The 144,179-nt window shown below is 41.9% G+C and overlaps 2 protein-coding genes and 1 pseudogene across 22 annotated transcripts; 1 reads left to right on the forward strand and 2 right to left on the reverse strand.

The window, feature by feature from the left end:
- Positions 1-535: 535 nt before the first annotated feature.
- Positions 536-59,497, reverse strand: LY9 (lymphocyte antigen 9). Of its 4 annotated transcripts, XM_058442499.1 has the most exons (10): positions 59,394-59,497; positions 33,108-33,237; positions 29,331-29,660; positions 15,586-15,861; positions 14,736-15,077; positions 10,860-10,961; positions 9,795-9,848; positions 5,136-5,467; positions 4,680-4,751; positions 901-1,089 (listed from the first exon to the last, which is right to left on the reverse strand). In XM_058442499.1, exons 2-10 carry the CDS (start codon positions 33,229-33,231, stop codon positions 1,021-1,023), a joined length of 1,701 nt encoding a protein of 566 aa, XP_058298482.1. In that variant the 5' UTR covers positions 33,232-33,237; positions 59,394-59,497; the 3' UTR covers positions 901-1,020. The 4 variants fall into 4 exon arrangements, with proteins under 4 accessions (XP_058298481.1, XP_058298484.1, XP_058298483.1 ...); XM_058442498.1 differs by lacking the exons at positions 33,108-33,237; positions 59,394-59,497 and adding an exon at positions 52,697-54,706 and having other exon boundaries at positions 536-1,089; positions 5,136-5,487; XM_058442501.1 differs by lacking the exons at positions 29,331-29,660; positions 33,108-33,237 and having other exon boundaries at positions 536-1,089; positions 5,136-5,487; positions 59,394-59,434.
- LOC116472447 (uncharacterized) lies at positions 34,901-49,571 on the forward strand (annotated as a pseudogene).
- Positions 59,498-59,678: 181 nt separating the features above from the next.
- LOC116473361 (coiled-coil domain-containing protein 66-like) lies at positions 59,679-90,452 on the reverse strand. 18 transcript variants are annotated; one of them, XM_058442508.1, is made up of 10 exons: positions 90,302-90,449; positions 88,670-88,734; positions 87,988-88,013; positions 83,422-83,863; positions 80,816-80,981; positions 80,522-80,625; positions 75,125-75,216; positions 74,116-74,259; positions 64,888-64,942; positions 59,679-59,712 (listed from the first exon to the last, which is right to left on the reverse strand). In XM_058442508.1, the coding sequence occupies exons 1-9, from the start codon at positions 90,310-90,312 to the stop codon at positions 64,892-64,894; spliced, it is 1,101 nt and encodes a 366-aa protein (XP_058298491.1). In that variant the 5' UTR covers positions 90,313-90,449; the 3' UTR covers positions 59,679-59,712; positions 64,888-64,891. The 18 variants fall into 18 exon arrangements, 16 of the variants coding, with proteins under 16 accessions (XP_058298491.1, XP_058298498.1, XP_058298490.1 ...); XM_058442507.1 differs by lacking the exon at positions 59,679-59,712 and adding an exon at positions 60,325-60,459 and having other exon boundaries at positions 74,114-74,259; XM_058442503.1 differs by lacking the exon at positions 59,679-59,712 and adding an exon at positions 64,060-64,442 and having other exon boundaries at positions 74,114-74,259; positions 80,837-80,981; positions 90,302-90,452.
- Positions 90,453-144,179: the final 53,727 nt, after the last annotated feature.

Here is a 144,179-nt window from a genome sequence, read left to right on the forward strand (position 1 = left end):
CTTTCTTCTTTCCTTCCTTCCTTCTTTTTCTTTCTTTTTCTTTCTTTCTTTCTTCTTTCTTTTTCTTTCTTTCTTCTTTTTTTTTCTTGAGATAAACTCTCACTCTGTTGCTAAGGGTGGAAGGCAGTGGCGTGATCTCTGCTCACTGCAACTTCCGCCTCCTGGGTTCGAGTGATTCTCCTGCCTCAGCCTCCCAAGTAGCCGAGATTACAGGCACACACCACCATGCCCAGCTAATTGTTTTTTGTATTTTTATTAGAGACGGGGTTTCACTATGTTGACCAGGCTGGTCTTGAACTCCTGACCTCAAGTGATCTGCCCAAGTCGGCCTCCCAAAGTGCTGGGGTTACAGGCATGAGCCACCGTGCCTGGCCAACATACATTTTTTAAAAAATCCAACTGGTAGCATACAATACACATGGTCCTGAACTTTGTTTTTTCCACTCCATAATGTATCTTAGAGCCCATTCCATATTAGCACCTATTAGTCCTTGCTTGCTTTCCAAGTGGCAGGGTCTGCCATTGCATGGGTATATAATCATATATGTAACTGGATTCTCACTGAATGAATGGACATTTAGGTTATTTCCTGCCTTTTATTTTAAATAACACTGCAGTGAGCATGATATTACGTACATCTTGTGTCATGTGTGACAATTCTCTTGGGTTCATTTCAGCAGTGTTGAGAAGGTGGTGTAAAGGACAGCTGGTCCAGGCCCCTCAGCAACATTTGACCAGTCTTGGTAGAATTTCGAGGAGGAAACGCTATGAGTGTGCGAGGTGACAAATGGGGCAAAGACATCTGAAGCCCATAGGCTCCAAGAAGGAGCTGTGTCTGAACTATTAATGGGTTTGGGAGGCCTTGAGGGTGAGAAGGAGGGGGAGGGGCCACATCCAGGCATCTCTGAGGCACTGAAGGAAATTCTGAGGTGCTTCTGTCTGTGAGCCCCAGGCCCCACGAGGTCCAGCTGACTCTCCAACCCCACAGTCCCAGGAGAGAGGCAGCAGCTGCTTTTCCTTTCAGGTGAAATTTTCATAGGTAGGACTTTCAGGAATCTCAAGATCATTCTGTTGTAGTGGCGGCACCACCTGTGAGCCAAAAATCCACATAAGAATATGGTTAATAAAGCCTTGGAAGAGTGAGGCTGATGAAAGAGGAAGGCAAGCCCAGGCTATGACCGGTCCATCCTACAGAAGTAGAGTCATATGTGCTGACCCAGGGATGGCACAATCAACCAGCCTGATGCCAAGCATTTATGGAGGCTCCTAATAGGAAAGGCTGTGGGCTGGACTCTCTGCAAGGCCAGTACAAGACAGTTTAGTGCAGCAAATCCAGGGGATAACAAAATGACAATGAAGGGGCTTGCCCTCAAGAAGCTACTGTCAAATGATTCCAATCTCCACCCTGGCTGGAGAAACAAAACAAACATTTATATGAAGATAATTTAGATGACAGAGGTTAAGTTCCAAAGTAATGGTCCAGACCATTAGTCCCCAAGCTGTTTCGAGGGTTCTTAGGCTCCCCTGTCTGAGAGTGTTCAGGGAAGGCTCTAAAGAGCAGATAAGCTCTGCGCTGACCCAGACGAGCGGGAGGTTGGGTACCAGCAACAGCTTGGGGATAGCATAAACCTTTGAGATGTTGTGCAGAGAGGTATATCAGAAATAAGAACTAAAGTAGGTTTGAGAATTTCCGGATCAAGTAGGCAATAATGGCCTTCAGAGATCCAAAACCAGAATTCCTGGTCCTGACAGTTCTGAAGACAAAGGATATAGTTGTCAAGAGTTTGGCTCAGGAAATGCAATGATTTCCACTTACACTGTAGGTGAGGTGGTTTCAGGGGTTTCAGTCTCCAGGGTAGTGTGGGTGCCTTGCAGGACTGACCAGACATGTGGTGGTCATTCTGAAACTCAGAGCAGGGACTGACGTTCATGACTTTAAGTTTGACCGGTATTGACCCAAACACAAAGGGCCAGGCCGGAGTAGAAAGCAGCTCTGGGAATGCAGTGAACAGCACAGATTTGGCCTTAGGTTCCAAGGCAAAGTCTCTAGCTGGCTAAGCATTAGACTACTGTCTAGAAGTCAGGATGAGATGGATGATGGTTGAACCAAACCACACATCCCAACAAGTGTTTACTGAGCAAATTCTATCCATCTTTTAAGGTCCAACCCAAATTCCTTTTTCATGAAGTCTTTCCCCTTTACCACATGCAGTGATATCCCCCACCTTCAGCGTCTGAAAAACCCTTAGGAACTGTGCATACAATTTATTAAGCAGTCAAGTAACCTTAACCCATTTATGCAGGAGGTTGCAATTTTTTGAATTTGCGCATGAGTGAAAAATCAGACCTTGGTGATGATCTTGAACAGTAGAATATAAATAACTCCTACATGCTTAGTGTTCCAATAATGGAACACCAAGCATAAGTGCAACATATGTTTGAACTGTATGGCTACTTATATGCAGATTTTTTTTCAATAAACATCACACTGAGTGTGCCTGCCTCTCCTGCCTCCCCTTTTACCTCCTCTACCTCTTTTACCTCTACCACTCTCGAGAGAGCAAGACCAACCCTTCCTCTTCCTCCTTGGAGAGAACACTGTGTATGCACAAGTGTTCAACTTACAGGTGAGCCCTTCTGATCGGATGAAGGTCTTCATCCTCACTTACTCAATGTGAAGGTGAGGATGAAGACCTTTACAATGATCCAATTCCACTTAATGAATAGTAAACATTTTTATCTTCCTTATGATTTTCTTAACAATTTCTTTTCTCTAGCTTACTTTATTTTAAGAATACAGTATATAATACACACAACATGAAAAATATGTGTTAATCGAATGTTTATGTTTTTGGTAAGGCTTCTGGTCAACGGTAGGCTATTAGCAGTTAAGTTCTGGAGAGTCAAAGTTATAGAATGATTTTTGATTGCATGGAGTGGGGAGGGGTTGGCACTCCTAAACCCCTGAATTGTTCAAGGGTCAACTGTAGTCTTGTCTTGTCTTGTCTTTTCTTTTTTTTTTGAGATGGAGTTTTGATCTTGTTGTCCAGGCTGGAGTGCAATGGTGCGATCTCAGCTCACTGCAACCTCCACCTCCTGGGTTCAAGCAAGTCTCCTGCCTCAGCCTCCTGAGTAGCTGGGATTACAGGTGCCTGCCACTGCACTCAGATAATTTTCATATTTTTAGTACAGATGGGGTTTCACCATGTTGGCCAGGCTGGTCTTGAACTCCTAACCTCAGTTGATCCATCTGCCTTGGCCTCCCAAAGTGCTGGGATTACAGGCATGAGCCACCAAGCCCAGCCGAGAGTTTTTAAAAATATATTTTTTTGAATATGTTATAGGGAGGGAATTTGGGGGCGATTTGGAAGCAAAAGTATGAATGGACCCAATGTTTTCAGGAAAGTGAAAATGGAGTGGACAGTCAGATCAAGGTGAATTATTTAAGATTACTCAGGATGATCTTAAAAAGCCTCACGGTTCTTAATACCGGAACTTCCAACTACTATCTTTGTGACCTTAGGCAAAATTAACTTCCTTGAATCTCAGTTTCTTCGGCTATAAAATGTGGATGACAACACTTTTCTAGAAGAATTACAAAGATCAGAGAAGAATGTGTATCAAGGTATTGTATCTGCAAAACTTCATATAAAAGCAAGTTAGTTATTATTATCATTATGATTATTTAATGATAAATTCTACCTGTAAGGGATTTTTTTTTTTTTTTTAAGACATGGTCTCACTCTGTCAACCAGACTAGATTTCAGTGGCTTGATCTTGGCTCACTGCAGCCTCGAACTCCCTGGCTCAAGCGGTCCTCCCACTTCAGTGTCCTAAGTAGCCGGGACTACAGGTGTGTACCACCACAGGCCTGGGTAATTTTTTTTTAACTTTTTATAAAGACAGGGTTTCACCATGTTACCTAGGCTGGGATACTTTTTTTCTTTGTTTCTGAAATGGAGTCTCGCTCTGTTGCCCAGGCTGGAGTGCAGTGGTGCGATCTTGGCTCACTGCAAGCTCTGCCTTCCGGGTTCACGCCATTCTCCTGCCTCAGCCTCCGAGTAATTGGGACTACAGGTGCCTGCCACCAGACCCGGCTAATTTTTTCGTATTTTTAGTAGAGACGGAGTTTCACCGTGTTAGCCAGGATGGTTTCCATCTCCTGACTTTGTGATCCGCCCGCCTCGGCCTCCCAAAGTGCTGGGATTACAGGTGTGAGCCACCGTGCCTGGCCGGGATTTTTTTAAACACTAGAATAAAACTAACATACTGCAGGTGATGGCATATTTTCCAAAAATTCTTGTTGTTAAACTGTTAGCTAATTTTCAATGGTTTTGAGAAGTTGCCATTTAGGTAGATTAGGATTAGGGTTAGAGATAGATTTAGAAAACTATAAAGACCCTACCTTGTTTGAGTTTATAAGCTGTCATTCAGGTCAGTGTTAAAAATAACCAACATAAGATATTATTAAATCAATTAGAAAAGTTCAGCCTTTGGTCACACAGATGTCAGGAATATTTGTTTATGCATCTCTGTTGACCATGGAATGTATCTGAGGGCTGCATATTGGGTAGAATTTAAGATCCTTAGCCATGGGAATCTAGGATTTTCAGTTCAAAGGGTCTAAGGAATAGTTCTGCACTCTGTGGGCCTTGGGATACAGAGAATGTTGTTCTCACCATCTGAGGTTTCTGTATGGAGCAGTAGATTGTGGCTGAGCTCTCTTCCTTCTGAGAAACTGGGGTCTTTCCCTGTAACAGACCAACAGCAGATTAGCCCTAGCGACCACATGAGAGCTTTTCAGTTTTACTCTCAACCCTTGAGGAGAGGGGATACCCCCCAGCTTCCCATCTCACACACAGGGTGGGAGCTGCCTTAGTGCAGTGGGGACGGTGCCTCTGGTTCTCCAACACCTTCCTTATTAGTGGCCCAAGAATGAGAGCTGAGGGACAAGTCCCTCGTTCCGCAGGATCCCAAGGTTTGGTAAACATGGACACAGCCATGAGTCCCTGCCCGTATGCCACTAGTCCTGTTTTCAGGCTCCAGCCCCCAGTTTGGAGGAACTAGTCATCCAGGATCTCAGATGCCGCTAGACGTGGGAGGAGGAGGAAGGTGTATTGATCAGAAGGGCTCACCTGTAAGTTGAACACTTGTGCATACACGGTGTTCTCTCCAACCACAGACTCAACTTCTGTGACATATGGAGTGACAGGATCATCGTCTGCTTGGCCCTCAGGGGCTGGGTGATGTCCAGCACCCTCCTGAGTGACCTGGTCACACACCTCGTCTCTTCCACTGATGGGCTTGTGCACCTCGGGCCTGTCCTCATCCTCCTCAGTTGTGATGTTGCTGTCAGAGCTGCTGTCTGAGGTGGGTGTAGGCTGTTGCCTGGCAGGCCTGAGGGGAGTGTCCAGCTTCTCATACCCTTGGGAGAGCACAGAGTATAGCGTGTGGCCAGCTGTGGGTTCTGGAACACATTGTGCAGGGCTGATAAAAGTATGTCAACCCCACCTCTCTCTTGCTTTGCTGCAAGGCCCCAGCCTGCTCTGATGCCTGCATTAGATGAGGCCTAGAGAACTGAAGGAGATTGTTTTTTCCTGTCTTCCCTCAGGGGGTCCATTCCACTCTCCCTTCCTCCTTCCTTTCAAGCATTCATTTATTCATTCATTTGAAAAATATTAAGTATGACATGTGATGGACTTTAGCAACTCTCTGGCCCTGTGGGATAAACCATGCTAAGCATCATTACAGGTACTCTGGGGAAACACAAAGGTAAACTAGACCTGGTCCTGGAGGAGCACCCTGTCTAGCTGGGGAGTCAGGTGCATGTGTAAATCAGTAATGTAAGGCCAGCTTTGCCAAGTATCCTATGGAACGTATGAGGAAAGTGCAGAGTTGAGAGGAGATGACTCTGGTTAGAGAAACAGAGAGGAACCCATGAAAGTGGCAGAATTGAGGTGGGTCTTGAATAGGGATTCAATATTTCGATGAGTGGAAGGGTATTCTAGGTGGAGGAGGCAGCAGCATGATTAGAGGCAGGTGTAAAGCCTGGAGCAGTCTCCTTTTCCGAAAGGATGACATTAAAAATACTTAACAATTGCAATGGTCAGGGCTCAGGCAGTCAGCATGGGCACCTGTGAACACTGGCATGGTGGACGCGCTGTGAGGGCCGATGTCAACCCTGCCTGTGGGGCACATGAAGTAGCCCATTTTGATACAGGAGTTAAGAAGAAATTACTTAGGCAGATAGTAAGGGTATGGGAGTCCTTGGTCAGGCTTTTCTTTTTATTGAAAAGCAGCCCCAAATCATTTTCTAACAAAGAGCAGCCTGCAAGCTGGGAGCTTGCATGGGTGAACACCAGCAGGGACTAAGGACTAGACATTTTCAAAATGGCGGCTCCATCTTCCCTTCCCTGCCAGCCACGTGTATTGAAAGGAGCAGATAAGATGGTGCGGATAAACTGGAAAATCCATTTGCATAAGAAGATTAGGGTGGGGCAACCAGCCTTCCCCAGGCACTACCTAAACGTCATACCTTATCGAACCGGTCTGTGAGCCCTAGGTAAATCAGACACTGCCTCCTCAAACTGGACTATAGAATTCAGCGCATTCACCAGCAGCCGGTCCCTACCCCTCTGAGACCCCTTCCTCTATAGAGGAAGCTGTTTCTCTTTTTCTTTTCTTCTACTTATTAAACCTCCGCTCCTAAACTCCTTGTGTGTGTCTGTGTCCTAAACTTTCCTGGCAGGTGAGGACAAACCCTGAGTTTATATCTCAGACAACATAGCCCCTTCAATTTGACCTGATCCTCATATTTAGTAAGTGCCTACTGTGTGTGAGGCACAGTTCTAAATGCTTTTCATGAATACGTTTATTTAGTCGGCAGAAAACCCCATGAAGCATAGATAATAACTATCCGTATTTATTTTTTGTAGATGAGGAAACCCGGGCACGTAAAGATTAAGCATTTGCCCGAGAAAGTGGTAGAGCAAGGATTTGAACACAAGTAGTCTTGTCCCTGATGCTCTTAACCGCTGCTCAATCCTGCCCCCTCCCGGCTGGTCCCTCTTTCTCTTTCGCTCAACACTGAGTGAAAATAGGTAGATACCTTTATTTTGGAAGGTAAGGAAACTGAGGCTTAGGGATTCATAAGGAGGAGAGCTAGGGTTTGAGCACAGGATTATCCTACCTCAGAACCCATACACTTTACCACTTGGTTATATTGCCTTTTGAACAAAGGCCATTAGGGGCTATTGAGGGTTTTAGAGAAGTCAGAGTTGAGCTTGGCAAAGTGATGAGAGGGAATAGTCTGTAAAGAAACTATTAGCATAGTTTAGGAAAGAAGTAACAAGGAATGAGAATGTCTGTTAATAAGGACTGGTGAAGTAGATTAGTTAAACAAATTTGTAGAATGGAATAAATGGGAATCAGTTTTAATCTACAAATGTTAATATTGCTGGGATGTACTGTTTTTTTTTTTTTTTTTTTTGAGACGGAGTCTTGCTCTATCGCCCAGGCTGGAGTGCAGTGGCTCAATCTCGGCTCACTGCAAGCTCCGCCTCCCGGGTTCATGCCATTCTCCTGCCTCAGCCTCCCGAGTAGCTGGGACTACAGGCGCCCGCCACCATGCCTGGCTAATTTTTTGTATTTTTTAGTAGAGACGGGGTTTCACCATGTTAGCCAGGATGGTCTTGATCTCCTGACCTCGTGATCCACCCGCCTCGGCCTCCTAAAGTGCTGAGATTACAGGCGGGAGCCACTGCGCCCGGCCTTGGGATGTACTGTTAAGATCAGAAAGCAAGGTTTAGAAAAGTGTTATAGATTGCTCCCATATGTGAAGTTAAAGGAGCACCCTCCCCACACAAATATGTATGAAACCTGCAAATGCATTAAAAGTTTCTGAAAGGATTCAGGTCTATAGAAATCTCATCAGTGGTTGTCTCTTGGGGGAGAGACTTAGAACCTGGAGATTGGAATTTGGAAAGAGAGCTACTTTTAACTGTATGTCATATGAATATATGTCTTTTTTTTTTTTTTTTTTTTAGCAGAGTTTCACTCTTTTTTCCCAGGTTGGAGTGCAATGGTGCAGTCTCAGCTCACTGCAATCTCCGCCTTCCAGGTTCAAGTGATTCTCCTGCCTCAGCCTCCAGAGTAGCTGGGATTACAGGCTTGTGCCACCATGCCTGGCTAATTTTTATATTTTTAGTAGAGATGGGGTTTCACTATGTTGGCCAGGCTGGTCTTGAACTCCTGACCACAGGTGATCTACCTGCCTCAGCCTCCCAAAGTACTGGGATTACAGGCGTGAGCCACCGTGCCCAGTCTGACTTTTGAATTAAAAAAAAGAACTATTCAATTAAACAACAAATTGGTGACAACATGAACTAAGGCAGTGGCAGTGGATCTAGGGAAGAGGAGACCTTGGAGAGGTTAAAGAAGCAGGCCTTGGAGGTTCAAGAAGGGTTCTGGGGGAGAGAGAAGAGGTAGGGAGGAGGTGGTGGCCCCAACATCTCTTTACCCTCTGCCCAAGGAAGGAGGGTTCAGGCTGGGGGACACCAGGGCTCTGTCCTGCCAGTAGTGAGGAGGGAGCTGATGGGGAGCTTCATAGTCCAGCCTAATTCCCTTCCTTGCCTCCGTCTCTTGGTTATGCTTTTCCATCAGAAAAGCCCATATCGTCACATGCTCCCTGCCCAGTCCTGCCTCTGAGTCCATCTCAATGGGAAATCCCCGCCATGAGGGGTGACATACAGTTTTGTTTTTTTTTTTAAAGCAGGATTTGGTTAGAGTGAGCATAGGTTGGGGATTCCTTAGCACTCCAGAGCTCCAGAGTTTAAGGTGAAAATTTAGGACACTGTGGCATGGGAGTGGGGGAGTAAGGGCAGGCATCTCAGCTCCCCACACTAAAACCTGTGAGAGCAGTTCCATGTCCCGCAATGCTGTTAGGTAACAGGTGTTGTACAGTCTCCTGGGGTTTAATTTTAATTAAGTTTTAAATATTTTTCTACCACAGATTTACTGTTCCACCTGGCCTTTGTTTGTCTGTTCTCAGAATGGAGACAATAACTCCATCCTCATTGTAGGCCACGTTCAAATGGTGACGGTTAATGCCCAAGGAACCCTGGAGACCCTGGGGGACAGATTGCCTCTCCTAGCTCTGGTGACTATCTCTAAGGAGTCTGTCTTGGCTTTTGTTTCTATGCTACCTTCCTTTTCAAACTTCAGTGGGCATATGAATCACTTATGGATCTTGTTAAAATACAGGTTTGGAATCAGTATTCTGAGATGATGCCCAAGATTCTCTCCCTGCCTCCCTCCCTCCCTTCCTTCCTTGCTTCCGTCTTTTCTTTCTCTTTCTTTTTTTTTTTTTTTTTTTTTTTTGAGACAGAGTCTTGCCCTGTTGCCCAGACTGTAGTGCAGTGGCGTGATCTCGGCTGACTGCAACCTCCACCTCCCAGGTTAAATAGATTCTCATGCCTCAGCCTCCCGAGTAGCTGGGATTACAGGCGTGCACCACCATGCCCAGCTAATTTTTTCTATTTTTAGTAGAGACAGGGTTTCACTTTGTTGGCCAGGCTGGTCTTGAACTCCTGGCCTCAAGTGATCTACCTGCCTCAGCCTCCCGAAGTGCTGGGATTACAGGTGTGAGCCACAGTGCCTGGTCAGATTTTGCACTTCTAACAGGCTTCCTGGGTGATGCCCACATTGCTGGCCAGCAGACCACACTTTGAGCAGCAAGACTTTAGAACTTCCATTTGGACCAGAAACCCCATAGCCTGTGTCATGGGTGATGTTACCTGGTGTATCCCCTGGGGCCTCAGCTTGGCTGGAACAGAAGGCTGGGACTGAACCTGAGAAACCAAGTTAGACAAGGTTTATCAAGAAGGCTGTGAGGTGAGAGGTGTCTTTCATTCTGTGAGAGTCAAATGAGAAGGGGAGAGACTTCTGGGACATAGAGAGGGAAGAGGCTTCAGGAAGGAGGATGAACCCTGATGAGAAGCCAGGCTTGTGGGAATGGGTGGCCAGAGTCTAGGGCTACTTTCTGCAGAGGTGGAGGCTCTGGAGCTTCCTGCCATCCCTCCAGAAGGGAGAGCTCCTCTACCATAGCCACTGATCAGAGTAGTTTGCCTGCAATTCAGTAATTCTTCCAGGGACCTCATGTGTTCTACCCATTCTGCTCTTTTTGGCAGCCACTTCATTTCCACTCCAATACTGGGATTCTAGAGGAGCTGTCAATCATAATAGCGTATCTTCTTGGCTATAGAAATTGGTCCAAGCAGCAGCCACATGACCTTAACTTGGGCCAATCAGAGCTATTTCTGACATTCTTTAAATTGGAGTTAGAGGGAAGCACATTTTCTTCCCTGTCTGGTGTCAGAGCTGTTAGTACGTGCGGGTCTGGAGCTGCCAGCTGTTGTGTTGTGGTACACTCCTCCCCTCGCTCCCACCCCTCTCCTCAGCTGGCTGCAGTAGGAGAGTTAAGCTGACTCAAAATACATAGTAGAGATGAAAGGTGGAGAACTCTGGTGACTTTTGAGTCTCTGGTGACATTTCTCCATTATGCCAGCTCTATCCCTGCCTTCCCCACAGATTGATTATTTAAGTGAAAAAATAATAAATCACTCTCCCTGCCCCCACATGCCTTTATTTATTATTTTTTTTTTTGTCTAAGCTAGTTTGAACTGGGCTTCTATTATTTGTAAGTAAAGAGTCCCAACTGACAGCCCTCCCCCATTGCTCTGAGAAGAAATAAGATGCTGGCAGGGAGGGGTAGCACGGGATTGTGTGAGGGCAGAGAAGCCTCCACAAGTCCCAGGGAAATGGCCTAGCGCTGGCGGACAGCATTGATCTTGGAAACTCACACCGTCCTTTTCGCTTCCAAATGCACCAGCTGAAGATCCCAACGCACGGAAGGCAAACCATCAGGAACAACACAATCCAAAGCTTTGTGTTTCTCTCAGGTCCTTTGAGGAGGAAATGAGTGATGTTAATACAAATAATGACAAGACACACTAGAGCAAACAATGGACAGAACGTGATGGCCATCCTACCTGCCCCTTAAAATCCATGACGTTGCGGAAAGTCTTTCTTTTCATTCATTCTACAACCATTTTTCGAGCAAGCATTACTCTAGGCAAGAGGTTATAGCAGTACCTGAGGCAGACAGTCCCTGGGTAGAGAGGTTTACGGCTTGCCCAGTGTCACAGAGTTTCAAGTGTCTGACCTGAGGTTCGAGTGCAGATCCTACAGCGCCCTTAATCGTCACGTTACACTGCCTCTCTGTAAATGATATGAGGGGAGTTCCAGATTCCTGTTAAGCTGGACTCTAGATCTGTCTGCCAGACACAATCTGACCCAACATTGTCAGATCCTGGGTAGACCGTACCTTTTTTCTGCTTCCTTCTACAGAAGAGCAGAAGATAAGAGCTCAGGGTTCGAAACCAGCTTTTATGGTGTAAGCTTGGAGAAGTCCCTTATCTTTTCTGAGCCTCAGTTTCTTTATCCATATAATGGGGAAAAATGAGAAAATCTACTCTGTAGGATTGTTGCGAAGATTGTACAAAAATGCCTGAAGGCCTAGAATAGTGCTTGGCATTTAGTAAGGGCCACTGGGGCTTCTTTTCTAGCTCCCACTCACACAGCCTTTGTTCCTGTGTGGTCCACATCCCTTTCCATATCAGCTTCCTATCAGCTTTTCTCCACAAGCCTCTAACTCTGTGCTGTTCAATATGGTAGCCATAAGCTACGCATAAGCCCTTGAAGTGTGGCTAGTATTACTGAGACAACAAATTGCTTCTTTTATTTAGTTTTAGTTTAAATTTAAAAATGGCTACTCAATTCCTTCTTGAAAAACTGATAAGTATGCTTGGAATAACTTGGGTGCATAAATCTATTTTTTCAACTGTAAATTTTACAAAGTCTGAATATAGATTAAACACTTTCAGTGAAAATTTAGCATCGGAATCGAGACGTGCTGTAAGTGTAAAATACATACTGGCTCTCAAAGACAGTACAAAATAAAATGTAGTGTCTAATGAATTTTTTTTTGTATTGAATACACATGGAAATAATGATATTTTGGATATATTCAGTTGAATAAAACATATTATTAAAATAACTTTATCTATTTCTTCTTGCTTTTTCTTTTTCCTTTTTTTTTTTTTTTTTGAGATGGAGTCTCGCTCTGTCGCCCAGGCTGGAGTGCAGTGGCGCAATCTCGGCTCACTGCAAGCTCTGCCTCCCGGGTTCACGCCATTCTCCTGCCTCAGCCTCTCCGAGTAGCTGGGACTACAGGCGCCCGCCACCACGCCCGGCTAATTTTTTGTATTTTTAGTAGAGACGGGGTTTCACCGTGGTCTTGATCTCCTGACCTCGTGATCCACCCGCCTCGGCCTCCCAAAGTGCTGGGATTACAAGCGTGAGCCACCGTGCCCGGCCTTCTTCTTGCTTTTTCTAATGTGGCTATTAGAACATTAAAATCACATGCGTGACTCATGTATCTGTGGAAGCATGCCACTTTAAAGGGCTCTCACCCGTAGCCTCTCACTGCACTTCATAAAGAATCAGTCGGGGTGCAAACTCTTGGAGGCCCCAAGGCCCTGTGACCTGAGTAAATAGAGATGGAGGGAAACCTGAACAGATGTTCTCAGAAAGAAACTGGTGGGAACTGTTGCTGACAGGGTTGCTGGCTGTGCATGTGAGGTTGGGGTGATTTTCACCACTTCTCCATGAGACATTGAGGTGTGATTCCCCTTGGGACACAATAGCTTCCTTCTACAGCAGGGTCCATGTGTACATGACAGTGTTTCCCCCGTCCTCCACGGAGCAGGTCAGGCTGATCCTGCAGATGCCATCCTCACTGTGCCTGAGTCTCCACGTGATTTTGGGCTTCCTCAGCCTCCGTGTGAGGAGAGAGGCAGACTCCATGTGGAATCAGGCCTGCCCCCTGAGCAGTCACCTGTCTTCATTCATTGAAAATATATTCATGAAGCTGAGTGTTGATACTGCCGGCAAAGTGCCTCCAGGAGCCACAGGAATTTTGGAGTATACCTGGCATTTTCCTCACTACTTGTGACATCTCAGACACACCTCTTTACCTCTTGATGCTCAGGTGAGAAACAAGGGAAATGATGAAAAGTGAAGAAAGATACAACCTCATTCTATACAGTTAGTTACAGCTGTGAAAGCAAGCAAATCAATCAACACAGATGAGCACAACACTTCCATGTGCTGTGAAGACCCTTCAAGGCTTGCCTTTGAGGCTGATTTGTTTACTTATGTGAGATAAGGGATGCAGAGAGGTGAGCGCTGTACCTGACACAGAGTAAATGCTCAATAAATGTTAGCAACTTTAAAAGAAACAGTAAGACTGACTCTATTTGTTTCCTGTTTATTCTTTTTTTTACTTAACCTTGTGGGTTCTTTTATATTTGAGGCACTGTGGGCAATAGGCATGGACTTGGCCGACTTGCTGCATATTTTAACAAAACCATGATGGTGACTCTTCACAGATACCTAGACACTGACAAACTCAGGCAGGGGGTAGGCTGACCATGTCTGAATGGCACAAGTGAAGGAACAGGTAAACATAAACCATGCAAATTGCCAAGCCAAGCTCCTGTGAGGCCCAGGGCTGACGAGGTAGAATGCAAATTCTGTTCCTCACGACAAGGGGAACTGAGTGGCCCACCTTCTTGGAGGCCACAGTGTCTTTGGACACCAAGGGCTTCTCCTCGGTCTTCTCTGATTTCACCCCAGCCAACTCTGGCCTTATTCAAAATGATAATAGTTTATAAAAATGCAGGTTGGGGCCAGGCGCCATGGCTCATGCCTATAATCCCAGCACTTTGGGAGGCTGAGGCAGTGGATCACCTGAGGTCAGGAGTTCGAGACTTGCCTGGCCAACATGGCAAAACCCTATCTCTACTAAAAGTACGAAAATTAGCTGGGTGTGGTGGCGCGTGCCTGTAGTCCCAGCTACTTGGGAGGCTGAGGCAGGAGAATCCCTTGAACCTGGTAGTTAGAGGTTGCAGTGAGCTGAGATCGTGCCACTGTACTCCAGCCTGGGTGACAGAGCATGACACCATCTCAAAAATTTTAAAATGCAGGTTGCTGAGTTCCCAGTCCCTTTGTTTTTTTTTTTTTGTTTTTAGACGGAGTCTCGCTCTTTCTCTCAGTCTGGAGTGAAGTGGCATGATCTCAGCTCACTGAAACCTCTGCCTCTTGGGGTTCGAGCGATTTTCCTGCCTCAGCCTCCGGAGTAGCTGGGATTACAGGTGCCCACCACTGCACCCAGCTAATTTTTGTGTTTGTAGTAGAGATGGAGTTTCATCCATCTCTTGAGATGGCCAGGCTGGTCTCAAATTCCTGACCTCAGGTGATCCACCTGCCTCAGCCTCCCAAAGTACTGGGATTACAGGTGTGAGCCACCGCGCCTGGCCTCCTAGTCCCTTCTGACACTCAGTGCAGAAGGACCGGGGCAAGCACCTGAAGTTGGGTGGTGGAGGCCTAACTGGCAGCCTAGAGTCAGGGGCACTTTGGCAGGTAGACTTGTCCAGCAGCTAGTCATGAGTTTTCCTCCTGTGAATCAACTGGTGTGAACTGAGCAGCTGTCCTAGTGGTCTGAGGCATTTCAGTATGAGGGAAGACCCTTGGAGAAGGGGGAGGTGGAGAAGGCAGCAGAGGAGAAAGCTTTCAGAGAAGGAATCTGGTGATGGGTGCCCTGCCCAGAGACTCACGGTAGATGAGCAGGGTGACATGTGTCGTGCTAGTGACTCTGGAGGCCTCTGAGCACACGTAGGCATGGTAGGGGCCGGCGTCCTCTATCTTCAGCCGGCCGATCTTCAGGGAGCAGTCCTGGCTGGAGACCCACAGCCTGTTCTTGTAAGGATCCCTGGATTTAATGAGCGGATCTGCCGTTGCTGCTTCTTCCCTCTCTTTGCTGATGACAGATGTGTTAAACAACCAGACAACCTTCTCTGTGTCCCGGCAGGCTGGGAGTGCCAGTGGCAGGGTGACTGGCTCCCCCAGGACCCCTACCACAGTCTCCCCCGTTGTTCCTCCTCTGGAGGCTCCTGGATCTGGGGTCACAGATGAGACACTGCAGCTTCAGTCACTGTCCCTACTCCCTTGGCCCCCAGGCATCCTAAAGGGGACTGAGGGGACTGAAGTCCCTCCTCCTCTTCCTCTTCCTCCTGGCCTCCTCCTCTGAGGGGCATGCCTGCTACTTCCCCATGACCACCTGTTCCACTGGGCTCTGCCCACTGAATACTTGGACTCTCATGTCCCCTCTCTGGCCTTCTGAGGGTACCCGGAAACACCTCCACCCAAGCAAAGACCAATCTGGACTCCTGTATCCATATTGTCTTCTCCTCCCTTACTCTAACCTTAGAGTATTACAGTGTTCTGGGCTTTCCCAAGTCCTGCCAGCCTCTCTCAGGCCCCTGAGAATAGAGAATAAGGGGTTTTGGGGCCTGTCCTCTTGCTTCCCCACCCGCTGTGTGTCCGACCAGGACCCTAGAGTTTAGACTCCACAGCTGCTCCTATTGTTTCTGGAATTCCCTCAAGGGCCAAATTGGAGCCAGGTACCTGTACAGAACTGCCCAACGTGGACGGGGAGGGAGCTGCTCTGGCTGACGGGGTTCTGGGCTGTGCAGGTGTATGGCAGGTCTGGGTCACAGGGCGTTCGGGAGATGGTAAGAATGGAGCCTCCATTGGACTCAGAAGCATGGGGGTCCCTTGGTGTCCAGCTGTACAGAACACTTTTCTCTGCCCCCTTCACGGAGCACATTAGAATGATGTTACAGGAGAAGTTCTCAGACACCTTCACAGACTTCATGGTGACTTGGGGCTCCTGTAGCTGCTCTGCAGGGACAACAGCATGGGAAGATGCTCAGATCCTTTTGCCAGCAGGAAAGCGCTGAGAGAAGAAGGGAGTGATAATAGGGGAGTTGGGGACAGCAGAGAGAGGACAGCATTACCTGTCACAGGGACATCTTCTCTGCAGGCTGGGTTGACAGCCTCTCCTCTGTGCTCCCATAACATCGTCTACAGGTGTTATCACCATGACTCAGCATGACTAATAGTCTGATTACTTCTCTCTCTCCCTGACCAGTATAAGAACTCTTTGACGACAGGGCTGATTCCTGTGTCTGAACATCTAACACCCAGCCTGCCATATGAAAAACACTCATGAATGTTCAATGAATAAACAGGTGAATAGCCCAGCCCCAAACACTATGGAGTGGGGAACTCTGCCTCTAGAATTTGAGTTGCCCGTGTCTTTGGTCTGAATTTAGGATGCATTGTGCTTCTAGATCTTCTTCCTTGTCTTCTCCTTTCCTTTTGTTCCATCTCCACTGTTCACCATGTATGTGCACATGTGTGAATGTTTCATTAAGTTATATTTCTTTTTTGAGACAGAGTCTCACTCTGTTACCCAGGCTGGAGTGCAGTGGCGTGATCACTGCTCACTGCAAATTCTGCCTCCCAGATTCAAGCGATTCTCCTGCCTCAGCCTCCTGAGTAGCTGGGATTACACGCACACACCACCACACCTGGCTAATTTTTGTATTTTTAGTAGAGATGGAGTTTCACCATGTTGGCCAGGCTGGTCTCGAACTCCTGACCTCAGGTGATCTGTCCGCCTTGGCCTCCCAAAGTGCTGGGATTACAGGCATGAGCCACTGCACCTGGCCCAATATTTCTTCTTTTGAATAGGTAATACATTAAAAAATTGAGAAAATACAAAAGGTACATAATGAAAAAAGTAAGCTTTCTAGCCTCCAGCCATTTATTTCATCTCCCTAAGAATTACTATTCCTGGAGGCAACTACTGTTATGGGTTTCTTGTTGATCTTTCCAGAGGTATTCTAGATATAGACAGATATATGCATACTTTACACACTGTTTTGAACCTTAAAAAATTAACAATATACCTTGGAAATTATTGTATGTCATATGTCAACACATGTTGAGTTGATTCATTCTAATTCTATTAACTGCACAGAATTCCATTTCCTTAATAAATACAGAATACCCTACAAATCAATGAAAACGGTCAAGCTGTCTGATAGAAAGATGGTGTTATGAGGTAAACTGTGTCTCTGCAAAGTTTAGATGTTGAAGTCTTAACCTCCAGCACCTCAGAATGTGACCGTATTTGAAGATAGAACTATATTTGGAGATAGAAGTGATTAAGTTAAAATGGGGCCATTAGGGTAGGCCCTAGTCGGATATGAGTGGTATCCTTATAAGAAGGTGAGATTAGAGCATAGACAATACAGACAGAGGGACACCCATGTGAAGACATGGAGAGAAGGTGGCCATCTGGGAGCCAAGGAGAGAGGCCTCAGAAGAAACCAAGCCTGCTGATACCTTCATTGGCCTCCAGAATTGTGTTCTGGAGAAATGTGGAATACATTTCTGTTGTTTAAGCTAGTCAGTCTGCAGTATTTTGTTATGGCAGCCCTAGCAAACTAATACAGATTTTGATACCAGAAGTGGGATGAAGCTCTAACAATCTAAAAATGTGAAGTGGCTTTGGATTGGGCTGATGGATAGAGATTGGAAGAATTTTGAGGTGTGTGCTAGAAAAATCCTAGACTGTCTTCACGAGACTCTGGGTAGAAATATGCATGTTAACGAGAATTCGGGTGAGCACTCAGAAAGAAAATAGGAACACTGCAGGGACAGCTGCTTAGAGATATACATATGTCATCATGAGCAGAATGTTGGTAAAAATATAAATAATAAATGTATTGCTGGTGAGGTCTCAGACAGAAATTAGAAATACGTTATTGGAAACTGGAGGAAAGGATATACTTGTTATAAAGTGGCAAAGAACTTGGCCACGTTGTATTCTAGTGTTTTGTGGAAAGCAGAATATTTAAGTGATAAATCTGGGTACTTAGCTGTGGAGATTTCTAATCAAATAGTTGAGGACACTGCCTGGTTTCTCCTTGCTACTTATATAAAATGTGAGAGGAGACAGAGAGGTTAAATCAGGAATTGTCAAGCAAGATGGAGCCAGAACTTAAAGCTTTGAAAAAATGTCAGCCTATTCATATTGTGAAAAATGAGAAAGTGTGTTTGGAGAGAACACAAAGATTGTGGCTTGGCAATGTTTGCTAAAGAGGTTATGAGATTGGACCACCTCAGCAGAAATGCTGCCAGTTTGGACTGTAAGGGACAGAGACAGGACAAATGAAGGAGTGTGTCAGGCTTCTGGGATTTTATGAAACAAGTCAATACAGATGTACAGCTGCAAATATGTATTATCCTTCAAGAAAAGGGAAGAGTGACCCCACAGGCAGTTCAGAAGTAGGCAGAGCTGCCACTGCCACCATAGGCCTAGAGGGCACAAGCCTTGGGTAGGGTGAGGTGGTTTCCTCCTTGGTTCCAGGGGGCAGAACTGCCACCCAGGGCCAAGGAGGTGAGGTTGCTACTCCAGCGGGCCCAGAGGATAGAGCACTGAGCCAAAGAGGATTATGCCTGAGCCTTAAAATCTAATGGAATGTACCCTGTTAGGTTTTGGACTTGTTTGGGACCTGTGACTTTTTTCTTCTTCCCAATGTCTCCCTTTTGGAATGGCAATGTCTATTCCATACCTGTTCCATCATTGAATTTTGGAGGCAGATAACTTGTCTGGTTTTGCAGGTTCACAACTGAGGAAGAATTTTGCCTCAGGGTGAATCATATCTCAAGTCTCACCCATACCTGATTTAAATAATATTTAGATGGATTTTGGACTTACAGTTGATGCTGGAATGGGTTAAAACTTCTGGTATTGTTGGAATGGGGTGAATGTATTTTGCAGGTGAGAAGGACATGAATTTTGAGAGGCCAGAGGGTAGAATGTCAGGGCTGAATTCTGTCCCCCCACAACATTCATATGTAGAAGTTCTAATCCCAAGTACCTCAGAATGTGACTGTATTTGGAGACAGGGCATCTAAAGAGGTAATTAAGTTAAAATGAAATTGTTAGGGTGAATCCTAATACAATATGACTGATGTGCTTATAAGAGATTAGGACATAGACAACACAGACAACGGAATGACTGTGGGGGCACAGTGAAAAGGTGGCCAACTACAAGCCGAAGAGAGAGGTCCCAGGAAAAACCGAACCTGCCAACACCTTGAACTTGGATTTCTAGTCTCCAGAATTGTGAGGAATAAATTTCTGTTGTGTAAGCCATCTATTCTGGGGTATTCTGTTATGGCATCCCTATCACACTAATACAGATGAGTAAAGAATATTAATAGAGAGTTACAGAAAAGAGAATACAAATGGCTATTCAATACATGAAAAGATGGCTAGACACAGTGACTCACGCTTATAATCCCAGCACTTTGGGAGGCTGAGGAGAGTGAATTGCTTGAGGCCAGGAGTTCAAGACCAGCCTGGCCAACATGGCAAAACCCTGTCTCTACTAACAATACAAAAATTAGCCAGGCATGTGGTGCATGCCTGTAATCCCAGCTTCCTGGGGTGCTGAGACAGGTGAATTGCTTGGACTCAGAAGGTGGAGGTTGCAGTGAACTGAGATCGCACCACTGCACTCCAGCCCGGGCGACAGAGCAAGACTCTGTATCAAAACAAACATAAAACATAAAACATGAAGAGATGCTCATCTCATTCGTAAGAAAAATATAAATTTAAACCGTGAAATACTATTGTAACTACTCAATTTATCAACAAAGAAATGTTTGACAATACTTCGTTATTGAGAATATAAGGAAATGTTCTCTCAAACATTGCTGGTGGGAGGGTTACTTGATAACATGGAGGGAAATTCAGCAATATCTAGCAACATTAAAAATGTATATACTAAGCTAGGTGCAGTGGTGCGTGTAACACTAGCTTCTTTGGAGGCTGAGGTGGAAGGATTGTTTGAGGCCAGGAGTTTGGAATCAGCCTGGGCAACATAGTGAGAACCAGTCTCTACAAAATAAAATAATAATAAATAAAAATTTAGGATTTTAAAGCCAGGCATGGTGGCACATGCCTGTAGTCCCAGCTACTTGGGAGGTTGAGGGAAGGGGATAGCTTGAGTCCAGGAGTTTGAGACTAGCCTGGACAACAAAATGAGACTATGTCTCTATGAAATACTGGTAATAGTATTAGTAATAATAATAATAATAATAATAATAATAAATTCAGGATTTAAAAGCTGGGCATGGTGGCAAGTACCTGTAGTCCCAGCTACTTGGGAGATTGAGGCAGGAGGATCACTTGAGCCCAGGAATTGGAGACAAGCCTAGGTGATGTAGTGGGATGATGTCTCAAAAAAAAAATGCATATACCATTTGGTTCAGTAATTTGACCCCATGTATATATTCTAGATTTACCCATCAGAATATAACCTAGTCACATAAGCGTGAAAAGATAGGTGCACAAGAATATTCATTGCAGCATTGCTTATAACAGAAAATATTGGAAACAATATTTCTATAAGCAGAAACAATATTTCTACAAGTAGGAGACCAGTTACATGAATTATGGGGGTTATATAACATGTAAGGAATTTACGGGTGTGTCTTTTAATCTTGACATCTGTGTATACGGAATTAGGTGAAAAACGATCAATATAGTAGTCATATTTATCCTAGAGAGAGAAATTCCTGGAGAAAAAGAATGTCTGTTTTTAAAAATAAAAGATCAAGAGAAGGGGCTTTGAAATGGCTGACTAGAAGAATTTAATGCCTACCTCCTCTACTTAGAAGAACAAAAGTAGTATACAAACAGTCATATTTCAAATACATTTTCCAAGGGAGAATGCTGGAATTCAACAGAGATGTGACAGGGAAGGAGAAGGAACAGAGGCAGCCTCCCTGGCTGGGATCTGCTGGGAGCTGGGAATGATTTCCCAATAGAGGTGAGCAAGAGACCTCCAGTGGCCCACATCCCACTGCAGAATCATACAATCCTGGCCACATGAGACCCCTTTGACCCTCCCAATCCCTGAAACTACCATAGGGAGCTGGTGGGAGACTGTGGGGGCAGAACTGCTCCAGGGAGGGAGCTCCTACTGGGTTCCATACTCTTTCTGAGACCTCTGCAGTTATAGTAAGGGACCATTTCCAAACTTAGCCTTTGGCAGAATGCACGCTGTCCTGGGGCCCAACAGTGCTGGGTCTGAGGTGTTAGGAAAACTAAAACAGTTGCTGCTGAGACTAGAGTATGAACTGGGAGCACTCTGCAGGTAGAGCTAAGTAGCAAGAGAGGTGTGGGCTGCAGTTTCTGGTCCTAGGAAGTGAATGCTGCTGTGACTGAGACTGGGTAAAGTAGTGGGCTGTGAGTTGCTGCTGCAACTTGGTTGCAAGCTGGGCAAAAGCTCCTGCAGCTAGAGCTGGCTTGGGGGAAGCCCTCCGAGGACTGAGGCTGAGAGGGATGCGTATTCCCCATCTGCCATCCAAGGCTGTGGCCACTGAACCTGGCCTCACCTTCTCCAGTGGCAGGGCCTCACTGTGGTGGCTACTGTCCTCACCTGAGCACTCTGCCTGGGGCCTGAGGATGGCCCTGCTTCCACATACCATAGCTAGTGTCTGCTTTCACCACTGGGGGGCCTGAGCGCAAGCCCACTCAGCCTGGCTTCCCCCTTCCCCCTTGGAAGGAGAACACATAGGCCAGCATCTTGGGGATTGCCCAACCCAATCCACTGCTTTGGGCACCTGAGCATTTTTCCACAGGGGCCTAGGGTGGGCCTAACTCCCAGCCACTACCACCTACCTGCAAGTGCCACCTGTGGTCCTGGAGACTGGTCTGCCCAGGCCATTGCAGCCACCATCAACATCAATGCATACTGCTTGGGACCCAGAGAATCATCCCACTACTGTCATTGCCCATGCCACACTGACTGCCCGGGGGCCTGAGAGCCTGCTCACCACCCTTCAGCCCACTGCTGCCATTATCAGTATCTGAGCAAGCCACGTGGAGACCTAAAAATCAGCCTGCTGATAAGCATAAACACAAGTGACAGCATACACTGCCTTGAGGCACAAAGATAGGTATGCTGCCACCACTGTGGCCTGATGACTGGTCCACTTGACATTTCAATCCTCAGCACAACTTCACCACAGCCTCTGTTAATAACCACACCCTGACCTACTGAGGAAATCACACATACCACTAATGTTATTTACAGCCAAATAAATCATACAGAGACTATACTACTGCATGCACCCAGAGTCAAAGCCAGAGTGCCTTACCCCAACAACACAATAGACACATTTTTAGGAAAAAGACCTCCCCATGAAAGTAAATTAAAAAATAAGAAGAAGCTCAGTGAGATACAAGAGAAGTCTGAAAAACAATACAAAGAAATCAGAAAAACAATTCTGGATACGAATGACAAATTAACCAAAGAGATAGATATTTAAAAAACAGAATCAATAGAATTCTGGAATTGAAGAATTCACTGAAGGAAATACAAAATATATTTGAAAGCTTCAACAATAAACTAGATTAGGCTGAGGAAAGAATCTCACAACTTGAAGACAGTTCTTTTGAAATAATTCAGCCAAACAAAAAGTAAATAAATAAAAAGAATAAAAAAGAATGAGCCAAACCTTTGTTACATTTGGGACAACATAAAGTGATAAAATATTCAAATTATTTCATCCCTGAGGGCAAAGAGACAAAGAACTGATTAGAAAATGTATTTAATGAAACAATAGCAGAAAACTCCCCAAGTCTAGCAAGAGTCTTAGACATCCAGATACAGAAGGCTCAGCGATTCCCAGGAAAATACAATGCAAAAAGGTCTCCATGACACATCACAGTCAAACTGTCTGAAGTCAAAGAGTAAATCATAAAAACAGTAAGAGGAAAACATCTAGCCACCTATAAATGAAAGCCCAGCAGGCTAATGGTGGATTCTTCAGCAGAAACTTTGCAGGCCAGAAGAGAATGGAATAATATATTCAAAGTGTCAACCAAAAATACTATATCTGGGAAAATTATTCTTCATAAAAAAGGAGAAATAGCTTTTCTCAGAGAAGCAAATGCTGAGAGAATTTGTTACCACTAGATGGGGTCCTACAAGAAATGCTCAAGGGAGTCCTAAACCTGGAAACAAAAGATGACATTTACCATGATGGAAACACACGGAAGTATAAAACTCATTTGTAAAGCAATCACACAAAGGGTGAAGAGAAAGGACTTGAATGATGTCACTACAGATACCCACCAAACCACAATGACAAACAATAAGAGAGAAAGAAACAAAGAATATATGAGACAACCAGAAAACAATTAACAGTATACAGGAAAAACTTCACATATCAATAGTAACTCTGAATGTAAATGGATTAAATTATCCATTTAAAAGATGTAGAATGGTGGAATGGATTTAAAAACATGATCCATCTATATGTTAATTACACAAAATTCACCTTAACAGTAAAGATATATAGACTACAAGTAAAGAAACGGAAAAACAATTCCATGCAAATGGAAATCAAAAGCAAGCAGGAATAGCTAGCTATATTTATATCAGATAAACAGACTTTAAGTCAAAAACAGTAAAAAAAAGACAAAGAATGCCATTATATAATGATGAAGGGATCAATCCAGCAGGAGGATATAACAACTCTAAATGTATATGCACCCAACACTGGAGTACCCAGATTCATAAAGCAAATATTACCAAAGAGAGAGTGAGAGTAAGAGTGTGTGTGTGTGTGTGTGTGAGACTGCAACAGAACAATAGTGGAGGTCTTCAGCACTCCACTCTCAGCATTAGACAGAGCTTCTAGATGGAAAATCAACAAAGAAACATTGGATTTAAATTGGAGTTTAGACCAAATGGACCTAACATGTTTACAGGACATTCTATCCAACAATTGCAGAATATACATTCTTTTCATTAGTAGACGAAACATTCCCCAGGATAAACTATTTGTTAGGCCACTATACAAGTCTCAACAAATTTTAAAAAATTGAAATCATATCAAATATCTTTTCAATTCCAATGGAATAAAACTAGAAATCAATATTAATAGGAACTTTGGAAATGATACAAATACATGGAAATTAAACAACATGCTCCTGACCATTGGGTCAACAAAGAAATTAAGATGGAAATTTAAAAAAAGTTCTTGAAACAAATGAAAAAGAAAACGCAACGTACCAAAAGCTATGGAGTACAGCAAAAGCAGTGCTGAGGGAAGTTTATAGAAATAAATGCCTACATGAAAAAAGTATAAAGATCACAAATTAATAATGTAACAATGCACTTTAAGGAACTAGAAAAGCAAGAACAAACTAAACCCAAAATTAGCAGAAGAAAAGAAATAATAAATATCAGAGCAAAACTTAATGAAGTAGGGACTAAAAAAATGCAAAGAATCAATGAAACAAAAAGTTAGCTCTTTGAAAAAACAGACAAAATTAATAACCTAGCTAGGCTAATTAAGAAAAGAAGAGAGAAGACCCAAATAAACAAAATCAGAAAAAGTGGAGACATTACAACTGACATTACAGAAATACAAAACACCAAAATACAAAAGATCATCAGAGACTATTATGAACAACTATACTCTGACAAACTGAAAAGCCTAGAGAAAATGGATAAATTCCTAGAAACATACAACCTACCAAGACTGAATCAGTAAAAAATAGAAAATCTGAACAGATACCAATGACAAGTAGTGAAATTAATCTGTAATAAAAAAGTCTCCCAACAGAGAAAAGCCCAAGACTGATGGATTCACAGCCAAATTCTACCAAATATACAAATAATAACTAATATCAATCCTCCTGAAACTATTCTTAAAAATCAAAGCAGGAGGAATTTTCCTTAACTCATTCTATGAGGCCAGCATCATGCTAATACCAAAATCAGACAAGGACACAACAACAAAAAGAAAACTACAGGCCAATATTCCTGATGAACATAGATGCAACAATCCTCAACAAAATACTAGCAAACAGAATCCAACAGCATATCAAAAAGATAATACATGATCAAGTGGGATTTATCCCAGGGATGCAAGCATGGTTTAACGTATGTAAATCAATAAATGTGATACATCATATCAATAGACTGAAGGATAAAAACCATATGATCATCTCAATGGTTATAGAAAAAGCACTTGATACAGTCCAAATCCCTTCCTGAAAAAATTTCTCAACAAACTAAGCATAGAAGGTATATATCTCAAAATAATAAAGCCCATATATGACAATTCCACAATTAACATTGTACCAAATGGGGAAAAGTTGAAAGCCTTTCTTCTGAGAACTGGAACAAGATAAGGATACCCATTTTCACTACTTTTATTCAACATAGTACTGAAAGTTCTACTCAGAGAAATTAGGCAAAATAAAGAAATAAAAAACATTCAAAGTGTAAAAGAGAAAGACAAATTGTTCCTCTTTGCTGGCAATATAATTTTTTTTTTTTGAGACAGGGTCTCATTTTTTTCACCCAGGCTGTAATGCAGTGGTATAGTCATGACTCGCTGTAGCCTCAACCTCCTGGGATTCAAGCAATCCTCCCGCCTCAGCCTCCAGAATAGCTGATACTACAGGCACATGCCACCATGCCCAGCTAATTTTTGTATTCTTTGTAGAGATGGGGTTTTGCCATGTTGCTCAGGCTGGTCTTGAACTTCCGAGCTCAAGCAATCCACCTGCCTTGGCCTCCCAAAGTGCTAGGATTACAGGTGTGAGCCACCACGCTCAGCCTGATGATATGATCTTATAACTAGAGAAACCTAAAGACTCCACCAAAAAACTCTTAGATTTGATAAATGAATTCAGTAAAGTTGCAGGATAGAAATCAATGTACAAAAATCAGTAGCATTTCTATATACCAATAATTATTTAATCAAGAAGGCAATAAAGAAGTCAATTCTATTTACAATAGCTATTAAAAAACCCTAAGAATAAGTATAACCAAGGAGGTGAAAGATCTCTACAAGGCAAACTACAAAACACTCTGATGAAAAAAATCATAGATGACACAAACAAATGGAGAAATATCCCATGCTTACGGACCAGAAGAATCAATATTGTTAAAATGACCATATTGCCTAAAGAATCTACAGATTCAATGCAATCCCTATCAAAATACCAACCTTACTCTTCTCAGATTAGAAAAACAATCCTTTAAAAAAAAATTTTTTTTAGACACAGTTTTCACTCTGTCACCCAGGCTGGCATTCAGTGGTGTGATCTTGGCTCACTGCAACCCCTGCCTCCCAGATTAAAGTGATTCTCCCGCCTCAGACTCCCAAGTAGCTGGGATTACAGGCGTCCATCACCACCCCTGGCTAATTTTTGTATTTTTAGTAGAGATGGGGTTTCACCATGCTAGCCAGGCTGGTTTCGAACTCCCGACCTCAAGAGATCTGCCTGCCTCAGCCTCCCAAAGTGTTGGGATTACAGGCATGAACCACTGTGCCTGGCCAGAAAAAAAAATCCTAAAATATATACGGAACCACAAAAGACCCTGAATAGTCATAGCAATGCTAAACGAAAAGAACAAAGCTAGAGGCATCACATTACTCGACTTCAGTATACAGTATATGGCTATAGTAACCAAAACAGCATGGTATTATAAAAATAGACACATAGACCAATGGAACAGCATAGAGAACACAGAAATAAAGCCACAGATTTATAGCCAATTGACCTTTGACAAATCCAACAAAAACTTACACTGGGGAGAAAAGACACTTTTTATTTATTTGTTTATTTATTTTTTAATTTTAATTTTTTTTAGAGACCACGTGCAGTTTAATTGTGGGGAGGCTGAGGAGAGCAGCATTTTTACCAAATTGGTGTAAAAATGAAATGGGGTCCAGACGTGTGCACTGGCAGCTACAGTAAATTTAAAAATCTGAGCAGCAATTTGAACCATTTCTTGGAAAAACAAACACTGACAAACACTGAGTTGGTGCCCGGAGCGGCCCGCAGGGTTGGAGGCCAGCTCCGCATCATGGGTGCAGCTCCGCACTGTGGGCCTGCATCCCGGGGATCCCAGCACCTCGGGGAGTGGCCGGTGACCTCCCACGCAGTGGGCTGAGCCAGGCCTGGGTGAGAGGGGGCCGCAGCCAGCAGACCCGGGTGGCCGCCCGCACCCGCAGGGGACATCGGGGAAATGGGTGCAGTGTCCTGGACCCGCATGCTGCCCGAGGAGTCTTTGCAGGGTGGACAGGCCTGGGGGTCTCTACCAGCAATGCAATAAATAAGCAAATCCAAGCGGAGAAAGACCAAGCACAAACCTCACAGGCACACAAGGCCCAGCCCGGTTCCTGCGGGCGTCGCCGGCTCTTCACAGACCAGGAGTCTCCAAGTTGGCGGCTCCGATGTTCCCGACGTGCCATGGGAGGCGGCGGGTGGGTGGGACACGCCTAACGCCCACGTCTAGCAGCCTCTGGGGGCAGTGGCACTGGGCCGGGCAGGGTCCCATCGGCAGGACCCTTCCAGCCCCACTGCGCGGCGGTGACGTGGGGATGGCGGAGCGGTCTCCAGTGGCAGGTGGGGGCGCGGGCCTAGCCCTCCCGCACGCTCACACGTGGCTCAGGCAGGGTGCGGATGATGGACTCCAGGCCGCTGCCCTCCAGGAGGGTGCGGTGGTCACCCTCGATGACGTGGACGGACAGCTTTTCAATAAATGGTGCTGGGAAAATTGAATAGTCGCATGCAGAAGAATGAAGTTGAACCCCTATTTCTCATCATATAAAAACTCCTCAAAATCAGTTAAAGACTTGAATGTAAGACCTGAAACTATAAAAATACTAGAAGAAAACCTAGGGAAAACTCTCCTGGACGTTTGTCTGGACAAATAATTTATGACTAAGACCTCAAAAGCACAGGCAACAAAAACAAAAATAGACAAATGGGATTTAAACTAACAAGCTTTTGCACAGCAAAAGAAATAATCAACAGAGTGAAGAGACAACCAGTTGAATGGCAGATATATTTGTAAACTATTCACCTGACAGGGAACTAATATCCAGAATATAGAAGGAACTCAAATAACTCAACAAGAAAAAACAAATAATTCCATTAAAAAGTGGGCAAAGGATATAAATAGACATTTCTCAAAAGAAGACATACACATGACCAACAGATATATTAAAAAATGCTCAATATCACCAATTATCTGAGAAATACAAATCAAAATCACAATGAGATATTATCTCACTCCAGTCAGAATGGCTGTTATTTAAACACTAACCACATGTTGGCAGGATGTGGAGAAAAGGGGAACTCTTAGACACTCTTGGTGGGGATGGAAACTAGTACAGCCACTATGCAAAACAATATGAAGATTTCTCAGAAACTAAACATTTAATTAGCATTTGATCCAGTAATACCACTACTGGATATCTACCCAAAGGAAAAGAAAAGAAATTGATATATGCAAGGAATACCTGCATTTGTATGTTTATTGCAGCACTATTCTCAATAGCAAAGATATAGAATTAATCTGTGTCCCTTAGTGGAAGAATGGATAAAGAAAATGCAGTATACACATACATACATATATTTATACACATCATGGAATACTAATCAGCCATAAAAAAATGAAGTCATGTCTTTTGCAGCACCATGGATGAAACTGGAGGCCATTATCCTAGCTGAAATAACTCAGAAACAGAAAGTAAAATACCACACGTTCTCACCTATGAGTGGAAGCAATAGGTACACATGGACATACAGAGTAGGAATAATGGATAGTGGAGCCTACAAGAGGTAGGAGGGTGGGAGAGGAGTGAGGGTTGAAAAATTATCTATTGAGTACAATGGTCACTCTTTGGGTGATGGGTACACTAAAAGCCCAGACTTCCCCAGCATGCAATATGTGCATGCAATAAATCTACACTTGTACCCTTTAAATATATTTAAACAATTTAAAAATCCATAAAAAAGAATGAAATCATATCTTTTGCAGCAATGTGGCTGAAACTGGAGGTCATTATCTTAAGTGAAATAAGCTGGGCACGAAAATACACATATCACATGTTCTCACTTATATGTGGGTACTAAAAATTTTGATCATGTGGAGGTAGATGGTGGAAAGATAGCAGAGGCTTGAGAAGGGTGGGTGTGGGGAGTGGGTGGTGGGGGGATGATGAAGAGAAGCGGGTTAAAGGGTACAAACATATAGTAAGATAGAAAGAATCAATTCAATTTTTGATAGCAGAGTAGGGTGACTATACTTAACAAGAATATATTGTACTCAGGCAGCAGACACACTGAAAACCCTGACTTGATCAGTATGCACTATATACATATAACAAAATTTCACACATACCCCATAAATTTGCACAGATAAAAAAAAGAAAAGATCAAAACACAGAAGCTCTCTGGAACTCACCATAGACGAACAGGGTGAATTCCTCCTCAGTGGTGACTTCAAAATTCCTTTGGTTTATCTGGGCTTTGTAGAATCCTGCATCATTCAGAGTCAGATTTCTGATGTACAGGGAGTAACTCCACTTGGTGATGTCCAGTCGGCCCAGGTAGCTTTTGACCATAACAGTTACATTTTCTTTGGGACGTGCGAAAGCAAGAGCATTTTTGGGACCAATCCAGATGACGTGTTCAATCTCTGTGTCTACTGAGATGTTTAGGGGGAGAGTCACAGAACCCCCTAGGATCCCTGACACCACTGTTGGGGCTGAGTCCTTTCCAGAGGCTCTTAGTCCTGCAGAGATAGAAGAGGGATTTGGAGGAGCAGCTAGACTCCTTGAGCTAGCCTTCTTTCTTTCACTCTGTGAATATACATTGGGCATAAATGTCAGATGCTGAGAAATGAAATGAGATTCTTGTCCTCCTTCTTCTAGGTCCATTGTCTAGCAAAGTCATTAATTCCTCCATTCTCCAAACACTGTCTCCCTTAAAAGTAGCCACAGCAATCTGTGAAACAGATCTTCTGGGTTTCTGTTCCAGTAGGGGAATTAGCCTTGTGACTTTGGGTACATTTCTGAATTTTTCAGTGAATCAGTTTACTTATCTAAAAGATTGAAATGCTCATACCTGCACCATTTTATTCAAGGGATATGGTAAAAATGAAATGAAAGCAGGTTGCTGCAAATTGTGAAGAGCCAATGAACTAAAAAGGAGCATATTTTTAAAAATATGGGTGGGTAGAGGGATGGTTAGATGGGCAGGTGAGTGATAAAGCAAGCACAAGTAAAACGTTTGTGTTAGAATCTAGGTAGTAGGCATATGAATGTCCAGGGTAAATGCTCCAACTTTTCTGAATGTTTGAGAACTCTCATAGCAGTGTCGGGAACTAAAGGAGCTTCTCCTACCTCTACCTCACCCTACTTTTCCCCTCATTGTCCATGGGATCTCAGATTAACTTTGGTTTAGCCAGGTTTAGGGGTGGGAATAGCTGGTGGTACCAATACAGTTCCTGATTTCCTCATCTTAGGCAAGATCATATTCCTGATAAACATTGTTACCAAGGCATCTAGGAAGCTGGTATTTGGCCAAGGCAGTTAATTTTCTTGTAGGGACCCTATGGGTGTCTTCTGGGTGACCCTGGCTTGGATTCCCAGATTCCAGGGCTTCCGAGGCTCTGGAGAGCACTTTGGAAATTCTAGACCAAATCAGATGGGTTTGGGACCCAGACTCCACCAGGAATTCTGGGTGGGAAAATAAGTAGAAAAGGTTAGAGATAAAAAAGGAGCATAAGCATAGCCTGGAGGGGCAAAAGAAAGCTGAAGCAAGCTCTGAAAACCCAGAGGTTACAGAATATGCAGACATTGGAAGGAGAGAGGCTGCTTGGTGCAGGTCATGGCGGTTCTCTGCTTAGACCTCCATCAGCCAAGCACTTGCACCTTGTGGAGAGGCAGCTATGGAGCATGCAGGGCTAGGGATCCTGGATATGAGAAGGTCGGGTCAGGTGGATTCTTTAGGCAGATTCAGGCTGAGTTGATGTGAGGTTGGTTTGAGGTTTTCTAAAAGAGAGCTCTTCCCATCTGGAAGACACTGCTTATGATTGCTATGTGTGCATTAGGTACTTTATGTAAATTATCTCATTTAATTCTCATAACTATACTATAATCAGCTCCTTTTTACAGATGAGGAGCTGAAATTTAGAGAATTTAAGCCACTTCCCTGAGATTACAGAGTTGATCAGTCACAGAGTCTAGATCCTATGTCCATGATGCCCCGGAAGTAGGGAGGCCAGGAGTACTGTCCGTCTGTATCCTGGAAGCCCAGGAGCTGCTGGGTCTTGACTGGGTGCATATGACTTGTTTTGACTTCAAATTTTCTTACATCAGACAAAAACCATAAACAAAGCCTCACAGACTGTCAGTGGAGGGGGCAGGATGTGGGCCTCACAGGGCAAATCTTGTTGCAGAAGACAGTGCAATGCAGCTCCCAGTAAAATGACAGGTCCCCAGTACCAGTCATTTTATTTTGAATTGCACCATAGGACAAATAATAAAAGAGGATTCAAAGATTGCAATAAGTGAATTTGACTCACCTGTCTCTTAATAGTTTCCAAAGAATGCACATAACAGTAATTATAATAACAATCATAGCTTCTGCCAACTATGTGCCACTATACGTGTGTGTGTGTGTATAGATCATCTACAATCTGTAAGAGTGTTGCGTGATGCATCCTACTAACTATATTTTACACTTAAGAAATAGAGGCCCACACCACTAATAAATGATGGAGCAATGATTTAATTTCAGATGTTCCTGATACTAAAGTGAGAGGGGTCTTTTCACTCGACTGCTTTTTAAGTTCCTGAAATGACTCTTTGGAGATACAAAAGCATCATACTTTCAGGCCAAAAGAGTGAGATTTGAGGTCATCCTAATCAGTGGAGCCAGACCGAAGGAGATGCCTCTTTGCTCTGAACTGTTTGAAATTCACTGCATTGATCATTTGAGGCTTGGATGATGACCTTGAATGTAGCTTATTTCAGGTTTGCTCAACACAATCAAGGAGCACCCCAAAGGTTGGACGTAAACATACACAGCCTTGCTGCTTTCTGTGTGTTTTGATGAGCCAAGATAAAATTGAAAGTGAAGAGAGGTCAGACTGGACCTCAGCCCTGTGGCCTAGGCTCCTCGTTCACCCATATCTGCATCTAGGAGTGTTTCTAGAGCTCCCTTCAGGCACCAACAGCCAACCCCCACTGCTCTCAGATCTCTAGTGCTACCTGCACCATCGTCCCTGAAGCCCTGGAGAAAGCGGGACCACAGAACGACAGTAGCTGCCACAGTCCCAGGTGGCAGAGATCCTCTCTGGGGTACTGGATTGGCTCTATCTGTTGGACAGTGGGGTTTCGGGCCATGCAGCGGAGGGATGTTTCCCAGGAGTTGGGCCTTGATGGGGAGGAATAAGGTTGAGGAGAAAAGGATATCCAGATAGACGCCACCTTGCCCAGGGTCACCTAACTGCCTCCAGGTCCCCAGTTAAGCCTCAGTAATGAAGCCAGCATATATGATAACCAAGGCAGGATATGTAGAAAGAAGCTCCAGAAGTTCTCTCCATCCCTAGGAAATTGCTAGGTGGCTTCTCAGCAGGGGATTTTCCTGGATCCCTCTGTGGGTTTTATCCACACTATACAGGAAGCAAACTCATTATGTACTTGGCATTTCTTAGGAAAGTGTGAGGGTGAGAGAAATGTAGTTTGAGCCCAGAGCTACTTGAGACTGGGGCTAGAATGTTACCCCCTTCATAGTACAGGAATATGCACACATGCAGAGTAATTTCCGGCAAGGAGAGGAGCTTCCTGATTTCACCAACAAGAACTGGGCTCAAGCCTGTAATCCCAGCACTTTAGGTGGCTGAGGCGGGCAGATCACGAGGTCAAGAGATCGAGACCACCCTGGCCAACATAGTGAAACCCTGCCCCTACTAAAAATACAAAGATTAGCTGGGTGTGGTGGCATGCACCTGTAATCCCAGCTACTCAAGAGGCTGAGGTAGGAGAATCGCTTGAACCCGGGAGGCGGAGGTTGCAGTGAGCCGAGATTGCACCACTTCACTCCTGTGTGGCAACAGGGCGAGACTCCGTTAAAAAAAAAAAAAAAAAAAAAAAAAGAATCTCCCAGGCAGGGAATGCAACCGGCCTCAGAAGAACCCCAGTAGCAAGAAGTGGTGGCCATAAAGTGGACTTACCCATGAGCAGGAAGAGGAGACAGGTCTGTAGAACAGAAGAGAATATTTGCAGCTGACTCCTCTGTGGCTTACTGGAGAAAGGCCCAGGAGCCCAGTCATCTGTGTGACTCTTTGGTGCCACCATGATGATCTATTTTCAGAAATGAGACTGAAGGAGGATGCACTTACCACAGCTTCCGCATGTGTATGTGCGTGTGTGTGTGCATGTGTATGTGTATGTGTGTGTGTTTCAGAGGGAGGGTTGTTTATACAAAACACCGCAGACTCCTCCCATCTACGCAGGCAGGTAGAGGTCCCAAGTCTATTCAGGGCCTCATTTGTGACTGATGTGGAGCATCACTTGCTTTGACATCAAGGGACTTGGGTTCTAAATTTGGCTCCTAAAGGTGACTGCTAAAGATCTGTACCTCCTGGCATTCATGCCTCTGTGTAATCACCTCTTCTTGAGTGTGGCCTGGATTTAGTGACTTGCTTCAAGTGAATAGAATGTGGCAGAGATGTGGGATGGGTCACTTCTGAGATTAGGTTACAAAAAAGCTGTGACTTCCGTCTTGAGTTAGCATGTGTGTGCATATGCGCTCTCTCTTTCTCTTGCCCTCTCTCCTTCTCTCTCTTTCCCACTATCTCTGTCTCCCTACCTTACACTGAGGGGAGCCAGATATTATTTTGTGAGATACTTTATGGAGAGGGTTCCAAAACAAAGAACAGAGGGAGGCCCCCAGCCAACAACCGGCGAGGAGCTGATTCCTCTGACCAACAGTCCATGAGGACTGAGGCCAGCCAAGAATCACATGAGTGAGACTGGAAGTGGATCCTCCCCAGGAGGGCCTTGAAATGACTGCAGCCCTGGCTGACACCGTGATGTTAGCTGTGTGAGTACCTTAAGCCAGAGGCACCCAGCTAAGCCATGCCCAGATTCCTTATCAAGAGAAACTGTGAGATAATAAATGTTTGGTTTTAAAAATTTTTTTCAATTTTTTATTTTTCATCAAAAATGCTTATTGTTTTTAGCTGTGAAGTTTGGGGCAATTTGTTACACAGCAACAGATAACTAATACAGTGACCCAATACATTTTCTGTTTTGCTCAAGGCAGTTTGTGCTAGCTTTCTGTCACATGCAGTGAATGACTTTTAAAAAGCATCAGGGAGACTGCAATGGGGGTGGACATCGTATGTGACAGTGTAGAGGTGACTGAGTTGAAAAGGTAGGCAGGAGAATGGCATGATTCCCTATATCCTGACTTGGGAAGTTGTCTTTTTCTCCTCCTTCTTCTTGTCAGTAGTGTAATAGCTGACCATGCTGTAGTTTGTGTTTTGGGCTTCAGGTCATTTGTTTACTTAGGCTGTAACATTAAGGGGACTTGGCAGGAAAACTTGAGGCTGGCAGAGTGTGTAGTTTTAGCTAATATTCGATGAAAGCTTACAGAGTGCTAGTCCATCTTCTGACACTTTAACATATTCACTCATTTGATCTTACAATAGTTTTATGAGATATCTTTTATCACCCCTATTCTATAAATGAGAAAACTGAGGTGGAGAGGGGTTAAATAGCGTACTATAAGTTTTATAGTTAGTAAGGACTTGAACCCAGGAAGTCTGGGTTCAAAGGAAGAAGGGAGAGAGAGAGAGGAACCATTAAGATAATAGGCTTCTGTCCACGGAAAGCATCTTTAGAGGCTGGTCATGATCTGATGTTGCACAATATTGAAAGTGACAGAATCTTGAAAATCTTTAAATTTTGTGCACTAGGAGAGTGTCTTGTTTCACTCTAGCCTTGGTCCTGTGACTAGAACATGGGCTGTCTAGAGGGGATTGCAGGACTTACAGTCAGGAGAGGTTACCAGAGCCCAGATAAAGCATCCTGTTACCAAGCTAAAGGCAACAAGAATCCAGTAGGAGTAGGAAGCTTCCTGGAGCTGCAGAGTGGAGGGAGAATGGGTGGAAGGGATGAGCCTGGGGATGAGAAGACAGGTGCGGAAGCTATTGAAGGAGTCTGGGTACAGAGCATGAGATCAGGAACAGTCTGCATGGGAGGCGAGGGCAAAGGCAGAAGGGAATTCAGAGAGATTGGTAATAATAAAAATCATCACTAACATTTATTGGGTAATTACTATGAGTGAGACTGTGTGTTTAGAACTTTACATATGTTTTCTCCTTTAATCCTAAGATAGACTCTATTTGGATGATACTCCGATTATCCCCATTTTAGAGATGAGGAAACTGAGATTTAGGAAAGTAACATCACTGAAATGACCTCCTTTGAAGTTGTGACCATAGGAGGACACAGTCTTATGATACACAAAATCCAATTTAAGTATTATCATTTAAGTATAGTAAAACCTAAATTAATATAAATTTTGGTACAATGCATTTGTTAAGTGTGCCCTGTCCTCACGTGGGCAGGGCTAATATTCTCATCAGGACAGGGAGGCAAAGGCACTAGCATTGAGAATCAGGGAGCAACATCCAGTGATGTTGGCCCTGGGCGTCTCCAGTGTTGTCTTTCTCAGTATCCTTCAACCAGCCTAGCAAATGGGTGCGACTGGAAAATTTTTGAAATCCCTGCTACTGTCCTGGGAGTCCAGCCAGCTACAGGCCCAGAATCACCCCCGTCAACTGGGCATTGCCTCCAGGTAGCATCAGACTCCAGCCTGGGTTGAGATTTGGGTCTGGCAGCCACAACCACATACTCAGCTGTGTTGCTTCACCACCAGCCCCCAACCAACCCTTCATTCACTGTGCAATTAAGACGACCCTGCATTTTACACAGTTGCATTTTTTGGACTTTATTTTTAATGTTGTATTGACTTGCAGTATATATATGCTACTACAGATTGGAAGAATATGAAAGACTGTAGAATTTTGACAAGCTCAAAGCTTTTTACACTTAGATGAAAAGACAAATATATCGTAGGAGCTAAAGAAATTCAACATCAAATCAACTGCTGCAGCCACAGTAGAGGGAAGAATTAGGGAATGTCACAGTGTTCAAGTGGAATCTAGGAATATAGGCTATGAGACCAGCCTTTTAGAGGGTAGCAACAAAGCAAGCAAAAAGGGGTGCTGCCAGCTGGGCGCAGTGGCTCACACCTGTAATCCCAGCACTTTGGGAGGCCAAGGTGGGCAGATCACGTGAGGTCAGGAGCTCAGGACCAGCCTGACCAACGTGGAGAAACCCTGTCTCTATTAAAAATACAAAATTATTGGGAGGCGGAGGAGGGCAGATCACGAGGTCAGGAGATCGAGACCATCCTGGCTAACATGGTGAAACCCCGTCTCTACTAAAAAAAAAAAAAAAAAAACAAAAAATTAGCCGGGCGTGGTGGCATGCGCCTGTAATCCCAGCTACTGGGGAGGCTGAGGAAGGAGAATCGCTTGAACCTGGGAGGCGGAGGTTGCGGTGAGCCGAGATTGTGCCATTGCACTGCAGCCTGGGCAACAAGAGCAAAACTCTGTCTCAAAAAAAAGGGGTGCTGGTAATACCATTAGTTAACATGTCAGTGATATTTCTGGTCATTAAGCAACTTTAGCTAATTGAGAAGGTACCCCAAGAAATGGCTGTAAATGGGATGACATAATTGTTTCTTTTGTGGTTATGAATCTTTCAATCCTGGGAAAATAAGGAATACAAAATAGAAATGTTCAAGGTAATCAGTTAATATTTTTTAAGTATATGTAATGTTTGAGGAAATTTAGTTCATCAAAATTGTAGTAAACTTTGTTGCCATGGTTTGAATGTATTTGTCCCTCCAAAATTCATGTGTTGGAAACTTTTTTTTTTTAATGAGACGGAGTCTTACTCTGTCACCCAGGTTGGAGTGTAGTGGTGCAATCTCGGCTCACTGCAACCTTTGCCTCTTGGGTTCAAGTGATTCTCCTGCCTCAGCCTCCCGAGTAGCTGGGACTACAGGCACGTGCCACCACACCTGACTAATTTTGTATTTTTAGTAGAGACAGGGTTTCACTATGTTGGCCAGGCTGGTCTCCAACTCCCAACCACAAGTGATCCACCTGCCTCGGCCTCCCAAAGTGCTGGGATTACAGGCGTGAGCCACTGTGCCTGTCCTATATGTTGGAACTTAAACCCCAAAGCAATAGTATTGAGAGGTGGGGCCTTTTGGGAAATGATTAAGTCATGAGCACTCTGCCTTCATATATGGGATTAATGCCCTTATAAAAGAGACTTTAGAGAGTTATCTGGCCCTTTCTTGCCCTTCCTCTCTTCTGCCATGTGAAGACAGTGTTGATCTCCTCTGGAGGATGCAGCAACAAGGCCCCACCTTGGAAGCAGAGAGTGAGCCATAACCAGACCAAGAGTCTGCTGGCACCTTGATCTTGGACTTCCCAGCTTCCAGAACTATAAGAAATAAATTTCCACTACTTATAAATTGCCCAGTTTAAGATATTTTTGTTATAGCAGCCAGAATGAACTGAAATATTTGTGTTTCTTATTTGAACTATGTAATTGACTTACATTTGTGCATTTGTGATTTTATTTGGAAATCTTAATTTACATTAAGTATTGAATAATTTAAGACAGCTTAAGAATTACCACACTTATAAGTTTAATGTATTAGGTTTACAAGCCTTTGAGTATTTCGGAAGGTTTATTTGCTGATTAAAATACTTTAAAACAAAACTAAATATATTACATTTATTAGTTAGAATAATAAGGGAATCAAATTATAAATTTGTAAAGTGAGTCAAATTATTATTATTATTATTATTAATTATTATTATTATTTTATTTTATTTTGAGACAGGATGTTGCTCTGTGACCAAGGTTGAAGTGCAGCAGATCTCGGCTCACTGCAACTTTTGCTTCCCTGCTCAAGTGATCCTCCAGCCTCAGCCTCCTGAGTAGCTGGGACCACAGTCATGAGCCACCATGCCCGGCTCATTTTTGTATTTCTTGTAGAGATGGGGTTTCACCATGTTGCTCAGGCTGGTCTCAAACTCCTGATCTCGAAGTGATCAGCTTGCCTCGGCCTCCCAAAGTGCTAGGATTCCAGGTGTGAGCCACCTGGAATCTTATTAATCTTATTAATAGATTAATTAATAAGTTAATCTTAATTAATTAATAGATTAATTGATAAGTTAATCTTATTAATAGTCCTCAAGAAGGGTAGTTAAAACTTGCCTAATTTGTAAGCAGAACAGTAAGATTTGTAAGCTGAACTGAACTTAAGGCTGACTTAGGTTTTAAATTTATTTATTTAATAAATTGAATATGAGTTCTTAAAAGCAATATGGCCTATGAATAAATTTTTATGTGCAAAAACCATCTTCAAGGAAATAAATTATAATGGAGAACTCCTAACTCTTATTGATTGGCAGGTAGTTTGCCAAGGTCACACAACTAGCAAGCAGCAGAGGCAGGATTCAAACCAGAAAGCCTCATACCCAACCAGAAAGTAAAACCGCCTGCATTACTTTATTTTTTATTGACACAAATTTTCTTTCCCACTAGACTGTAAGCAACATGGTTGCAGACACTTCCTTTCATCTCTGTATCCCCAGTCCTTAGCACAGAGCCTTTGTGGCACCTAGCAGGACCTTAACAAATACACACTGAATGAAGGAGCGAGGAGAGCAGCGGGGGAACAGTATCCTGGCGTCCAGGAGGAGAGAGTATTTCAAGTGTCAAATGCCACAGGCAGTTGTGTTAGCCAGGGATCTTCAGAGAAACCATGCCTTGAATATATATATTGTTTCCTTTTTTCTCTTTTAATAGGAATTGGCTCACATGATTATGGAGGCTGAGAGGTCTCATGATCTGGTGACTGCAAGCTGGAGTACCAGGGAAGCTGGTGGTGTAGGTCCCGGCCTGAGTCAGAAGTCCTGAGAACTGGGAGGCCGGTAGTACAATTGTCCTGACCCATAACCACAGGCCTGATGTCCAACAGCAAGAGGGAATGGATGTCCTAGCACCATCCTAGCCTGGGGCTTCAGGGAGGCCTTTCCCAAGGTGGTGATGACTGGAGATGGGCAACAGGAGGGTGTTAGGTTGAGGTAGGTGAGGTAGATGACAGAGACTAGGGCAATCCAATCAGTAAGGTGGCCTGAGGGAGTAGAGCTGCATTTACAAAAATGGCAAATCCCAAGGGGACTTCTTTAGAAGCAGTCTGTGGTGACCGGAGTCCAAGCTGTGAGACTTGGTGACAGAGTGCGGCCAGGTAGGTTGGCAAGGCACAAGCCAATCATGAAGGGCCTTGTCCACGAGGACTTTGACCCCAGACTTTAGCCTTGTGGGGGTGGTACACTCCTGAGGGGTTTAAAGCAAGGCTGTGATGTCACCGGCATTGGCTTTTAAGTAGCTCGTTCAGGCGCTTCTTACCCTTCTTTCTTTTGCGTCCCCTCATCTTCATATCTTGTGACACATAAACCACATGTGATTAAAGTGGTGACACTAAAAACAGGAGCTGGTAGTAGGCTGACATTTACGCATGCATAGTCTGTCATCTGCTGCCATGTGACAAGTAGTTCTGCAGGTGCACTTTATGGCCCATTCTCTACCATGGTTCTTGCTCATCCTTGGTCTTTTCATAGGTAAGTCCACCCCTCCACTGCCTCCCAGGCTCGTCTATTTGCTGCATACACTGGTTTACTCTAGGAATGTGTAATTTTCATTGAGGTGCTGCCTCTATGGGAGCCAGGCTCTGTGTGTGTGTGTGTGTGTGTGTGTGTGTGTGTGTGTGCACGTGAGTCTGTGCCCATGTGCTATAATCTCAGGTCACGCAGCTCTAGACGGTGTCCTTGTGACCCTCACATCTCTGACTAATGTATCACAAGGAGTCTGAGCATTTCCAGAGAGGCTGAATTGTGGAGGCATGAGATGGAGGATCAGCCACAGTCAGTTCCAAGACGCATGTAGTCTGCATCATGCCATTTCAGTCATGTTTCCAGAGATGTCCAGGTTTTTAAAGACCTGTGGGGATGTAGTGCCTTGGGATTTGTGTTTTGTATCTGGTCCTCCTGCATCTCTTTCCCCTTCCTCCCTCTCCTGCCAGCCGCTGGGAGTCACCCTTCACCCTCAGTTGGGCCTTTCATGTCCCATAAGTGGTTTCAGTGGGGGAGTTCAAGCCTGGTAATTCCTGTCCCTGTGGATTCTCACTGCTCACCTCTAAGTACCTGAGAGATGGCAGGGAGATGGGCCTGGGACTTGGAGGCTAGGGGAACACAGATCTTGAGATATTCATGATGAGGCGACAGGTTCTACTCTTAGTCTCCAGAGTTTCAAGCTTTCACTTTTATTCTCCATCAGGGGAAAACCAGCACGTTCTATTTTTAGAGTCACCTGCGTTCAGGGTTGTTTTCACCCCAGCCTTTAGGGCTCTCCTTTAACAAACTGATGAATCCCCTAGATGTGTTTAAACCTTGATAGTTCATCAAGAACTTTAACTTAAATCTTTAAAAATGTGATCCCTGGCTGGGTGCAGCGGCTCACACATGTAATCCCAGCACTTTGGGAGGCCGAGGCAGGCGGATCACCTGAGTTTGGGAGTTTGAGACCAGCCTGATCAACATGGAGAAACCCAATCTCTACTAAAAAATACAAAATTAACCAGGCATGGTGGTGCATGCCTGTAATCCCAACTACTCGGGAGGCTGAGGCAGGAGAATTACTTGAACCCAGGAGGCGGAGGTTGTGGTGAGCTGAGATCGTGCCATTGCACTCCAGCCTGGGCAACAAGAGCAAAATTCCATCTCAAAAAAAAAAAAAAAAAAAAGTGATCCCTGTAACAGTCTTGTGATATGGATAAGGCAGGTAGCATTTCACCCATTTTATAGATGATAGACTGAGGCTCAGAGAGATCACGTGGCATCTTCCGGTGATCTGCGAAACTGAAAGTCAGCACAGCCCAACTGTAGAAACGTAGGAGCAACAAGGAGTGTCTCAGAGAACCACAGTGTCCCTGACCAAAGACAGAACTGAAACCAAGAAGCTGGATACTGCAATGTTTCTCACACCTGCGCTTTTCCTCTTCCTCTGTGGAGCATGCGTATCGGTGTTCTCCTCCCTCCACAGCATCTGGGCCAGGCCCTTGGTAGTCACTGAGCACAGGGGCATCTCTCGGGCCCATGGCAAGAGAATGAGCCAGACAAGTGTGGCCTTAAAAATGTTCACAGTCCCTCAGTTCAGTTCTAGAAACATCAGTTAAGTCCTCTTGTGTGCCAGGTCCTATGCTGTATGTGGCTAGGGAAAAGCGGGTGCCAGTGTGACACAGGAAAGAATTTGGCATGGGAAGGCCTGCTGCTGGCAGCTGGTGTAGTAAACAGAGCCTTGATTCTGGGGACAGACACACCTGGGTTTTAACCTGTACTCTGCTGTTCCTAGCTGGTGACTTTGGGCAAGTTCCTTAAGCTCTTTGAGTCTCATGGTCTTCCATCTATAAAGTGGAGATAAAAGAATACCTACCTTACAAGTTTGTTGGAAGGGTTAAGGAAAGTAATGTGCGTAATATGCTTGGCAAAGTGTCTGGCTTTTGGGATTTGTGCCCTGCATTTGATCCTTGTCTGTCTCTTTCCCCTCCTCCCTTGAATCCAGAAACAGGATTCACTGGATTCCCCCAACTACACCTAACTATGAGGCTAAACCGCTGGCCTTACTTTACCTTGTTACTCAGATATTAATTCCCTCCCAACTTCTCTCCGTGGGTTGCTCATGGGCTTTAGGGAAAGACACACAGCAGAGCTATTTGTATGAGGCAGAATGAAGTAAATGCTCGAAACAAAACAACTCAACAAAAGCACAGGCCAAAGGAAACTAAGGGGAAGGCATGGCTGAACCAGAAGTATGGAGCTCAGATAAGGCTGTAACAAGGAAGCAGAATGGAAACCGGGCTAGCGAGTTACCACACTAGAGGGTGCAAGCCGGGGGCAAAGCCGCTTGTTCCAGGTGGAATACCTCCAGCTTAGGTTTCAGGCCTGGGCTGTATTTGGGGAGAGGAATATCTATCTGGTGTCAGCAACACCCTGTGTGAGATGCTTCCTGCTGCCCACTCCAGGCAGAGCCAGAATAGTTAGTTCCATGGAAGAACATAACATTGGGCCAGCCAGTGGACTCTGGTGAGTGCATCAGGACACTGCATGTCCCCTGGCTTGGCGCACACACCCTCAAAAGACAGCAAACACCCTCCCACTCCTCGTGACCACAGCTATTGTCACAGGACCCCTCAGTTCAGCTTGGCAAAGAGCCTCATTGCCCAGCCTAAGAAGCAGTTATGTAGCCAGTGCTTCCAGATTCCAATTTCAAATCAGACCCTAGATCCCATGCTGCCTTTTCTCTCTATACACAGCTATATAGAGAGAAAAGTGTGTAGTAGACCTTGGTCAGCTTCAGCATTTCTGCCTCCTGGGACTGCATGTCTGTGCTGCAGAAATACTCTGACAGAGATAGGTCATGCTACTGAGGAGTGGTTTTCAAAATTGCTCTACAAAAGTTCTGACTGGTTTTGGTGAGGATGCAAACAAGGTGCACTCACTAATTTATTCCAGTGATGTAAAGTGTCTTTAATAATACTAATAGTGGATTGAAGTGAATTATAATAATTCACAATACTTACAGTGAATACTAATAATGAATAGTATTTACTTGCATTATTTCATTTAACCCTCACAAAATCCTAGAAGATGGCCTTTCCTGTTTTTCACAGGTAAGAAACCGAGATTCAGAGAGTTTTAGCACCCGCCCAAGATCACACAGCTAGTACCTGGTAGAGCAAGTTTGAACTCGGGCAGTCTGACTGGTTCCCCAGTGCTTACACTCTTCTCTTAAGTATAGGCTGGAATCCCAACAGCTGCCCCTTGAGCACCCTTAAACTGGCTTGGCCAGCACACCACAAGTTCTCCTGCTCTAGAAAGATGTGTTCCCAGGAATCCTGGCTAGGCCTCAGAGGATGTGACATCTGTTTCAGAAGTGGCTGGACAAAGCCTTCTGGGGATGTGGTCTCTAGCAAGTCACCTAAATTCTTTGTCACTGTTTTCCCATCTATAAAATGGGGATAACAATCCCCTCTCAGGCCTGTTGTGACCTTCTGGCATAGTCAGGCTACTCCCTGAAGCTTCTGTTCTGTGTCTGCAGGACCAGGGACTTCCAGAGGGACCACAGCACCCCTGGTGGTCACTGGGACCTAGGAGGATCTGTCATTCTGCCCCTGCAGCCGCTCTGGACAGCAGGTGGCGACCATCTCCTGGATATTGCGTTCAGTCCCCAAGGAGATCGCCACAGTAACCATGGGAGAAGCTGGGGGCCCAGACATCTTTTACCAAGCGGAAACCTGGTCCTCGGGTCGCTTGAGTGTCATGGGTCCAGGTTTATCCCTGCATGCAGATCAGCAACCTGAGCTGGGAGGATACAGGGCCCTACCGAGCCCATGTTAACCTGAGGATTTCCTGCAGCACCCTCACCTGGGAGTACCATCTGCAAGTCTATAGTGAGTGTCTTAGAGATGGCAGCAGTGGGTGAGGCAGTGTCAGCCTCTCAGTCATTTCTACAGCTTTAGTAACATTCGCAATTTGCAAGACTAATTTATGTGCACTGTTTTGTTTTTTGTTTTTAAAGATATGTAAGTTAGAGTTGCCTGAGAGAAACTCCTGAAAAATGTCAAGCCTCAGGACCTACCCTAGACCACCTGAAGCAGAGTTCTTGGGACAGTAGTGGTCAGAGAATGGGATTTCAGGCCCTGAGAACTGAGTTTTTCCACAACCTCCTCTTGTGGCCTGGAGCTTCCTCATTACTAAAATGGGAACAATTCCTTCTTGTGAGAGTGAAAACATATGAAAGTGCTTTGGAAAGGCCTATGCAGATGCAGAGGGATGCTCTTATCAAATTCCTTAAAGAAATTTAAAAAAATTTTTAGCAGGAGAAACTACAAAGGAAGCAATGAGGTGGGTATCAAGCACACACAGCACCGAGAATGGCCTATGAAAGATGCTACGCTGAGCCACTTTGAGATTCAGACAGTTGATTATTCATATAATGAATGGAAGAGTAGCCAAGGGTTCCAGATCCCTGGGCACTTGTCCCACACCAGAAAAGATGACATTGAAACAGAAGGGGCCAGATGGCTGCAGTGGGAGCCGTGGAATACCCGGACGCCGAGGGGCCAATTCTACCTTCAGCAAAGAGGACTTAGAGACCGCAGCTGTGTTCTGAGGACAGGAAGTCCCATACTGCATCAGAACCCCAGGGGCCAGGGGAAATAGTCTCATGACAGCCTCCCAGGGGAGATGGCTTCAAGGCTGTGCCTCACACACCACCTGAACTCTCGTGTTCTGGGTGGATCAAGGCATTTTGCCAAGACCCAGTTTAGCAGAGGTTGAAACCTTTGCCTGAGAGAGATGTGCAAGGTCTCGGGGTGCTATGGCAGAGCCGTTTCCCTGCAGTGAGCGAGGGGGACAGGTGATGAGTGAGGATGGACATGGGAAGGCCGGCAGAGAACCTTCGCAGACATTTTTCTTGGATTCTGTGATAGGAAATCTTCCTATTAGATGAAGGCACTCTTTTAGTGGAGTTGATGGGGCTGCTCTCTGGTCAGGTCCACATGGCTGGGGAGAAGGCGTGTCTGCCATAAATCAGGCCTGGGCTGGCTATGGCCTGCTTCTCACAACAGGACCAGGGCACAATGGAAGTGGGTTGCTGGGACCTGCGCTTGGGTTGCTCACTGGGGTAGGGTGGTCCCAAAGCTGGTGGGAGAGGCCCTTTGGCCTCTCTGATAGTCATTCTGATAGCACTAACTTAGTGTGGTATGGTGTCAGGTGGATTCTGGGTAGAGGATAGGGTTGTGCCAACCCGTCAAGGGTGGGGTCTTCCAGAGAGCACTTCTCTCTCTGGGCTGACATCCCAATGGCAAGGCGGTGCTAATGGTCAGGCTCCATCCTTCACAGGGTGTTTCCCGTCACTGCAGCCTCACAATAGCCCTGCCAGTATGCAGGTCAGGAGTTTTCATTTCTAGGAAGGAAATTGAATCTTAGAAAGGGAAAACAAGACACCTATGACATGGACTAGAAAGTGGCAGATTTGGGAATCGAACTCAGGTATCCCGATGCTGTACCCTGTGCCTTCGTTCTCTGGGTTTCTGGTATGTCACCATATTTATTGGATGAGAAAAGGGCCAATAGAATTCAAAGGGCTTGCATCCCAGGGCCTGATCTATAGGAGACACATTGGGGAGAGCCAGCAGCAAGGTACCCACCCATGGGAATGTCCAGGCTGCCTTCTCCTGGGGGACACGCTGGGCCTGTGTGGTCCTACTTCGCACAGTTGAGCTGCCCCTGGGGCTGCAGTCGTGTGGGCCACAGGGCTGAGGCTGAGTAGCAGAGTAGCCTTGTTCTATGCAATATGACTTTGTTGAGTCTGTTTCAGGCCTGGTGTCTGCAGCTGCTCTTCTCGCCTCCCCCAAATCCTCCTGGGTCTGGCCTGGGAGGCTGGAGGACAAATAATGGCGATGTGGACACCTCAAGCACTTAAGAATATCTGGGTCATGGCCCTGGGGCAAGAGGAGACGGGGAGCAGGTCCAAGGGAGTGCAAGGGAGTGGGAGAAACCTCAAAGGCACACAGCCACCTCCTCTGGGACTCTTGATCAACACCTGGAAGCTCAGTGTATGCTGCAGAGCCCCCTACGGGGAAAATATGTAATTACAACACAGCTCCGTGCTTGCTATTCAGGGCAGGGTTGGGAACCTCAGTTTTGGGGTCGAATTCACTGGATTTGGGTTTTGGCTTTACCACTTAACTAGATGAGACTTTGGGCAGGTTATCTAAGCATTCCGAGCCTGTGAAATGGAGTTGATATAACATCTTCCCTGTCTAGTTCATGGAGTTGTTCTGGAAATCAACTGAGATATTAAGTGACATGGCCTTACATAGCACAAAGTTCTGGAACAGATGTGGGCAGATCCTGCCTCTGCTGTTCCTTCTGTGTATTCAAGGTGATGCAAGGTTTGGGCACCAATGCCGTGCATTTTCTGTCCTGTGAAGTGGAGGCCCAGAGCAGTTTCCCAGTCCTCAGTTTATTCCCTCTTGCACACACAGAGCAGCTGGCCTGGCCTCATGTCACACTGAGCTCCAGGATTAGTGAGGATGGATGCTGCATCGTCACTCTCATATGTCATTGACATGTGTGGCAGAGAGCAGAGGAGGCAGTGTGACTTACAGCTGGACACCCCTGGGACCCCAGACTGTTGTTGAGTCCTGTGGAGGGTCTGTCCTCAGTGTCTCCTTGAGGCTTGGGGACAGTGCTCTAACTTTTACCTGCGTGGTCAAGAATCCATTCAGTAACAGCAGCTCCCACCCTATCTCAGTGCCTCACTTCTGCATAGGTACCTGGCTCCTCAGTCTGCCCAGGGGCCTGAGCAGCTCTGGGGTTTACAGAGAGGGTGGAAGAAGAAGTCCTGGTTCCCTTCAGACCCTGGGGCAAGGGGGCTAACACCGTTGGGAGCGTGGGAGTCTGGGGTGGGTGGGTGTTGGTCTGTGTGGTCATGGCAGTGGGAGGAGAAGACCCACTGGAGCTGGTGGAGAGGCTGGAGGGACTCACACGGGAGGAGCTGGATGGAGCCTGTGGCTTTCCTGACTGGGTGGGGAGACACTGACACTGAGGTTGTGGGTTCTCTTCTTTGTCTACAGGGTCAGGAACACTGGGAGAGGATACAGTGGGGAAGATATCCTTGGGGAGTTGGCCACTCGGCCCCTGGAGGTCCCAGCAGAGCAAGAGGTAGAAAGTGTTACATGGAGCTCTTGAGAGCGTGTTGCTGTTTTACAACAAGGACGAACAGGCAAACCAGTTCTGGTTCCTGAGACTCAGGGACCCTACAGTGGATGACTGAGCATTCCCCACCACAGCTACTCTCTTCAGATCAGCCCCCTGAGGGTGCAGGACTATAAGCTTATAAGCCTGGGTAACTCTGCATACTTCCTCAATCATTATCACCAGGGATTTCACCCTGCTTCTCTATGGTAAGGAGGGCTGGAGGGCCCCACATTTGAAATTGAGCTTTCCTCTACCCTATTTGGCCAGACCAGAGCCTTCTCATAGCTCAAGCTTTCCCTTCTTGGTTCAGAGAGGCTGCAGGAGCTGAACGTCTTTGCCAGCTCCCAGATCATGAAGGATGGGACCTGCTTCATCACCCGGCCTGCTCCCTGGAACAGGCTGGAGAGAATGTGCAGAACAACTGGGAGCCTCCCAGTCATGGGGCAGTTGTGTCCCATGGGGGGACCACTCTCAGTGTCCCCTGGATATCTGGGGAAAGTGAGAGCTACCACTGCACTGCCAGGAACCCCATCAGCCAGAGCTCCAGCTCCGTCCTTACCAGACCCCTTTGCTCAGGTAATGTTTTTCCTTCTCTGACTCTCTTCTTCCTGGCAAGCCTTGGTCTCGTTTCTTAGCATCCCTGCCTCTCTTCCTCTTGGATCCAGGAGCAATTGAAGAAAGGGAGGAGCCAGATTAGTTGGCAGCAGGAAGTGTCTCTGGGGTAGCAGGAGACGAGGGCTCTGGAGCCACCATCCCAGGGCCCGCTTCGGTCCACCTTTTCTCTGTTGGCCTCGGTCCTCTGTGCCTGACCTGCTGCAGACTCAGCAAGGCATTCAGCTCATTCTTGGGACTCCCTGAGGAAAAGTGCTGCCTCACCCACACTCAACCCTGCACTGCCCACTGAGGAGAGCTTTGAAACCCCTTGTCTGTGTTCTCAGAGAGGCGTTACCACCTCCCCTTGCCTAGAGGTGCTCTGAGAGACACTTGAGACTGTGCTCTTCTGGCAGGCAAGGGGAGGCCTCTCATGGCGTCCCTGGTCCCATTTGGCTTAGTCACAGGTCATGGCTGGAAACTGTCTTAGTCCAAACATATCCTGTCTCTCCTCTTCTCAGTTGCCTTCTGAAACAGTTGTCTTTCCTGACTCCAGATCTTCAATCATTCATTTTTTACCCGCTTGCTGCTGGTCTGCCCCTCCAGCTACATCTTGATTGATAAATTCATTGGCCACTTTTAAATTCTATTATCCTTGGCTTCTCCCAGCACTTGACACATTAACCTGCTCTCCTTTGTCACCTGGGCTGCTCTCTCCTGGGACATCTTCCCTTAGATCAGCATCCTTCTCAGAACTGGTGCCTCAGGCCTTTCTCCACTCCCCTTGTTTTCTTTCTGTTGCCCAAGGCAGAAATGCCAGTGTCATTTAGGGCCCCTCCTCTTCCCCACCACATCCTGCCATTGCTCACCCTTTCCCTTTATTCCTTGCCTGGACCACTCCACAGACTCCTAACCACTCCTTCCTTCCTTAATCTTTTCCTTCCCAATCATCTTCCAGATTGCACTGCCAGAGGTCTAATTCTAAGTTAAGAAATGCTTGTGTTACTTTTCAGCTGAAAACCTTATGACATGAGAGGGAATGTGGAAGTGTTGATTAAAGGGTAATAGTTTCAGATAGACAGGAGGAAAAGGTTTTGAGATCTATTGCACAGAAGGTGACCATGGTCCATAATAATGTATTATATAGTTCAAAATAGCTGAGGGAGTACATTTCAAATGTCTCACCGTAAAAAACGGTAGGTAAGTGGAGATATGTTAATTAACTTGATTTAATCATGCCACATTGTATACATTATCAAAAATCACATTGTTCACCATAAATGCATGCTGCTGTGATTTGTCAATCAAAAATAGTAAATATTTTAAAAACTAAAAAAAAAGCCCTATGATGTCTGCCCACTATCTAAGGTATAAGTATTTTAACAATTGTTCATTCGTTTAAGCCACAGGTATTTACTGAGCATCTTTTATGAACTCTGTGCTGTTCTAATCATTGTAGATACAATGAAGAAGAGGTCCAGATAAATTTCTACCCTTCATGTAAATCACTGTTACAATCATCACAACCTGCACTTGACTAGCTTTTTGGCCATTTTGTCTTCCAGTCAGCCCTGGGAAATGACTTGGGGAGAGTTCTGTATTTTGTTGTACAAAGACGACATTGAATGTGTTCTGTTATGGGCTTTTTGTGTCTGTGCTCTCCACTGAACTGTGAGAAAAACACATTCTTACTGTTCTCTGCATCCTAATACACAACAAGTAATAAGTATCAAAAAATGTGGGTCTGACAAGTATTTAAAAAGCATCTGCGCTGGGTGATATGGGACACATGGAGACACCATAATTGGCTGTAGACGTTCACAGTCTCCTTCTCTCTCTACGGGGCCTGCTGGACATTTCAGCTCCACCCCCACATTCGGCTTCCTGAAGGGGCCTCCAGCCCAACCATGCCTCTGACTTGTCCTTCAAAATCATTTTCCCTGTTTCTCTGTCTTCCTCTCTTCCTTTTCTCCCAGTTCCTAACCTGTGGTCATTGTTCATTCAGCCTCCTTTCTACCCCACTCCCTGAGGAAAGAATTTCTTCCTTTTTTGATTCTGGGAGTTTTGGGGATTGAACAGATTTCACCTGGACATGTGGAGAAGCCAAGAAGAGAAGTTTGAGATGGCGGCCATCCTGTGAGACACAGAGTTAAAGAAGTTGGCATGTGGAATGCTGCCTGAGGCCAGCATTTGCTGGTGTGAGAGAAGGACATTGACAGTGATTAAGGCATAAACCCCATTTCATTTGCAAACTGAGTTCAAAATTATCAGGAAACTGCTACATGTCTTCTGTTTAAAATAATCTGTTTATGTTTTGTCGAAGTGTGTATTTAAGTGTTCAGAAAGAAAAAGGAGCTTATTTATTTAAGAAAAATTGAATGGAACATAAAAACATTGTTATTGTCACACATATATAGCATTAAGTTTTTGTTAATGTTTAAATAACTAGATTCTGCCCAGCTTCAGCTTGAATGTCATCTCCTTGGAGCAGCCTTTGGCCACTGTAGTTAAGTAGATCTTTCCTCTCATTCATAATCAACGTGTGTTTAAAAAAATAATCTGGAGGCTATTAGGCTGAGACGGCCCTAGCAATCTGGGATTCTACACAAGCAAACAGAAAACCAACTCAGAATAACTTAACCAGTCGGAAACCACCAGTTAATCTCCAAATGGGGAATTCCATTTAAGCCATCAAATATTTTCTTTCCTTCTTTTTATTTTGCATAGAGACAGGATCTAACTCTGTTGCCCAGGCTGGTCTCAAACTCCTGGTCTCAAGTGATCTTCTCACCTTGGCCCCCCAAAGTGCAGAGATTACAGGCATAGACCACCATGCCTGGCACACTTATTTGTTGGTTTACTTATTTATTGTTTATTTCCCTCACAAGATATTCAGCTCTATGAGGATAAGAACTATTTCTATATATTTTTTTCACAACTAAAAACCCAAAGGGTAAGAGTGTTTGGCTTATGATAGATACTTCAACATTTATTGAATGAATGGAAGAATGAATTGGAGTTGAGAATATTATTTCTTAAGATTTGAAGAGTATTAGTTTCAGACAGACAGGAGGAAAAGGTTTTGAGATCTATTGCACAGAAGGTGACCATGGTCCTTTTACAAGGATCTGGGGCCTACACCATTGTCTGTTTTCTCTTTCTGCTTTTGATGGAAAGAAGAAGGAAATTAAATCTTTATCCTAAGTTTCCTAGAATGCTCAACAGTTAGCAAAAGAAGAAGTTAAAATAAAAAATGTCATTTATGTTTTGTTTTGACAGCAAGCTGCTCTGCAGTGCTAGATAGGTTAATCTAGAATTTGAACCATATACAAATAACTGAACCAAAAGCAAAATGCAGGTGGGAGAGAAACTTTGAGCTTCTCTTTCTTTTTTATTACTCTCAGTTGATTAGCTCATTTCCTAGTTCATTCACAGAGAGGATTGACAAATATCACCCATTACACACAAAGCTTCCAATCAAGTAGTTAACGACTTATTTGGAAATATAAGTGGGCAGACAGGATCACAAGATATTTGGGAAAAGCCTCTAACATGAAAGACAGTCTCCAAACCAAATGAATCAGGGGAAAAAAAGAAACTTGGAAGAAAAGAGATAATACAGGGAGCAGGAGAAAATTAAATAAAATCCCTCAAACTAAATATTCTTAGAGACATATAAAAAGATTTTCACTTAAAAACAGAAACAGGGTGCCAGAATAAGAAAAACTGAAAAGTCAGAGAGTAAGAAAGAGCCCTAGTAACAATAAATACATACATAAAAAGCAGAAAACTTCTAAAATTCAATGGAAGTGTTGGAAAATCAAATGGAGAAACTCTCAGAAAGTAGAACTAAAGACAAACAGATGAAAATAAAAGAGAAAAGATAAGGCCATTAAAGAATCAGCCCAGGAACTCCAACCCCTGAATAACACGGTTCCAGAAAGGTACATGTCTTAGTCTATTTTGTGCTGCTATGCCAGAATCCCACAGATTGGGTAATTTATAAACAGTAGAATTTTATTTGTCTCGTGGTTCTGGAGACTGAGAAGTCCAAGATCAAGGGGCTGCATCTGGTGAGGACCTTTTTGCTGCATCATAACATAGTGGAAGGCATAACATGATCAGAAAGTGAGTGTGTGTGTGTGTGTGTGTGTGTGTGTGTGTGTGAGAGAGACAGAGAGAGAGGGGAGGGGGCTGAACCCATCCTTTGATTAGGAACTCACTCCCACAATAACTAACCCACTCCCAAGATAATGGCATTAACCTATTCATGAGGGCTCTTAAAGTTCCCACCTCTCAACTCTGTTGTACTGGGGATTAATAGAGGCAGCAGGACCAGAGCACCCTGTGAAAGACATTATCAACTACAGGAAAAACAAAGAATTGTTAGGAAGGAAATTGAATCATTGTACTCTACATGGCTCAAATGCGAATACTCATTGTCATAAATGTTAAATACAGTTTAGCAAAAAGCTATGTTACAACATACTCTGGCAGGATGGGCAGAAAGGCCTGTGTGTTGCTGAGTGGCTAAAGAGTGTGGAGGACAGTGGATAAGAGAGCCAAATATCTATCTCCATAGCAGGAAGTCAATGACTAACGTCTAAAATCAAGAAAGGGCAGAACAAATATATCATTTCCAAATATCAAGGAAGTATCAAGAGAAAAAACAAATAATTGACAGTGGTTGCCAGCACAGCAGTTCTGGGTGTAGTGTGGCAGAAGTCTGCTGTTTTTTTTTTTTTTTAAATTTATTGTGTCTTACGCTATTAGTCGAATTTTATAACTATATATATGTAGTATTTTGAAAAAAATTAAAATATTAGAAAGCACATGCACCAAGAGATGAAGAACAATAACAAAAAAGAGAACTCAAAGGTCTAAGAACTTGACTGGGTGGAAATGGGAGGATTTCAATGGGCCATGGGGTTCTACAGGAAGAGTGAATGGTTTAAACAAAGAGGCAGAGACTCATCAGTCAAATTTTAGTTGAAACAAAATTAGAGTTGAATATCTTTTCTCCAAATCTAGCTCCAATTATACATTCAACAAAATTCAACATTACTGACTAGTTAATATTTATGCTTATTTACAGATATAACAAAATCTCATAGCTAGGGAAGCGGTTCTGGGGCTGTCAGTGATCTTGCTTGTTGTTCCAGACAACTGTCATTCAGGGACTCCGGGTATCATGATCCTGAGAGCAAATGCACCATTGTTAAAGGCATAGACGTATAAATACAAACCTCTGCCACAGAGCACTATTCACTCTTTGCGTCTGAAGAGAACCAGAACCCCTTAACTCTTGGGCGGCAGCCTGCCATCTGAATGTGAAGGAGAAGGAAGAATTAGTACAATACCTATTTTTGAGCTCTTCAAGTCACCAGCATTTTGTAGGAGTGGAATGCTTCATCTCCTGGCCCCTAACCTCGGGGTAGCAAAATGAGAAGCTAATACCTGCTGGGAAAGGTCCCAAGATACTGAAAGCTCTGAGATTGCACTAGAAGGGAAGCGCTCAAATCCTGCCACTTACCCACAAAAAGCCAGGGAAGTGGGTGTCTACTGGAAATTGTTTTAGGTGTGAAGTATGAACTGTATGTATCTGAAGGCTTCCTGCCTTGGTGCTGCCAGATGCCCTTGCTGTGTGACAGGAGGAGGTGAGAACAGGTAGAAAGAGGAGGAAATGACTAACGACCCTCAGGAGCAGATCGATTACCACCCTATGAAAGAGTAAGTTGACAGCTCAGACTATGCAAAAACAAATTGTTGGAAAAGCCCCCTTCATTTTTCTTAGCCAAAAAGTAAACAGATTGCTACAATCTGGCATCTCTGTAGTTTTACCCACTCTCTCCACACCCCAAAGTACAGCCATTAAAGCCCCATGGTCACTACACATGTCTCCGTGTTGTGACCTTGCTTTTCTTTCTCCCCGAGGGGACTCGTTGACCTTTCTCCATCTGGCTCAATCTGTGTCAAGCTGCTTCTTGACCCATTTGTTTTTCCATCAGTTGTGAGCTCTTTGAAGTTAGGGGTCATGCTTTATCCATCCCTGCTTCTTGGCCATAGCACATAGTTGGTGCTCACTAAATACTTGCGGAGACACTTGTCAACGGAAGAAAAGCCAAGTTTTTAAAGAATTAAAGTTAGTTTTATTTAGTCTTACTGAGGTTGGCAACCCAGGAGAGTCTTTCAGAGAGTTTCTGTTAGACTGCTCCAAAGCAGTGTTTCAGCCTACAGCTTATACATAAGGTGACAGACATTCTGCCTGTGCTCAAAAGTTATGTAAGAGCAAAATTTCACCAAAGTTTGGGTGCAAGGGTACATCTAGTTATAGATTACAGAGGCATAATGATTAATCCTGTCAGCCATTATCTTATGTACAGCAAAAAGACAAAGGCCAGGATCATTGAATTTATCTTTTCTAAAAATGCAGTGCTTTAGGTAAGAGATGTGGTAACCTGGGCTCTATCCTTCTTAGCATCTTCAGGGCATCCTTCTGAAGGGCTGTCTGCAGTCACTGAGTCAGGGGCTTTGTGAAATTCTGCTGGCAGCTGAATGAGCAAACATGGCCTCTTATGTTTGCTACTTTGTCTTACAGAGTAAGTGAATGTAAAACAAAAACAAAAACAGAATGAATGAATGAAAGTCTCTGTGAGAGAAGCAACCTATCCATTTCTGTTTGCCTTTCCCACAGTTCTGGGTTTGGCTAGGGAGAGTTCACATCCCTGCTGATGTTTATTTTAAATTTCGAAGCAATAAGGAAATTCAAAAATGGACACAAAATTCAGGGGTATCTATTTCCTTTCTATTCATACACCTTATATTTTGCCTTCTAAGCTATTCTTTTCCTTGTATTCTTTTTAGACTCTCATTCAGATTATATTACCTCAATATTCTTCCCTTAGAAGACTTTAAGAAGCAGATTCCATTCAACAGTTTTACTCTACAGAAATATTGTGTGTAAGGCCGGGTGCGGTGGCTCATGCCTGTAATCCCAGCACTTCGGGAGGCCGAGGCAGATGGATCACCTGAGGTCAGAAGCTTGAGACCAGCCTAGCCAACATGGTGAAATCCCATTTCTACTAAAAATACATAATTTAGCTGGTTGTAGTGATGCACACCTGTAATCCCAGCTCCTCAGCTACACAGGAGGCTAAGGGAGGAGAATTGCTTGAACCTAGGAGATGGAAGTTGCAGTGAGCCAAGATTGCACCACTGCACTCCTGCCTGGGCAACAGAGTGAGACTCCATCTCAAAAAAAAATAAATAAATAAAAAGAAGAAGAAATACTGTGTGTTTTCCTCAGTGTTCATGAAGCTTAATGTGCAGGTATTTTCATAAGGTTCTATATTTTATTGAAAAACAGACAACAAAACAAGAAACAGACTAATAAAACGGCTGAATATGTGCACAGTTTGCCAGCTGGGCCAAGAGGAGGCAGCAGTGAGCTAACCCAGGGCTTGCTGTGTGGCTTGGAGGATCCTATTACCACCAGCCTGCATTGTGACCTTGCTTTCATTTTCTCTCTCTGAGATGAGGGAGTTAGACTACATGATCCTTAGAGTCTCTTCCAGCTCCAAAATTCTCTGTGTAAGTTTTAAATAGACGTTTGGGACTGATTTAGATCTGGGAAGAGAAAAGTGAAGGAGACAGACAAAAATTCCCTACGTTTATGAAGCTTACATTCCCATGGGGCCTTCCAGACCCTACGGTTGTCATAGTGGCGAGGAGGCTGTCCGGATTGGAGGGTATGAGGCTGGGTAGGAAGTCAGACTAGGGCTTGACCGGTAGGCATCAGACAGATCCAGGGACCAGGCAAAGCAGGAAATGAATGAAATTCACTGGGGCCAAGTGAGATGGGAGCAGGGAACAGGCTCTCTACAGGGCCAGGCAATCAGAGGGATTGTGCTGGGTCCCTAATTGACCAGGAGGAGACAGGCAGAGTTGGGCCTGCAGCACCTCCAGAACCAGAAAGTCCGTTTAGCAGCCTGACTCAGCAGGGCTTGCTTCTGCTCCTGGGGAGATGCACAGGTCCCAGCATGCAAGTGACTGGGAGGGAACATGGAGAACACAGCAAAGAGGAGGAGCTAGAAAGAGCACCAGAGGAGTGAGGGGAGGAACAGCTCGGAGCCTTATAGCTGACAAGCCTTCTGTAAGGGTGGCATGAATGAGTGAATGACACAGAGGGGAGTGTTTGCTACTTTGCTTGATCTGTGAGCACTGGTCAGCTGCCTCTTATTATATGCCTCAACTTTATAATGATATGATTAACTGCTATTCTCAGGTCTTCAGTTACTCTTTATACTTAAAGTTCCAGAGGCTCAGTTCTGAATGGAATCTATATAATTAGCCAGTAGTCTCTTTATGATGAAGTAACTTCTGTCAAAGGACTGTGATGTTATACTCTGCTGAACACTTTATGTGTATGATTATCTTTACCTTTAATCTCACTACAATCCTATGAGGTAGAAAGTATCTTTCACATTATAGAAGAGAAAACTGAGGTTCCAAGAAGCTAAGCATTTTGCTCATGGTCATAGGACTAAGAGAAGATACATGACGTCCAGAGTTGCTTTTCTCTTTCTCTTTCTCTTTCTTTCTCTTTCTCTCTCTCTCTCTCCCTCCCCCCTCCCCTCTCTGTATCTCTTTCTCTCTCCTCTCCAAGTTTTCAGGGTGGTGAAAGTAATGCAGATTAGGGACTAACCACTGTGGGTAGCTTGGGTTTTTTCTTCTTTTTCCCCTTTTTAATTACACATCCTTTCCTTTGGTTTTCCTGGTGCTCTAAGCCAGCTCACCCCTGGTTTTTTATTCTGCCTTGTTTGGGTTGGAGGTGGTATGCATGGAAGAGCAAAAGCAAAAACTTTAGGTAGCCTCAGCCCTAAAGTGGAGCCAGGATCCACACCACTGTCTCCTGTTAACTTCCTCGACCACTCAACCACTTGCCTTGCTGTCTGCCTGTCTTTGAAGTTTAGATCTTAGTGGTTAGCCTCTGGGCCTCACCTTCATCTCTCCCTGTCCTCATCTTGTTTGCTTTCTTCCCAGACTAACTCAGCTCCAGGATTGTCCCTTCTGGAAGCTATCCCATGGGGCGGTCCCAGCCTTATACAAGATCTACCTTGGCAGAGGGAAAACACCTCTTGGTCCTTGTCATGGTAAATTTTATGTGTCAACTTGACTGGGCTAAGGGACGCTCAGATACCAGATAAAACATTGTTGCTGGGTGTTTTCAGAGGACATTAGCATTGGAATCAGTAGACGGAGTAAAGAAGATTGCCCTCACCAATGAGGGCAGGTATCACACATCTATTGAGGAACTGAATAGAACAAAAAGGCAGAGAGGAGGGATAAGGAAGGACTTGTTAAAGATTACAAAATTATAGCTAGATAGGAGAAATAAGACGAATAAGTTACAGTGTTCTATACCACTCTAGGATGACTATAGTTAACAATAATGTACAGTTTTAGATAACTAGAAGGAGGATATTGAATGTTCCCAACACAAAGAAATGATAAATGTTTGAGATGACAAGTATGTTAATTACCCTTATGTTATCACTACAAATTATATGGCTCTAAACATCACTATGTACTCCATGAATATGTACAATTATTATTTGTCAATTAAAAATATATGCATACCATGGAATACTATGCAGCTATAAAAAAGAATGGGATTATGTTTTCTGTGGGAACATGGATGGTGCTGGAGGCCATTATCCTTTGCAAACTAACACAGGAACAGAAAACCAAATACTGCATGTTCTCACTTGTAAGTGGAAGCTAAGTGATAACTCATGGACACAAAGAAGGGAACAACAGAGACTGGGGCCTACTTGAGGGTGGAGAGTGGGAGGAGGGAGAAGAGCAGAAAAAAAATAATGATTGAATAGTAGGCTTAGTATCTGGGAGATGAAATAATCTACCTGACAAACCCCCATGACACGAGTTTACCTATATAACACACCTGCATATATACCCATGAACCTAAAATAAAAATAAAAATAAAATAAAAACAGAAAGGTGAAGGATGGAAGGAAATTAGTTTCTTTGCTTGAGCTGAGACATCCATCTTCTCCTCCCCTCAGACACTGACACCTCTGGTTCTTGGACTTTTGGACTCAGACTGAGGCTTACACCACTGGCCTCCTAATTCTAAGGTCTTCAGGCTTAAATGGAATTATACGACTGGCTTTCCTCGTTCTCTGGCTTGTAGACAGCAGATCATGGGACCTCCTTGACTTCCATAACTGTATGAGGCAATGCCTATAATAAATCTTTATACATGTATATATCTCCATCCTATTGGTTCTGTTTCTCTGGAGAACCCTGACTAATATAGAGTTTGGTACTGAGAGTGGTTCTACAGGAAACAATTTTAAGAATGGTTTTTCTGAATTGGCTCTGCAGTCTCTGGAATTGGCTCTCTAATCTGATTAGATTTAAAGATACTAATGACTCTATTTCTAGTAGTAAGGAAAGCAGTGATAGTCTGTGACATACACTATTTATATAGAGATAGGAAAAATATCCGCACTGAAGACTTCTAATCAACTTATATCTAATCACTTATATGAAGCAAGGAGCTCATTTACTCTGTATATGATACTTTTAAACATTTTTAGAAAATGAGAGAATATAATGACATTGGTTGGTTTCTCCTAATATCAATGGACAAAGTGGTGAAAGAAAGGGATGAGCTTGGGGATTTAAATTCCCCACTGGAGGCTGGGCCCAGTGGCTCATCCCTGTAATCCCAGCACTTTGGGAGGCCGAGGTGGATGGATTACCTGAGGTTAGGAGTTCGATACCAGCCTGGTCAACATGGTGAAAGCCCATCTCTACTAAAAATACAAAAATTAGCCAGGTGTGGTGGCAGGCACCTGTAGTCCCAGCTACTTGGGATGCTGAGACAAGAGAATTGCTTGAACCTGGGAGGCGGAGGTTGCAGTGAGCCAAGATGGTGCCACTGCACTCCAGCCTGGGTGACAGAGCAAGACTCCATCTCAAAAAAAAAAAAAAAAAAAAAAAAAAAAATATATATATATATATATATATCCCAACTGGAGCATGGCATAAATGACCTAAAAGCTTGTAGTGTGCCCTGAAGAAGAGATTTATCTCCTATAGCTGAAAGGCTGAAAACCAAATGCAGAACCTCATCCTGTGATTGGCTGAATTACAATACAAGTTGAACTCCCAAACTTGCAGGGTGTCTACTGTTAAAGTGATGGCATTCATTGGGAAAGAATGATATCCTGTAAGTTGAGAAAGAGACATTGGGAATACCATGATAGAGCTGGGGATATTCAGCCCCTATATGCTTATGAATCTTCTTTGCCAGTGGAAAAGTCCTCCTTCATCCCCAGTGAAAGTAGCCTCCCCACCCACAGTGGTCTTGGCCTTTCCACCTCCTTCTGAGGTGCAGCATTGCCAAAGAAAAGAGTAATGCCTTCCCCTAAGGCAACTGCCATGCAAAACACTGCTGATTCAGGACCCACTCTCCCCACCCCTCTTTGCTTTGAGACCTATAACTAAACTCAAGTTCCAGCAGGCCCCTAAAGATGAGGTACAAAGTGGGACCCATGAGGAGGTACACTATACTCCAAAAGAACTACATGAGTTTTCTAACTTATATAAGCAAAAATCTGGGAAACCTGTGGGAATGGATAATAATGGGGCAATGGTAGAAGGAAGATAAAGTTGGGTCTCACTTTATTTATTAGTTAATATGCTGACTAAGCAGAGATTCTACTTTTAGTGTTGCAGCTCATGATATTTGAAAGGGCCCAAGAGGTTGTCTGGTAGATTGAAATCATGGACCAAAAAGTTACCCACCGTGAGAATTGGAAATGCCTGACCTCCCTTATTTAGTGTAGAGAAAAGGATCAGAGACTTTGAGAGATTCGAATGTTAGAGTGAATATATTATTTAAGACTTACTCACCCACACTGGGAGTATCCAGAAGACGTAACTTTTATAAATTATGAGAAATAAATTTATGAGGGAGGCCCAGCATCCTTGGAGAGCTCCATGATCACTCTTCACTTTGATTAGATCTTACAGTGGGAACCACAGTCACTCAATTGGAAAACCTAAACACAACAGGAATAATTGGACCTTAGGTGGCAGGAGCCAAGTATGGTATTGAACCGCCAAAGGCAAAGTGGGAGTAGTTACCATAATAGACAGCAGAGTCAAAGCAGCCATCAGAATAGTCTGACTTGTGCAGACCTGTGGCACTAATGAGGTAATTATGGTGTTCCTAGAAGAAAAACAGATAGGAAGCCTACTAAATTCTTACTTGATTTGTACAAGAAAAAAAAATTTAGATCAAGTGAACAAAAGTTTAACTCAGTTCATAAAAACAGTCACAGTCCCTGAATCAATTCCCAGACTTGAGCCAGTTTACAGATCCAAAACCTCTTGAATAAGGGGGAGGCCGAGTTCTCTGGAGGAAGGACCCTGGTATACAACAGAATATTCATATTGTTAACCTTTCTCCCAGCCTTCTCCAAAAGGACCTACAGCCTTTAACTATGGTAACAGTGCATGGGGGAAAAGGAAATAGTCAGATCTTTTGAGAACTATTGGACACTGGCCCTGAACTGACACTGATTTCAGAAGACCAAAACATCACTGTGGCCCTTCGATCAGAGTAGGGACTTATGGAGGCCAAGTGTGTTTTAGCTCAGATCCATTTCCCAGTGGGTCCAGTGGGTCCCTGAGCCTATTCTGTTGTTATTTTCCTAGTTCCTGAATGCATAAGTGGAATAGACACACTGAGCAGCTGGCAGAGTCCCCACATTGGTTCCCTGACCTACGGAGTGAGGGCTGTTATGGTGGGAAAGACAAAGTGGAAGCCATTAGAAATGCCTGTACCTAGGAAAATAGTAAATCAAAAGCAGTACCACATCCCTGGAGGGACTGCAGAGATAGGTGCCATCACTGAGGACTTGGAATATGCAGGGGTGATGATTCCCACTACATCCTTGTTGCTCTCCTATTTGGCCTGTGCAAAAAACAGGTGAATCTTGGAGAATGACAGTGGATTATCATAGGTTTAACTAGGTGGTCACTCCAGTTGCAGCTGCCATACCAGATGTGGTTTTATTGTTTGAGTAATTAACATACTCCTTGGTATCTAGTATGTAGCTTTTGTTTTTAAATTGACAAATACCTTTTTTAATTTTCTTAAGGCAAATGCCTTTTTCTTCATTCTTATCCATAAGACCCACCAGAAACAGTATGCTTTTAGCTAACAAGGCTAGCAGTACACCTTCACTATCCTACCTTGGGGGAATATCAACTCTGTGGCCCTGTGTTATAATCAAATTCAAGGAAATCTTGATCGCCTTTCCCTTCCACAGGATATCACACTGGTCAGTTACATTCATGACATTATGCTGATTTGACCTAGTGAGTGAGAAGTGGCATATAGTCTAGACTTACTGGTAAGACTTCTGCACGTCAGAGGGTGGGAGATAAATCTGACTAAAATTCAGAGGCCTTCTACCTCAGTGAAATTTCTAGGGGTTCAGCAATATGGGGCAGACAGAGCTATCCCTTCTAAGGTGAAAGATAACTTGTTACATCTGGACCCTCCTGGAACCAAGAAAGAGGCACAATGCTGAGTGATCCACTTTGGATTTTTGAGACAACATATTCCTCATTCTGGCCCATTTACCTAGTGATTTAAAAAGCTTCCAGTTTTGGGTGGGGCCCAGAAAAAGAGAAGGCTCTGCAATGGGTCTAGGCTGCTGTGTAAGCTGTTTTACCACTTGGGCCACATGCTCCAGCAGATCCAATGGTGCTTGAAGTGTCAGCAGCAGACAGGGGTATTGTTTGGAGCCTTTGTCAGGCCTCTATAGGTGAATCACAGCACAGGCCTTTAGGATTTTGGAGCAATGCCCTGGAGTCAGCTGCAGATAACTACTCTCCTTTTGAGAAAGGGCACTTGGCCTATTACTGGGCCTTAGTAGTGACTGAATGTTTGACCAAACTACCATATGATCCTGAGCTGCCCATCTCAAACTGGGTATTATCTGATCCCCTAAGCCATAAATTTTGGCATACAAAGCAATAGTCCATCAACAGGTGGAAGAGTTATATACATAATGAGGCCAAGCAGGCCCTGAATGTACAAGTAAATTACATAAAGAAGTGGCCTAAATACCCATGGTCCCCATTCCTGCTACACTACTTTCTCTCTCCCAGTCTGAATCTATGGTCTCATGGGTAGTTCCATATGCTCAATTTACAGAGGGAGAAGATTGGAGAAGATTCAGGCCTGGAATACAGATGGTCCTGCGTGACATGCAAGCACCATCTGAAAGTGGACAGCTGTAGCACTGCAGCCTTTTCCTGGGATATCCCTGAAGGACAGTGGTGAAGGAAGATCCTCCTAAGTGTGCCAGACTTGAACAGTGCACCTGGTTGTGTACTTTGCTTGGAAGAAGATATGGCCAGATATATAATTATATACTGATTCATGGGCAGTAGCCAACACTTTGGCTGAGTGGGCAGGAACTTGGAAGGGTCATGGCTGGAAAGTTGGTGACAAAGAAATCTGGGGAATAGGTATCTAGATAGATCTCTCTGAATGTGCAAAAGGAGTGAAGATATTTGTGTCTAATGTGAGTACTTACCAAAGGGTGACCTCAGCAGAGGATGATTACAATAATCAAGTGGATAGGATGACCCATTTTATGGATACCAGTCAGCCTCTTTCCCCAGCCACCCCAATGGGCTCATAAAAAAAGTGGCCATGGTGGCGGGGATGGGGTTTTTCATGAGCTCAGCAACATGGGCTCCCGCTTACCAAGGCTTACCTCGCAATGGCCACTGGCTGTGTTCTCTGTCAGTAGCAGAGACCAACACTAGGTCCCCAATATGGCACCATGCTCCAAGGTGATGTCAGCTACCTTGTGGCAGGTTGAATACATTGGACCACTTCCATCATGGGGCAGTGTTTTGTCCTTACTGTAATAGACACTTCATCTAGATATGGATTTGCCTTCCTTGCATGCTATGCTTCTGCCAAAACTACCATCTGTGAACTTAAAGAATGTCTTATCCACCATTATAATATTCCACACAGTATTGCTGCTGATCAAAGAACTCATTACACAGCAGAAGATTGCAGCAATAGGCCCATGTTCTTAGAATTATCTGGTCTTGCCATGTTCATCATCATTCTGAAGCAGCTGGCCTAATAGAACAGTGGAATGGGCTTTGGAAGACTCAGTTACAGCATGAGCTAGGTGGCAATACTGTTTTAGTTTGTTCTTAATGCTATAACATAATGTCTTAGACTGAGTAATTTATTGACAACAGAAATTTATTGCTTACAGTTTTGGAGGCTGGGAAGTCCAAGATCAATATACCAGTAGATTCAGTGTCTGATGAGGGCTCTCTGCTTCATAGATGGCCCCTTGTTGCTGTGTTCTCACATGGTGAAAGGGACCAACTGGCCTTCTCAAGCCTCTTTTTTACAGGCACTAATCCCATTCATGAGGCTAGATCCCTGGTGACCTAATCACTTCCTAAATATTCTACCACTTAATACTATCATATTGCAATAGGTCCCAAATATGAATTTTGTTGGGATACCAACATTTAGACCATCACATACCTTGCAGGACTAGGGCAAGGTTCCCCAGAAGGTTGTGTCTATGCTTGGAATCAGCGTTCAACATATAGGGCTCTTTCTTCCAATAGCCAGTATTCATGGGTTGTGGAATCAAGGAGATGACAATTGGAGTGGCACCACCCACTATTAACCCCTAGTGACCCGCTAGCAAAAATTTTGCTTCCTGTTCTTGCAACTTTGTGTTTTGCTGGCCTCAATGTCTTAGCTACAGAGGGAGGAATGCTTCCACTAGGAGACACAACAGTGATTCCATTGAACTGGAAGTCAAGGCTGCCACCTGAGCACTTTAGCCTCCTCATGCCTCTGAATCAACAAGCAAAGAAGGGAATTTTGGTGTTGGCTGGGATAGTGATCCTGACTGCCAAGGGAGAAATTAGACTAGTATTTCACAATAGCAGGTAAGGGTCTGGAATACAAAGAGCGCCCTTAGGGGCATCTCTTAGTATTATCATGCCCTGTGATTAAGTTCAAAGGAAAACTATGACAATCCAATGCAGCCAGAACCGCTAATGGCCCAGGCCCTTCCGGAATGAAGGTTTGGGTCACCCTACCAGGTAAAGAACAAAAACCAGTTGAGGTGCTTGCTGAAGTTAAAGGAAATACAGAATGCGTAGTAGAAAAAGGTAACTGTAAATTTCAGCTACAACCATATGACCAGTTACAGAAGTAAGGACTGTAATTGTCATGGATATTTCCTCCTTATTTTGTTATGAATACAATTGTGTATGTATGTTAGGCAAATGTGTTTGCTTTCTTTCCTGTTGTCTTTTCTTATCATGTAACACAAGATGTATTAAATTTATACCAGTATTTAAGTATTGTTAATTTTACATCATAATATTTACGTTACAGCTATCAGGAGAAGAGTAAATATTACTCAAAGACTTTACCTCCTCTTCTGGGGAAGAGGCTAGTGTGTTTTCAGTTGCATGCAAGATTGTTGTATCATGCTAGATTGAATTATGGCCTTGTTATTCTCTTTATTTGGAGATTAAGTATGAGTTTTAGGAGATTGGTATAGGTGCCAAATTGACAAGGGGTGGACTTGTGATGATGAATTTCATGTGTCAACTTGACTGGGTTAAGGGATGCTCAGATAATTGGTAAAATATTATTTCTGGGTGTGTCTGTGATGATGTTTCCAGAAGAGATTTATTTTTGAATCAGTAGACTGAGTAAAGATCACCCTTACCAATGTGGGTGAGCACCACCCAATCAGTTCAGGGCCTGAATAGAACAAAAAAGGCAGAGGAAGGCCAGATGCAGTGGTGCACACTTGTAATCCCAGCCACTTGGGAGGCTGAGGCAGGAGGATCACCTGAGCTCAGGAGTTTGAGGCCAGCCTGGGCAACAAACAACTCCATATCAAACAAAACAAAACAAAAATGTAAAACAAACAAACAAAAAACCCCCCCCAAAAAAACAAAAACAGAGAATGAGCAAATTTGGTCTCTCTGCTTGAGCTGAGACACGCATTGTCTTCTGCCCTTGGGCATTGGTAGTCTCAGTTCTCTGGCTTTCTGGGTCATACTGAGAGTCACCCCATTGGCTTCCCAATTCTCAGGCTTTCCAAGTCATAAACTGAATTACTCCTCAGGCTTTCTTGGTTCTCCAGCCGCAGACGGAAGATCATGAGACCTCTTGGCCTCCCTAATGCATGAGCCAATTCCTATAACAAGTCTCCTTTTATATATATTTACAAATATCCTATTGGTTCTATTTCTCTGGAGAACCATGAGTAATACAACCCCCTATATATCTTATATATGCCTTTATTTTCTTACCTACCATTTTAGCTTGTAATGTCTGTTGATATCCCTGTCTCCCACTTGATTGTGAGCTCCTAGAAGTATGGGAAGCACATTGTAGACGCATAATAAGTTTTAATTGAAAGAAAAAATAACTTTTATAATTAGTAAAGACAAGCAGTACCAGCATTTATTTTAAAATAATATATTTTAAATAAATTAATCAATTAATTAATACTGCCTAGGGCAGTAATACATATGAGCTGAACAAAACAAAACAAAACAACCCACAAAACCCAACTAGACAAAAGACAATCTTGGTCTCAACTACCTCATCTATCAAATGGTTGTGTTTGTTATGAAGATTAAATAAATGTACATATGTATATACATGCACACGTATACATATATATTGTTTAGAACGATGATTGACATATTGTGACTGTGCTAAATATTAAATATTATAAATGATCATTTTATGGTTTATCAACTCTTCTCTGTTACTGGCTATATTCTTGACAGATTGCAATAAAGAGTATGCTTAGGACTATAGTCAGATAGAACTCCAAACATCTTTAAAATCTGTCTACAAGTACATGAACTGAGGAGGTTTGAAGTTCCTCCTTCCATCTTCTTGGGATGAAATGAGAGTGAAGTGGGCTGGGCTGCATCTTGGGCTGCAGTCTGTGATAGGCTGTCCCAACCAGGAGGGTCTTGCTCGTGGGTCTCCTCATGGAGGAGGATGATCCTCATGGGCCTGGATCCTCCTCATAGGCCTGGATATCTCTGAACATATGATGAACATTGCTTATGAAAAATTATTTGTAGGAAAATTGTGAGGCCTAAGAATGTTATTTTCTTTTAGTGATGGTCTTTGTTTGTTTCTGTAAGGTACTTGTGGGCACTTGTAAGCTTGGATCTCTTTAATCTAATACCAGTTTTGAGATTTTCTTGGCCCCATAAATGAATTAAACTGGTGACTTCTTGTTTACAAGAAGGATAAGTCTCCTAGGGTAAGTCTTTTGGGGTCCCAGGACCCCAAAATCATAGGAATCAAAATCATAGGAAAGCCTATGATTCAAGATTGCATTTTTATAAGCTATTTATAATATCTTTGATGCCAGATTTTTCATCTCTTTTGAAACTTCTTCCTATATTCTGGGAGTGTTCCCATAGCAATTTCTTCTTTTTCCTCACTGTAATTTAAATTTAATGTTATATCAAGTCTTTTTTCTTTCCTATGATTGTATGTATTGTTGTTTTCTTCCACTCATCTTATGTTGGGCCTATTCCTGTATAAAGATTTCCTGGACCACTTCAATTCCTTAAGATATGAGTAGATAAAAACTGAGTGAATATTTTCTTAAAAAACTCTTAACTATGCCATACGAGAGGCTCTTCCTAAACATGTATGACATGATAGAGATGTCTTTTGTACTATCCTTTATTTTTTTTTGCGTTTCACAAATATATATAATACTTTTAAAAGTCAGAAAGTTGGCCAGGCACAGCGGCTCAAGCCTGTAATCTCAGCCCTTTGGGAGGGAAAGGCAGATGGACTGCTTGAACCCAGGAGTTTGAGACCAGCCTGAGCAACCCTGTCTCTACAGAATATGAAAAATTAGCCAGTCATGGTGGCATGTGCCTGTAGTCCCAGCTACTTGTAAGGCTGAGATGGGAGGAATGCTTGAGCCCAGGAAGGTCAAGGCTGCAGTTAGCTGTGATTGTGCCAGTGCACTCTAGCCTGGGTGACAGATTATGAGACCCTATCTCAAAAAAAAAAAAATAATAAATAATAATAATAAAGAAAGTTGAGAAGTCAAAAAAGGGAAAGATATGTAGAATCCAGTTATGATTATGCATATATGAGTATCTTGAGCATTAATGTAGATCAAAGTTTATGTATCTACTCATCAATATACATCAAACTCCTGCACTGGACAATGACCATCACTAAGATTCTACAAAATACTTTTAGAATAAATTCAGCAAAGTTGCAGGAGATAAAACCAACACACAAAAATAAGTTGTGTTTCTATATACTAATCTATATACTAATAAAGAACAATTCTTCAAGGGAATTTAAAAAAATTCCAGAGGAGGTTCCAAGATGGCCAAATAGGAACAGCTCCAGTCTGCAGCTCCCAGAGTGAGCAACACAGAAGACGGGTGATTTCTGCATTTCAAACTGAGGTACAGGATTCATCTCACTGGGGATTGTCAGACAGTGAGTGCAGCCCACAGAGCAGGCGGGGCATCGCCTCACCCGAGAAGTGCAAGGGGTTGGGGAATTCCCTTTCCTAGCAAAGGGAAGCCGCCATGACAGACGGTACCTGGAAAATCGGGACACTCCCACCCTAATACTGCGCTTTTCCAACGGCCTTAGCAAACGGCACACCAGGAGATTATATCCCACACCTGGCTTGGAGGGTCCCACACCCACGGAGCCTCACTCACTGCTAGCACAGCAGTCTGAGATCAAACTGCAAGGCAGCAGCAAGGCTGGGGAGGGGTGTCCGCTATTGCTGAGGCTTGAGTAGGTAAACAAAGCAGCCGGGAAGCTTGGACTGGGTGGAGCCCACCACAGCTCAAGGAGGCCTGCCTGCCTCTGTAGACTCCACCTCTGGGCGCAGGGCATAGCTGAACAAAAGGCAGCAGAAACTTCTGCAGACTTAAACGTCCCTGTCTGACAGCTTTGAAGAGAGTAGTGCTTCTCCCACCATGGAGTTTGAGATCTGAGAACGGACAGACTGCCTCCTCAAGTGGGTCCCTAACCCCCAAGTAGCCTAACTGGGAGACACCTCCCAGTAGGGGCCAAATGACACCTCATACAGCTGGGTGCCCCTTTGAGACGAAGCATCCAGAAGAAGGATCAGACAGCAACATTTGCCGTTCTGCAATGTCTGCTGTTCTGCAGCCTCCGCTGGTGATACCCAGGCAAACAGGATCTGGAGTGGACCTCCGGCAAACTCCAACAGACCTGCAGCTGAGGGTCCTGACTGTTAGAAGGAAAACTAGCAAACAGAAAGGACATCCACACCAAAACCCCATCTGTACGTCACCATCATCAAAGACCAAAGGTAGATAAAACCACAAAGATGGGGAGAAACCAGAGCAGAAAAGCTGAAAATTCTAAAAATCAGAGCGCCTCTTCTCCTCCAAAGGAACATAGCTCCTCACCAGCAATGGAACAAAGCTCCTCACAGCAATGGAACAAAGCTGGACAGAGAATGACTTTGACGAGTTGAGAGAAGAAGGCTTCAGACAATCGGTAATAACAAACTTCTCCAAGCTAAAGGAGGATGTTCCAACCCATCGCAAAGAAGCTAAAAACCTTGAAAAAAGATTAGACGAATGGCTAACTAGAATAAACAGTGTAGAGAAGTCCTTAAATGACCTGATGGAGCTGAAAACCATGGCACGAGAACTACATGACAAATGCACAAGCTTCAGTAGCTGATTTGATCAAGTGGAAGAAAGGGTATCAGTGATTGAAGATCAAATGAATGAAATGAAGCAAGAAGAGAAGTTTAGAGAAAAAAGAGTAAAAAGAAACGAACAAAGCCTCCAAGAAATATGGGACTATGTGAAAAGACCAAATCTACATCTCGTGTACCTGAAAGTGATGGGGAGAACGGAACCAAAAAAAGTCCAGGACCAAACGGATTCACAGCCGAATTCTACCAGAGGTACAAAGAAGAGCTAGTACCATTCCTTCTGAAACTATTCCAATCAATAGAAAAAGAGGGAATCCTCCCTAACTCATTTTATGAAACCAACATCATCCTGATCCCAAAGCCTGGCAGAGACACAACAAAAAAAGAGAATTTTGGACCAATATCCCTGATGAATATCGATGCAAAAATCCTCAACAAAATACTGTCAAACCAAATCCAGCAGCACATCAAAAAGCTTATCCACCATGATCAAGTTGGCTTCATATCTGGGATGCAAGGCTGGTTCATCATATGCAAATCAATAAACGTAATCTATTCACATAAACAGAACCAATGACAAAAACCACATGATTATCTCAATAGTTGCACAAAATGCCTTCAACAAAATTCAACACTCCTTCATGCTAAAAACTCTCAATAAACTAGGTGTTGATGGAACATATCTCAAAATAATAAGAGCTACTTATGACAAACCCACAGCCAATATCATACTGAATGGGCAAAAACTGGAAGCATTCCCTTTGAAAAACAGCACAAAACAAGGATGCCCTCTCTCTCCACTCCTATTCAACATAGTATTGGAAGTTCTGGCCAGGGCAATCAGGCATGAGAAAGAAATAAAGGGTATTCAAATAGGAAAAGAGGAAGTCAAATTGTCTCTGTTTGCAGATGACATGATTGTATATTTAAAAAACCCCATCATCTCAGCCCAAAATCTCCTTAAGCTGATAAGCAACTTTGGCAAAGTCTCAGGATACAAAATCAATGTGCAAAAATCACAAGCATTCCTATACACCAAGAACAGACAAACAGAGAGCCAAATCATGAGCGAACTCCCATTCACAACTGCTACTAAGAGAATAAAATACCTAGGAATACAACTTACAAGGGACATGAAGGACCTCTTCAAGAACTACAAACCACTGCTCAAGGAAATAAAAGAGGATACAAACAAATGGAAAAACACTGCATACTCTTGGATAGGAAGAATCAATATCATGAAAATGGCCATACTGCCCAAAGTAATTTATAGATTCAATGCTATTCCCATCAAGCTACCACTGACTTTCTTCACAGAATTGGAAAAAACTCCTTTAAATTTCTTATGGAATCAAAAAAGAGCCCAAATAGCCAACACAATCCTAACCAAAAAGAACAAAGCTGGAGGCACATGCTGTCTCACTTCAAACTATACTACAAGGTTACAATAACCAAAGCAGCATGGTACTGGTACCAAAACAGATATATAGATGAATGGAACAGAACAGAGGCCTCAGAAATAACACCACACATCTACAACCATCTGATCTTTGACAAACCTGACACAAACAAGCAATGGGGAAAGGATTCCTTATTTCATAAATGGTGTTGGGAAAACTGGCTAGCCATATGCAGAAAACTGAAACTGGACCCCTTCCTTACACCTTATACAAAAAATAAAGACTTAAACATAAGACCTAAAACCATAAAAATCCTAGAAGAAAACCTAGGCAATATCATTCAGGACATAGGCATGGAAAAAATGACTAAAACACCAAAAGCAATGGCAACAAAAGCCAAAATTGACAAATGGGATCTAATTAAACTAAAAAGCTGCTGCACAGCAAAAGAAACTACCATCAGAGTGAACAGGCAACCTACAGAATGGGATAAAAATTTTGCAATCTACTCATCTGACAAAGGGCTAATATCCAGAATCTATAAAGAACTTAAACAAATTTATAAGAAAAAATCAATTCCATCAAAAAGTGGGCAAAGGATATGAACAGACACTTCTCAAAAGAAGACATTCATGCAGCCAACAGACACATGAAAAAAATGCTCTTCATCACTGGCCGTCAGAGAAATGCAAATAAAAACCACAATGAGATTATCATCTCGCAGCAGTTAGAATGGCGATCATTAAAAAGTCAGGGAACAACAGGTGCTAGAGAGGATGTGGAGAAACAGGAACACTTTTACACTGTTGGTGGGACTATAAACTAGTTCAACCATTGTGGAAGACAGTGTGGCAATTCCTCAAGGATCTAGAACTAGAAATACCATTTGACCCAGCTATCCCATTACTGGGCATATACCGAAAGGATTATAAATCATGCTGCTATGAAGACACATGCACATATATGTTTACTGCGGCACTATTCACAATAGCAAAGACTTGGAACCAACCTAAATGTCCATCAATGATAGACTGGATTAATACATATACACCATGGAATATTACGCACATATATACCATGGAATACTATGCAGCCATAAAAAAGGATGAGTTCATGTCCTTTGTAGGGACATGGATGAAGCTGGAAACCATCATTCTGAGCAAACTATTGCAAGGAGAGAAAACCAAACACTGCATGTTCCCACTTATAGGTGGGAACTAAATAATGAGAACACTTGGACACAGGGTGGGGAACATCACACACCGGGGCCTGTCATGGGATGGGGGGAGGGAGGAGGGATAGCATTAAGAGATATACCTAATGTAAATGACGAGTTAATGGGTGCAGCCCACCAACATGACACATGTATACATATGTAACAAACCTGCATGTTGTGCACATGTACCCTAGAACTTAAAGTATAATTAAAAAAAAATTCCATGTACAATGGCATGAAATTTTTTAAAATCCCATGTACAATGGCATCAAAAAGAAAAAATACTTAGGAATAAACTTAACCAAAACAATAAAAAGAAAAATATATAAAAAAACAAAAAAAATTTTAAAAATTAAAAAGAAAAACTTAACCAAGAAGGAGTAAGACTTGTACACTGAAAACTACAAAACATTGCTGAAAAAAAATTAAAGACACAAATGAATGGAAAGATATCCTGTATTCATGAATTGGAAGCCTTAATATTATTGAGATATTAATATTACCCAAAGCAATCTACAGATTCAATGCAATCCCTATGAAAATATCAATAATCCTTTTTTTTGGAGAAATAGAAAAATCCATCCTAAAATTCATATGGAATCTCAAAGGACCACGAATAGACAAAACAATCTTAAAAAAGAAGAAAGTGGAAGGGTCATACTTCCTGATTTCAAAACTCACTCCAAAGCCACAGTAATCAAAATGGTGAGGCAGTAGCATACAGACAAATGGAATAGAGGAGTCCAGAAATAAATCCTCACATACACAGTCAAATAGTTCTGGACAAGGGAGCAAACACCATTCAATGGGGAAAGGACAGTCTTCAGCAATGGTGCTAGGAAAAACTAGATATCCACATGTGAAAGAATAAAGTAGGGCCCTGACCTTATACCATATAGAAAACTTAATTCAAAATAGATCAAAGACCTAAACATAAGAGCTAGAACTAGAAAACTCTTAGAAGAAAATACAGTCCGATGATCAGACTTGGCAATGATTTCTTTGATAGGACACCAAAAACACAGGCAACCAAAGAAAACAGATAAAATGGACTTCATCAAAATTAAGGACTTTTGTGCATCAAAGGACACTATTATCAAGAGAGTGAAAAAGTAGCTCACAGAATGGGAGAAAATAGTTGTGAATCATGTATCTGATAAGGGATTATCATACAAAATATGTAACTCCTACAACTCAACAACAAAAAAACCCAAAAAACCTGACTAAAATGGGCAAAGGATCTCAACAGACATTTCTTCAAATATATGCAAATAGTCAATAAGCATGTGGGAAAACGTTCCACATCACTAATCACTGGGAAATGCAAATCAAAACCACAATGATACCATTTCACAACCACTGGGATGGATACTGTCAATAAATCAGTAAGTAAGTGTTGGTGAGGATGTGAAGAAATTGGAACACAGTGCACTGCTGATAGAAATATACAATGGTACAGCTGCTGTGGAAAGCAGTGTAATAGTTTAACACAAAATTACAAAATTAAAATTGGTAAAAATTTTAACATAAAAAATTAAACAAAAAATTATCACACAATCCTGCAATTCCACTTCTGAGTACACACCCAAAAGAATTGAAGCAGGAACTGAAAAAGATTATTTATACACCAATGTTCACAGCAGCATTATTCCCAATAGCCAAAAGGTAGAAACAATCCAAATTTCTATCCATGGATTAATGGATAAAGAAAACATGGTATATACATACAACAGGATGTTATTTAGCATTAAAAAGAAATGAAATTCTGACACATGCTACAGTATGGGTAAACCTTGAGGACATTATGCTAAGTGAAATAAGCCAGTCAGAGGCTGAGACAGGCGAATAACTTGAACCCAGGGGTTCGAGGCTGGAGTGCAACATGACTGTGCCTGTTCAGTCTGGGTAACAAAGTGAGACCCCCAACTCTTTAAGTTATAAGTAGAACAAAACTTCGTTAGCATTTGTTCTATTGTCAGTCACTATTCTAGGCACTTTATATGCATTTCCTTATGCTTTACAGGCTTTGGTGACTGCCTACAACCAAACTTCTTTCCCTCCCAATTATATGGAGAGGCTAACTAGATATTCAAATAATATAAATAGTTGTGGCTACAGCTGGGATTTCTGAAAACAACTGCTCTAAGGTATTTGAGAAGAGGGCTTTTTTGTTACACAGCAAATTCCTTTTCCCTCAATAACATCTCTCCAGTTTTGTACCACATTCACATACAAATACATAAAAACTGATTTTTTTTTTTTTTTTTTGAGATGGAGTCTTGCTCTGTCGCCCAGGCTGGAGTGCAGTGGTGCGATCTCGGCTCACTGCAACGTCCGCCTCCCAGGTTCAAGCAATTCTCCTGCCTCAGCCTCCAGAATAGCTGGGACTACAGGCACGCGCCACCATGCCCAGCTAATTTTTGTATTTTTAGCAGAGACAGGGTTTCACCATGTTGGCCAGGATGGTCTCGATCTCATGACCTCGTGATCCGCCCACCTTAGCCTCCCAAAGTGCTGGAATTACAGGCATGAGCCACTGCGCCCGGCCAAAACTGCATTTAAATAGTAAAAAAAATGAGCCGATAATCATACTCTTTTAACTCTTGGTTGTCCAGTCCTGGATATAGCATATGTTTCATTTTCTAGTCCTTCTCCCATCATCAACCCCCACAACTTTTGATTCCAAAAATTTTTTAAATAACTTTATTGGGTTTTTTTAGTTATTTAAAAAAAGATACACATGAGGAATAAAAGTAAAATTCTAAATCCCCCAACCAACTGAATGGATCATCTCTTGGCCAAGGACCCCAAAGTGCCTTGAAAACTGAGTTCTTGGCCATGAGTGGATAGGGAAATCAGACACACCACATTATACCTCCTCCCTCCCTGGCTAACCACTATTTAGCCTAAGGGCTAAACAGAAACCAGCCCTTCAGAAGATGCCAGCACTGATACCAACCAACCACCTGATGCTTCTGGCCAAAAGGTTTTTGTGTCCTCTGCTTCACTCTTTGATGTCAGAGGGCTGAAAACTCTACCCTTGGATCATGCTAACACTGCCATTTTTTGTACATGGAACCCATGAAGGGGCATAAAACTCAATTGTGCATGCGTGTTTCTCCTTTTATAAATATTCATGACCCCTCCTATAGCTTATTAAATATGTATATTCAGCCACTTCACTCAGCATAAATTCCTGTTCCCTTCCCCGACACCTTGAAGTTTCTGGCTCCTGGTTGGCCGAAGGCTATGCTTCCCAGCCTGTCAGAATGGCCATGCTGCAGGTTGCAACCGCTGATGAGAAATAAAGTTCTCCTTTCCAAATTCATGAGCCTCGTCATTTCATCAGCTGACAAATACTATCATTAAAAAATATATACAAAATATTTTAAAACCTAAATGTCACCTCAAATGGTTCTTTACTTGCATTAACAATCATGGTATGGATTATCCCCAGATAATAAACGACCTAAAAAGCCATGCAAATTAAGAAATAAATTATATATTGACATTGAACTGAAAATTTGGCAACTGAAATTATTTAACATTTTTAGTTATTACAGATTTTTTATCCTGATGTTGAAAAGTAAATAAGCCAACAACAGATCCTCACCAACTTCATGAAAACTTAGTTTTAGCTACAGCTTTTAACGGTGTCTGCATACAACTTCTAAACTTTACACACTTAAAATTATCACCCAGAGCTACAGAATTTTCCAAAATGAGTTCTACCAAGACAACCTTATTGCCTTTTCAGTCAAAGTGCTTTTGGGATTGTGGGCAAATGCAATTCAGATTTCATCCTTTTGTTAATGTAAAATTATTAACAGACAACAAAAGTATTCAATGTAGGCAAGTCAGCTCTACATGAAGCAGAATAGACAGCCATGAAAAAATTTAACTTGAAGGCGTTCTATAAGAAATTTACCTAATTAGGCCATAGTGCCAAAAATTTCTACCACCAGAATCATCGCTTTAGGAGAATCATCCCTTTAGGTTACTACATTATTTTCAGAATACATTTGCTAAAATGTAAATGTTCACAAGGAGGAAGGGATAATAAATGTAAAAAAGAAATGAAGGCAAATGAAGCATAATACACTCAAGTAAAAATTAACTGATAACTAAAAATGAGGACTTAGATTCTCTCCTTCAAGGAAAATAGGTTAGAGGTCAAATACTAAAAGGTTTAAATATCCAAAGTACTGACACTTAGGACTTAACCTCTAAAGTCTGACTAGCTCTAAGTAGTGAATGCCCCATCAGCTTGGACCACCATAACCTGGCTACGAGATTGTGATAGAATGCTTGAAGAGCTAGCAGAAGTGTAAAAATAAATAGAAAAAGTGACACTGTTTCTTCACCCAAAATTAACCACAGATAAAATTTAAAAATCACAAAAGCACTACACAACGCAAACTTGGCATATGCGTATATTTGATAACTAAACACGCATAGTGGCAGAGTTTTGTATTCATTTCAAAAATTGCACAGCTCTTTTATAAGACTCTAAAGGGAGCCTCTACACTCACCTAACGACATAACGAGACAACTCGCAGAATGTAAATAGAGACCAGTTGAGGTCATAATTAAATGAAAAATAACACTGTTTTAAAATACCATATGAGCCAGGCCCAGTGGCTCATACCTACAATCCCAGCTACTCAGGAGGCCAAGGTGGGAGGATCGCTTGAGGTCAGAAGTTTGACACCAGCCTGGGCAACACAGTGAGACCCTGTCTCTAAAAAAAATTTTTTTAAATTAGCTGGGCATGGTGGAGTACACCTGTAGTACCAGCCATTTGGGAGGCAGAGGCAGGAGGATCCCTTTAGTCCAGAAGTTCAAGGCTGCAGGGAACTATGTTTTCACCACTGCACTCCTGCCTGAGCAACAGAGCAAGACCCTGTTTCTTTTTTTTTAAAAAAACACACATACAAAAAACCCAACAATATGACAAGTTTTTTTTAAATAGGCTGGGCGCGGTGGCTTATGCCTGTAATCCCAGCACTTTGGGAGGTCGAGGCTGGCAGATCACGTGAGGCCAGGAGTTCGAGACCATCTTGAGTAATGTGGTGAAATACCATCTCTACTAAGAATACAAAAAAATTAGCTGGCCATGGTGGTGAGTACCTGTAGTCCCAGCTACTCGGGAGGCTGAGGCAGGAGAATCGCTTGAGCCTGGGAGGGGTAGATTGCAGTGAGCTGAGATTGTGCCACTGCATTCCAGCCTGGGCAACATGGGAGAAACTCTGTTTCAAAAAAAAAAAAAAAAACAACTTTTTTTTTTTAATAAGCTTTAAAAATAAATTCTATAATCTGAACACTGCTTAGTATTTTAAAAATTGCAATTAAGATGTCTTACCCTAGATTGCAATTAAGATGTCTTACCCTAGATTGGTCAAGAATTTGATGTTTTTCCCATATTATTTTATCACTTTCAGATTTTTTCCAAGGATCATTCCATTTTTCAGAAACTTCTTTTTCTTCTTTAAAGCAACCTGTTCATCTGTAAATAATGTCCTTTTTAAAAAAATGTACAAAAACTGTAAAAACAGAACCATGTAAACAAATCCTGACCTTCTTAATGCAGATACCAACACAGATCTAATCAAAACTCTTTTTTAGGAAGGAGATTAACTCACAAAGTGGAGAATAATTTTTTAGGGACATAGAATAAGAAAAAATTTAATCAGAACCAAAGTTAAGTATGGTACAATTTTATTATCACAATTACCAATAAGGAGCAGTTTTACTGGAATAACTTATTTTATACTTTGTCAATTATCATGAGGTTCTAGTTTCCTGTAATGTTCATTCAATTATTATTAAGAGAATTAAAAGCTAGAATTCTGAAGTAGAGAACTATGGGTTAAAATTCAAGTTCAACAACTTCCCAGCTATGTGACTGTTAGCAAACTGCTGGTAAGCTTTTTTTTTTTTTTTTTTTAATATAGAGTCTCGTTCTGTCAGCGGGCTGGAGTGCAATGGCGCGATCTCAGCTCACTGCAATCTCCGCCTCCCAGGTTCGAACTATTCCCCTGCCTCAGCCTCCTGAGTAGCTGGGGCTACAGGCGGCACCACCACGCCCGGCTAATTTTTGTATTTTAGTGGAGATGGGGTTTCACCATGTTGGCTAGGATGGTCTCTATCTCCTGACCTTGTAATCCACCCGCCTTGGCCTCCCAACGTGCTAGGATTACAGTCGTGAGCCCACCGCACCTGGCCAACTGCTGGTAAGCTTTCTAAGCCTTGGTTTCTTCTATAAAATGGGGATAATAATAGTGCCTATCTCAATATAGGGCTTGGCACAAATATTCAATAAATGTTAGCTATTATTTCTTAATTGCTAACAAGTAAAAAACATAAAACCCTGTGTCTGAGAGATATAGTCAAAACTAACCCCTCAATCAACAGTAGTTCTTTAAATACAAAATTCAATGTTGTATAAATTTAAATTCCAAGAATGTTACTGGAAGCATGACTTAAATAGAGGCACTTTACTGAGACAAGTTAAAAAAAACAGTAAACTGATTTTTAAAATAATTAAAGCATAAGGCCAGGTGTGGTGGCTCACAACTGTAATCCCAGCACTTTGGGAGGCCAAGGCAGGTGGATCAAGGCCAAGGCAGCTGAGGTTAGGAGTTCGAGACCAGCCTGGCCAATATGGTGAAACCCTGTCTCTACTACAGATACAAAAAGTAAGTTGGGCATGGTGGCGGGTGCCTGTAATCCCAGCTACTCAGGAGGCTGAGGCAGGACACTTGAACCCAGCAAGCAGAGGTTGCAGTGAGCTGAGATGGCGCCATTGCACTCCAGCTTGGGCAACAAGAATGAAACTCTGTCTCAAAACAACAACAAAAATGATTAAAGCACAAAATATTCCGGTCATTTCCAAGTAGTTCCATCTTATTTCAGACATTTGGTATTGCATTTTGATGTGGAATGTGCTGAAAGAAAATATTTAAAGATGAAATTGTGATATAAACACACATCAAGACCGCCAAACCTTCTGATACTGCTAACGTAAGTTTAATCTCTTCATTCTTCTTTTACCTTGATGATACAGTTTGGATATTTGTCCCCTTCAGATCTCATGTTGAAATGTGATTCCCCAATGTTGGAGGTGGGGCCTAAGGGGAGATGTTTGGGTCACAGGAGATGAATCCCTCATGAATGGCTTGGTGGCATCCCCTTGGGATGATGCTTGAGTTCTCACTCTGTCAGTTCACACGAGAGCTGGTTGTGTAAAAGAGCCTGGCATCTCTCTTGCCATGTAAAATGCCTGCTCCCCCTTTGCCTTCCACCATTAGTAGAAGCTTCCTGAGGCCTCACCAGAAGCCGAGCAGATGCTGGTACCATGCTTGTACAGTCTGCAAAACTGTGGGCCAAATAAACCTCTTTTCTTTATCAATTATTGTCTCAGGTATTCCTTTATAGCAACACAAAACAGACTAACACACTTGACTTCCAGCATCAATTCACTCCTTATTTCTGCTGCTTCTCTCTTTTTTTCTGTAGAGATGGGGTCTCACTCTGTTGCTCCAGCAGGCTCATGTTGAACCCCTGGCCTCAAGCAATCCTCCCATCTCGGCCTTCCAAAGTGCTGGGATTATATGTGAGCCACTGACCTGGTTTTGCTTATCTCTTTTTCTAAATCATCTATCCCAGCCAAGTTAGTGACAGCCTCACAAGACTTTCTAGTTTTTCAACTAGGGTGAAGCCCATCTCATGCCTTTAGCATAGCTATTCTTAGGAAATACAACTGTTATGTCACACATTTTGCAAACTGTGATACGCAGACCCCAAATTTAGTTGAAGAAGTAATGGATATTTCCTAGTCACTAATGAAATTTCAAGAAATTATAGATTTTTCTGTTATAAGGTCCAAAGCTGAAAGAAAGCAATAAGCTTATTTCTGTCTAGAATACATACTGTCTGATACAACAACGATTATTCTTCATTAGAATATTTTGGTTATTTTAAAAAGTGAAATCAATTAGTTTTTAGTAAAACCATACTTAAAGGCATAGGATGTCTGCTATGAAAAATTATAAAAAAGGATTTCCAGGAAATGCGAAAAGTTTACAAATCTTTGACCTTACAAGGGCTGCAGAATGTACTGATGACATTAATGTTTTTGGTGCCCACTTCAGAGTAACAGACACGACCTAAGGCATTATGAAACCACAAAGTTTCTTAAGCATTTGTAGAGAACTACTCTAGATGTCAAATGTTATAAAATACGACTTTCGATAATATCATACTAAAAGATATACAGTAGGCCCTCCATATCCATGGGTTCCATATGAGCATCTGTGCATTTTGGTACCCTGAAGTGGGAAGACTATCCTTGAACCAATCTCTCATGGATACTGAGGGATAACTATACTTTAAAGGAAACTACAGTGTTTTACCCCAAAATATATTAATTTGACACATTTCAAGATGGCTGTTCAGAGGGCCTACAAACAGAAGTAGCCTTGCAAAGCTGTCTTTTGTGGGGAAGATTTGCATCTGTACATAAAATCTGCATTGACGCAGCCAGGCTTTCTCTGAGGATTCTCCCCTGTCCAGATCTAGGATAAATTAACTGAGTCTGACACCTTTAAAGGTCTGAAAGAAACATTTATCATCTGTTCTCTGAAGGCTACTACCTTTGAGGTCTCATGTACATAATAAAACCACTTTTGGCTGGGCGTGGTGGCTCATGCCTGTAATCCCAGCACTTTGGGAGGCCGAGACAGGTGGATCACAAGGTCAGGAGATCGAGACCACCCTGGCTAACGCAGTGAAACCCCGTCTCTACTAAAAATACAAAAAAATTAGCCGGGCGTGGTAGCCGGTGCCTGTAGTCCCAGCTACTCAGGAGGCTGAGGCAGGAGAATGGCGTGAACCCAGGAGGTGGAGCTTGCAGTGAGCCGAGATCACACCACTGTACTCCAGCCTGGGCGACAGAGCAAGACTCCGTCTCAAAAAACAAAACAAAACAAAACAAAAAAACACTTTTACTGGCCAGATTGCTCTCCTCCCCCTCCCATAATCTGTTTTGCCACGCTCCAACCCCTATTCTTTCTGTAACCTCAACATGGTGGACAAGGGTCAGCCATCTGGCCATTTATTTTAGTTTTTATATTTTGTAAAACTTCCATGCATGTTAATAAATTTGTATGCCTTTTATTAATTTGCCTTTTGTCAGCTGATTTTTCAGCAAACCTTCAGAGGGCAAAGGGGAAGTTTTCCCTTGGCCCCTAAACTTCATCCTCAATACATATTCTTTTTTATTTATTTGAGATAGAGTCTTGCTCTGTAGCCCAGCTGGAGCGCAGTGGCACGATCTCGGCTCGCTGCAACCTCTGCCTGCCAGGTTCAAGCGATTCTCCTGCCTCAGCCTCCCGAGTAGCTGGGATTACAGGCGTGCACCACCACGCCCAGCTAATTTTTCTATTTTTAGTAGAGATGGGATTTCACCATGTTGGCCAGGATGGTCTCGATCTCTTGCCCCCGATCCGCCCACCTCAGTTTCCCAAAGTGCTGGTATTACAGGTGTGAGCCACCGCGCCCGGCTTCAATACATATTCTTTAAGCCAATAATACTATAATAAAGGTATAAAAGTTACCTACCTAGCTCTTTCCTCCACTGGGCTTTTTTTGCTTCCAACGAATTTCTATCACGTTCCCTTTCCCCTAGAGTACTGAATATATCAGCTGGTTTCCATTCATTTTCTCTAAGGTAAAACATAAAAGATAACAGAAACCGTATCATACATTTCTACACAACTGACTCCATAAATATTAAGTAATAAGCTTTTAAATAGCTCTAAGTATTCAGAGTAACTATTTCACATCCAAGTAAAGGAAAAGCAAAACCATATTCCAAAGACGACCACACAGTAACAACAGATAGGAGTTACATACATGGCAATTTTTTGCTCACACTGTTTAGATGTCTCCTGATGTTCATTTAAGACAGATTTATTTTCAGCTGGGACAAATGAAACCATTTCGGTTTTTTTGAATAATCCCATAATGTTCTCATCCTTTGGCTGATTAGAAATACTGTTTAAATGTAGACTATATTGACCTAGGAGGTAAAATACATGTTTTAAAATTAACACTAAATTACATCTATTATAATACTTGGCATAGTGCTATACAGTTCTTACATGTCTTATATGTTACTTAAATTAACTCTCAAAACAATCCCTGAGGTGGCCATTAAGTTTCCCTTCCTGTCAAAAAGAAAAAAATGAAGCAAGGTGTAGTGGCTCACATCTGTAGTCCCAGAACTTTGGAAGGCTGACGTGGGCAGATTGCTTAAGCTCAGGAGTTCGAGATCAGCCTGGGCAACATGACAAAACCCCGTCTCTACAAAAATTACAAAAATTAGGTAGGTGTGGTGGCACATGCCTGTAGTCCTAGCTATTTGGGAGGCTGAGGTGGGAGGATGGGTTGAGCCCAAGAGGTGGAGGTTTCAGTGACCTGAGATTGTGCCACTACACTCCAGTTTGGGCAGCAGAGCCAGAGGCCGTCTCAAAAAAAAAAAAAACAAACAAAAAAAAACAAAAAAAACAAAGGAAACTGAAACCCAGAGGTTAAATGGCTTGCTCATGACCATAGCCATACAATTTCTTGTATCAGATAAGGAAGAAAACAATCGAGCAACAACAGAAAACAAATCTCCATTTCCTCTTGCCAGCATGCTTTTAAAAATAAAAATTGGCTGGGCACGGTGGTTCATGCCTGTAATCCCAGCACTTTGGGAGGCCAAGGTGGGCGGATCACGAGGTCAGGAGATCGAGACCATCCTGGCGAACACAGTGAAACCCCGTCTCTACTAAAAATACAAAACATTAGCCGGGCATGGTGGCGGGTGCCTGTAGTCCCAGGTACTTGGGAGGCTGAGGCAGAAGAATGGCGTGAACTGGGAGGCGGAGCTTGCAGTGAGCCGAGATCGCACCACTGCACTCCAGCCTGGGCAACAGAGTGAGACTCCAGGCTGGGCGACAAAGGGAGACTCCACCTAAAAAAATAATAATAAATAAAAAATACAAATAAAAATTATATGGCCAGATGCGGTGGCTCATGCCTGTAATCCTAGCACTTTGGGAGGCTGAGGCAGGCGGATCATGAGGTCAGGAGATCGAGATCATCCTGGCTAACATGGTGAAACCCTGTCTCTACTAAAAATATGAAAAAAAAAAGTTAGCTGGGCGTGGTGGTGTGTGCCTGTAGTCCCAGCTACTCAGGAGGCTGAGGCAGGAGAATGGTGTGAACCCGGGAGGCAGAGCTTGCAGTGAGCCGAGATCATGCCACTGCACTCCAGCCTGGGTGACAAAGCAAGACTCCATCTCAAAAAAATAAATAAATAAATAAAATAAAAATTATAACACAAATCACAACCTAAAGGGAAATACAAATATCTTGATAAATACTCATTACCTTGACATTATTTTTCTTATTTAGCTGTGAAATCAGTGGAAAACCTTTTCATGAATTGTCTCTATGCCCAGCTATAATATCAAAATCAGATGTTTTACAGAGGGCTCACAGGCTGGCTCAAAAAATGTTCTGATTTCTTTTGAATGTGCTAGTTCTCCCAATGAAGAGAAAGCATACTTAATATGAAAGTCTACATGATTAGGCAAATTCTGCTTTTAACTTTGTTCATATGATTTCTCGTTATGCCTAATAAGCAGGTTGTTGTTGTTGCTAGAATTTTAGCCTTAAAGACAAAATCCAGCTCCCTCATTTTACCAAGAATAATCTATAACAAGAGAGAGTAAATAATCCCATCTTGAGTATCATGGGAATATTCAGGAGTTCCTGGGTCCCCAAACCATTTGTGGGGCCTCTCTATGTGAACTGTTAATTTTTTATTTCACTATTGCCTAATACAATTTTAGACATTTCTATTGTCTTCATATTCGCAATTCCTTATCCCAAAGTGGAAATCAGAAGGCTTTTAAAAACACAATACAATGCCAGGACTTGTGAAAGACAAAGCATATAACACTCTACTGTTCCTTCCAAATCTGTGTTAACCTTGTTTTTTAAAAAAAGTACTGCCAATTCTTAGCATGGAATGAGGAATAGAAAGAGTAAATGCAGTGGCCAAGCAATGTTTTTCAGTAACTCAAGTCAAATAGTCATAGTAAGGTTTCCTAATTTTCACTGGAAATATCATAATTTGTTTTTAAACAATGTTTCATATAACTATTTTAAATATGAGTAAAGCCTCCTATATTCTAAAATAAGTATAATAATAGTTTTTTGTACCAACATTTTTTCTAAAATCCACAGAAACTAGGTTTAATATTCTAAGCACTAACTTTAAAATATGGCACAACTATAGAAATAATTTTGCATATTAGAGAAAGTCCTCTAAAAGAACAATTATTTTAATAGATTAACAGGTTAAATTAGCGTTTAAGAGTCACAGTTACATAAAACCCAATGAATCTGATATTCTAAAACACATATTGAAAAAATCAAGCTTCATGAAAACTTTAGAAAAATCTTACTTTTTGCCTCCTTTCCATTCTCAGTCAGGGAAAGAGATCCATTTCCTTGGTTTACAGTCATCAAAATCTGTTGTAGTTGGTCTTGTGTTAGACACACCAAACTGCTCTTCATGTTTTCAGCTGTGATGTGTTTTTTGTGAAGCTTCTGTTTACCTACTAGAGATGTATTTACGGTGTTTCTAGTCTTCTGCATATTAGGGGTTGCAGGTGAAATCTCTTTCTGGATATGAAGACAGTCTTTATCTATACATTGTTTACATAAATCCTTAGTGGATGAAAAAGTCATTCCATTTTTTTCACCTTTTGCTTGTGATGTTTCTGAACCAACTGTCTTCTTTTGCAAAAGTTTTTCACTCCCAATACAAGTATCTTGTGTTGATTTTAGAATGTGCCCAGTTTTTGTTCTTAAAGGACATTTTGCAATCTTGGCCTTATTTCCCATCTGTTATAACACCAGAAGCTTATTCTTTACAACTGTCCAAGAAAAACCACCAATTATCTTTATTTATATGATCTGTGATAAATCAGTCCTCTAAACTTTTTTCCATTTTGCTATTTAGGTAATATAACCATAAGAAACTAACTGTTAATACTTGCAAATCTTCATCAACAACTAGAAATTATCTTACTTCAGGAACTTTTATTATAGTTGTTATAGGACATCTCCACTATACTCCAGCTTTGAATCTAATGTCATTAGATTATACCACCTACATTACCTCTATTTTTTTCAATTAAAAAAAATTGTTTAACTACTTTTTTTTGACACAGCATTTCACTCTGTTGCCCAGGCTGGAGTGCAACAGCACGATCTCAGCTCACTGCAACCTCCACTTCCCGGGTTGAAGCAATTCTCCTGGCTCGGCCACCTGAGTAGCTGGGATTACAGATGCCCACCACCACGCCTGGCTAGTTTTTGTATTTTTAGTAGAGACAGGGTTTCACCATGTTAGCCAGGCTGGTCTCGAACTCCTGACCTCAGGTGATCCACCTGCCTCGGCCTCCCAAAGTGCTGGGATCACAGGCGTGAGCCACCAAGCCCAGCCATTTTTTATTATTATAAAGACAATGTTCAATGGATTTGTTTAATATCAGCTCACTTCACAATTTATATGGGGCCAGGATCCCAAGGCCAGAACAAATCAGAGAAAAGTAACATTTTTAAATATAAAATGTGGGCCAGGGTGCGGTGGCTCATGCCTGTAATCCCAGCACTTTGGGAGGCCAAGGTGGGCGGATTGCCTGAGGTCAGGAGTTCAAGGCCAGCCTGGCCAACATGGTAAAACACCATTTCTACTAAAAAAAAAAAAAAAAAATACAAAAAATTAGCTGGGCGTGGTGGTGGGCTCCTGTAATCCCAGCTACTCGAGGGGCTGAGGCAAGAGAATCGCTTGAACCCAGAAGGCAGAGGTTGCAGTGAACCGAGATCGTGCCACTGCACTCCAGCCTGGGCAACAACAACGAAACTTCGTCTCTACAACAAACAAACAAACAAACAAACAAACAAACAAACTATATATATATATAAAATGTGCTACCTAGCACTAATATTACAAATACCTTTTAGTATGTCACTGATTCTCACATGCAGACGTACTCATAAAAATTTTTTTATTGTTTTATAGTTCAACTAATCTTTGAGACTATTTTAAGAGTTTTAGAATCCATTATTTTAATAAATTACTTATGATACTGTATTATCTGTATTTTCCCATTTCTCTTCCTATAAACCTAAGAAATTAGGCAAGTAACCAAGTTTACTTCATTACCACAGATTGAAGAAAAATAAAAATGTAGGAGAGGCTGGGCACAGTGGCTCACACCTATAATCCCAGCACTCTGGGAGGCTGAGGCAGGAGGATCGCTTGAGCCCAGGAGTTTGAGACAAGCCTGGGCAACACAGGAAGACTCCTGTCTATACAAAAAAATTTAAAAAATTAACTGAGCCTGGTGGTGTGGGCATGCGCCTATAGTCCTAGCTACTTGGGAGGCTGAGGCAGGAAGATCCCTTGAGCCCAGGAGGTCGAGGCTGCAGTGAGCCATAACTGTCCCACTGCACTCCAGCCTGGACAAAGAGAGAGGGCCTGTCTCAAAAAAGAAAAAAAAAAAAAAAAGAAAGAAAAATGCACAGATTTTGATAGAATTAGGAAAGCACTTTGACCACATATATGTTACACTTGATGATAATGAGATAGAGTTCAGCTGTGTTTAAAGAACACACTATGGAGATTACAATAATTCAACCAGTGGGAAATATGGGGAAAAAAAAAAGAGACCTGTAGGTGTTGTAGTAACTCAGGAGCTTACCCCATTAGAAGGAACAAAGAAAAGCACTATGCAGAGATAATTCATGAATAACTTGCAGAAAAGAGAATTCAACATCTAGTGGCAGAACTGTGAAATTTGGGAAACTAAAAAACAAAACAAAAAAGGAAGAAAATACTACTAATTTTGGTGTTTATAGTCTGTGAAGAGCAAAAAAGACATGAGGAGGATCTCTGTAACCTCTATCAATATGGGAAAAGAAACTTCTTGAAAACAATCAATACAGAAGGGAAACTTACGTTGCATCAGTATTTTGAAGTCCCAAATGCAATGGGGATAAACCCAAACAATTTGCTTTAAGGCAGTACACAATTTAGGCTCAACATCAGTTGAGAACACAGTAGTTACTCTTAAAAAAAAAAAAATCCTAAAACACCTCTAGACAGCTGATAGAATTTTATAATTAAAAGTCTAGTAATCAAAAGTCCAAGACTAGTAACTTTATTATAGGCCTACCAAAAATCCAAGACTAGTGAATTCTGTTTATTATAGGCCTATAAAGGGGATCTTCAGATGTTCTGAGTTGGTTAAAATGACAATAAAATGTCTTCACAAATGTGGCTTCTATAACAAATCAGCCTGGAGAAGCTAAAAATCAACCATCACAAATAGCTTTTCATCTAGGAACTTGATAAAGGCCACTGTATTTGTGAATGTGTTTCAAATAACAGCAGTTAGTTGCAATTTTTAATAGGGAAAGGGGTAGGAATAACATACAATCTGTAGTCTGTGATTAGGGGAGCATACATGGTATATAACTATATGATAGAGAAACAATTTTTATATATAGCTTGTGGAATTGTTCTGATCATCTTCACCTATTTATTGAGTGATATTTTGGGTACTCCAGCAACTTCTTCACCTTAATTAAACCTGCAAGTAAAGCCAACAAGGGCTTAGAGTTGAAGGGCAAAGTGGTACATCATCCAAACTGGGTTCTATCCTATCCACAGACAAGCAAAGACTTTAAGACAATGCAAAGATAAAAGAAAAGGGGGCTGTAGTAAGTTATGAAAGAGGAGAAGAGAAATTCCTACTGATATTAATCTAAAAATTAAAAAAGAAATAGGTAGCAAGAAAAGTAGAAGTATCAAAAAAGTTGGCTTTTTTTGCTTTTGTTTTTTGAGAAGGAACTTCGCTGTCGCCCAGGCTGGAGTGCAGTGGTGCGATCTCGGCTCACTACAACCTCCATCTCCAGGGTTCAAGTGATGCTTCTGCCTCAGCCTCCTAAGTAGCTGGGACTAGCGCCACCACACCTAATTTTTGTATTTTTAGTAGAGATGGGGTTTCACCATGTTGGCCAGGCTGGCCTTGAACTCCTGATCTCAGGTGATCCACCCACCTTGGCCTCTCAAAGTGCTGAGATTACAGGCATGAGCCACCATGCTCAACCTCCAAAAAAATTTTTAAATGGTAATTCCAGCCTACGCAACATAGTGAGATCCCCTCTCTACTAAAAATAAAAAAAATTAGCTGGGCATGGTGGCTCATGCACATGGTCCCAGCTACTGAGGAGGCTGGAGGAGGAAGATCTGCAGCCATGATTATGCCACTACACTCCAACCTGGGTGACAGAGTGAGACTCTGTCTCAAAAATTAAAATAAAGTGATAACGTATTTTGTAGAAAAAAGCACAATAGATTCCTGATAAGGGAAAATAATTTAAAAGGAAAATTACCCTTAAGCTCAAGTGCAACCTTTTAAAGGAAAAAGCTAAATGCATGCTACAATTTGTGAATTAAATTTCCCCTTTGGTGTGGGCAAATGGAATTTGAGTATGAAAAGAAAAAACATTTGTTTAAAGTCTGAATATCTATTTTTAAAGATCTCTGGAGCTGCATTGTCCAGTACAGTCCATTATCCATTAAATTCCATTAAAAATTAAAGGAAATTAGAAATTCAGTTGCTCAGTCATACTAGTTACATTTTAAGTGCTCAATAACTATACATGACTAGTGGCTTTCATATTCGATAATACTGATTTTATTAATGAATACTTCCATTAACATAGATGCTTTACTGAATAGCACTTATCTAGAGAAAGAGGTTCTTTTGGGCTAAACCTAAAATGATTCAATTTCTGTGAAAGGACCAATCTGAAAGCAAGAAAATAATAACTTCTCACTATAATTCCAAACCCCTTAGAACACTTGACATTTCCCAGGAATTATTTTCTAACCATTGTAAATAAAACTGCATTTTACATTTGAAAACAGGTCAGGTCAAAGTCATATGGCTTACCTTCACAGAAATTTTTGATTTATGTTCTACAAAAGAAAAAAGAAATTACTAAACTATCCACTAAAAACATACTAAGGTGGTAATGCAAGAAAACTGTAATTAATATTGTTGTAAGATTTTAAGCTAGCAACATTATCCTCGAAAGCATTAACTTTAGATCTTGACTGAGTATTTTTTTCTAATCCAGTTCAAGGATTTACTTCTGTTTTATTTTTGTTTTTCATCTTTCCAAGGTAAAACTATAAACAGAAAAAAAATGCGGAGAAGGTATCAAAGTACACTGAGTTTAAAAACGAATACTAAAAGTGACTTTAGCATTTTACTGTGGTCTTACTATAAACTTTTCTCAAATGATACATTCTTTATATGCAAAGAACATAATTACATAAATTTTACTTGTATTATTCATCAGGCAATAAGGATATCTGCTATATGCAAATATAATGAACATGCAATATACTGGAACATTAAATGTTATGAGTCTGAATACTGACAGTAGCAAGCAGTGTTGTAACCTGATTTTATCTGGCTAGAAGCAAATCTGCAGAAGTTTGAGGAAACAGCTTTTTCCAAAATATCATTTAAATATCACTCTATTACAAGCAAAAAGTCTGTTGAACTAATATAAATTTTATGTATGAATTTAAAAGTTAACATTTCAGATTTCTGTAACACAACATACCATATGGAGACAGTATTAGCTTGGTTTTTCCATCCAGTAATTCAGTTTCAAGCTTTAAACCATCTCTGCAATAAAAAAAGAAAGTTGTCTCCCATTTTTAACAAACCGCAACCAGAAATGTTCATCTGAACCTTGACAATAAATCCATTATTTTGAATTTATGCAGGAATCTTGTACACATCGAACCAGTGTTTTAATTAAAAACGTTTTGCAATCCAAGATAAAACCCACAACTACAGAGGGAAAATTCTTGAAACTCTTCAATAATACAAGCATTGTTATCATTAACTTGAAATCTCATTTTGTTATTGGTAAGCTATAAATTAAGTTATCATACCACCATTTTTTTATAATGCTGTTACCAAAACTCCTCACATAAGTTAAAGGAGCAAGATATATTTAACCGCCATTCATTAGTTTCATAATGAACTCATGACTAACACATTCTACGGAGTGCTGGGGCATCGAAAATGACTACTAACAATGCCATCAAGGTTAGTAACTGCTTGAGCAAAGAGTACCACTTTCAATATTTCAAATAATACATAGTGATATTTAGTATGATGCTTTATACGTGCATGTCAGAAGCAAAGGCATCAAGTAACAGTAGGCACTGCCAACAAACTTGAACGTCTGTTAAGGTCCTAAAACTCCACTGAGAACAAAAATGGCAGCCCATACATACAGTTCATAATTCAGAGAGAGAAAATTAAATCCAGCAAGCCAGTCAAGGGAGAGAAAGGCTGGGAAAGGTCTGATTAGGAACGCGAAATTTGCGGTGTTGCTCAGGTAGGGGAAATCAAATTACCTCATCTTAACTGTTAAAGGTAAAACACTGCAAAGAATAGGTTTTACGGCTTTCCTTATTGCGGGGTTATGACCAGTTCACGTTTGTTGGTGAAACGTCACCAAGAAAGAAAAGACCTTCAATGGTAAACTATCTTCAATAACGCACTGCACTGTAATCTCCTTAAGGGACACACTATCTTATTTATTTCCCTATCCCCAGATTCTAAAACATAATAACATTTGCTGAACGATATGCAGTTAGGTCTGAGTTTGGTGGCTTCTCATCTTCTTAAAATATCAAACTTGGGAGTGATGAAGACCACGCACCAGTCCTTATTTATTTATTCACCCCTACTTAAGGAGCGCCTACTAGATGTTAGGCACTGGTACTACATCGATTTCTTGAGAAGCCTGGTTCCCCGCCTCGTGGGCCTAAAACTAATCTGGGCGTTCCAACATTCTGCAAGACTCCAAAAACAAGGCGGCGAAGAACCCGGGGCGTGGGCCAGGAGTCCTCCCCAGGAGCTGCCACGCTTCCTCTGTCTCGTCATTTCTCTCCTTTCCTCCTCACCTCTCTTCCCTCCCCATCCTAAGGTAAATAAGGGACCGAAAGGGGATCACGGGCAGTTTCAATGCGAGTCATTAAGTGAAAACGTAAGGTCTGTGGAGTCGCTAAGGGCCGACCCATCTGCCTCGATCTTCTACCCGAGAACTGGGCTCTGCCCCTCTCGGCGGCGCCAAGTTGGGAACGTTCTCCAGTAAAGACTCCAAGGGACAACCCAGACACACATGCCTCCCTTTCCGCTGACGACCACCTTCCTCACCCCAGCTTACCCCACTTACCCCAAGTTCATGGCCTGACCTCGCACTCTCCCCACAGAACGCTCAAGCTCCTTGTGTACGTCGGTTGCCGCCGCCGCTCAGCAAGCGCTACGCCAATTGGATATAGGGGTGCCGGCGAGCTGAGCAAGTGGACCAATCAGGGTGGGGCATGCTGGCGGGTGCGCTGAGCTAGGCCGAGGCTCCCGCGGCGACGGTTGCGTTTGCCGTTTGTGCCTCGTTTGTGCCGTTTGTTCCCCTACGCGCAGCGGAATTTGGCCTGACCCGGCTTATGAGTCTAAGGCTTCGGTGGCGGAGACCTGCGCTTCTCGCAATTGTAGCCTTCCAAAGCGCGTGCGCGCACACACACATAAACACACACACACACACACACACACACACACACACACACACACACACCCTTTTTGGGGTCACCATTTGCAAGTAAGTTACAGACATTGTAACACTTAACCCTTTAACATTGCAGCATGTATCTCCTAAGAATAGATGTTCTCCTATATAACCACAGTACAATTATTATACCTAAGATCATTAATTTCATAATAATTCCCTTCCCAATTTAATTTCCCCCACTTGTCCTAAGAATATCTTATAGGCATTTTATTTAGAAAGCAAGAGCCAATCGCGCCACTGCATTCCAGCAGCCTGGGCGACAGAGTGAGACTCCGTCTCAAAAAAAAAAAAGCAAGAGCCAATCAAGGATCACACATTACATTTGGTTGTTAAGTATCTTTGCACACACTCTTTCCAGAAAAAAACAATGAAAGGTATTAATTATTAAATGCTTGACAAACCTTTACTTTTTTATTTTTTATTGTTGTAATATGTGTGTTAAAATTTGCTATTTTTAGCCATTTTCAAGTGACAATTCCATGATACAATGTTGTGGAATACACCAGTATATTTTTCCAAAACCTTTTTAATACCCCCAAGTAAAATTCTGTACCCATTAAGCAATAACTTCCCATTCTCCTCTCCCCTCAATCCTAAGAAACCTCTAATCTTATTTCTGTCTCTAGGAATTTGCCTATTATAGATATTTCATGTCATAAAAGTGGAATCATGCAATATTTGTCCTTTTGTTTTTTCTCTCATGTAGCATAATGTATTCAAGGTGCATCCATGTTGTAGTATGTATCAGAGCTTCATATCTGTTTATGATTGAATAGTATTCCATTCTATGTATATATATACCACAGTTCGTTTACTCATTCATCCATTAATAGACATTTGGGTTATTTCCACCTTTTAGTTATTGTGAATAATGCTGTAGTGAACACTGATGTACAAGTATCTGTTTGAATCCCTATTTTCAATTTTCTTGGTATACACCTAAGAGTGGAATTACTGGGTCACATGGTAATTCTATGGTTAACTTTTCGAGAAACTGCCAAACTGTTTTCATAACAGTTGCAGCATCTTCCATTTCTGCCAGCAATGTATATGAGGTTCTAATTTCTTCACCCCAACACTTTTTCACTTTTTCTTTTTCTTTTCTTTCTTTCTTTTTTTTTTTTTTTTTTTGAGACAGGGTTTTGCTCTGTCACCCAGGCTGCCTACATTGGTACGATCATAACACTGTAACCTCGAACTCCTGGTCTTAAATGATCCTCCTGTCTCAGCCTTCCAAGTAGCTAGGGCTACAGGCATGCACCACTACACCTGGTTAATTTTTTAAAAATTTTTTGTAGAGACAGAGTCTGTTTACGTTGCCCAGGCTGGTCTCAAACTCCTGGCCTCAAGCAGTCCTCCCACCTCAGACTCCCAAAGTGCTGGGATTATAGGCGTGAGCCTGTAGCCAGAATGATTTCTAAAATGTGAATCTGCTTAATTCACTCTGCTGCTTAAAATCCCTCAATGTAGGAGACCGTCCTTAACTTGATAAGCAATATCTACAAAAAATCTCCTAGAGACCGGATGTGGTGGCTCACGCCTGTAATTGCAGCACTTTGGAAGGCCAAGGCAGGAGGATTGCTTGAGTCTAGGAGTTCGAGACCAGCCTGGGCAACATAGTGAGACCCTATCTGTATTTTTTTTAAAAAATCCCCTAGAGCCCAATATCACACTTAACAGCGAAAAAGTGGAAGCTTTTCTACTGAGATTGGGAACAAGAGCAAGGCAAGAATGTCCCTTCTTATCGCTGCTTTTCAACATCACACTGGAAGTCTGAGCTAATCCTAAGACTTAGCCTTAGTCCTAGCTAAGACAAGAAAAAGAAATAAGTATACAGACTGGGAAGAAAGAAATAAAACTCTGTTTGCAGATGACATGATTGTCTATGTAGAAAATCTGAAAGAAGCCACAAAAAATCCTCCTGGAATTAATAAGTGAGTATAGCGGCGTTGCAGAATGCAAGGTTAATACACAAAAGCCAATTGCTTTCCTGTATGTCAGCAATGAACAAATAGAAGCTGAAATTAAAAACACAATACTGGCCGGGCGCGGTGGCTCATGCCTGTAATCCTAGCACTTTGGGAGGCCAAGGCGGGTGGATCACGAGGTCAGGAGATCAAGACCGTCCTGGCTAACACGGTGAAACCCTGTCTCTACTAAAAATACAAAAAATTAGCTGCGTGTGGTTGCAGACGCCTGTAGTCCCAGCTACTCCGGAGGCTGAGGCAGGAGAATGGCCTGAACCCGGGAGGTGGAGCTTGCAGTGAGCCGAGATCGCACCACTGCACTCCAGCCTGGGCGACAGAGAGAGACTCCGTCTCAAAAAAAAAAAAAAACAAAAAACAAAACAACAACAACAACAACAAAATACTATTCACATTAGCATCCCATCAAATGAAATACTTAGGTATAGATCTAACAATATATGTGTAAAATCTATGTGAGGAAAATTACAAAACTCTGATGAAAGAAATCAAAGAACTAAATAAATGGAGAGATATTCTGTTTATAGATTGGAAGACTCAATATTGTCAAGATGTCAGTTCTTCCCAACTTGATCTATAGATTCAACACTATGCCAATCAAAATCCCAGCAAGTTATTTTGTGGATATCAACAAACCGAATCTAAAGTTTATATGGAGAGACAAAAGACCCAGAACAGCCAAAACAATATTGAAGATGAACAAAGTCAGAGGACTGACACTACCCGACCTCAAGACTTACTATAAAGGTACAGTAATTAAGACAGTGTGGTATTAGTGAAAGAATAGACAAATAGATAAATAATAAAACAGAGTGCCTAGAAATAGACCCACATAAATAGTCAACTGGTCTTTGACAAAGGAGTAAAGGCAAAACAATGGAGAAAAGATTATCTTTCAACAAATGGTGCTGGAACAATTGGATATCCACATGCAAAAATATTAGTCTGATCCAAACCTTGCATTCTTCACAAAGATTAACTCAACATAGAACAGAGTCCTAAATGTAAAATGCAGAACTGTATAACTCCTAGAAGAAAACGTAGGAGAAGATCTAGATGACTTTGGATTTGATGATAACTTTTTTTTGAACAAGCCCACAGCTAACATCATATGATGATAACTGCTTAGATGCAACACCAAAGGCATGATCCATCGAAGAAAGAATTGATAAGCTGGACTTCATTAAAATCAAAATTTTCCATTTTGTAAAAGACACCAATAAGAGAATGAAAAGATAAGCCACATTCTAAGAGAAAATATTTGCCAAAGACATATCAGATAGAGGACTGTTATTCAAAATATACAAAAAGATCTTTAAACTCAACAATAAGAACATAAACAACCCAATTTTAAAAATGAGCCAAAGACCTTGATGAATGCCTCACCTAAAAAGATGCTGAATACAGATGGCAAATAACCATATGCAAGATGCTATATGTCATATGTCATCAGGAAATGCAAAATAAGACAACAATGAAATACTATTACACACCTATTAGAATGGTCAAACTCTAGATCACTGATAACACCAAGTGCTGGTGAGGATGCAATCTCATTCATTGCTGGTGAGAATGCAAAATGGTATAGCCACTTGGAAGATATCTTGGTGATTTTCTTTTCATTTTTCGTTTTTGTTGTTGAGACAGGGTCTCATTCTGTTGTCCAGGCTGGAGTGCAGTAGCATGATTTTGGCTCACTGCAGTCTTGACCTGCTGGGCTCAAGAAATACTCCCACCTCAGCCTCCTGAGTAGCTAGGACTACAGGCGTGTGCCACCATGCCTAGCTAATTTTTGTATTTTTTTGTGGAGAGAGGCTTTTGCCATGTTGCCAAAGCTGGTCCTGAACTCCTGAGCTCAAGGGATCCACCTGCCTCGGCCTCCCGAAGTGCTGGAATTATAGGCGTGTGCCACTGCACCTGGCATTTGTGGTTTCTTACAGAACTGAACATATTCCTACCATGTGCGTGACCCGGCAATTGCATTATTTGGTATTTATCCAAAGGCATTGAAAACGTATGTCCACAGGAAAACCTACACATGGGTGTTTATAGCAGCTTTATTCATAATTGTCAAATCTTGAAAGCAACCAGGATGTCCTTCAGTAGGTGAATGCATAAACTGTGGCACATCCTGACAATGAAATATTATTCAGAACTAAGAAAAAATGAGCTTGATATGAAGTCATGAAAAGGCATGGAGAAAATGTAAATTATTACTACTAAGTGAAAGAACCAATTTGGAAAGGCTACAAACTGTATGAGTTTGATTATATGGCATTCTGGAAAAGGCAAAACTGTGGAGACAGTAAAAAGGTCAGTGGTTGCCAGGGATTGGAAGAAGGAGGGATAAATAGCCAGAGCACAAAGGATTTTCAGGGCAGTAAAACTACTCTGTATGATACTGTAATAGTGGATACATGTTGATATGGTTAGGCTTTGTGTCCCCACCCAAATCTCATCTTGTATTGTGACCCCCATAATCCCCCTGTGTCAAGAGAGAGACCAGGTAGAGGTAGTTGAAAAATGGGGGCAGTTTCCCCCATGCTGTTCTTGTAATAGTGAATTAGCTCTCACAAGATCTGATGATATTATGAGGAGCTCTTCCCCCTTTGCTCAGCCCTCCTCCTTCCTGTTGTCTTGTGAAGAGGGCACCTTGCTTCCCTGTCACCTCCCACTGTGATTATAAGTTTCCTGAGGCCTCCCCAGCCATGCTGAACTATGAGTCAATTAAACCTCTTTCCTTGATAAATTACCCAGTGTTGGGCAGTTCTTTATAGCCATATGAAAACGGACTAATAAACATGTCATTTTCATCCAAACCCATAAAATGCACAAGAGCAAGAGCAAACTCTAATGGAAGCTATGAACTTCGAGCAAGAATGGTTTGTCAGGATAAGTTCATCCATCGTAACGAATGTACTACTCTAGTCGGGGATGTTGACAAAGAGGTAGGTTGGGGAAGGGGCAGAAAGTATATGGGAAATCTCTGTACTTCCTGTTCAATTTTGCAGTGAACTTAAAATCACTCTTACAAAACAGTCTATTAAAAGAAAAAACTCTCAATAATTAAAAAACCCTATTGCTCCTGATACAAAGCACAAAGGGCTTAACAATCTCATGAGTCCCATCTTGACCTTTTAAATTCTTTTTTTAAATTTTTTTTTGAGACGGAGTCTTGCTCTGTCGCCCAGGCTGGAGTGCAGTGGCGCGATCTCGGCTCACTGCAAGCTCCGCCTCCCGGATTCACGCCATTCTCCTGCCTCAGCCTTCCCAGCAGCTGGGACTACAGGCTCCCGCTGCCACGCCCGGCTAATTTTTTTTTGTATTTTTAGTAGAGACGGGGTTTCACCGTGTTAGCCAGGATGGTCTCGATCTCCCGACCTTGTGATCCTCCTGCCTTGGCCTCCCAAAGTGCTGGGTTTACAGGCGTGAGCCACTGCGCCCGGCCTCGACCTTTTACATTTCACCTCTCACTACTGCCCTCTTAACACACTGATCTTTCATTTCCTCAAATATAGCCACGCTTGTTCCTATTTTCCACCTTTGCATAGTCATTTGTTCCACATATTTTATTGAGTGCCTAATGTGTCCCCAGAATTGTTTTAGCACAAGGGATAAAGCTATAACCAAAATAGACAAAATCCCTGCCCTCCTGGATCTATTTCTGTTTGCTGAAATGCTGTTCCTCAGGATGCCCCTCACCTGAGCAACTTGTTCCACAGGGTTGTTTTTGAGATGTCACATCTTCCTGGGAGCCTCCCTTACTGTCTCCATCTCTGGGTTAGACCCCTCTTCCACTCCAGGATATACTCTGCACTTCCATCCACAGAGCATTTGTGACGGTCCCTGAATGCCCACTAGAGTATAATCTCTGAGAGCAGGGACATGCTGCCCTTGCTCTGTATTCCCCCCAAAACCTAACACATGGGAAGCTCTAAATAAATATCTGTTGGAAAGAAGATACATAAAAATTGCCGTAAACCAATAACTGCCTGCTAGAAAAGGAATCACGTAAAATGGAAACATGCTACTTCTAAACCTGTAATGCGGCAACAGAAGTTCATAATTTATATATTAACTTAGACATATCAAAGAAAAGAGAACACTATGGTTGGTATAAGACTTAGCAGCAATGAAGGAGAGGTTAGCTGGGCAGTCCTGACTCTTAAATTTGGGGAAAATCTTGAGAGCAAAGGTATTGTAATAGAACTCTGCATGAACTCTCCAGGATAATTGTTGCTTTCAAGGAGACTTCTCTGGTCAGTCTTAATAAAACACACAGAAGTAAAAGGTGAACACATTTATCTATGAGGAAAATGAATTGTGCCACCAATTAATTGTGTTTATGACAGGTCAATGTACATGGAAGCACCTTGCAGCAAACAGAATAATGGTGCCCCCAAAAATGTCTACCTCCTAATCCCTGAAAACTGTGAATATGTAACCTTACATGGCAAAGGGGAATTAAGGTTGCAGATGGATTTAGGATTGCTAGTCAACCCATCTTAAAATAGGGAGATTATCCTAGATAATTTGGGTGGGCCCAATGTAATTACGAGGATCCTTAAAAGTGAAAGAGGGAAACAGAAATTCAGAGAAAGAGGTATGACCATGCAAACAGGGTCAAAGAGATGCTACATTGTTGGCTTTGAAGATGGAGAAGGGGAGCCATAAGCTAAGGAATGCGGGTGGCCTCTAGGAACTGGAAAAAGCAGGGAAATGGATTCTCCTCTAGAATCTCCAGAAGACATTCATCCCTGGCAACACCTTAATTTTAGCCCGGTGAGTCCCACATCAGACCTCTGACTTACAGAAACATAAGATAATAAAGTTGTGTTGTTTTAAGTCACTAAATTTGTGGTAATTTGTTAAAGTAGTAATACAACTAATGCATATACAATCATGTGCCACATAACCACATTTCAGTCAATGACGGCCCACATATACAGTGGTGGTCAGAGCAATAGCGATACAAGATAGCCTAGGTGTGCAATAGGCTGTGTCATCTAAGTTTGTGTAAGTACACTGCATGATGTTCACACAATGACAAAATCACCTGGGAGGCATTTCTCAGAATGTATTCCCATCATTAAGGGACATATGACTGTACTTGTTCCATGAAGCACCCCTCCTTTCCAGTACAGTACCCAACAAGAGTTGAGACCCTAGCTCTAATTGAAATCTACAGAGATGAACAAATTGTGGGATTTGCTTTTGAGTTTTGAATGGCTTGGAGTTCTCCAGCTTTCCTTGTCTCTCATTTCTTGCACCACCCACACACACATACCACCTCATGCACAGAAACCTGACTCAGAAAGATGCAGTCTGTCACCAATATGTCTAAGATTTCTGTTTAGCAATATCATCTGAGATGGCTTTCTCTAGGGTCCTTTAACCTAGACCTTGCAGGATCCTCTGTGGTGCTATCTTCTGTTTTCTTTCTAGCCTGCCTGATACACATTTAAACTAGTTTATTTATTTATTTTTTTTGAGACGGAGTTTCACTCTTGTTAACCAGGCTGGAGGGCAACGGCATGATCTCTGTTTACTGCAACCTCTTGGATTCAAGTGATTCTCCTGCCTCAGCCTCCTGAGTAGCTGAGATTACAGGCACCCACCACCACGCCCGGCTAATTTTTGTATTTTTAGTAGAGACGGAGTTTCACCATGTTGGCTAGGCTGGTCTCAAACTCCTGACCTCAGGTGATCCTCCCACCTTGGCCTCCCAAAGTGCTGGGATTACAGGCGTGAGCCACTGTGCCTGGCCTTAAACTAGTTTATTCTTACATAAAAGCGTTGAAGGAGATGGGGAACTGGATTGCAGATGGTGTTGTGTCTCTGGCTCAATATTTTTCCTCCCGGAATTGTCTCTATTCAGGTTCATTATTAGAAGGGCAGTTACAAGATAAGACCAAAAGAAAGAGGTTTAAGTTATAGTTAGCAAGAGTGGTCAGATACTGAGGAGAATTGTAGTAAGAACATTTTCATCATTTGTAGAGGGATATACTGCTGTATCTCATGACTGACTCCCCAGTTTTGTTTTCTAGCATCCATGGCCCCTGCTCTTCTCCCAGGCCCTACTTCTGACTGCTCAACCTCTCTCTTACCTCCCTTGAACTCTTATTTCTGTAAGGATCGTAAGAGTGGGTCTGAAACTTCCAGTTTCTACTTCTCTCCTCACCTATGCAATCTCCTGTTGCAGCTGCCAGTTCTCGCATGGCTGTGTGGAATCACCTCGAATGCAGCAGAGGCAATGCTACATTGTACTGTCCTTTCCCAACATGACTCTTGTGGTTCCATTTCCCTTCATTCTGTCAATGGCACAGTGGCTTTCCCAGCCCCTAGAAATCCATCTTTATGTCCCCTATCCCCTGATGCTCCAGCTGTGACAGTCTACTTACTCTTCCCCAAATATACTTACTATCGTCTCTCATTTCTGTGTCTCTTCTTCAGCTTTCCCTCTATGTAGAATACTTTTCTCCCCACATGAACCTGCAATGAGACAATGGGGGCTCATAATTTACATATTACCATAGACATACCAAAGAAAGGGAACACCAATCACTTAGTGGCAACCCAGGAGAGATTATCTGGGCATCTCTGAATCTTAAATTTGGGAAAAAATCCTCCTGGGAATAACAGGACTGTTTTGGAATAGAGCTCTCTCCACTAATTCTCCAGGGTGAAGTTGCTAGCATAGAAACTTCTTCAAACAGGGTCAAAGAGATGCTACATTGTTGGCTTTGAAGATGGAGAAGATTCACTGGTCAATCTTAATAAAGCACACAGAAGTAAAAGGTGAACACATTTACCTATTAGATGTGCATATTTTCCTATGAAAGGCTTTCCCAGTGATAAACATGACAACCATGAGGGTAATTTCCTTGGGTGGGAGTGGTGACGATGAGACCAGGGAGACAAACCCAGCAAGTATCAATGGCATTGGTAATATTCATTTTTTAGTAAAGACGGTGGAAACATAAGTTTTGTTATATTATTCTGTATTCATTTTTGTGTCCCTGAAATATGTCATGTTAAAACACACAAACACGTACAATTCCTCCCCACACTGCTAATAAGAGTTGAAATAACTGCTAGTACATATTTTCCCCTGCATTCATTTTCCAAGAAGCAAAGTAATACAGATTTTCCATATATATTTTTTGCATTTCTTAAACCCAGTTTATGTGGGTGATTTTAAAACTAATCTTGACACAGCAGATGGCAGTGTGGGTCCAACTTCATATACAACAATACCATATGGACGTTTTCACAGATGAAATTTATTTTAGTTGGATAATCGTGGTTTTAAATGGTTAAACAGAAAATATAAAATTCTAGAAAATCATGACTCTCTTCCTGAAGACTTAGAGACACATTTTCTGATTATATTAAGCTTATTAAAAAACACTTCCTTAATAAATCTAAAGCTAATTCTAAAGCAGAAATAGGAATAATCATCTCCAAAGAGATTTTCACAAGATTTGAGTAATTGTATAAACTAGTACTTGAAGTTTGACTTTTGCAAATAAGCCCCCTTATATAAAATTACTTAAGAATCTTCACATTTTATTTATTTCTTTTCTTTTTTTTTTTTTTTTTTTTGAGACGGAGTCTCTCTCTGTTGCCCAGGCTGGAGTGCAGTGGCACGATCTTGGCTCACTGCAACCTCCGCCTCCTGGGTTCAAGCTATTCTCATGCCTCAGCCTCTGAGCAGCTGGGATTACAGGTGTGTGTTACCATGCCTGGCTAATTTTTGTATTTTTAGTAGAGACGGGGTTTCACCATGTTGGCCAGGCTGGTCTCGAACTCCTGACCTCAGGCGATCTGCCCGCCTCAGCCTCCCAGAGTGCTGGGATTACAGGTGTGAGCCACCACACCTGGCCAAGAATCTCATGCTTTATTACTGTGGTGTAAGATAACATTTTTGCCAAGACTTAAAAAAAACCACACACACAAAGAAAAATTTAAATAAATTTTTATGTAAGAACTAGAGGTATGAAGTTTTGCCAGTACATTTTCTTCACATTCCCCCACTGCTTTCCTAAATTCCTTTGAATCTCCTGCTTTCCTTGCATTACCAAGAGCTAGTAGTACAGCAAGGTGGAGAAGAATGCGGGCTCTGATTAAATAGACCCAGATTCAAATTCCTGACTTGCTGCTAACTTTGCTGTGTGATCCGGGGGAAGTTCATTGGCCTCTCTAAGTCTCAGTTTCTTTCCCCATAAAATGGGGATAATATTAGAATTTGGCATTTAGGGTTTTTGGAGAGTTAAATGTGAAAATGTGTTCACACTATTACTACAGATGCCTGTTCTTGAGGATTTCTAGGTGCCAATCTCATTATTCTCCTCTTGTATGTACTCTCTCTCTCTTTCTCTGCCCTTCTACAGAATGTGGAAAAACACCTGTCACCAGACATCCTTCTTTCCCAGCCTTTGGAACAATGTGTCTCTGATATGCTGCCCCTTGTTAGGCCCTGATTGTTTTTTCTTTCTTTCTTTCCTCTTTCCCATTCTGAAACTCCACTTCTGTCTCATTTCGCTCACCAGTGTTCAGCCTTATTGACTCTGAATTTCCACAGAAATTAGTGACAGGCCTTGTTTACTCCTTCCCCACTGGGGACACAGCCATCTTCTCTTTGGGTCCACCCACCTTTCCTATCGTTCCCTGGGAAAGGCTCAAGAGAACTGAAAACTCCTTGCTTCAACTAGAAGATTCAGCAGATGGGCTTTTCTCCCAATGTTAGAAATATTTGAAAATGGTGCAGGAAATCAACATGGCACATGGATACATATGTAACAAACCTGCACATTGTGCACATGTACCCTAAAACCTAAAGTATAATAAAAAAAAAGAAAAGAAAATGGGCTGCTTTAGAAAGATACTTAAAAGTATTAAATCGTATAATTTTCAATCTTTTGGGAAGACTTTTGTGACAGTTTAATTTTGTATTTTATGTTGTACTGTTGGAAGGGAATGCATCTATTTTTGAAAGTGTCATTAATTTTCCTAGACTACAAAATAACAAAATAGATACAGCAAGAATTATCTAACTTTCTTTCTTTTTTTTTTTTTTGAGATAGGGTCTAGCCCTGTCACCCAGGCTGGAATGAAGTGGCATGATCATGGCTCACTGCAGCTTTGACCTCCCAGGATCAAGTGATTCTTCCTACTCAGCCTCCTGTGTAGCTGGGACTACAGGCATATGTCACCATGCCAGGTTAATTTTTTAATTTTTTGTAGAGACAGCGTCTCACTATGTTTCCTGGGTTGGCATCAAACTCTTGGGCTCAAGCGTTCTTCCTGCCTTGGCCTCCCAAAGTGTTGGGATTACAGACACGAGCCACCACTCCCAGCCCCCAACTTTATTTCTACAGAGGTTCACTGGATAGAAACAAAAATTGTAATCATGATATTCTTAAACAGACAACAAAATGACCAATTGATTGATTGTTTTAGTAATTATATACTGACATAAGTTCCTGTTTATTGAGTACTTACTATATTTGACATAGAACTAAGCATTTTAAAAATGTCTCAATCTATTCTTAAAGAAACAAAAACTCCGTTGTAGATATTAGTATTTTCTCCATCTTACAGAAGACAAAAACTGAGGCTTAGAGAAGGAAAATAGCTTGATTAAGTCAGACGGTGAGTAAGGGTAGAGTCAAATTAGTCTACTGGGCCGGGCACGGTGGCTCACACCTGTAATCTCAGCACTTTGGGAGGCTGAGACAGGTGGATCACGAGGTCAAGAGTTCAAGACCAGCCTGGCCAAGATGCTGAAACCCCGTCTCTACTAAAAAATACAAAAATTAGCTGGGCATGGTGGCACACACCTGTAATCCCAGCTACTCGGGAGGCTGAGGCAGGAGAATTGCTTGAACCCGGGTGGCAAAGGTTGCAGTGAGCTGAGATCGTGCCACTGCATTCCAGCCTGGGTGACAGAGCAAGACTTTGTCTCAAAAAAAAAGTCTATCTCTGAAGTCTAACTTCAATATCACTATTAGATGGTATCTGGTCAGTACAAGGCAAATATTTCTGATGAAATTGGCGTCTGTTAGATGCTAAGTTAAATCCAGTTTTTTCTTTTTAAAATTACAGTTCAAATTTTATTATAAAAATATGGGGGTGCCATAAAAAAGTTTGAAGCAAGGGAATAGCAAGAGATTATTATTTTAAGAAAAAATAAAATTTTGGTAAATCGAGAAAACTGGATTGCAAAAGTTTGAGATAAGGTGATTGATTGGTTAGGATTCCATTGGAAGACTTCCTCTTCTGGTCAAGATGGAGGTACAGGACTGGATTTAACTTCCCAACAGAAACAACAAAAACAAACAATATACCTAAAGCAATGGTTTTCAAAACACTGGACATCAGACAATAAAAGACAGAGATCCTTGTAAAACGGGAAACATGAAGGATAGACGAATCCTGCAGCCCTACGCACTGCTTTGAGAGAGTTTCCACACTCTGATGCTGGGAGAGGAAACCCAGGTGGAGCCCAGTGGTCTCCCTGAGTGAGGAGACCAAGCTGAGAGGTTGGGGAGACCAAGACAAGTTCCTAGAACAGAGCACCACAGAGGAGAGAGCTGCACAAAGGCAGAGAAGCCTGGAGATGTGCAGAGGCTCCTTCAGTATTCAGCAAAGTGCTGAGCAGCACGCGTGTGAGGCCAGGGATGTAACCATTCACAAGAGTTAGAGAGAAGAGTAGCTAGTACTCAGGCAGGTCCAAGAACAATACCTCCTCCCATCAGCCAGACTGGAGAAACCCCAAATTAATGGTAGATTAATCAGGAAGGTTTTGCCTCAGTATTGGAATAGACTGAACACTGCTCCAGATCTGCCTAACAAGTCACAAAAGCTAGACCTGAAAGGATCAAACTATTTCCAAGTAATTTAACTTCATCCCAAACTCAGGAAAATTTATCGGGAATCAAAAAGTGTACCTTGCACCCAAACAAGGTAAAATTTGCGATGTCTGTCATCCAATCAAATACTACCCTACAAAGAAGCAGGAAAATATGGCCCAGTATAAGAATAATCAATCAATTTAAACTGACTGAGAACTTACACAGATGGAATTAGCAGAAAAAGATATTAAATTAGTTATTATAACTGGATTGCAAATGTTTTAAAAGTGAAGTAGAGGTGGGCGCAGTGCTTCATACCTGTAATCCCAGCACTTCAGGAAGCTGAAGTGGGCGGATCACTTGAGGTCAGGAATTTGCGACCAGCCTGGCCAACGTGGTGAAACACTGTCTCTACTAAAAATACAGAATTAGCTGGGTGTGGTGGCATGCACTTGTAGTCCTGGCTACTCAGGAGTCTGAGACAGGAGAATCGCTTGAACTCGGAGTCAGAGGTTGCAGTGAGCTGAGATTGTGCCATGGCATTCCAGCCTGGGCAACAGGGCAAAACTCCATCTCAAAAAAAAAGTGAAATAGAGACATAGAAAATATTTTAAAGACCCAAATTGAACTTCTAAAGATGAAAAATACAGTGTCTGAGATGAAAAATATGCTCAATGGTATTAACAGTATTTTATAACAATTATATCTCAATGAAGCTGTTAAGAAAAAAAACGATTCCATTGCATTTGTCCAAGGAGAGGTAAGGAGAGACTTAACAGGCAAGGGATATATTGAGGTAGAACTCTGAGGATTTTCTGACAATTGGGTAAGGGCATGGGGCAGAAAAAGAGTGGGAGATTGGGTGTCAAATGCTGCCATTCACAAGAACAAGGAATAAAGATGGAAATATGTGGGTGGGAGGTAGAAAAAACATTGTTTCAGGCATATTGACTTTAATGTGCTCCATGATAGAACTCTCAGGAACTCCAACATTTAAGGGGTTGATGGAAAAAGAGAAACTTATCAAAGGAAGTGAGAAGGCATGGTCCCAGAAATAGAGAATCAGGTGTAAGAGGCTTCATGGAAGTGAAAGCAGCTCCAAATTTCAAGGAAGAAATGATTGGCATGACCAATGCTGCAGAGATTAAGCAGGAGAAAATATGAGGAGTGGCCAAAGTGGCTCCTGTACCTGGAAGGTAAGAAGTCACTGATGATCTCAGATATGTGATGGCAGGGACTCCATCTGTTTTGTTCACTACTGTATACCCAGTGCATATTCCACAGTTTCTGGAACAGAGTAGGTGCTCAAAACTATTTGGTGAATGAGTAGATGAATTCAACACAGTTGGATGTGTAAGGTACCTGGTGCCTGGCGGAGCCTCTTTGTGATCTCAGCAAGGGCAGATTTAGTGAGAACAGAAGGCTGGAAGGCTGGAAGCTAGACTACAGTGGAGGCAGTGAAGACCAGAAAGTGAAGGGAAGAAGACCACAGGAAGATGCAAGATGAAGACAGACTTTTATTTTAATGGGGAAGGAAGTGGAGAGGAGTGAGATCTGAAAAATATTGAGAAATTTGAAAAACATTGAGGTAGACAAACATGGTGTTTAAGGGTACCTGCTCAGGAGTCAAGTTGTCCAGGTCAAATATTTTTTCCTGTCCTTACTCAAGTTAGTTACCTTCTGTGAGCCTCACTGCCCTGATCTGCAATAGTAGTCTCTATCGCTTAGGGCTGTTGTCAGGGTTTAATGAAGTAACACATGTAAAGTGTTTGGAGCCATCCCTGGCTCAGTGAATGCTGGCTGTAAGCACCGAGAAGGTAGGACCGTAAGAGACACACAAGTGCCAGGTTGCCTGGTCTGAAGGTGGGAAGATGGATGGAGGTAGGTAAGCTCAAGATAAATAAGAAGTTCATGGGACTGGAGTTTTACATATGGGACTTAACAAAGCTGTTTGAATTTTGAGAAAGATTCTTTGGCTGTAGAAAGAACTACACATCACAGCTTGGAGACAGAGAATGAAGGAGGATTTGGAAAAGATGTGCTAGAAATGAACTAGAAGGTCAGTTGGAGAAGGGCTTGGCCTGAGCCAATGCAAAACAGCATTTTGAAGCAACCATTTACTGTGAGCATTTGTGTTGGTTAAATGTAGCACAGTCCTTTAGTTACAATTCTGAAATTCATAGCATTCATCTCTAGTCTTGAGAAGTACTGCATATAGAAATCTTTACATCTGATTAAGGTAAAAGAGAGAGGAAAATATAACAGTTGGGGTTCTTTGGCTGTGGGCAAAAGAAACTAACTCTGGCTAATTTAAGCAAAAATAAAAAATTTTGGAGTAGCTTATGGAATTTAAGGAAAGTTGAAGAACCAAGTCTCAGTGGCTGTCCAGGACCCAATAGAACAAAAGCTGACAGTCATCTTCTCAGGGGCCCATGCCATTGAGATGATGGCCTCATCTGCACCTCTCAGCCTAAGTAACCCCTTAAGATTCAAATTCTTGAGAGAAGACAGGTCTAATTGGCCTAATTCAAGGCATGTGGTCATAATCAGTTTGCTTTCTGAGTGTGTGACATTAGTACCCAGCATTCAGTCTTCAGTAAAGTTGGCAGGACTAGGAAAGGGATGATTCCAGGAAAACCATGTAGTGTGTTGTCTTTCTTTTCCTTCTTTCCCTTTTCAGTGAATATTTTATGTATCTGCTATGTTCCAGGCACTCTGTTAGAAGAAAGAGATATAAGTAATAATGTGCCAAACCAGACACAGAGTCTGCTCCTCTGGAGGGTTGGACTGTGGGAGATTGACTTTTTTTTTTTTTTTTAAGAGACAGAGTCTTACTCTGTCACCCAGGCTGGAGTGCAGTGGCACAATCATAGCTCTCTGCAACCTCAAACTCCTGGGCTCAAGTGGTCCTCCCCAACCTCAGCCTCCTGAGGAACTAGGACTACTGGCATATACCACCGCACTTGGATAATTAAAAAAAAAAATTATAGAAGCTGGGCACAGTGGCTCATGCCTGTAATCCCAGCATTTTGGGAAGCTGAGTTGTGCAGGTGGCTTGAGATCAGGAGTTCAAAACTAGCCTGGGCAACATGGCAAAACCCCATCTCTACAAAGAATACAAAAATTAGCCGGGCATGGTGGCATATGCCTATAGTCCCAACTACTTGGGACGCTGAGGCAGGAGGATATCTTGAGCCCAGGGGGTCGAGGCTGCAGTGAGCCTTGATCCTCTGCCACTGCACTCTAGCCTAGGCAACAAAGTGAGATCTTGTCTCAAAAAAATTTTTTTTTTTGCAGAGACAGAATCTCACTATGCTGTCCAGACTGGTCTTGAACTCCTGGCATCAAGTGATCCTCCTGCCTTGTGCTGAAATTACAGCATGAGCCACTGCACCTGGTCTGAGATTGCCCTTAGTTCAACATCTAACTTAATGATTATACAATTGCAAACCAAAGAACTGCTCTAAAGGAACTAAATGCCTCCAAGAGAGTGTATAATAAAGGAGTCTGATCTAACCTAGGGGCCTGGGGAAATACTTCCTATAGGTAGAGATGTCTGAATTGAGATCTGAAGGATGAATGAAGAGCATGGCAAACAAGACATACAGCATGCGCAAAGGCCCTGTGGCTGGAGGGAACCTGTTATACTCTTGGTTGAATATAAATTTTGTGGTAAAAATTAAATCAAATTTTATCAAGCTGTAGCTTTCTAAAATATAATAATGATCATGTTATATGACAAATAATAAGAAAAAAACATAATTTAAAGCAAATTTAAGAATTTTATTTTAGATGAACTGTTTTCTGTAGGAAATCATTATATGGAATTTGTATAAACTTCAAGGGCCAAGGTAGATGTTTTCATATCTCTGTAATCATCAATTAAATATGACTCCTTAAAATTTGCCTACTAAATAAAATTAAATGTTTACCATAGATGTAACAATTTCACTTGAGCTTTAAAAATTCTAGCAATATATTACTAACCATTACATGAAATAGTCATGAAAATACAGGTCAGGCTAGTTACAGTGGCTCATACCTGTAATCCTAGCACTTTGGGAAGCCGAGGCTGGCAGATCACTTGAAGTCAGTAGTCTGAGACCAGCCTGGCTGACATGGCAAAACCCTGTCTCTGCTAAAAATAAAAAAAATTAGTCCGGTGTGGTGGCACGTGCCTGTGATCCCAGGTACTCGGGAGGCAAGGCAGGAGAATCATTTGAACCAGGAAGGTGGAGGTTGCAGTGAGCCAAGATCACGCAACTGCACTCCAGCCTGGAAGACAGAGCAAGACTCTGTATCAAAAAAAAAAAAAAAAAAAAAAAAAAAAGGTCAAATTTTGTAATTGTTTTTTAGAAAAATTTCTCATGCACAAATACCTATTTTATGTAAAGTTGATACACACAAGCATTATTAATATTAGTACAAAGTTTAAATATCATATTGGGCCGTATTTTTTAATTTATAGGATTTGGAGAAAATCCGTTTGAAAACTCATTTGTCATTACCATTCACCACCATCTAGTTTTAGAACATTCTTACTACCACAGAAATTTTCCTCTAAAATTTAAGTGTTTTTCTTTTGGAACAACTATCACCTGAAAAAAAGAGTAATTATGTGTAAATGACTAGAGTATAAAATGCTCGTTGAACAGGCAAGCTAATAAATCTCAAAACTTCAATCTCAAAAGTAAATGACATCCAATCCACACTTTTACCCTAAGCCCCAGGCAACCAGTGATCTGCTTTCGGTCTCTATATAGAAGTTTTTGACCTAATTAAATTCAATTGAACAGGAGAAAAATGTAGAAGTTTTATATGCTGTGGCTTCACATGTAGTCCCTGGCACATTGTAGGTGCTCAATTAATTGAGTCCCCTGATATGTGCTATGTATAAATGTCTGCTGAATGTATTATAATTACTTTCTAAGATTTATTTCCTTCTTGTGCCAGAGTGCAAAATACTGTATCCACAAGAGTTCCAAAGGGGAGAAAAACAATCCAATTTATCCTTCTAGATGCTTTATTCAAATCTTCTTGGACAATGTTTCCATTGTCAATGAGAGCACTGTGTAACTGTCACCTCGTCTATTGTTCCTTTCTATAAGTATAAACACCATTAGCTTGTAAAGTAGGAAAGTGGAGAGGATATCACTTTTCAAGTTTGCATGAGCCCCTCTGGGTTTACTATTGTAGAAATAAGCTAAAGTCGTTTCATTTTATCATATGAATGTCCTTATTTCTCTTTTCTTGATACATTAATTTTTTTCTAAGTAGAAGAATTTGATGCTATTCATTTTTGAGATTGAATCGCGAATTCAAGGGTAAACATTTTATCATCTAGTCATCTATAATTACTTTTTTTCAGGTTATAGATGTTTCACAAAAGAAACAAATTTTAAAATGCGTTTTCAAATTATGGTAAAGCACTCATTTCCTAATTAGATGAGCTAATATGGAACTTTCACAATTAACGCATGTTCAGGATTTTACTCTCTGTATCTTTTATGGATTAGCTACATAGGGAAATTTCTTTTTCTTTTCTTTTTTTTTTTTTTTGCCTTTCATTATAGTTTTACTCATATGCATGCATCTGTTATGGGCTGAATTGTGTTTCTGTGCCAAATTCATATGTTGGAGTCCTAACCTCCAGTATCTCAGAATGTGACTGTATTTGGAAATATGGTTGTTGAAGAGATAATTCTCTTAAAATGAGGTCACATGGGTGGTCCCTGATCTAATATGACTGGTGTCCTTTTAAGAAGAGGAAATTTGGACACAGAATATATACAGAGGGAAGACCATGTGAAGACACTGAGAGAAGAGAACCATCTATAAGCCAAGGAAAGAAGCCTCAGAAAAAATCAAGCCTGCTGATTCAAATTTTGAGCCTCCAGAATTATGAGAAAATAAAATTGCGTTGCTTAATCCATTTTGTTATGGCAGCCCTAGAAAACTAATTCAGTATCTTTAGCCGTATTTGATTTGCTCTTGAATTTTGTATAAATGGATTCGTATTCTAAGAAATCGTCTGTACCTTGCTTTTCTCACTCAATGTCATGGTTTCTGAGATTCAACCAAGTTGATGTTTGACCAGTAGTTCCTTCTTTTACTGCTGTATAGTACTTATAACAACATGCTGTACTTACATCCATTTACCTATTACTTTTTGTTTGTTTGCCTTTTTTTTTTTTGAGATGGAATCTAGCTCTGTCTCCCAGGCTGTAGTGCAGTGGCGCGATCTCGGCTCACTGCACCCTCCGCCTCCCGGGTTCAAGCGATTCTCCTGCCTCAGTCTCCTGAGTAGCTGGGATTACAGGCGCCCGCCACCAGGCCTGGCTAATTTTTTTGTATTTTTAATAGAGATGGGGTTTCACCGTGTTAGCCAGGATGGTCTCCATCTCCTGACCTCGTGATCTGCCCGCCTTGGCCTCTCAAAGTGCTGGGATTACAGGCGTGAGCCACGCGCCTGGCAGTTTTCATTTATTTCTTATAAATGATGCTGCTGTAAGTAATTTCATATCTATTTCCTGCTCCTAGGGTATATGTATCCTTACCTTTACCGGATAGGGCCAAATCACTTTTTAAATAGTTTGTAATTACACTCCCACGAGCACTGTAAAAGCATTTGTTTCAAATCCTCACCAAAATGTTCTGCTTCAGATCTGTAATTTTTGCCAATCTGGAAGATATGTAATGGTATCTCATTGGTTTTAACTGGCATTTTCCTGATTATTATGTGTGTGTGTGTGTTTTGTTTGTTGGTTTGTTTTGAGACTGAGTCTCGCTCTGTCACCCAGGCTGGAGTGCAATGGCGCAGTCTTGGCTCACTGCAACTTCTGTCTCCGGGGTACAAGTGATTCTTCTGCCTCAGCCTCCTGAGTAGCTGGGATTAGAGGTGCCTGCCACCACGCTCAGTTAATTTTTGTATTTTTAGTAGAGACAGGGTTTCACCATGTGTTGGTCAGGCTGGTCTTGAACTCCTGACCTCAGGTGATTCACCCTCCTTGGCCTCCCAAAGTGCTGGGATTACAGGCGTGAACCACCGCACCTGGCCTTTCCTGATTATTAGTAAGGTTTTTCATTTTTTTAATGGGTTAATTGGCCAGGCATGGTGGCTGACACCTGTAATCCCAGAATTTTGGGAGGCTGAGGCAGGAGAATCACTGGAGGCCAGGAGTTCAAGACCAGGTCAGGCAACATAGAGAGACCTTGTCTCTACAAAAAAATTCAAGGCCAGGCGCGGTGGCTCACGCCTGTAATCCCAGCACTTTGGGAGGCCGAGGCGGGCGGATAACGAAGTCAGGAGATCGAGATCATCCTGGCTAACACGGTGAAACCCCGTCTCTACTAAAAATACAAAAAATTAGCCGGGCGAGGTAGCAGGCGCCTGTAGTCCCAGCTACTCGGGAGGCTGAGGCAGGAGAATGGCGTGAACCCTGGGGGGCAGAGCCTGCAGTGAGCCGAGATCGCGCCACTGCACTCCAGCCTGGGTGAAAGAGCGAGACTCCTTCTCAAAAAAAAAAAATAAAATAAAATAAAATAAAAAAAAATTAACCAGGCATGGTGGCACGTGCCTGTGCTCCCTCCCCAGCTACTCAAGAGGCTGAGGCAGGAGGATTGCTTGAGCCAAGGAGGTCAAGGCTGCAGTGAGCTGATTGTGCCAGTGCACTCCAGCCTGAGTGAGAGAGTGAGACTCTGTATCTAAAAAATAAAATTTTTACAATTTTTGTCATAAAGTCTTCTTTTTTTCATCATAAAGTCTTGAAAATCTCTTGCTAGATTTATTTTAATGTACCCCACAGTTTTCAGCCTTGCAGATGGTGTCTGTGTAGTTGCTTTTGCTTCTGTAAACAGTATGGCTTTTAAAAACAATATTGGCTATTTATTACTATTGTATCTGCTATTAAACTTATAAGTTATATTTTATAACTATTAATTTCAGTAATTTGTTAGTAGATTCTTTTGGGTTTTCTGTGTAAGCAGGTATATCATTTTCAAATTAAAAATGTGGTTTTTTTCCTGTCCAATCTTAGTATCTTTAATTTCTTTTTCATATATTACTCTGCTGACCAGGATCTCTAACATAATGTAAACAAGGAGTGGTGATCGTAGGCTGACTTGTATCCTCTTGGTTTTTTTTTTTTTTTGAGACGGAGTCTCACTCTGTCGCCCAGGCTGGAGTGCAGTGGCACAATCTTCGCTCACTGCAACCTCAGCCCCCTGGGTCCAAGTGATTCTTCTGCCTCAGCCTGCCGAGTAGCTGGGATTACAGGTGCCTGCCACTGCGCCCGGCTAATTTTTGTATTTTTAGTAGAGATGGGGTTTCACCGTCTTGGCCAGGCTGGTCACACCTCCCAAAGTGCTGGGATTACAGGTGTGAGCCACCTCGCCCGGCCCCAATATCTTCTTGTTTTTAACAGGAATGCTCAATATTTCACCATTATGAAGGGTTTTTGCTGTAGATATTTTATAGTTACCCTTTTGAAGGTTAAGGAAACTCACTTTCATTCTGAAGTGGATGAGAACTTTTATTGTACATGTTAATTTTATCAAGCACTTTTTCCAGTCCTATTGGGTTGGTCATTTGGTTTTTCGCTTCTTTAATCTAGAAATGTCACTAAATACACTAACATGTTTTTCTTTTTTTTTTAAATAAAAATAATAGATTTAATAACTGAATTTAGCAAGTCACTGGATACAAGATTCATGTACAATAGCTAATATTATTTCCAACAATAAGCAATAAGAAAATGAAATATTAAAAGATACTATTCACAATAGCATCAAATGACTACAAATAAATATAATAGATGTGCAAGCCTTCTACATAGACAACTACAACATTTTTCCCAGAGAAATTAAAGGAGAGATAAATAAGTGGAGAATAAATTATATTCAAGGATTGAAAGATTCAGTATTATAAAAATGTCAATCTCCCAACAAATTGAACTATAGCTCAATGCAATTCCAATCCAAAATTCCAATAGGACTTATTGTAGAAATTGACAAGCAAATTATAAAAATATATAGAAATACAAAGGGCTAAGAATAGACAAGATAATGTTAAAGAAGAACAAAATGGAAAAATATATGCTAATGAATGTCAAGATGTATCATAAAGTTACAGCAATTATGACAGTTTGCTATATACAAGTATGGACAAAAAAAGCTAATGGGCATAATAGACTCACACATCTTCATTTATGACAAAGTTACATGGAAAGAAATGGGGATGGAATAGTATTCTTTTTTTTTATTTTTATTTTTATTTTTATTTTTTTATTATACTTCAGGGTTTTAGGGTACATGTGCACAATGTGCAGGTTTGTTACATATGTATCCATGTGCCATGTTGATTTCCTGCACCCATTAACTCGTCATTTAGCATTAGATGTATCTCCTAATGCTGTCCCTCCCCCCTCCTGCCACCCCACAACAGTCCCCGGAGTGTGATGTTCCCCTTCCTGTGTCCATGAGTTCTCATTGTTCAATTCCCACCTATGAGTGAGAACATGCGGTGTTTGGTTTTTTGTCCTTGCGATAGTTTACTGAGAATGATGTTTTCCAGTTTCATCCATGTCCCTACAAAGGACACGAACTCATCATTTTTTATGGCTGCATAGTATTCCATGGTGTATATGTGCCACATTTTCTTAATCCAGTCTATCATTGTTGGACATTTGGGTTGGTTCCAAGTCTTTGCTATTGTGAATAGTGCCGCAATAAACATACATGTGCATGTGTCTTTATAGCAGCATGATTTATAGTCCTTTGGGTATATACCCAGTAATGGGATGGCTGGGTCAAATGGTATTTCTAGTTCGAGATCCCTGAGGAATCGCCACACTGACTTCCACAATGGTTGAACTAGTTTACAGTCCCACCAACAGTGTAAAAGTGTTCCTATTTCTCCACATCCTCTCCAGCACCTGTTGTTTCCTGATTTTTTAATGATGGCCATTCTAACTGGTGTGAGATGGTATCTCACTGTGGTTTTGATTTGCATTTCTCTGATGGCCAGTGATGATGTTGGCTGCATAAATGTCTTCTTTTGCGAAGTGTCTGTTCATGTCCTCTGCCCACTTTTTGATGGGGTTGTTTGTTTTCTTCATTGTAGATTCTGGATATTAGCCCTTTGTCAGATGAGTAGGTTGCAAAAATTTTCTCCCATTCCGTAGGTTGCCTGTTTACTCTGATGATAGTTTCTTTTGCTGTGCAGAAGCTCTTTAGTTTAATGAGATCCCATTTGTCGATTTTGGCTTTTGTTGCCATTGCTTTTGGTGTTTTAGACATGAAGTCCTTGCCCACGCCTATGTCCTGAATGGTATTGCCTAGGTTTTCTTGTAGGATTTTAATGGTTTTAGGTCTAACATATAAGTCTTTAATCCATCTTGAATTCATTTTTGTATAAGGTGTAAGGAAGGGATCCAGATGCAGCTTTCTACATATGGCTAGCCAGTTTTCCCAGCACCATTTATTAAATAGGGAATCCTTTCCCCATTTCTTGTTTTTGTCAGGTTTGTCAAAGATCAGATAGTTGTAGCTATGCGGCATCATTTCTGAGGGCTCTGTTCTGTTCCATTGATCTATGTCTCTGTTGTGGTACCAGTACCATGCTGTTTTGGTTACTGTAGCCTTGTAGTATAGTTTGAAGTCAGGTAGCGTGATGCCTCCAGCTTTGTTCTTTTGGCTTAGGATTGACTTGGCGATGCGGGCTCTTTTTTGGTTCCATATGAACTTTAAAGTAGTTTTTTCCAATTCTGTGAAGAAAGTCATTGGTAGCTTGATGGGGATGGCATTGAATCTATAAATTACCTTGGGCAGTATGGCCATTTTCACGATATTGATTCTTCCAACCCATGAGCATGGAATGTTCTTCCATTTGTTTGTATCCTCTTTGATTTCATTGAGCAGTGGTTTGTAGTTCTCCTTGAAGAGGTCCTTCACATCCCTTGTAAGTTGGATTCCTAGGTATTTTATTCTCTTTGAAGCAATTGTGAATGGGAGTTCACTCATGATTTGGCTCTCTGTTTGTCTGTGACTGGTGTACAAGAATGCTTGTGATTTTTGTACATCAATTTTGTACCCTGAGACTTTGCTGAAGTTGCTAATCAGCTTAAGGAGATTTTGGGCTGAGACAATGGGGTTTTCTAGATATACAATCATGTCATCTGCAAACAGGGACAATTTGACTTCCTCTTTTCCTAATTGAATACCCTTTATTTCCTTCTCCTGCCTGATTGCTCTGGCCAGAACTTCCAGCACTATTTTGAATAGCAGCGGTGAGAGAGGGCATCCCTGTCTTGTGCCAGTTTTCAGAGGGAATGCTTCCAGTTTTTGCCCATTCAGTATGATATTGGCTGTGGGTTTGTCGTAGATAGCTCTTATTATTTTGAGATATGTCCCATCAATACCTAATTTATTGAGAGTTTTTAGCATGAAGGGTTGTTGAATTTTGTCAAAGGCCTTTTCTGCATCTATTGAGATAATCATGTGGTTTTTGTCTTTGGTTCTGTTTATATGCTGGATTACATTTATTGATTTGCATATGTTGAACCAGCCTTGCATCCCAGGGATGAAGCCCACTTGATCATGGTGGATAAGCTTTTTGATGTGCTGCTGGATTCGGTTTGCCAGTATTTTATTGAGGATTTTTGCATCAATGTTCATCAAGGATATTGGTCTGAAATTCTCTTTTTTGGTTATGTCTCTGCCAGGTTTTGGTATCAGGACGATGCTGGCTTCATAAAATGTGTTAGGGAGGATTCCCTCTTTTTCTATCGATTGGAATAGTTTCAGAAGGAATGGTACCAGTTCCTCCTTGTACCTCTGGTAGAATTCAGCTGTGAATCCGTCAGGTCCTGGACTCTTTTTGGTTGGTAAGCTATTGATTATTGCCACAATTTCAGAACCTGTTATTGGTCTATTCCGAGATTCAATTTCTTCCTGGTTTAGTCTTGGGAGGGTGTATTTGTCGAGGAATTTATCCATTTCTTCTAGATTTTCTAGTTTATTTGCATAGAGGTGTTTGTAGTATTCTCTGATGGTAGATTGTATTTCTGTGGGATCGGTGGTGATATCCCCTTTTTCGTTTTTTATTGCATCTATTTGATTCTTCTGTCTTTTCTTCTTTATTAGTCTTGCTAGCGGTCCATCAATTTTGTTGATCTTTTCAAAAAACCAGCTCCTGGATTCATTAATTTTTTGAAGGGTTTTCTGTGTCTCTATTTCCTTCAGTTCTGCTCTGATTTTAGTTATTTCTAGCCTTCTGCTAGCTTTTGAATGTGTTTGCTCTTGCTTTTCTAGTTCTTTTAATTGTGATGTTAGGGTGTCAATTTTGGATCTTTCCTGCTTTCTCTTGTGGGCATTTAGTGCTATAAATTTCCCTCTACACACTGCTTTGAATGTGTCCCAGAGATTCTGGTATGTTGTGTCTTTGTTCTCGTTGGTTTCAAAGAACATCTTTATTTCTGCCTTCATTTCATTATGTACCCAATAGTCATTCAGGAGCAGGTTGTTCAGTTTCCATGTAGTTGAGCGGTTTTGAGTAAGTTTCTTAATCCTGAATTCTAGTTTGATTGCACTGTGGTCTGAGAGACAGTTTGTTATAATTTCTGTTCTTTTACATTTGCTGAGGAGAGCTTTACTTCCAACTATGTGGTCAATTTTGGAATAGGTGTGGTGTAGTGCTGAAAAAAATGTATATTCTGTTGACTTGGGGTGGAGAGTTCTGTAGATGTCTATTAGGTCCACTTTATGTAGAGCTGAGTTCAATTCCTGGATATCCTTGTTAACTTTCTGTCTCGTTGATCTGTCTAATGCTGACAGTGGGGTGTTAAAATCTCCCATTATTATTGTGTGGGAGTTTAAGTCCCTTTGTAGGTCACTGAGGATTTGCTTTATGAATCTGGGTGCTCCTGTGTTGGGTGCATATATATTTAGGATAGTTAGCTCTTCTTGTTGAATTGATCCCTTTACCATTATGTAATGGCCTTCTTTGTCTCTTATGATCTTTGTTGGTTTAAAGTCTATTTTATCAGAGACTAGGATTGCAACCCCTGCCTTTTTTTGTTTTCCAGTTGCTTGATAGATCTTCCTCCATCCCTTTATTTTGAGTCTATGTGTGTCTCTGCATGTGAGATGGGTTTCCTGAATACAGCACACTGATGGGTCCTGACTCCTTATCCAGTTTGCCAGTCTGTGTCTTTTGATTGGAGCATTTAGCCCATTTACATTTAACGTTAATATTGTTATGTGTGGATCTGATCCTGTCATTATGATGTTAGTTGGTTATTTTGCTCGTTAGTTGCTATAGTTTCTTCCTAGCCTCGATGGTCTTTACAATTTGGCATGTTTTTGCAGTGGCTGGTACCGGTTGTTCCTTTCCATGTTTAGTGCTTCCTTCAGGAGCTCTTTTAGGGCAGGCCTGGTGGTGACAAAATCACTCAGCGTTTGCTTGTCTGTAAAGTATTTTATTTCTCCTTCACTTATGAAGCTTAGTTTGGTGGGATAGGAAATTCTGGGTTGAAAATTCTTTTCTTTAAGAATGTTGAATATCGGCCCCCACTCTCTTCTGGCTTGTAGAGTTTCTGCTGAGAGATCAGCTGTTAGTCTGATGGGCTTCCCTTTGTGGGTAACCCGACCTTTCTCTCTGGCTGCCCTTAACATTTTTTCCTTCATTTCAACTTTGGTGAATCTGACAATTATGTGTCTTGGAGTTGCCCTTCTCGAGGAGTATCTTTGTGGCGTTCTCTGTATTTCCTGAATCTGAATGCTGGCCTGCCTTGCAAGATTGGGGAAGTTCTCCTGGATAATATCTTGCAGAGTGTTTTCCAACTTGGTTCCATTCTCCCCATCATTTTCAGGTACACCAATCAGACGTAGGTTTGGTCTTTTCACATAGTCCCAAATTTCTTGGAGGCTTTGTTCATTTCTTTTTATTCTTTTTTCTCTAAACTTCCCTTCTCTCTTCATTTCATTCATTTCATCTTCCATCAGTGATACCCTTTCTTCCAGTTGATCGCATCTGCTACTGAGGCTTCTGCAATCTTCGCGTAGTTCTCGAAACTTGGCTTTCAGCTCCATCAGCTCCTTTAAGCCCTTCTCTCCATTGGTTATTCTAGTTATCCATTCTTCTAATATTTTTTCAAAGTTTTTAACTTCTTTGCTATTGTTTTGAATTTCCTCTCGTAGCTCAGAGTAGTTTGATCGTCTGAAGCCTTCTTCTCTCAACTCATCAAAGTCATCCTCCATCCAGCTTTGTTCCGTTGCTGGTGAGGAACTGCGTTCCTTTGGAGGAGGAGAGGTGCTCTGTTTTTTAGTTTCCAGTTTTTCTGCTCTGTTTTTTCCCCATCTTTGTGGTTTTATCTACTTTTTGTCTTTGATGATGGTGATGTACAGATGGGTTTTTGGTGTGGATGTCCTTTCTGTTTGTTAGTTTTCCTTCTACCAGACAGGACCCTCAGCTGCAGGTCTGTTGGAGTTTACTAGAGGTCCACTCCAGACCCTGTTTGGCTGGGTGTCAGCAGTGGTGGCTGCAGAACAGCGGATTTTCGTGAGACCACAAATTCAGCTGTCTGATAGTTCCTCTGAAAGTTTTGTCTCAGAGGAGTACCCGGTTGAATGAGGTGTCAGTCTGTCCCTACTGGGGGGGTGCCTCCCAGTTAGGCTGCTCAGGGGTGAGGGACCCACTTTAGGAGGCAGTCTGTCTGTTCTCAGATCTCCAGCTGCGTGCTGGGAGAACCACTACTCTCTTCAAAGCTGTCAGTCAGACAGGGGCATTTAAGTCTGTGGAGGTTCTTGCTGAGTTTTTGTTTGTCTGTGCCCTGCCCCCAGAGGTGGAGCCTACAGAGGCAGGCAGGCCTCCTTGAGCTGTGGTGGGCTCCACCCAGTTCGAGCTTCCTGGTTGCTTTGTTTACCTAAGCAAGCCTGGGCAATGGCGGGCGCCCCTCCCCCAGCCTCGCTGCCGCCTTGCAGCTTGATCTCAGACTGCTGTGCTAGCAATCAGCGAGACTCCGTGGGCATAGGACCCTCCGAGCCAGGTGCGGGACACAATCTCCTAGTGTGCCGTTTTCCAGGCCCGTTGGAAAAGCGCAGTATTAGGATGAGACTGACCCGATATTCCAGGTGCCGTCTGTTTCCCCTTTCTTTGACTAGGAAAGGGAACTCCCTGACCCCTTGTGCTTCCCGAGTGAGGCAATGCCTCACCCTGCTTCGGCTCGCGCACAGTGCGCTTCACCGTCTGTCCTGCACCCACTGTTAGGCACTCCCTAGTGAGATGAAACCAGTACCTCAAGTAGAAATGCAGAAATCACCCGTCTTCTGTGTCGCTGGGGCTGGGAGCTGGAGACCGGAGCTGTTCCTATTCGGCCATCTTGGCTCCCCATTACTTTGTCGGAATCGGTGAGGTGTGTTTTTAAAAGACCTTTAGTCCGTTCTACTTTTCTTTCCACTGTGAGAGTTACGCGAAGCTCGGTGTCCGTGATGGTCTCGGGGGCTTCTGAGGCGATCGGGCAGCGTCAGTCTTCAGCCGCTAAGCCGAGAAGATCTGGGAAGGAGTCACAGAGCCTTGGGCCAGAGTTCCAGGGGCTCTGGGAGTGGCTGCCAGGTGAGTCGGACAGTCCGATTTCCAGTGGGGTCCTAATTTAAAATTGGTGAGATGTTCCTTGGGCTGGTCGTTCTGAGGACCTTAGGTCGTAGGTGGATCTTTCTCGTGGAGCAAAAAAAAGACTAACATGTTTTTCGAATGTTAAACCAGTTTTACATTTCTTAGATAACCATACCTTGGTCATGATATGTAGTGTAAAATTTAGCTTATCAATATTGTATTTATGGTTCTTGTTTTGGTGTGCATGAGGGTAATTGGCCTGGAATTTTCTTTTCTTACATATTCCTAATCTTGTTTTGACGTAGAGGTTATATTAAGTTTATAAAATAACTTGGGACTTATTTCTCCTTTTTTATTCTCTGGAAGAGTTTGTGTAAGATTGGAATTATTTGCTCATTGAAAATTGTAATATATGTATCTTTATCTTATGTATAACCTTCAAAGTTAGGTGTAGAAGCACAGACATATGGGGACTGACATTTGCAAAGCCGAATAATAAATCAGGATTAAAATAATTGGTGTTAACAACTCAGCTTTCCTCCAGGATTCACAACATGTACCTAACAAGAGAAAAAGAGAAAGCGATTACGAATTGTGAGGATCTTCTTTAAGTCTAATGTTTCTTTGGTAAGCATTTATGCAGATAGGAACGATAAAAATGAAAAGCTTTGAACTTCCATTGAAAGAAAGTGAATCCTTATTTACGGCAGACAAATTGAAGCTGATTGCCACCTTTCTCCAGTCATGCATCCAGCTTCTCTCATTTGCCATCAGATAGCACAAATTGATGTGCACTGTCAGTTCTTAGAATGTTGTGTTGCCATAGACACTTGCCCAATTCTCAAATCCCCTTTATTCCACTCATTTCTTTCACAAAAGGAGTGCTGATTGAGTTCAAACAAATTCATGCAAAAAAAAAAAAAAATGTGTACATAGAAGGAAAAACGAGATTAGAATCTGGTTGAGCTTCTTTCCTTCCTAAACCCCCACCTCCAGATTCTTTTCTTAGCTAACGAAAGGAGCAACTTGCTTAATGGCATATACATACATCTCACTACTCTTTCTAAACTCATTCAATAATTCTTGAAATAAAACTAAGCCAAAAAAGCAAAGCTTACATAAAAATTAATTGAGAAGTTTTCTGTCACAAATTAATTTCTTATATAATTGCATCATTCTTCATTTGTTTGTATTGAATGGCATTATTAATAATTTCACCTTATATTAATATTGCATTTCATAGATTACAATCAATGTTGTTGTATATTATTTTTATGTGTTTCCAGTGACATAGATGAGTATCATTCCCATTTTACAAATATGCATCACCTCAGAGTAGTCATTCATTTCCCAATGGGAATCAGATTTAGTTAAATTTATATTTAATACCTCATGTACTTAATTAAAAGGGTATTGAAATTATTGAGAACTTGATTAGGATTATTTTATTGATAATTAGGACTTGCCTAGGAAAAGAAAAAAATAGACCCTTGGAAAACAAAAGCAGATTTATGCTATTTAAAATATTTCTTTTTTTCTCCTCTTGGCTGGAGAAGCAAAACGAGAAAAACATCATGAAGCTGCTTGTCTTTGCCAATGTTGAGGTTGAATCTACTTTAATATTGCATTATGATTAGAAACTTTTGTAATATGTGGTGGGTCCATTTAGATACTACTTGTTATGTGTGGAACTGTGTTTCTTCAAAATTTATACGTTGAAGCTGTAACCCCTAACCTTGGCCATTAGGTGGGCCCTAATCTAACCTGACCGGCGTCCTTATAAGAAGAGGAAATTTGGACACAAGAAGAATTAAGATGAGCACAGAGGAGAAAGGCCATGTGAAGACACAGCAAAAAGGTGCTCATCTGCAAGCCAAGAAGAGAGACCTCAGGAGAAACCAAATCTGCCGACACCTTGATATTGGACTTCTAGCCTCCAGACTATGAGAAAATTAATTTCTGTTGTTTAAACCACCCAGTCTTTAGCATTTTGTTATGGCAGCCTTAGAAAACTACTACACCACTCAAACACATTGAATATTGGGAGAAGGAATGATCAGTTATCAATGAGAAGCATCCTGAGGCCCCTTCAATTTCTTAAGTCCCAAATTAAGCCTTTCAAAAAGAAGTCTCCCCATAAACTAAAAAACAAAGATTGGCATATAACTATAAATACTTGAGGAATCATTTCATGAATAGCATCCTTTATTCTGGAAAAATGGCTCCAAATGAACTGCTCATTACCAAACCCTTGACTGAACCACATTATGCAGAAGCATGGCAAGGGTTCAGCATCATTTGCCAATTAACAATGAGTTATAAGCAGCTCTATATTCTTTTTCTGGGCCTTTCTCCAGAAGGAATTACTTAATTTGGAATTCATTTTTGTATTCAAGTAAATGTTTAATAAAGTGGGTTTTTTGAAACAGCAAATTCACATAAAAATATATTTTAGGTGCTATGTTTCTTATTTTTAATAATTTATTGAGGTGAAAATCACATAACATAAAATTCAACAGTTTTAAAGGAACAATCCAGTGGCATTAATTACAGCCACAATATTGTACAACCATCACCTCTATCTGGTTATAAAACATTCCTGTCATTCCAAAGTATGATTCCTTACCCATTAAACCTTGTGCGTCATTTTCTGGTGTCCCAAGGCAAGTTAACCTCATTGGGGCAGGTGAGTAACATACCAGAATTAATAGTGTTGGATTTTTTGTCTTTTAAAATAGATGACTTGGGATGCAGCTTCCAATTTTGGTTTAGTTGGAAGTCATAAGATAGGATGGTAGTGATATCCATATCAGAGGTGTGGGATGTATTTTAGAATGTTGCCACTTACTGTAGCCCATAGCTGAGCTTTTATAAAAACTTAAAGCAAAGTGTGATGGGGGGCTCTGATCCTAGCTCATGGCATTGAAATTTATGCCAAATAACTTTTTCCCTAGAGTTTCCTTTTGTAGGTAGAAGTATCAATTCCTTCAACAGATATTTGTCAAGGACTGCAGGCTGCAGGGGATTCAGTGGTAGACAAGTGAAGTGTAGTGACTGTGGGGGAACAGGTCACTACACTTGTTAATTGGAGGACAGTCAATTAAACAAGCCATACTATGAAGTGTAATAAGAACCTCAACAGTGGAAACACACATCAAGAACCCCAACTCTACTACAGAAACAAAAAGCATCTTGGCTCAAACCCCTGTTTTTCAGGTGTGGAAACTGAATGCAGAGAAGGGAGGTGACTCACCGTTTGTTAGTAACTAAGCCAGGAATAAAACTCTTATTTCTTAATTCTGCTTTTTTTTTTTTTGAGTCAGGGCCTCACTCTATTGCCCAAGCTGGAGTACAGTGCGGTGCCATCTCAGCTCATCACAGCCTTGATCTCCTGGGCTCAATCGATCCTCCTGCCTCAGTCTCCCAAGTAGCTGGGACTACAAGCACATGCCACCACACCCAGCTATTTTTTTTGTAGAGATGAGGTCTCGCCATGTTGCTCAGGTTGGTCTCAAACTCCAGGCCTCAAGTGATCCTCTCAAAAGCGGTGGAATTATAGACGTCAGCCACCATGCCCAGCCTTCAATTCAGCATTTTAAAAACAGAATCTCTGCTATCCTTTCTTTCTGAATTAGTTTGAAAATCTGATCTTTGCCTTTAATTTCTTTTTTACTCATATAGAAGTTAGTTTGATTGTTCAAAAGCCTGAGAAGAGTGCTGCAATTGTGAAGGTCAATTACTATGCAGGCATTCCATGGCACAGTTAGTGCACTCCAGCCACTGTGGGTTTGATCTGCAGACAGGACTCTCCTCATCTGATCCAGCCCACAGGATCAAGTCTAGAGGTGTTGGATGTTATGATTTGGCTCTGTGTCCCCACCCAAGTCTCATCTCCAGTTGTAACCCCCAGGTGTTGAGGGAGGGACATGGTGGGGGGCGACTGTATCACAGAGGTGGTTTCCCTCATGCTGTTCTCATGATAGTAGTTAGTTCTCATGGGATCAGATGGTTTTATAAGGGTCTCTTCCCCCTTCACTCTCTCTTCTCTCTTTCTTGCTGCCTTGTGAAGAAGGTACTTGCTGTTTCTTTGCCTTCCACCATGATTGTAAGTTTCCTGAGGCCTCGCCAGCCATGCAGAACTGTGAGTCAATGAAACCTCTTTCCTTTATAAATTACCCAGTCTTGGGTAGTATCTTTATAGTAGTGTGAAAATGGACTAATACACCTGACAATGCTCTCATACTTCCAGCAGACCCTGGACAACTTCAGCCCCATGGCCCTTTCTCCTCAGACCAACCTTAAACCTGGACTTCACTTATGAACTCAGCCTCTCTCCAAATCGCAATTGCCTTTAAAGTCTAACACATTCTATAACAGTTGGTTATGTGATGACATGAAGAAAACCATATTTTAGTTTTTATCATGCATTGGGTCCAGATCGCATAGCAATTCCCCTTGGATTTTTATTTCCTGTGACCTGAGTAAGGCAAGCAGAGACATGCTAGTTTGACATGTCAACTTGTGAGCAGCCACCAGCAGCCCAGGGCTTGAGGGATCCTGAAAGATCTTCCTTGGAGACCATTTGGAATGACACAATTTCAGGGTTGGAAGGAACCTTAAAATGATCACCTAGTTTAACCAAATACCCTTTTAACGGGTGAATGTCATTTACTGTTTATTTGTTGGATGGACATTCAGCCAGTCTGGTGTCCTTCCTTAATTGTTCCATTGAAACTGCTTTTGATTGGTTCACCAATGACTTTCTGGCCAAACACTGGTTCCTTTGGTTCTCGTTTTACTCAATATCTCTTAGGATTTTAACATTGTTAATTATTTTTCAAGCCCTTGGCTTCTGTAACATACTTTGTTTCCTGTTTTCCTCTTAGATCTTTGATCAATGGTTTTCGATCAGGGACAATTTTACCCACAAAAGACATTTGGGAGTATCTGGAGGCATCTTTGATTGTCAAAACAGGGAGGAGAGTGCTTCTAGTGAGCAGAGGCCAGGGATGTTGCTAAATAAATGCCAAGGACAGCCCTCTGAGACAAAGGATTATGGGGGCCCAAATATCAATTGTGCTGAGATTTAGAAACTTGATCTTTGACCACCCCTTCACTTTTCTTCTTCATATTATAATTTTTTAAATTTTGGAATTACCCAAGTTTCCTTAACCTTTCACTTTCCTCTCCTGATGCATTTTCTCTGGTGCACACCATTCATTTCCATGTCTTCGACTCCTACCTATACCCATGTCTTCAGCTTTGACATTTCTCTTGGACTCCAACCTATTAAACAACTACCAAGTAGATATTTCTGCCTTTATATCCTGCAGACACAGTGTATTAGGCCATTCTTGCACTACTATAAAGAAATACCAGAGACTGGGAAATTTATTAAAAAAAGAGATTTAATGGGCTCATGGTTCTGCAGGTTGTACAAGCATGGTACCAGCATCTAGTCAGCTTCTGGGGAGGCCTCAGGGCTTTTACTCATAGCAGAAGGTGAAGCAGGAGCAGGCACTTCGCATGGTGAAAGCAAAGAGAGAGTGAAGGTGTGGGAGGTGCAACACAAGCAGATCTTGTGAGAACTAACTCACTATTGCAAGGACAGCACCAAGCCACAAGGGATCTGCTCCTATGACGCAAACACCTCCCACCAGGCCCTACTTTCAACATTGGGGATTGGCAATCCAACATGAGATTTGGCAGGGACATATATTCAAACTATATAATTCTGTCCCTGGCCCCTCAAATCTCATGTCCTTATTACATTACAAAATACAATCATGGCTTCTCAACAGCCCCCCAAAATCTTAACTTGTTCCAGCATCAACTCAGTCAAAAGTCCCAAGTCCAAAATCTCATGTGGAAATGCATTCCTTCTACCTATGACCCTGCAAGTTCAAAATCCAACAGGGCAGTCATAATCTTAAAGCTCAAAAATAATCTTCTTTGACTACATATCCCACATTCAGAGTACACTGGTGCAAAGGTTGGGCTCCCCAGCCTTGGGCAGCTTCACCCCTGTGGCTTTGCAGAGTTCAACCTGCATGGCTGCTATCACAGATTGTTGAGTGCCAGTGGCTTTTCCAGGTGCAGGGTGCAAGCTGCCAGTGGATCTACCATTCTGGGATCTGGAGGATGGCGGCCCCTTTCCCACAGCTCCACTAGAAAGTGTCCCAGTGGGGACTCTGTGTGGGGCACCCAACCCTACACTTCCCCTCTGTTCTGCTCTAGTGGAGGTTCTCTGTGAGGACTCCACCCCTGGCTTTCTCATATACCCTCTGAAATCTAGATAGAGGCTGCCAAGCCTCCTTCTCTATTGCACTCTGTGCACCTACAGGCTTAATGCCATGTGGAAGCCACCAAGGCTTATGGCTTGCACCCTCTGAAGCAGGAGCCCAAGTTGTATCTGGGGCCCTTTGAGCTGAGTTGGAGCCAGAGTGCCCGGATGTAGGGAGCATTGTCCCAGGGACACAGGGAGCACTGTCCCAAAGACTGCATGGGGCAGTGGGGCTGGGGACCTAGCCCATAAATCTATTCAGTCTTCCTAGGCCTAAGGGCCTGTGACGGGAGAGACGGCCTCAGAGATCTGTGAAATGCCTTCAAGGCCTTTTTTCCATTGTCTTGGCTATTAGCACTTGGCTCATTTTTAGTTATGCAAATTTCTCTAGCAAATGATTGCTGTACAGCCTGCTCGACTTTCTCTCCTGAAAAAGCTTTTTCTTTCTCTGCCACATGGCCAGGCTGCAAATTTTCCAAATTTTATGCTTTGCTTTCCCTTTAAATATAAATTCCCACTTTAAATCATTTATTTGCTACCAATTCTGAGCATAGGTTATTAGAAGAAGCCATGCCACTTCTCAAATGCTTTGCTACTTAGGAATTTCTTCTGCCAGATATCCAAAACCATCACTCTAAAGCTCAAACTTTCATAGAACCCTAGGGCATGAACAGAATGCAGCCAAGTTCTTGGCTGAAGCATAAAATGGGTGGCCTTTGCTCTAGCTCCCAATAAAATTCCTCATTTCCATTTGAGACCTCATAAGCCTGGACTTTCTTGTCCATATCACTATTAGGATTTTAACCAGGCTATTAAAAATTCCAAACTTTCCCTTGTCTTCCTGTCTTCTTCTGAGCCATCCAAACTCTTCCCATTACCCAGTTCCAAAGTTGCTTCCACATTTTCGGGTATCTTTATAGAAATGCCCACTCCCTGGTACCAATTTTCTGCATTGGGTCATTCTTGCATTGCTATAAAGGAATACCTGAGACTGGATAATTTATAAAGAAAGAGATTTAATTGGCTTATGTTTCTGCAGGCTGTACAAGCATGGCACTAGCATCTGCTCAGCTTCTGGGGAGGCCTCAGAGAGCTTTTACTCATGGTGAAGGCAAAGCAGGAGCCAGAGCAGGCACATCACATGGCGAAAGCAAGAGCAGAGAGAGTGGGAAGGAGGTGCCACACACTTAAACAACCAGATCTTGTGTGAACTCACTCGCTATTGTGAGGACAGCACCAAGCCATGAGGGTTCTATCCCTATGACCCAAACATCGCCCACCAGGCCCACCTTCAACATTGGGAATTACAATTCAACATGAGATTTGGTGGGGATATATATTCTATGTCACACAGCAAACTCAGCAGTGCACCAAACAAACTGGTTATCTTCCCCTCAAGTCTGCTGTTACTCCTTTTCCTCTGTCTAGGATTTCTTTTCTTAATAGCTCCCAGATCTTCAGGGTTGGTTCTGAGGGCTGTCACCTCAGGTGTACAATTTGTGTGTGTCTCTTGGAGGCTTGAGCACTCTCGACCATAGCCCAGGATGCTGCCTGCTCCAGAATTTGCTGCTCCTGTCACATCTAGAGACCTGGCACCATCTCCTAATAAAACCTGTGCATTTGAAAAGACATCCAAGTGGCCACATATGCCTGCTTTTTATCATCTCTCATTCATGCTGCTGCTGCTGGCAAAACCAGCACTTGGAATGTTTATCTGTAGTTGAAAGAGATGTGGCTTGGGCCGATCTGCCTGCCCTGGTGGCTTTTCTTGCTGTTCTTGCTGCAGCCAACCCCAAAGTAGGCCTCAATAGCCCCTCAAGGGGGTGCACATCTTCACTCCGAGTTACACTTAAGGAACAGGGCTCTTTGCTGGACTGGTAGGCCTGAGGGTTATAGCTCATTAGTTTTTTGCATACTGCCAGTTCCTGTGGGTTGATGTTTACCACTAAGAAGCAGGGATGCATGAGGCAGGTTCTGATTTAGCTGCCTACTGGGCCTATTTTAAAAGTTTCCATCCAACTGACTCCTGGTACAGAGGTCAGTGCTCATGGTCCTTCTCAACCACACAATATTCCCTCTTGGGAGCCTCCTTTTCCCTTCTTCCCATCTCTATGACCTTGATCACAGCCATCCCTGGGCTGCGCCAGGCCACAAAAAGTGGACTGAACTTGGATCCTGGAGAAAAGGATGACTTAGACTTGGTTTACAATGGTCTTTTCCTCATTATAACATTGAATCAGCAAGTACTCAGTGCAAAGCACACACATGCAGAGCCCAATGAGAGGACATAGCTTCCAAATGGCCTCTGCATTCCATAGAAGTACCTGTTAAAGTGGGAATCCTAGCATTTTGCATGGAGTAAGGAATCTGGGGTAGAAAGAACCCTAATCCCTGAGCTCATCAATGGGCTCAGAGTGGGGCCATGTCAGGTCTGAAATGCCTGCTCTCATCACATAAGAAAATGTCTTCTGTATTTGTTACTTCCATGTTCTATTTTTTTAAATTGTGCCATTGGGTTTAAAGTAGGTCTTACCATGCTCTATCTTAACCTCAAGCCACCAGATAATTTTCGATAACTTTTAACTTCAAAGTAGTCAGAACCTTAGTTTCAGCATGAACAGGATTTTTTGGTTGTGAGCAGCAAAAACAACTGATTCCAGTCAGTCTAAATAAAACACAAAAATAAAATCAAAACAAGGATTTAAAGGAAAGATATGAGGTAGCTCAAAGGATAAGAATCTACACAGGTCCTGAAATATAGGAATCAGAAACTAAGAACACTGTTGGAATGATTATGTTGTAATCTTTTTCTGTCCTTGTGTTTTACAGTTCATGATTCAGATTCCTAGAAGAAAACATTTGATTGGTCTTGCTCATTGAATGTGTTCATCTCTGGACTAGGTAGGGCTATGATTGACAGTCCACCAAAACTGCTTTCAGTGGTTTCTGTATATTCAAAGGAAAGTCAAGGTGCTTTTACCTAACAGAGCAAGAATTCTCAGCAGGCAAAATCAGCAGATGTCCATTTGTTCCCTGTCTTAACCAGTTTGGGCTGCTATAACAAAGTACGATAGACTGGTGGCTTATAAACAACAGAAATAGTCTCACAGTTCTGGAGGCTGGAAGTTTGAGATCAGGATGCCAGCATAGTTGGATTCTGCTGAGGGCCCTCTTCTGGACTGTAAACTTCCCATTTCTCTTGAAATGGCAGATAAAGAGCTAGTTAGCTTTCTGGTTTCTTCTTGTAAGGGCACTCACTAATCCCATTTATGAGGATTTCACCCTCGTGACCCAATTACCTCCCAAAGGCTCTACCTCCAAATACCATCACATTGCATGTTAGGATTTCAACATATGAATTTCGGAGGAAGACAAACATTCTGTCCATAACAGTCCCCTTCTTCCCAGGAGGCTGTGCAGGCTGAGGATTTTGGTACAATTCCTTCCTCCATAGTTTTTTGCTCTGAAGGCCAGTGTGTTAGGAGAAGCGTGGCTGGAATCCATCTGCCTTTAGGATTGGAGCCCTGGGTTTAGTCAAGTTTTCTTTTTCCATCATATTCTTCAAGATGAGACTGCATTTTGTAAATCAGTCTTTTATTTATTGTAGCCCTGAAATGTAAAACCAATATTTTAAAATGTATTTTCAGGTTTATAGTATCCTTCAAAGCTGCAGACAAGTTTTTTTTCCAGATCAAAGCACGAAAATGCCAGGAAGGAAATCACCTAAGCCAAGTAATGTCCAAAGAAAATTTTATGTACATTGAAATTGATAGAGAAAGGACTGGAGCAGTGCAATCTTAAATCAAATGCAAAGGCAAAAGGAAAATGCTAAATATAGAAAGTAGTGTCTAGTAATTATAATTCCATAGTCTCCTGATCAGTTGTTTGCTTATTTATTGACTCCTTAAATATTTATCAAGTGACTTCTCTGCACCAGGCATTATGTTGGGTGCTGAGGATGGATATAATCCCTGCCTACAGAGAGTATATACTGTAGCAGTGATCGCATTCTAGTGTTATGTTCATTTACAATAAAACCTATAGCTTAAATATTCAAATATTTTAAATACCCAAGTCACAAAACTATGCCAAAGTCCACTGAGGAGCTCAAAGGAAAAATTCACATTTCACTTGTGGGAATAAATACTCAGTATTTACTTCTCTAACTTCTTCCCACCCTTTAACACATACTCCCATTTCCCTTAATCTTGTTTCTTTCTCTTTAAAAAAATTAGAGAAATTAAGTAACGTAAAATTTTCCAAACATTTAAGTATGTGCCTGCTACACTCAATTTAGAGTAACTAAAGATTTCAAGGAATTACAGTGGAGTTCTCCATGAAATAACGTGGCTTTTCCCAACACTTGAAAAATCGTATTTGTGCTTAGAACTTTTTTCCTTTAGATTTATCAGGTTGGCTGTTAAATGCACCACGTGGTTAAAAAAAGAGATATGAGGAAGTGTTTGGAGCTGTCTGGAGGAGCAGCTACAGCAAGAGACTGGAGGCTTATGGCCCTCTCCCCTTAGGCCATGGCTGAGCTTCCAGCAGGAGGCTACTGCCCAGGGATGCATGCATGAGTGAAGATGGCTAAACTGAGCACTCAGTGAGGGCAGAGATACCCTCTGCCACAGTCATTGCTGGCAACCTCAGCATCAAGCACTGTGGCTGGCAGAGGGCTGGCACTCAGTAAGCCTTTGTTACGTGAATGAAAAAAAATAAAAAGGTCCCTTGAACAAGAGAAGAGAAAATTTGATCTCCCTGGATTTATAATCAGACAATTAAAAAAAACTTTTACTTTAATTCTGGGATACATGTGCTGAACATGCAGGTTTGTTAAATAGGTATACATGTGTCTATGGTGGTTTGCTGCATCTATCAACCTGTCATGTAGGTTTTAAGCCCCACATGCATTAGGTATTTGCCCTAATGTTCTCCCTCCCCTTACCCCCGACAGACCCCTGGTGTGTGATGTTCCCCTCCCTGTATCCATGTGTTCTCATTGTTCAATTCCCACTTATGAGTGAGAACATGTGGTGTTTGGTTTTTTGTTCCTGTGTTAGTTTGCCGAGGATGATGGTTTCCAGCTTCATCCATGTCCCCGCAAAGGACGTGAACTCATTCTTTTTTATGGCCGCATATTATTCCGTGCTGTATATGTGCCACACTTTCTTTATCCAGTCTATCATTGAAGGGCATTTGGGTTGGTTTCAAGTCTTTGCTATTGCCATAAGTGTGCATGTGTCTTTATAGTAGAATGATTTATAAATCCTTTGGGTATATATCCAGTAATGGGATTCATGGGTCAAATGGTATTTCTGGTTCTAGATCCTTGAGAAATCGCCACACTGTCTTCCACAATGGTTGAACTAATTTACACACCCACCAACAGTGTAAAAGCATTCTTATTTCTCCGCATCCTCCCTAGCCATCTGTTGTTTCCAGACTTTTTAATGATCCCCATTCTAACTGGCATGAGATGGTATCTCACCGTGGTTTTGATTTGCATTTCTCTAATAACCAGTGATGATGAGCTTTTTTTCACAGTTTGTTGGCCGCATAAACGTCTTCTTTTGAGAAGTGTCTGTTCATAGACTATGAAGTGTCTGTTTACAATCTGTTCAAAAAGTACCCACTTTTTGATGTTTTTTTCTTGTAAATTTGTTTAAGTTCCTTGTAGATAAGCAAATGATTTTTTTTTTTTTTTTTTTTTTTGAGATGGAGTCTCACTCTGTCTCCCAGGCTGGAGTGCAATGGTGTGATCTTGGCTCACTGCAACCTCTGCCTACTGGGTTCAAGCGATTCTCCTGCCTCAGCCTCCTGAGGAGCTGGGATTACAGGTGTCCGCCACCATGCTGAGCTCATTTCTGTATTTTTAGTAGAGATGGGGTTTCACCACGTTGGTCAGGCTGGTCTCGAACTCCTGACCTCGTGATCCGCCCACCTTGGCCTCCCAAAGTGCTGGGATTACAGGCATGAGCCACCGCACCCAGCCGATAATCAGATGATTTTTAACAGCTCCTTTGATTAATTGGTTGATTCTGAGTTGCATTTGATATACTAACCCAAGGCCCAATAAAAGCAGACAAAGAATTTGGGCTTCCAGATACCTCTGTTTTTCTTTTGAGATATAGCCCTAGGTGCCTCTTTGGTTATATTTAAAGTAAACTTTAATGCCTATTTAGCCAGCTCTCTGATTTAATTACAAATTCTTCTTGATTATGGGTTAAATTTTGACTTAATAAGATAATTTGAATTCTAGCTGTGTATCCTTGGGAGTTATTATTTTGGGACATTTTACTAATTAAGAAAGTTTTCTGTAACTGGTAGGCATAAAGAAGGTTTTCCTATATAGGTGATGGCAATTGAATTTCTTCTCACTTGTCAGTTTTAATGGATTGGTTTGTGTGGGGTGTCAGATTGAGAAGGATTCTGAGGCCAAGCCTGAGCTCTGTAGAGAAGGTTACCATGCATGACAGATGACCAAGGTCTTCTTGGCTGACAGAGGCAGGAGGGTAGAACATGTCCTTCATAATTCCTGTGCCTGCTCCACAAACTATCATATGAGATCAAAAGTGCCTCTTCTGTGACCAGAGACTGAATGTAACCAAGATCTGCAAACCAGGGGAGTGATTAGTAGACACATCGACATAACTCCATCCTGAAGGAGTCATTTGTTGTTAGCTTGATGACAAATAGCCTGAAATGAAATTATTGAGGGAATCTGATTCCTTGTTAGAAAGATGAAGACGTAAATCAACACAAAATTGTGAAGTCCAAGAAGTCACTGAGGAGTGTTCTGGAGAAGGAGTCTTCGGGAAAGAAAGTTAATAAGCCTAGTAGAGTAAAAAATAGCCCAGGGATTGGTACCAGATAAACACTATTGTCATCAGCTGTGTGCCTTTGGATAACTCAGCCTTTCTTCCTGGGACTGCTTTCTCCTCTCTAAATATGGATACTAATACTTGCTCTGCAGACGATAACAAGTATATATAAAAAGGGCCTGGCACAGAGAACAACTCCAGCGATAGCCATTTTCCCATAGAAGTGAAAATTGCTGGATATCTTTGGACATTATCCTTTAGATTTGTTTCTTAACAAGTTTATATTTTAAACATGCTTTTGGGAACCTTTCTACTTTAGAAGATCCATGAGTGTCAGCTATTGCTGGCTTTATGAATATTTAAAGAAAGCAATATAACTCCCATGCAGTAGCTGGCACTGGCAATTCCATGTAAGAGATAATCTAGAGTTAAGCTAAACTGCCAGTGTCTTTTGAATCTACTCGTATGTGTCCTCTGACTTGATCCAAGCTGTCTGTTCATGCTTCCACTGCCCAGTTCAAATAAACTTTATCACCTCTTCAGCTGCCTTAGTAGCACAACATATAGATCAGAAGAAATTGCATCAAAACAACAGATACATAACTCAGAAAAGAGACAAACTCTGGGCTCGGGGAAAGATGGTGTTCTCAGCACTCTTTCACATGACTCTTGCAATTTCAGTTGCTCTTAGAAACAGATTTCTTTACGTGGCAGTTGCTTTTTGAATCCAATTTATACTTACACTTATCTCCAGAGTTATCTCCAAAGGAGTTCTAGCAAGGAGAACTATGCAAACATTGTTTATTGGATGGAACTGTTTTTCTAGATCCCTTTAGAATTTCAAGTATGGAAATTTGGGTAGGAAAAGATCATTATCAAAATGGTATATCTCCAAAGAGATTTTATCTTTATTTACTTGGATGTAGGAAAGCAGTCTACATATCTGCTTCTGTTTCCATATGGGAGAGAAAGTTGGGAAGCAGGTGAAACGTTTATCATATGCCTATGGTTTTAAAATGTAAAAAAATTTCAGTTGGGCCCATGGAGGTAAAAGCTGCTTTATAAAAAATACATTTGGATACAGGAATATCTAAAATGTAGAATAGGACATTTGTGTATTGAATTATTGAGACAACCTGGAAAAATTTATCATGGAGAAAGTAAAAAGAAAACATACAGGTGCACACACACACACACACACTGCTGATTGGTAAGAGAAATGGTGTGCATGCACATCTGGGAAAAGAAAGCTACACAGAAATGTGAGATTTTAAAATTTCAAGAGTCATTTTATAGCACTTTCAGGCTTGGGAGGCAGTAGAGTTCCATGGTTATGATATCGGACTCTGTAGGCTGACAGATCTGGGTGCAAGTCTTAGCAACCTAGGAATATGGGTTTTGTTTTATTATTCTTCCCCCAACTCCAAGCTCTCTGATAGTTCTTTCCTTTCTTTCTTTTTCTTTCTTTCTTTCTTTCGTTCGTTCTTTCCTTTCTTTCTTTCTCCTTTCTTCCTTCCTTTCTTTCTTTCTTTCGTTCTTTTCTTTCTTTCTTTCTTTCTTTCTTTCTTTCTTTTTTTTTTTTTCTTTTCTTTTTCTTTCTTTTTTTTTTCTCTCTCTTTTCCTTCCTTCCTCCTTCCTTTCTTTCTTTCTTTCTTTCTTTCTTCTTTCTTTCTTTTCTTCTTTCTTTCTTTCTTTCTTTCTTCTTTCTTTCCTTTCTTTCTTCCCCTCCTTCCTTCCTTCCTTCCTTCCTTCCTTCCTTCCTTCCTTCCTTCCTTCCCTCCCTCCCTGCCTCCCTCCCTCCCTGCCTCCCTCCCACCTTTCTTTCCAGGGTCTAAAACATATTTTAGTATTTTTCCATTAACAGTGCAGTTTACATTCATGACTTCCCATAAGTGTAAATATGTCTGTGGAGTAGTTTTTGGATGCAGTTTTGGTAATTGTGGAAAAATGTTTAAAGGTTGATTGCATACAGCATCTGTGAGGGTTTAGAGAAATGAAGAGCCCACAGTTTTTTGCAGGGGGGGCACAATCTTACTGTATATCAACACCAGAAATGTATATACCCTTTGATCCAAAAATTATATTTCTAGGAATCTCCCCTACAAAAATCCTTATATATGAACACAAAGTTATATGTTCCAGGATTGTTTGAAATAGCAAAACATTGGAATCAACCTAAATATATAGCAATCTTAGTAGTAAACAAATTATGGTACATTTATACTATGAAATATTCTGAAGAAGTAAAAAGAAAGAGGTAGATCTTTATAAATTGTCATGGAAGAGCAACCCTCTAAAATGTGTTAATGTGAAAACATGTTGCCTGTGTGTTGTGGTCCCTCATAAGATAGATGGATAGGTAGATAGCTATCTAGATATCTATCTAGATATCTCATAAATCTCTTTTTCTCTCTTCTTCTCTTTCTCCCCTTTCCTCCCTTCCTTCCTTTCTACAAATGCATAGGAAAATAACTAGGGGCATATATATGTATTCACACACACACACATATATAAGATATTATTCTATGTGACTATATTTATATGTTCCATTTTCATATTGCTATAAAGTATACCTGAGACTGAGTAATTTACAAAGAAAGAGGTTTAATTGACTCACAGTTCCACATGGTTGAGGAGGCCTCAAGAAACTTATAATCATGGCAGAAGGAGAAGGGGAAACAAGGCATGTCTTACATGGTGGCAGAAGAGAGAGTGTGCAGGGGAAACTGCCACTTTTAAATCAGCAGATCTCATGAGAACTCCCTCACTATCATGAGAACAGCATGGGGAAAACCACCTCCATGATCCAGTCACCTCCCACCAGGTCCCTCCCTCGACATGTCGGGATTACAATTCTAGATGAAATTTAGGGTGGGGACACAGAGCCAAATCATATCAATATATATACACACTCACTAATGTTAGTGTGTGTGTGTATATACACACACACACCTATGTATACACGCTGTTAGTGAATGTGTGTGTATACGTATAAACACACACACTAATGTTATACTAATATTAGTATATATCTAATGGTAATATACTAGTAATATACTAATGTTAGTATATATGTTAGTGTGTATATATAATGTGTATATAGTATATATGTATTATATATACATATATGTACATAGTATATATGTATTATATATACATATAGTATAATACATGTATTATACTATATATGTATACTGTATATACTATATATAGTATAATATATGTAATATAGGATATTGCATATATTATACTATATATAGTATAATACATATAATATATACTATATACATTAATGTATATAGTATATACACCATATACATACAATATATAGTATATATACCATACCTATACAATAATATGTATGGTATATATACATATACTATATACATATACATTATACTATATACATATACATGTATACATGTATATGTATATAGTATAATGTGTATATATACACAATACACACATACACACACACACACACACACACACACTAACATTTAGCAGTATTTACCTAAGGAGAGAGAAAAAGGATTGAAATGGAATGAAAGGGGAATTTCTATTTTTTATTTATTTATTTTTGTATTGTTGAATGTTTTTTTTTTCTTTTTTTTTTTGAGACGGAGTCTCGCTCTGTCGCCCAGGCTGGAGTGCAGTGGCGCAATCTCGGCTCACTGCAGGCTCCGCCTCCCGGGTTCACGCCATTCTCCTGCCTCAGCCTCTCTGGTAGCTGAGACTACAGGCGCCCGCCACCAAGCCTGGCTAATTTTTTTGTATTTTTAGTAGAGACGGGGTTTCAGCGTGGTCTCCATCTCCTGACCTCGTGATGCGCCCGCCTCGGCCTCCCAAAGTGCTGGGATTACAGGCGTGAGCCACTGTGCCCGGCCTGTTGAATGGTTTTTACAATGAGCACATATTCACATATAACTTCTGTAATTTAACAAATAATATTTTAAAATACCAAGAAAAATTCTAGTATAAGTTATTAACTGCCCCTCTAAGACTTTCTTTTTCTTCCTTCCCCCACCCTGTTTTTTTTAATCGTGAGAATTTTCAAGTATCTATAAAGTATAGAAAATAATATTACAGACAACCATGTATCCATCATCCAAATTTAGCAGATGTTAACATTTTGCCAAATTTGCTTCAGATTCTGTTCTAACAAAAAGACAGAAAATGTTACTGATAATAGTTAAAGGTTTGTGCCCTACACTCTCAAGGTGGTGATTTTCTTGGAGTTGTGTATTATTTACAATTTTTTAGATCAGAAAATAAGGTGCCCTCAGATGATTTAAAAGAAAAAAGTCTTGACCAGGCGTGGTGTCTCATGCATGTAATCCCAGCACTTTGGGAGGCCGAGGCGGGCGAATCACCTGAGGTCAGGAGTTTGAGAACCAGCCTGACCAACATAGAGAAATCGCGTCTCTACTAAAAATATAAAATTAGCCGGACATGGTGGCGCATGCCTGTAATCCTGGCTACTCAGGAGGCTGAGGCAGGAGAATCGCTTGAACCTGGGAGGAGGAGGTTGCGGTGAGCTGAGATCACGCCATTGCACCCCAGCCTGGGCTCAAAACTCCATCTTAAAAAAAAAAAAGAAAAAGAAAAAGTTCTTAAGTGCAGTTTTCCACATTTTGTAGAAAACTTCCTGTAAGAGGGATTAGAAATTGCATCTTTCTTTTTCCTTTGAACTACTTGGAGGGTTTGCCATTTCCTGTTCATTCTCCCCTTCTGGTCCCTCATCTCACTCCCATCTCCCTGAATGAGCATCTCCCCTGGGCTCTTGACCTCTTCTCTCTGTTCCATCTTGGCAGCCACTGCCAGACTATCTTCCTAAAGCCAGGTTTCTCAACTTTGTTACTACTGTCATTTTGTGTGGATAATTCTTTGTCGTGGGGGCTGTTCTGTGCATTGTACAGTGTTTAGCAGCATCCCCAGCCTCTAACCACTAGATGCCTTCCCCAGTTGTGGCAACCGTAAGTGTCTCCAGTATTGCCACATGTGCCCCTGGGGAACAAAATTGCCTGTGGTTAAGAATTACTGTCCTAAACTGTGACTTTTGATATCACCTCCATGATCCTAAAAGTCCCGTGGTTTTCTACTGCCCATCACACCATGTTCAAACTCTCCTCACACCTGTCAATGGCCCCACGTGATTTCAAGTCACCTCTGCTCCCACCTCCTCCTGGTTTCACGCTTCATCCCATCAATCAGTCACTACCTCCCTGCTCTCCTAGTCCTCTTGTATTAAGCTAAATCTCACAGTTGGGCTTTTGTGCATGCTTTCCTGCATCTTATGGTGTCATACCTTTTAGTTTCTGCCTGTCCAACTGTTGCTTGCCTTTCAAGGTCAGGCATAAGTCCCATTGCTTCATATAATGTTTCCTGATTTATTTGGCCCTTATTTGTGTCCTCTTGATTTGGAAGCAGTAAGCTCTGGTGGGTCCGTGAATGGACTTCAGGATCAGAAGAATGTGGGTACAGCCCTGACACTCCTACATATGAGCTGTGTTACATGGGCAACTAGTTTAGTCTCTCTATGCTTTGTCTCCTCAGTAGCATAATGGGGACGCCATCCCTACCTTACAGGGTGGTTGACACAATTAAATTACATTTTGTAGGCCCCACTTAGCTCCCGAGTATATATACTACTTCACATGTGTTTGTCTTAACTGTGCAAATGGAATGAAGTTTGTTTGTTTGTTTGAGACAGGGACTCTGTCACCTAGGCTGGAGTGCAGTCGTGCAGTCATAGCTCACTGCAGCCTCAGCTCCTGGGTTCAAGCAGTCCTCCCACTTCGGCCTGCCAAAGAGCTGCGATTACAGGCATGAGCCACTGTGCCTAGCCAGAATGAAGTTCTTTAAAGAAGGGGATTGTATGTTAAACTTCTCCTCTGTTGTCTCTTGTGACAGATGCTTTGTAGATATCCAGTAGGTATCACTGACTGCATGGGGAAATGCAGCAGTACATACCTACCGATTACTATACTGCTTCTGTACGTACTCACGGCCTTGGGGTCCTTGATCTTTCATTCCTTCCAAATGAGTTTCAGAAGGATTAGGTTTATCGCCTTGATTTTTTTTTATTTTTTAATGATCATTGGTGTATAATAGGTGTATACATTTATGGGGCGCATGTAATGTTTTGATACAGGCATACAACGTGTAACAATAAAATCAGGGTAATTGGGGTATCCATCTACTCAAGCGTTTATCATTTCTTTGTGTTAGGAACATTCCAGTTTCAGCCTTTTAGTTGTTTTGAAACATACAATAAATTATTATTGACTATAGTCACCTGTTATACTACCAAATTCTAGATATTATTTATACTATCTAACTATATTTTTGTACCCATTAACCTTCCCCACTTTATCCTCACTACCCTTCCCAGCATCTGGTAACAATCATTCTACTATTTCCACGAGATCCATTGTTTCAATTTTAACAATATATATTACCAGGGGCTAAGTGGGGTCCCACATATGAGAATATGCACAATTTGTCTTTCTGTGCAAGGCTTGTTTCACTTAACGTAACGTCCTCCAGTTCCATCCATGCTGTTGTAAATGACAGGATTTTCTTTTTTAATGGTCGAATAATATTCCATTGTGTACATGTGCCACATTTACTTTATCCATTCATCCACTGATGGACATTTAGATTCCAAATCTTGGCTATTGTGAATAGTGCTGCCATAAACATGGAAGTGCAGATATTTCTTCGATATGCTGATTTTCTTTCTTTTGGATATATCCCTAGCAGTGGGATTGCTGGATCATATGGTAGCCCTATTTTTAGTTTTTTGAGGAACTTCCATACTGTTCTCCACAGTAGCTGTACTAATTTACATTCCCACCGACAGTGTATGCGGGTTCCCTTTTCTCCACATCCCTGCCAGCATTTGTTATTGCCTGTCTTTTGAATAAAAGCCATTTTAACTGGGATGAGATGATATCTCATTGCAGTTTTGATTTGCATTTCTCTGATGGTTAATGATGTTAAACATTTTTTCATACACTGCTTGTCCATTTCTATGTCTTCTTTTGAGAAACGTCTATTCAGATCTTTTGTCTTTTTTTTTTTTTTTTTTGAGACGGAGTCTCGCTCTCTTGCCCAGGATGGAGTGCAGTGGCGCGATCTCGGCTCACTGCAGGCTCCGCCTCCCAGGTTCACGCCATTCTCCTGCCTCAGCCTCCCGAGTGGCTGGGACTACAGGCGCCTGCCACCACTCCCAGCTAATTTTTTGTATTTTTAGTAGAGATGGGGTTTCACCGTGTTAGCTAGGATGGTCTCGATCTCCTGACCTCGTGATCTGCCCTCCTTGGCCTCCCAAAGTGTTGGGATTACAGGCATGAGCCACCCACCACGCCCGGCCTGCCCTTTTAATATTTATTTATTTGTTTGTTTATTTATTTATTTATTTATTTATTTATTTATTTATTTATTTTTGAGACGGAGTCTCACTCTGTCCCCCAGGCTGGAGTGCAGTGGCGCGATCTCAGCTCACTGCAACCTCCGCTCGCGGGTTCACGCCATTCTTCTGCCTCAGCTTCCCGAGTGATTGGGACTACAGGTGCCTGCCACCACACCTGGCTAATTTTGTTTTGTATTTTTAGTACAGACGGGGTTTCTCCATGTTAGCAAGGATGGTCTCGATCTCCTGACCTCGTGATCCGCACGCCTCAGCCTCCCAAAGTGCTGGGATTACAGGCATGAGCCACTGTGCCCGGCCCTATTTATTATTTATTTATTTATTTATTTTATTTGAGACAGAGTCTCACACTGTTGCCTGGGTTGTAGTGCAATGGCGCAGTCTTGGCTCACTACAACCTCCACCTTCTGGGTTCAAGCAATTCTCCTGCCTCAGCCTCCCAAGTAGCTGAGATACAGGTGCACACCACTATACCTTGCTAATTTTTTGTATTTTTAGTAGAAACCGGGTTTCACTATGTTGGCCAGACTGGTCTTGAACTCCTGACCTTGTGATCCACCTGCCATGGCCTCCCAAAATACTGGGATTACAGGCATGAGCCACCATGCCTGGCCTGTTTATTTTTGAGATGGAGTCTTGCTTTGCCGCCCAGGCTGGAGTGCAGTGATATCAAGCTAAAAATCATGGCTCACTGCAACCTCAACCTCCCGGACTCAAGAGATCCTCCCACCTCAGCCTCCCTAGGACCTGGGACTATAGGCGCACGCCATTACACCTGGCTAATGTTTGTATTTTTGTAGAGACAGGCTTTTGCCATGTTTCCCAGGCTAGTCTTGAAAGTCTGGGCTCAAGGAATCCACCCATCTTGGCCTCCCTAAGTGCTGAGATTATAGGCTTGAGTCACTGCACCTAGTCCCTTTTGCCCTTTTTAAAATATAATTATTTGATTTTTTTCTATAGAGTTGTTTGAGCTCTTTGTATATTCTGGTTATCAATCCCTTGTCAGATGAGTAGTTTGCAAATATTTTCTCCCATTCTGTGGCTTGGCTCTTCACATTGTTGATTGTTTCCTCTGCTGTGAGGAAGCTTTTTAGCTTGATGTAATCCCACTTGTCTATTTTTGCTTTGGTTGCCTGTGCTTTTGAGGTATTACTCAAGAAATCTTTGCCCAGAACAATGTCCTGGAGAGTTTACTCAATGTTTTCTTTCAGGAGTTTCATAGCATCAGTCTTATATTTAAGTCTTTAATCCATTTTACTTGAGTTATGTATATGGCAAGAGATAGAGGTCTAGTTTCACTGTCTCTTGTACAATGTTCAGCAGCATCCCTGGCCTCTAACCACTAGATGCCAGTAGATGCTTTCCCCGGTTGTGACAACCATACATATTGCCAACTACTGCCACATGTGTCCCTGGGGAGCAAAATTGCCTGTGGTTAAAAATTACTGTCCTAAATATCCATTTTTTCCATCATCATTTGTTTAAGAGGCTATCCTTTTCCCAGTGTATGTTCTTGGCACCTTTGTAAAAAATTAGTTCACTATAGATGTGTGGATTTATTGCTGGGTTCTCTATTCTGTTCCATTGTTCTACATGTTTGTTTTTATGTCAATACCATGCTGCTTTGATTACTGTAGCTCTGTAGTATAATTTGAAGTCAGGTAATTCGATTCCTCCAGCTTTGTTCTTTTTGCTCAGGATGGCTTTGGCTATTCTGGGTCTTTTGTGATTCCATATAATTTTAATAATCTTTTTCTATTTCTGTGAAGACTGTCATCAGTATTTTGATAGGAATTGCATTAAATTTGTACACTGCTTTAGATAGTATGAACATTTTAACAATATTGATTCTTCCAGCCCATGAACATGGAATATCTTTCCATTTTTGTGCGTCCTATTTAATTTTTTATCAATGTTTTAGAAGTTTCATAATAGAGACTTTTTCTTTGGTTAAGTTTATTCCTAGGCATTTTATTTTATCTGTAGCTATTATAAATGGAATTACTTCCCTGGTTTCTTTTTCAGATTGTTCACTGTTAGCATATAGAAATGCTATTGATTATTGTATGTTGATTTTGTATCCTGCAATTTTACTGAATTTATTTACCAGAGCTAACAGTTTTTTGCTGGAGTCTTTAGGTTTTTCTAAATATAAGATCATATTGTCTGCAAAGGAGGATAATTTAACTTCCTCTTTTCCAATTTGGATGCCCTTTATTTCTTTCTCTGTCTAATTGTTCTAGCTAGGAGTTCCAGTACTATGTTGAATAATGGTGGTAAAAGTTGGCATCCTTGTCTTGTTCCCTACCTTAGAGGAAAACCTATCAGTTTTTCCCCATTCAGTATGATATTAGCCATGGGTCTGTCAGATATGGCTTTTATAATATTGAGGTATGTTGTTCTGTACCCCCTTTTATCATAAAGTTTTATCATAAATGTTGAATTTTATTGAATGCTTTTTCAGTGTCAATTTAAATAATCGTATAGTTTTTGTCCTTCATTCTGTTGATACAATCTATTACATTCATTGACTTGTGTATATTGAATCATCCTTGCATCCCTAGGATGAATCCCATTTAGTCATGATTAATGTTTTTTTGTGTGTGTTGTTAAATTTGGTTTGCTAGTCTTGTGCTGAGGATTTTTGCATCTATGTTCCTCAGAGATACTGGCCTGTAGTTTTTTTTTTTTTTTTTCATTGTGTCTTTGTCTGGTTTTGGTATCAGGATAATACTGAACTTGTAGAATGAGTTTGGAAGTATTCCCTGTTTCTTGATTTTTTTGAAATAGTTTGACTATTAAAAAAACTAAACTAAAGAGGATTAGTTTTAGTCCCTATTTAAATGTTTGGTAGGGGCAGGGCGTGGTGGCTCATGCCTGTAATCCCAGCACTTTGGGAGGCTGAGGAGGGTGGATCATCTGAGGTCAGGAATTTGAGATCAGCCTGGCCAACGTGGTGAAACCCTGTATCTTCTAAAAATACAAAAAATTAGCTGGGAGTGGTGGTGGGCACCTGAAATTCCAGATACTCAGGAGGTTGAGACAGGATAATTGCTTGAATCTGGGAGGTAGAGGTTGCAGTGAGCTGAGATTGCACCACTGCACTCCAGCCTGGGTGACAGAGCAAGACTCTGTCTCAAAAGAAAAAAAAAAAAAAAGAATTAGGTAGAATACAAGAGTGAAGCCACTGGGTCCTGGGCTTTTCTTTGTTGGTAAAGTTTTAATTACGACTTTACTGTCATTACTTGTTGTTTGTCTATTCAGGTTTTGGATTTCTTCATGGTTCAATCTTGGTAAGTTGTATGTGTCTAGGAATTTGTCCACTTCTAGGTTTACCAATTTATCGGCAATTCATTGCTCATAGTAGTCTCCAATGATCCTGTGAATTTCTGCAGTGTCACTTGTAATGTCTCTTTTTTCATCTCTGATTTTATTTGTTTGGATCCTGTCTTTTTCTTAGCCTGGCTAAGATTTTGTCAATTTTGTTTATCTTTTATCTTTTCACAAAATCAACTTTTTGTTTCATTGATTTTTTGTATTTTTTTGTTTTAATTTCATTGACTTCTGCTCTGATTTTTATTATTTCTTTTCTTTTTGGAATTTTGATTTTGGCTTGCTCTTGCTTTTCTAGTTCTTTAAGAGGTATCATTAGGTTGTTTATTTGATGATTTTCTGCTTCCTTGATGTTGGTGCTTATTGCTGTAAACTTTCCTCTTAGTACTGTTCTTGCTATATCCCATAGATTGTGGTATGTTCTGTTTCCATTTTCATTTGTTGCAAGAAATTTTAAAATTTCCGTACTGACCCACTGGTCATTCAGGAACATACTATTTAGCTTCTCTGTGGTTGTACAGTTTCCAAAACTCCTCTTGTTATTGATTTATAGTTTTGTTCCACTGTGGTCAAAGAAGATGCTTGATACAATTTCAATTTTTTAAGACTTGTTTTTTGGCCTAATTTGTGGTCTATCCTTGAGAATAATCCATGGGCTGAGGAGAAGAATGTGTATTCTGGGCAGGTGCTGTGGCTCATGCCTGTAATCCCAACACTTTGGGAGACTGAGGCAGGTGGATTGCTTGAGCCCAGGATTTTGAGACCAAGCTGGGCAACAAGGTGAGACCCTATCTCTTTTACAAAAAATATTAGCTACGCACGGTAAGGCATGCCTATATTCCCTGCTACTCAGCCCTCGCTTAAGGGGGCCAGGCATGGTGGCTCATACCTGTAATCCCAACACTTTGGGAGGCTGAGGCTGGTGGATCATTTGAGGCCAGGAGTTCAAGACCAGCCTGGCCAACATGGTGAAACCCCATCTCTACTAAAAATATAAAAATTAGCCAGCTACTTGGTAGGCTGAGGCATGAGAATCATTTGAACCCAGGAGATAGAGGTTGCAGTGAACCAGCTAGCACCACTGCACTCCAGCCTGGGTGACAGAGCCAGACCCTGTCTAGGAAACAAAAAAAAAAAAAAAAAAAAAAGAAGGCTTGCGTGAGCC

The sequence above is a fragment of the Hylobates moloch genome, unplaced genomic scaffold, assembly GCF_009828535.3.
Source record: "Hylobates moloch isolate HMO894 unplaced genomic scaffold, HMol_V3 SCAFFOLD_8, whole genome shotgun sequence".
NCBI lineage: Eukaryota > Metazoa > Chordata > Mammalia > Primates > Hylobatidae > Hylobates > Hylobates moloch.

Coding starts and splice junctions, on each gene's coding strand:
- LY9 (XM_058442498.1), bottom strand. CDS start 29,490: ATGGTCAAAAGCTACCTGGGCCGACTGGACATCACCAAGTGGAGTTAC. Junction 10,962..14,735: donor TGTCACCCTGCTCATCTACC/GTGAGTCTCTGG, acceptor TCCTCCTCAAAG/GACCTGAGAGAAACACAAAG. Junction 4,752..5,135: donor CACAAGTGTTCAACTTACAG/GTGAGCCCTTCT, acceptor GGTCTGTTACAG/GGAAAGACCCCAGTTTCTCA.
- LOC116473361 (XM_058442503.1), bottom strand. Junction 88,014..88,669: donor GCTAATACTGTCTCCATATG/GTATGTTGTGTT, acceptor TTTCTTTTGTAG/AACATAAATCAAAAATTTCT. Junction 83,864..87,987: donor AATCAAAAATTTCTGTGAAG/GTAAGCCATATG, acceptor GTGTTATAACAG/ATGGGAAATAAGGCCAAGAT.